A 144,179-nucleotide genomic window follows, 5' to 3' on the forward strand; every position below is an offset into this window, starting at 1 on the left:
ATCTTGTCCTACTGCCTCCATCTTGTCCTACTGTCTCCATCTTGTCCTACTGTCTCCATCTTGCCCTACTGCCTCCATCTTGTCCTACTGTTACACATGGACACAGGGCTAACTTTGTAGTTTTTGTTCATGGGTACTACGGTCTTGCGACAAGTAAATAAAAGATGTGCTCCTGACAAATAATGCATCATTAGTGACCATAAGTCAAGCACCAGTGAACTCTGCGTGGAATCCCGTGTCACACAGGGAGGTCAGAAAGGTTTAGGTCTGATGTGAATCAGAAACCTACTCTAAATAAGGGTCAGAGCAGATGGACCAATTAGCTTTAATCCCCCCTAATCTGCTTTATTTCAATTCCTGTATCCCAGGAACCTTCCTCCAGCTTCTCTGTGCTGGGAGTTGCGGTGAATGCTGGGAGTTGCACTTTACTCACCTGGGGATATGAATTTTTTTGCTGTGTTTCATCACGAAAATGACGCCCATAGACTTAAATGCATTTTCGGCTAATTTTTTAGGGAATCGAAACGGGTTAAATACACCCATCTCTACTATACGCAAGGGAATCGTTTTTCTTGTGATCCCAGAATCCTTTGCCCACAGAGGGTTGGTTTATGTTTCACTGTCAGAGATGGAAACAAACCATTATTTAGAGATACCAAAGGGATGGCAATTGGAGTGAGTGAATGTCGGAGAAGCTGCAGGGGGTGGGATGGAGTGATTCTAGGGGGGAAAGTTGGAGGAATATTTGAAATTAAATTTGGAATATTTCTCCTCATTTGACTGGGAAAGTAGGATTGTGCCCCATGGGGCTTATTCATGAGCCTCCATATAATGGGTTCATCAATAACATGAGTGTTGATGGGGGGGCTCAGCTATTTTTCCACATGGGCTCATTCCCTCCCTCTCCGAGTTGTTACACCAACGCATTTTTAACACTGATCCAAACTCAGGGATAAATCAAGTTCTACTTCCCTGGGAGTGTTTCCTTATAAGGAATAAAACTGAGGGGGGTGTGGGAGTGTTCTGCCTGCCAGTTACCCTCCCCGGGACTATAAATCCACATGGGGACCCAGCCAGCGATTAAGGGAAATCCCCAATGCACCACATGCGACATGTACTGTAAATGGAGTGATATAAGGAACTACAATTCCCAACATCCTTCCTTTCTTCCACTAATGCCGCTGAGAAATGTATCAGCTAATGTAGAGTATTGTGCTGGGATCAATGAGCTCCCACAATGAAACCCCAGAGACACAAACATTCAACTTTAGTACAAAATAAAACACGGAAAGCAATTGAAAAAAAATCTAAAAATAACTGAATTGAAAAAATAAAAAAACGTGTTTGGAAGGTGAACAACCCCTTTAAAGGAATGTTAAAAATGCCCGGAATAAAGAACAGGGAGATTAAACAGGAGCACGGCCGTGAAGCTTACACTCAAACGGGCAGCTGAGAGGCTCGGGAGGCTATTCTGCCCATGAAATTCTCACTTTCTGTGGACTGGAATAAATAGACTGAGCTGAAAGCTGAAAAGGAAATTGTTTGGGGACTGGAAAGGCAACGGATAGATTTTACAGTAAAATTCCTGCTGGTGAAACGAATGATTGATTTACGGCCATAGGCTGAATTGTGATGGGTGCCCGTTTAGTAATGAGCATTTCAACTCTTCTCCTGCCTTCTCTTCCCTATATACACAAACTAAACATCAGCATTAAACATGTCAATTGTATGTGCCCTGGGGTACACCAGCAGTGTGGGCGACACTTGCTAATATATCCTACAGATCAGAACGTTGCTTCATTAGTGGGGGTCAGTTCAACTCCTCACAACTCACATATTGTACCCCAGTCCTATACAAGCTCTACATCATAATGGGGAATGAGAGTCCCAGTTTGTCACACTTAATGGTGAAAGTATTTATTACACTGTGTCGCACATGAATAAAACATAATTCCATTTCCTTAAAATAAGCAGTAAAGCCGCGAGCAACGCCAAGTAAAGTTCCGCTACAGTTTATTTTCCTGGCGGCTCCCCCAAAGCCAGACCTGCAGTAGCAGATGAAGAATTGACTGTGGGGAACAATGCATATTAAATAGTGAATTAGCAACCCATTAGTCTCCATTTCTTTTCTACGTCTCCATGTTGTAGGTCTAACGGGTAGAGCAATGGCAGACTGTACTGTATACATGGGCAACCCAAATGGAGCATCAGTGCCAAGTCCAACAGTGTTAGCTTGGAGAAGGATGAAAGAAGAGAAGTAAAGGCTCTGTTCTTACCAATTTAGGTTCCAAGCCAACATGGTAACTGCTTTGTGCCAAGGGAGGGATAGTGGTCACTATGTTGGGTCTTTGCTTTTATTGCCCCCTTCCTTGTTCCCCTTATCCCTTCTCTGGGCATCATATTGGGCCTGTCCCCTAGAGAACACATTATTCTGGACTTCCATTCCTTGATTCTGCTCATTATATGGCTCAGTGCCATTAAATTGGGGAGTTTTAGGCTTTGACTTTTTATTTCTTCATCCTCTGCCTTCTTGGGCACAAAGTGGGTACCATGTTGGATCTGGCAGCTACATTGGTAAATACAAGGTCTTTATTTTCATTGTGTCTGCTTTGTGGACAAGATGGTGGCACCCAGGGCTGCACGTGATGCCATCGCTCCGTTTTTCAAAATAAAAAGAAAGTCCGGAAATAGGCATTCCTGGGGACTATTTAATTCTTTAGTTGTTTCTTGGACTTTTGACCCTTTGCTTTGTACCTGACCACAACCATTTGCCCACTGCCTTTGAACCCTTTGACTGAATCACCACTACGATCCTTCTGATCCCTTGGCTACCATGTACTGGACTTTATATCTAGTGCTTCCTCCTTGGTCCGGACTTCTCCACTAATTGAGCCTGTAGGCCCTGACAGTATTTTCGTGTCATGGACCCTACAGAGAAAGCTCTGCCTGATGTGAACTGCTTTGAAGCTCAGCAAACCTGCAAAGGGCAAATTGTTGAGGCTTTTCTCTCCCAGATGCCTTCTGCTTCACCAGTCGCTGGGAACCCTGCTCCTCTCCTCCAGCTTCCACACCAGCTAATAAACCTCGTATTCCACCACCTCCCAGTTATAATGGGGATACTCAGGCCTGCAGAGGTTTTGTGAACTAATTTCCACATGTATATTAACATAACCGTACAGAGCTGCTCTGCGCTCAGTAGAATTGCTACAATCTTCCAGTGTCAGCCAAGAAATGGACTACCTGAATATCAACTGCTCTGTTTGGAAGTTCTGCCCTGGGAAATTCGCATGCGCGTTGCTTCAGCAAGTTTATGGAAGGGCATCTATATGTAATCATAAAAAACCTCTTGACAGTGAAAAATAAAAAACGACACCATACACAATGCAGTGGGAATGAGGTAGGTTACTGAATATAGCAAAGAATTTCATCAAAGTGAAATCAATCGTACAAATATATACCAATTATATACGGCGACCAAAAACTGAAAAAGGTTTTAGATAATACTGATATCAAACGTGTTTGCTGTAAAGCCCCTACGTTGTGAATATTTTGTCCCCAAGTCACATATGGACAGCGTAATAAAAGGGCTATGATGGGAAACCCATGGCTAAATATATGACACCTTTCAATGTGGCAGTAGGAAGTGCCTGTGTTGTGGAGTTAACAATAAGGGACCGATTCACTAACTTCGAGTGAAGGATTCGAAGGTAAAAAACTTCGAATTTCAACGTTTTTTTTGGGCTACTTCGACCTTCGACTACGAATCGAAGGATTCGAACCAAAAATCGTTCGACTATTCGATAGTCGAAGTACTGTCTCTTTAAAAAAATACTTCGACCCCCTAGTTCGCCATCTAAAAGCTACCGAAGTCAATGTTAGCCTAAGGGGAGGGTCCCCATAGGCTTTCCTAAGTTTTTTTGATCAAAGGATATTCCTTCGATCGTTGGATTTAAATCCTTCGAATCGTTCGATTCGAAGGATTTAATCGTTCGATTGAAGAAATAATCTTCGATCGAACTATTTGCGCTAAAATCCTTCGACTTTCGAAGGATTTTAATTCCTAGTCGAATATCGAGGTTTAATTAACCCTCGATATTCGACCCTTAGTGAATCGGCCCCTAAGCCGTTTATATCACACACTACTGGCGAAAAATATGATTTTAATTGCAATGGTCTGTGATTTATTTATTATAGTATGTGGGATCCAGTGTGTGGGAAGTACCATTCAGAGATCGTAGTCAGGGAGCAACTATCTACCATTGAGAATGTTAACAAGGAAACCCCAGTGGAAAGGCACCTACGGGTGCAGGTAGTAGAAAAGGTTTTTCCCTCACTCAGACAGGGTGATTTTAATAACGACTATTAATCGTGTTAGGTTTTTTGGATTTATAAATTGGGCACTAGAAGCCCTGAGGGTCTTAATAAGCGATGGGCTATAAACTGCTTTGTATCGGTGTGATAATGAAATTAGCATATAATTTAGGAAGCTGAATATGTTCTGTAATTTCAATTGGGACTTTTTAAATAATGTTTGCTAATGGTCTTTCTTTTTGAGGACAGGTGTGAAGTTAGAATATTGGTGTGTTTGCACTTTTCTTTCCCTTCGTTCTTCTGTCTAGTGCTTAAGTATATGTGTACTTTAATCTGATTGGTCAGTCGCACGTAATTGAAGCATTATGTATTTAAATGTCTTTTGGATTGAACATCATTTAGCCTATGACTAAGGACTAGATAAGCCCGAAATGCATCAGGCAATGATACGTCTACTTGTTCTTATGTACTTTTCCAGTAGTCAACAATAAAGGTGGATTTTTTAAAGACTTATATGGAGGTGCAGTCTGTTCTTAGTTTTTTTATCAACAAAACTTTTATCGTGACCAGCACTCCTATACAGAAACACCAGACATGGAAGTGGGGATTAAGACGATGCCGCACCATAGTCTTAAATTGCTTCTTTCTCTGATTATTCTCTTCCCTTCTCTGGGCACAAAGTGGTCACCATGTTGAACGTGGCACATAAATTGGTAAATATGAGGTCCTTATGTTCATTGTGTCTCTCTGTCTGTTATCTTCCCTTCTCAGGGCACAAAGTGGGCATCATGTTTGACTTGGCACCTAAATTGGTAAATACAATGTCCTTATTTTCATTGCTTCTCTCTCTTTTTTTCTTTGGGCACAAAGTGGGCACCACTTTTGATAGACACTTAACTTGGTAAGGACAGGACCTTTACTTAAATTGCTTATTTCTTGAATTATTCGCTTTACTTCTCTGGGCACAAAGTGGTCACCACATTTGACTTGGCACCTAAATTGGTAAATACAAGGTCCTTATTTATTTGCTTCTCTCTCTTTTCTTCTCCGGGCACAAAGTGAGCACCATGTTTGACAGACACTTAACTTGGTAAGGACAGGGCCTTTACTTAAATTGCTTCTTTCTCTGATTATTCTCTTTCCTTCTCAGGGCACAAAGTGGTCACTATGTTGGACTTAGCACCCAAATTGGTAAATACAAGGTCCTTATTTATTTGCTTCTCTCTCTTTTCTTCTCTGGGCACAAATTGAGAACCATGTTTGACAGGCACTTAACTTGGTAGGGACATGGCCTTTACTTAAATTGCTTCTTTCCCTGATTATTCTCTTCCCTTCTCTGGGCACAATGTGGTCACCATGTTGGACTTAGCACCTAAATTGGTAAATACAATGTCCTTATTTTCATTGCTTTTCTCTTTCTGGGCACAAACTGGGCACCACGTTTGACTTGACACATAACTTGGTAAGGACAGGACCTTTACTTAAATTGCTTCTTTCTCTGATTATTCTCTTTCCTTCTCTGGGCACAAAGTGGTCACCATGTTGGACTTAGCACCTAAATTGGTAAATACAATGTCCTTATTTTCATTGCTTTTCTCTTTCTGGGCACAAACTGGGCACCACGTTTGACTTGACACATAACTTGGTAAGGACAGGACCTTTACTTAAATTGCTTCTTTCTCTGATTATTCTCTTTCCTTCTCTGGGCACAAAGTGGTCACTATGTTGGACTTGGCACCTAAATTGGTAAATACAAGGTCCTTATTTGCATTGCTTCTCTCTGTCTCTGTCTATTATCTTTCCTTCTCTGGGCACAAAGTGGGCATCATGTTTAACTTGGAACTTAACTTGGTAGGGACATGGCCTTTACTTAAATTGTTTCTCTCTGTGATTACATAGTAAGTTAGGTTGAAAAAAGACACACGTCCATCAAGTTAAAACTTAAGTCTATATATAACCTGCCTAACTGTCAGTTGATCCAGAGGAAGGCAAAAAAAACCCATCTGAAGTCTCTCCAATTTGCCTCAGAGGGGAAAATTCCTTCCTGACTCCAAAATGGCAATGGGACCAGTCCCTGGATGAACTTGTACTATGAGCTCTCTCCCATATCCCTGTATTCCCTCACTTGCTAAACACCATCCAACCCCTTCTGATGTGTCAGCATGTACCACTGAGAGAATCACAGCTCTCATCTAAATTGGTAGCTACAGGGCCTTTAATTGATTCACTTCTCTCTCTTCCAACAACATGCAGTAATAAGAGATGGTCTCCTGTCCCTTTTCCCAAATCTGCCCCCAGTCAGTGGAAAGGTGAGTGAGAGGAATCAGGCCTCCCTCTGGGATACTGGGTTTTAAAGAACACGATGCTGCACTTCCATCCCTAGTGTAAGAGTTCTTTCTATGGAGACTACAAAAAAAGTGACAAACATATTTAAACAGGAGGCCTGATAACCTTATCCGACATTTTATCCAATCCATTCCGCCCAAGGAAGCAGTAAATAAAGCAAGAGGTGGAGGCCCAGTTCTATTGTCTATTTGGGGTGATAGAGTGCTCCCCTGGCTACACTTCAAGGCTTAGGCTTCCATGGATGACAATGGGTCACTGGTTCCAAATATTGTTTGGGAGTAACACCAGGAACCACTCGTAAGGAATGATTGGATTATCCAGTTCTGCCCTGAGAGCTGCAGTTAAACTACTCCTCTCCCACCCCATCCATCTTGCTAAGCACAAACCATTTTGCTCCCCTTATGTCCCTGCACTGATCTGAGGAGCAGGTCTTAGCAAAGCATCTGATATATGGCAAGTAGGTCCTGGAATCAGGTGCCAAAAGCCTCTCCTTGGGCCACACAAGGCAACGGACACAAAGGTCAGGGATCAGTTGCTTAGGGGGTAATAAATGCTAAACAGTGATGGGGCATTAACTCCTAAGTGCCGTGTGCTCATGTGTTGGTGCCCAGTGGCTGTGGGTGCTGCCTGATTGGGACATTCTGTTGGGTGCAACACTGGAACAAGTTGTCCCATGTTGTCCTGTTCCTGCTGGAACCAGCAACTCCTCACGACAGACTGAGCCGAGCTCTTTGCCCCCTCACTATTATAAGCCTTGACTTTCCCACGACGGCGTTGGGAATCCACACAGAGGGGGAGAGATAAATAGAGAGAAATATGTTTGGGGAAGGAAATGGTGTGGTATGAAAGCCAGATACTAACCCCCAGCAGCTCGAGTCTGTGGGTTTTAATCGGACTGGGGGGGGGGGGATTTGAAAACGACAAATCTCAGTAACAAACTCACAACTTTGCACAAGGTCGGTCCCTTTCTCGCACATTATCTCCTTTTTGGCACTTTCTCCCCAGAATAAAATATGTCGAGATTTGTCCAGGTGACACGTTATAAATAGCCGCGCGGTGGATACAGGAAAACTCCCAGAAATATCAGAAAAAGACAAAGGAAAAGTGGCGGAAAATGCAAGGTCTAATAAAAAGACATGTTTTTGTTCCTCCTGCCGACAACTTTATAAATAACCAGAAACTGCAGCAACTTCACAAGGACAAACAGAAAATCCCTGGCTCATCTTTCCCCGACATTAAAAGCACCAAGTAAATCAGTAGATACTCAGCACCAGGCGCAATGCCGCAGCCCCAGAGATGTGATTCTGCCAAACTCAGACACATTATCTGGGCACTAAGGGGCACATTTACTAAACTCGAGTGAAGGATTAGAATAAAATATACTTCGAATTTCGAAGTTTTTTTTTGGCTATTTTGACCATCGAATTGGCTACTTCGAGCTTCGACTACGACTTCAAATCGAACAATTCGAACTAAAAATCTTTCGACTATTCGACCATTCGATAGTCGAAGTACTGTCTCTTTAACTAAAACTTCGACCACCTACCGAGCACCAATGTTAGTCTATGGGGAAGGTCCCCATAAGCTTTCCTAGCTTTTTTTGATCGAAAGAAAATCATTCGATCAATGGATTAAAATCCTTTAAATCGTTCGATTCGAAAGATTGGATCGATTTTTCCTTCAATCGAACAAAATTCAGTAAATCCTTCGACTTTGATATTCGAAGTCGAAGGATCTTACTTTGACGGACGAATATCGAGGGTTAATTAACCCTTGATATTCGACCAATAGTAAATGTGCCACATAGTGATCATATCCCCTTATATATTTATATATAGTGATCATATCCCCTTATATATTTATATATAGTGATCATATCCCCTTATATATTTATATATAGTGATCATATCCCCTTATATATTTATATATAGTGATCATATCCCCTTATATATTTATATATAGTGATCATATCCCCCTTATATATTTATATATAGTGATCATATCCCTCTTATATATTTATATATAGTGATCATATCCCCTTATATATTTATATATAGTGATCATATCCCCCTTATATATTTATATATAGTGATCATATCCCCTTATATATTTATATATAGTGATCATATCCCCTTATATATTTATATATAGTGATCATATCCCCTTATATATTTATATATAGTGATCATATCCCCCTTATATATTTATATATAGTGATCATATCCCCTTATATATTTATATATAGTGATCATATCCCCTTATATATTTATATATAGTGATCATATCCCCCTTATATATTATATATAGTGATCATATCCCCTTATATATTTATATATAGTGATTATATCCCCCTTATATATTTATATATAGTGATCATATCCCCTTATTATATTTATATATAGTGATCATATCCCCTTATATATTTATATATAGTGATCATATCCCCTTATATATTTATATATAGTGATCATATCCCCTTATATATTATATATATAGTGATCATATCCCCTTATATATTTATATATAGTGATCATATCCCCTTATATATTTATATATAGTGATCATATCCCCCTTATATATTTATATATAGTGATCATATCCCCTTATATATTTATATATAGTGATCATATCCCCTTATGTATTTATATATAGTGATCATATCCCCCTTATATATTTATATATAGTGATCATATCCCCTTATATATTTATATATAGTGATCATATCCCCTTATATATTTATATATAGTGATCATATCCCCTTATATATTTATATATAAGTGATCATATCCCCCTTATATATTTATATATAGTGATCATATCCCCCTTATATATTTATATACAGTGATCATATCCCCTTATATATTTATATATAGTGATCATATCCCCTTATATATTTATATATAGTGATCATATCCCACTTATATATTTATATATAGTGATCATATCCCCTTATATATTTATATATAGTGATCATATCCCCTTATATATATTTATCCCCTTATATAGTGGTCATATCCCCTTATATATTTATATATATAGTGATCATATCCCCTTATATATTTATATATAGTGATCATATCCCCTTATATATTTATATATAGTGATCATATCCCCTTATATATTTATATATAGTGATCATATCCCCTTATATATTTATATATAGTGATCATATCCCCTTATATATTTATATATAGTGATCATATCCCCTTATATATTATATATAGTGATCATATCCCCTTATATATTTATATATAGTGATCATATCCCCCTTATATATTTATATACAGTGATCATATCCCCTTATATATTTATATATAGTGATCATATCCCCTTATATATTTATATATAGTGATCATATCCCCCTTATATATATTTATATATAGTGATCATATCCCCTTATATATTTATATATAGTGATCATATCCCCCTTATATATTTATATATAGTGATCATATCCCCTTATATATTATATATAGTGATCATATCCCTTATATATTTATATATAGTGGATCATATCCCCCTTATATATATATTATATATAGTGATCATATCCCCTTATATATTTATATATAGTTGATCATATCCCCTTATATATTTATATATATGATCATATCCCCCTTATATATTTTATATATAGTGATCATATCCCCTTATATATTTATATATAGTGATCATATCCCCCTTATATATTTATATATAGTGATCATATCCCCTTATATATTTATATATAGTGATCATATCCCCCTTATATTATTTATATATAGTGATCATATCCCCTTATAATATTTATATATAGTGATCATATCCCCTTATATATATTTATATATAGTGATCATATCCCCTTATAATTTATATATTAGTGATCATATCCCTTATATATTATATATAGTGATCATATCCCCTTATATATTATATATTAGTGATCATATCCCCTTATATATTTATATATAGTGATCATATCCCCTTATATATTTATATATAGTGATCATTATCCCCTTATATATTTATATATAGTGATCATATCCCCCTTATATATTTATATTATAGTGATCATATCCCCTTATATTATTTATATCAGTGATCATATCCCCTTATATATTTATATATAGTGATCATATCCCCTTATATATTTATATATAGTGATCATATCCCCTTATATATTTATATATAGTGATCATATCCCCTTATATATTTATATATAGTGATCATATCCCCCTTATATATTTATATATAGTGATCATATCCCCCTTATATATTTATATACAGTGATCATATCCCCCCTTATATATTTATATATAGTGATCATATCCCCCTTATATATTTATATATAGTGATCATATCCCCCTTATATATATATTATATATAGTGATCATATCCCCTTATATATTTATATATAGTGATCATATCCCCTTATATAATTATCTATATTAATAGTGATCATATCCCCTTATATATTTATATATAGTGATCATATCCCCTTATATATATTATATATAGTGATCATATCCCCTTATATATTTATATATAGTGATCATATCCCCTTATATATTTATATATAGTGATCATATCCCCCTTATATATTTATATATAGTGATCATATCCCCCTTATATATTTATATACAGTATAGTGATCATATCACCTTATATATTTATATATAGTGATCATATCCCCCTTATATATTTATATATAGTGATCATATCCCCATATATATTTATATATAGTGATCATATCCCCTTATATATTTATATATAGTGATCATACCCCTTATATATTTATATATAGTGATCATATCCCCTTATATATTTATATATAGTGATCATATCCCCTTATATATTTATATATAGTGATCATATCCCCTTATATATTTATATATAGTGATCATATCCCCTTATATATTTATATATAGTGATCATATCCCCATTACTAACTGTCTCCAGTGTAATTAATGGCAATTCTCTCCCCTCAGACGCTGCTCCCGAGTAAATTTCCTGTCAGTGTCTGTTCGCGTCTCTCCAGTTTCCCGGGTTTACAAAGTAGGCGGTGCACTTCGGTAGAGGGCGAGGTCAGGCAGAGAGCGTCATTGCAGGCGGCTGGTGATTGGATGTTAGTGCACGCGCGGTGAGTGGGTGGGGATAGAGTGCGCGTGGAAGTTGCAGGGCAAGAGTAGATCCCGGTGCGCGCTCCCGCTAGGTGACAGAAATGGCGGCCCCGGACTGGCTCTGCTCCCTGCCGGACTCCTGGCGTTTCGGCATCACTCGGGGCGGCAGGATCTTCTTCATCAAGTAATTACCTGGGTATTGGGGTCTCACTCACACTCAGACACCTCCACTCACCTGCACCGACTCATACACTCACCTCTGTCTGCTGCTCCTTCTGTCTCACTCCCCTGAGCTACACTCACATTCCCCTCTACCTGCCCCTGTGCCACACTCCCCTGAGCTACACTCACACTCCCTCTACCTGCCCCTGTGCCACACTCCCCTGAGCTACACTCACACTCCCTCTACCTGCCCCTGTGCCACACTCACCTGAGCTACACTCACACTCCCTCTACCTGCCCCTGTGCCACACTCACCTGAGCTACACTCACATTCCCCTCTACCTGCCCCTGTGCCACACTCACCTGAGCTACACTCACACTCCCTCTACCTGCGCCTGTGCCACACTCACCTGAGCTACACTCACACTCCCTTCTACCTGTCCCTGTGCCACACTCACCTGAGCTACACTCACACTCCCTCTACCTGTCCCTGTGCCACACTCACCTGAGCTACACTCACACTCCCTCTACCTGCGCCTGTGCCACACTCACCTGAGCTACACTCACACTCCCTCTACCTGTCCCTGTGCCACACTCACCTGAGCTACACTCACACTCCCTCTACCTGTCCCTGTGCCACACTCCCCTGAGCTACACTCACACTCCCTCTACCTGTCCCTGTGCCACACTCCCCTGAGCTACACTCACACTCCCCTCTACCTGCCCCTGTGCCACACTCCCCTGAGCTACACTCACACTCCCTCTACCTGTCCCCTGTGCCACACTCACCTGAGCTACACTCACACTCCCCTCTACCTGCCCCTGTGCCACACTCCCCTGAGCTACACTCACACTCCCTCTACCTGTCCCCTGTGCCACACTCACCTGAGCTACTCACACTCCCTCTACCTGTCCCTGTGCCACACTCCCCTGAGCTACACTCACACTCCCCTCTACCTGCCCCTGTGCCACACTCCCCTGAGCTACACTCACTCTCCTCTTCCTGTCCCTCTGCCACACTCCCCTGAGCTACACTCACACTCCCCTCTACCTGCCCCTGTGCCACACTCACCTGAGCTACACTCACACTCCCTCTACCTGCCCCTGTGCCACACTCACCTGAGCTACACTCACACTCCCCTCTACCTGTGCCACACTCACCTGAGCTACACTCACACTCCCTCTACCTGTGCCACACTCACCTGAGCTACACTCACACTCCCTCTACCTGCCCCTGTGCCACATTCAGCTGAGCTACACTCACATTCCCCTCTACCTGCCCCTGTGCCACACTCATCTGAGCTACACTCACACTTCCTCTACCTGCCCCTGTGCCACACTCACCTGAGCTACGCTCACACTCCCCTCTACCTGTGCCACACTCACCTGAGCTACACTCACACTCCCTCTACCTGGCCTGGTGCCACACTCAGCTGAGCTACACTCACACTCCCTCTACCTGCCCCTGTGCCACACTCACCTGAGCTACACTCACATTCCCCTCTACCTGCCCCCTGTGCCACACTCACCTGAGCTACACTCACACTCCCCTCTACCTGTCCCCTGTGCCACACTCACTTGAGCTACACTCACACTCCCTCTACTTGTCCCCTGTGCCACACTCACCTGAGCTACTCACACTCCCTCTACCTGTCCCTGTGCCACACTCCCCTGAGCTACACTCACACTCCCCTCTACCTGCCCCTGTGCCACACTCACCTGAGCTACACTCACACTCCCTCTACCTGCCCCTGTGCCACACTCACCTGAGCTATACTCACACTCCCCTCTACCTGTGCCACACTCACCTGAGCTACACTCACACTCCCTTTACCTGCCCCTGTGCCACATTCAGCTGAGCTACACTCACATTCCCCTCTACCTGCCCCTGTGCCACACTCATCTGAGCTACACTCACACTCCCTCTACCTGCCCCTGTGCCACACTCACCTGAGCTACACTCACACTCCCTCTACCTGCCCCTGTGCCACACTCACCTGAGCTACACTCACACTCCCTCTACCTGCCCCTGTGCCACACTCACCTGAGCTACACTCACACTCCCTCTACCTGCCCCTGTGCCACACTCAGCTGAGCTACACTCACATTCCCCTCTACCTGCCCCTGTGCCACACTCATCTGAGCTACACTCACACTCCCTCTACCTGCCCCTGTGCCACACTCACCTGAGCTACACTCACATTCCCCTCTACCTTCCCCCTGTGCCACACTCACCTGAGCTACACTCACACTCCCCTCTACCTGTCCCCTGTGCCACACTCACTTGAGCTACACTCACACTCCCTCTACCTGTCCCCTGTGCCACACTCACCTGAGCTACTCACACTCCCCTCTACCTGCCCCTGTGCTACACTCACTCTCCTTTTCTTGCCCCTGTGCCACACTCACCTGAGCTACTCACACTCCCTCTACCTGCCCCTGTGCCACACTCCCTTGAGCTACACTCACTCCTGCCCCCTGTGCCACACTCCCCTGAGCTACACTCACTCTACCTGCCCCTGTGCCACACACCTGAGCTACACTCTCACTCCCCTCTACCTGTGCCACACTCACCTGAGCTACACTCACACTCCCTCTACCTGTCTCCTGTGCCACACTCACCTGAGCTACACTCACACTCCTCTGTCCACCTCACACACACACGTTTATATACACACACACACAGACCAGTGATACACACATGTTTATACGCACACTACAAAACAGGCGAGTGACACACACAGTGATAAGTACACACTCTTCACATACACACAGTATATGATTGTGGTGTGTATTTGTGTAACACAAGTCCTTGTCTCCCCCAGTGAGGAAGCAAAGAGTACCACCTGGCTGCACCCGCTCACTGGGGAGACTCTACTCACAGGCCACAGAAAGACCCCAGGTAAGTGCCCAGCTGACATATTGGGGGCGTGGCTAATGGGAGGAGTATGGGGCAGTGGAGCTTGAGTGGGAGTGTGACAGGTAAGCTATGGACACACTCACCTGTATGAGAGTAGGGTTCTGTAAAGATTCCCACCAACAACTCCTTGCACAGTGGGAAGACTTGTGTCAGTAGTGATTATAGGGAATCTATTGGTTAGTATTTGGCAACACACTCACCAGGGACTCACATTCATACTCGTTATACACCTGCTTATTGTCATCTCATTGGGCTAAGTAAGGGTTTGTTCTGTTTCGCTTGTGCTCCAGCCTCAGCCTGTGGTTATCCCTGCCATAACCTCTCTGCACTACTCTCCTATTTTATTTACTGATATGACAAATGGGCCAGTATTGGGGCCCCACTGTAGTTCAGGTGGGGAGGCCTCTGCACCCTTATTTATCACACAATTAGTGCACGCTCCAGTGCACCCCCAGTATGTGTGTATCTCTCTCCTGTGTATGATTTAGCAACACAGTGTGTGTAGCTCTCCCCACCCAGTCTCTATATAGTGTAACTGTTATACAACTCGGTAGTTTAGTGGCCCTATTACAGGCCCTCCCGACAGCTTACCTGGCCAATATCTTTCCAAAAAAATCAGCCAGGTATTTATGGGGTAGGTTAGAAAAATTCTGTCTGAATGACACGTGCCGATATATAACTGATGACATCATTAGGGTCCATTTATAAGCCTGTCATACACAAGAGTCATGGATATCCTGTAAATTATATAGTGGATAATGTACCCCCTACTGTAATTTATAAAGATATTATGTCACTGAGGAGTTATGTGACCATATAAAAGGATGAGGCCAAAGTCCGAGTGCTTTTATACAGGTCATATACCTGTAACTCAGAGGTGACTTCTAATATCTTTATAAATTTCAGTAGGGGGTACATTATGCATTATAATCGACATTTTGTGTGAAATGTTGGGAGGGGGTTCGGTGTCCAATTCTGATCACCAGTGTCCAAATCGGTTGCGACGGCGTCAAATTCGGCGGCTGGGGACCCCTGTTATAAACGGAGTGTTCTGATGTCAGAACGCGCCGTTTATAAGGATATAATTTACAGTCTGGTCCCATAGGAAAATGACCAGACTGTAGATTATATTCTTATAATACACAAAAGTGTTGAAAATCTTGTAAATTATATCCTTATAAACAGTGAGTTCTGTCACATGACTCACTGAAACTTGTTTATTATAGTAAATAAAGTACCCCCAGTTGGAAAATATGAGGATATTAGAAGTTACCTCAGAGTTCCATGACCTGTATAAAAACACTCGGCCGACTCCTCTTTGTCTTATAATATCCTTATATCTTACAATAGGGGGTACTTTAATCACTATATTATATTCTAATGTCATCAGTTATAAACTGAGCTTAGTGATGTCATATTTGTCACATGACCAACTAAAACTTGTGTTTTATAGTAAATAAAGTACCTCCTGTTGGAAAATATGAAGATATTATAAGTCACCTCGGAGTTTCATGACCTGTATAAAAACACTCGGCCTTCAGTCTCATCCTTTTATATGGTCATGAAACTCCTCTGTGACATATAATATCCTTATATTTTACAATAAGGGTTACTTTATTCACTATGTAAGCAGCACTTAGTGATGTCATCCATCTTAGTAGGTGCTTAGTGATGTCACTAATGTACATTAAATCCTAATTGATCTTAGTGATGTCATTGGTTGTAGTCACTAATTAGTGATGTCACTAATTTATATAAAAGCCTTCGTATGGTCACAGGGTGGTTTTCAATATATATATATCTCCCTACATATTCCTATATATCCCAGTGTTTGTGCGAGTGAGCGTGTACTTGCAGGTACAGAAATGCAACCACTTTCTCTCCCAAAAACCCCTTATTCTATTGCACATTTATTCACATCCATCATTTGCATTGTAGGGGCCCCAGAGCATGGCCATGTAGTTCTGGCAGCCAATGGGTTAAATGACTCTTCCAGCATTGATGTCATGCGTGTGCTCCCGGGGGAGAGGAGCGTATTCAGGCTGAGAGTATCGTTTCCATGGAATGTGTGTGTGTGTATGTATATATATGTATATATGTGTATATATGTGTATATATATATATATATATATATATATATATATATATATATATATATATATATATATATATATATATATATATATATATATATATATACACCCACATATACACATATAATAATATCTATATCTATCTATATATATATATATATATATATATATATATATATATATACACCCACATATACACATATAATAATATCTATATCTATCTATATATATATATATATATATATATATATATATATATATATACACCCACATATACACATATAATAATATCTATATCTATCTATATATATATATATATATATATATATATATATATATATATATATATATACACTATATACAATATATATATATATATATAATGTAGTGTTTAAAAGAACCAGCACATCCATATATAAAAATGATTTCTTTTATTTCTGTTGCATCAATGTCCGATGTTTCAGTCCTTGTTAGGACCTTTCTCAAGAATCAACAAGGACCGAAACATCGGACATTGATGCAACAGAAATAAAAGAAAACATTTTTATATATGGATGTGCTGGTTCTTTTGAATACTACGTTACATATATCCCAACAGTGCACCCCGTCTAGATAAGCCACAACAGTGTGCCTTACAGTGTGGATACTCACTGGTCTGTGATATAAATATATACATACACACACATTTGATCCTGTAGGTGCGGTGTCCCTACGTGTGGGGAAAAGAGATGCTCATGAGTCAGAACAGGAAGTGTCTGGGAAGTGTCAGATTGGTGCTAAAGTCACATGGGAGATTGTGAAGGTGCAGGGAGTTTGCTTGGCGCACTTTCCAGGCTCGCTGTGTTTATACTTTGCTCTCACACTGAGTTGTGGTCTGATCTCTCCTTTAATGGGAGGTGGGAGAAGGAGCCAGATCCCTTTAATCAGATTTTGGGTGGGGGGGGAGAGAGAATTGTGGTGGCGGCAGCAGCAGGTGCCCGTGTGTAACATTTGCTCTGCCCCTGGCTCTCCGTTCTGTTTGCTTGTATTGCTGTGCAATGGGCACATATGTGGGTAAAGCTGTTATTGTAGCGAGTGCCAAGCTGATTATTAGCAGTGTATTTAGGAATGTGTGGGAAGAGTCGCTGTGCCCATTCCTGTGTCTCTGCCCGTGCAGCCTACTCCCTGCGTACCCCATGCCATGTGCCTCCCCTTCATTATATCTAGTGGCCACATCACCTTCACATTGGCTTATACTGGGGCAATTTGCACTTGGTCTTCATTGTCATGTTTACTGGGCTCACTACATAAATGAGCTGAATATTTTACTATTTGTATTGTGGCTCGTCATATATTCCACTGCCGGGTCACTAGGCTTCTCACATATTGCCCTCTGAGTACTTATCTGTCAGCATAATGTCATTTATTATTATTATTATTATTATTATTATTATGCACCTGAAGAGAAGACCAATTGCAAATGTTCTCACTAATAAGAGCGACAGGTTACCCTGGTGTATTAGGGTTATGTGTGATTTCACTACACATTATCCATTTCCTATATGAACTGTGTGTCTAATAAATATACGTATGTGTGTATAATATAAATATTGTGCTTTGTCTCCCCCACAGACTTGCCCACAGGGTGGCAGGAGGGCTACACGTTTGAAGGCGCTCGATACTACATAAAGTAAGTACCTTTGTCGTCCTCCTGCTGCTTTCCCTGGTACCATGTGACTGTTATTTGCCCTGCTGGCAATGCCGTTATATATTGCCAATATATATATTCCCAGGTCAGGGCAGAACTCCAGCTGTTCACTGTGAATTTGTGTGAGTGGCGGGTGTGAGTGGCGGGTGTGAGTGGCGGGTGTGAGTGGTGGGTGTGAGTGGCGGGTGTGAGTGAGGGGTACGAGTGGCGGGTGTGATAGGCGAGTGACCGGAACAAGGGATACAGAGAATGCAGCCACTTTGTTCGCTCCATAAGAAGCTCAGTCGTCTCAGGCTTGTTGTTGTTATTCTCTGTTTGCAAAACAAAAGTCTCCTGTACTGTTGTTAGTGGAGCAGTTAAAGAGAGAGAAGCGTTTGGCCAGTGACTCGTGAGTCCATGTGGGGGGCACAAGGCCGGCACTGCATGAACACTCGGCTCTCTGCTTTGGCTCTATGGAAGCCCCCGGGCAGCAGTGCTGCACTGATTGGGCACATTGGGCTTTCTCGGGGTCTCATGCTAAAGTCCATAAGAGTGTCTGTCTAACAAACTGCTGACTGTAGAGAGCAGTGTAACGGAGAGGTGCATGAGAGTGTTAGGGTAACCCAACATGCTGAGTGCTTGACACTTGCGATTCCTGGCTTTTGCTGCCTCTGCACTGACTCCAGCTGGGAGGACTCCTGACTCATGATTCCCACCTTTGGTACCGGCACATTAATCTCATTGCATAATCCCAGCACGTTTCTACTTGCCCCACTGGCTACACACTCACTGGAAGCACCTTTAACTCTTTCTCTACTCTCTGTACTCCACAACCACCCCCTTTACAGCTTTACTTTACTCTCCATCCCTTGGTATCCTATTGTGTTACTGACCATACCGGACCCACTGTCTGCCCTTGTTATCCTCTTTTCTTACTGGCAATACAGTACCTACTGTCAGTCCCTTGGTATCCTATTGTGTTACTGGAATTGCCAGATCCACTCTCCATCCCTTGTTATACTATTGTGTTACTGGCACTGCTGTACCCATAGTCCATTGGCATTGCCATACCCTCAAGCCCTGCCTTTCCTGTTGGCCCTGCTGCCTGGTAAAGTGTTTGATTGTGTGATTGGCTGATACTGTCCCACGGCCAATGTTCTTCCCTTGGGGGTTTATCATCTGTTTTTCATTAGAAATGTTTACAGGTACTTGGCCTGGATTTATCTGCTGATCAGACTCACTGGTCCGACTGTCACCTGTCAGACACTGGCTATAGGAGAAGGAGCAGCACTGGTCCCCACGCACACAGGCGACAAATTCCAGTTGGGAAAGATCAGTGTTGAAGGAATGTTGTTGAGTAGATGGAAATGTGTAATTACCCATCATTTTGGCATAATCATAAGATAAAGGAAACAATCTATTTAATTAACCCCCTTATTTATATGGGAGCTTTAATGAGAAGCCTGGTGTCCCTTATAACAAAGTGCTGAGACTCCATAATGAAAGATTTGTTACTGTCTCTCTCTCGCGCTCCCCTCGGGCCCCCCGCTGTGGCCCTGCCCTAGGCACTACCACTAGCAGGCCTGTGCTTGTTACGCGTTCTCACACTCGTCTCATTCCCACGCTGATTTGGGGGTTGCTGGGAATCTCGCTCCCGGGGGAGGGCTGCGTATAGATGGAGTGACACATGGATCATAGGCACATCCTGTTTATTTGGAGGATCCGCCATTCCCATGGGCACAATAATCTCATTTCTTCTGCCTGACTCCATTCCCAAATTCCACTGGAAATAAAACCCCCAGGTTACTGCTGCGCTACTAGAGCGGCTGCAACATGCGATAGCCTCGTCCCTTTAAATCCTGTGTTGCCGTGTGAGGGAGGCGAATCTGCAACGCATTAAAGGGCTGCGATTTCCTGGGAGACTCTGATAACTCAAACGCCACCTTATAATTTGGTGCGTCTCCCGTGTCGGATGCATCACAGGTTGCCATGGTTACTAATATTCACTCTGGGCTTTATGTTGCAAGTTACACGTAGGGTGGGGGGGGGCAGTGTTGTAAAGTTATTATTAGTGCCAGCACCAGCGCATCCATCATTTTGTCTCAGAAACTTGTGCCTTAGTAACCCCCCTACTGGGTCACCTTCTTATAGCTCCTCCCCTCTCATTTACAGTATGGCTGCAATGTCCTAACGAGCGCACTGTAGGCCTAACGAGATATATGCATCGTATCCTAATGAGCACACTGCAGGCCTAACGAGATATATGCATTGTATCCTAACGAGCACACTGCAGGTCTAATGAGATATATGCATCGTATCCTAATGAGCACACTGCAGGCCTAACGAGATATATGCATCGTATCCTAACGAGTACACTGCAGGCCTAATGAGATATATGCATCGTATACTAATGAGCGCACTGCAGGCCTAACGAGATATATGCATCGTATCCTAACGAGTACACTGCAGGCCTAATGAGATATATGCATCGTATCCTAACGAGTACACTGCAGGCCTAATGAGATATATGCATCGTATCCTAACAAGCACACTGCAGGCCTAACGAGATATATGCATCGTATCCTAACCAGCGCACTGCAGGCCTAACGAGATATATGCATCGTATCCTAATGAGCACACTGCAGGTCTAATGAGATATATGCATCGTATCATAACGAGCACACTGCAGGCCTAACGAGATATATGCATTGTATCCTAATGAGCACACTGCAGGCCTAATGAGATATATGCATCGTATCCATTGAGCACACTGCAGGCCTAACGAGATATATGCATCGTATCCTAACGAGCACACTGCAGGCCTAACGAGATATATGCATTGTATCCTAACGAGCACACTGCAGGCCTAATGAGATATATGCATCGTATACTAATGAGCACACTGCAGGCCTAATGAGATATATGCATCGTATCCTAACGAGCACACTGCAGGCCTAATGAGATATATGCATCGTATCCTAATGAGCACACTGCAGGCCTAACGAGATATATGCATTGTATCCTAACGAGCACACTGCAGGTCTAATGAGATATATGCATCGTATTCTACCTACAGCTTTGCTCACATTCGCCTCCACTCACACACTTCACTTTCCTTGCCACAATATCTAACTGCTAGCTCTTTGGCCCGGCTCTTGTGTCCTGCTGGTGGTTCTCCATAGGTTTGGGGGGTATATATAGTGGAGGCGGCACATATTGCTGACTGTAGGGATCTGAACTTAGAGTTATTTGTATTAATGTGGAATTCAGGTGTGAATTGTTGCAGTTTCCCTACAGTGTGAGGCGCATGTACCTGTCCATATAAGGCTCCAGGAATGCTGCTCCCTCTCACTGCTCCGCTCTCATAGGCAAGAAGCTACCGCTCCATTTTACTGCTGAAATTCCCATACTTATACAATATATCAGTGTATCCTTGCACCCATCTGTAGTACTTCTGTGCATTCCCAGCACCTCAACGAGCAGCCACAGGGGCTGACACCAACAGCTGCACACTTTCACTGGGGGACGTCATGTGCCTCTACTTTCCCCTAACCCTATACTCTGCCTAAAGCAGCTTCCCCTGTACTAAGCACAATTCAGCAGGAACAGCCCCTAAGTTTGCTCATAGTCTGTACAGAGAGATCCCATAAAACTATGGCACATAGGTATTCCCTGTACTAAGCACAATTCAGCAGGAACAGTCCCTAAGTTTGCTCATAGTCTGTACAGAGAGATCCCATAAAACTATGGTACATAGGTATTCCCTGTACTAAGCACAATTCAGCAGGAACAGTCCCCTAAGTTTGCTCATAGTCTGTACAGAGAGATCCCATAAAACTATGGTACATAGGTATCCCCTGTACTAAGCACAATTCAGCAGGAACAGTCCCCTAAGTTTGCTCATAGTCTGTACAGAGAGATCCCATAAAACTATGGTACATAGGTATTCCCTGTACTAAGCACAATTCAGCAGGAACAGTCCCCTAAGTTTGCTCATAGTCTGTACAGAGAGATCCCATAAAACTATGGTACATAGGTATCCCCTGTACTAAGCACAATTCAGCAGGAACAGTCCCCTAAGTTTGCTCATAGTCTGTACAGAGAGATCCCATAAAACTATGGTACATAGGTATTCCCTGTACTAAGCACAATTCAGCAGGAACAGTCCCTAAGTTTGCTCATAGTCTGTACAGAGAGATCCCATAAAACTATGGCACATAGGTATTCCCTGTACTAAGCACAATTCAGCAGGAACAGTCCCTAAGTTTGCTCATAGTCTGTACAGAGAGATCCCATAAAACTATGGCAGCATAGGTATTTCCTGTACTAAGCACAATTCAGCAGGAACAGTCCCTAAGTTTGCTCATAGTCTGTACAGAGAGATCCCATAAAACTATGGTACATAGGTATCCCCTGTACTAAGCACAATTCAGCAGGAACAGTCCCTAAGTTTTCTCATAGTCTGTACAGAGAGATCCCATAAAACTATGGTACATAGGTATTCCCTGTACTAAGCACAATTCAGCAGGAACAGTCCCTAAGTTTGCTCATAGTCTGTACAGAGAGATCCCATAAAACTATGGCAGCATAGGTATTTCCTGTACTAAGCACAATTCAGCAGGAACAGTCCCTAAGTTTGCTCATAGTCTGTACAGAGAGATCCCATAAAACTATGGTACATAGGTATCCCCTGTACTAAGCACAATTCAGCAGGAACAGTCCCTAAGTTTTCTCATAGTCTGTACAGAGAGATCCCATAAAACTATGGTACATAGGTATTCCCTGTACTAAGCACAATTCAGCAGGAACAGTCCCTAAGTTTGCTCATAGTCTGTACAGAGAGATCCCATAAAACTATGGTACATAGGTATCCCCTGTACTAAGCACAATTCAGCAGGAACAGTCCCTAAGTTTTCTCATAGTCTGTACAGAGAGATCCCATAAAACTATGGTACATAGGTATTCCCTGTACTAAGCACAATTCAGCAGGAACAGTCCCTAAGTTTGCTCATAGTCTGTACAGAGAGATCCCATAAAACTATGGTACATAGGTATCCCCTGTACTAAGCACAATTCAGCAGGAACAGTCCCTAAGTTTTCTCATAGTCTGTACAGAGAGATCCCATAAAACTATGGCAGCATAGGTATTCCTTGTACTAAACACAATTCAGCAGGAACAGTCCCTAAGTTTGCTCATAGTCTGTACAGAGATCCCATAAAACTATGGCAGCATAGGTATTCCTCTGTACTAAGCACAATTCAGCAGGAACAGTCCCCTAAGTTTGCTCATAGTCTGTACAGAGAGATCCCATAAAACTATGGCAGCATAGGTATTCCCTGTACTAAGCACAATTCAGCAGGAGCAGTCCCCTAAGTTTGCTCATAGTCTGTACAGAGAGATCCCATAAAACTATGGCAGCATAGGTATTCCCTGTACTAAGCACAATTCAGCAGGAACAGTCCCCTAAGTTTGCTCATAGTCTGTACAGAGAGATCCCATAAAACTATGGCACATAGGTATTTCCTATACTAAGCACAATTCAGCAGGAACAGTCCCTAAGTTTGCTCATAGTCTGTACAGAGAGATCCCATAAAACTATGGCAGCATAGGTATTCCCTGTACTAAGCACAATTCAGCAGGAACAGTCCCCTAAGTTTGCTCATAGTCTGTACAGAGAGATCCCATAAAACTATGGTACATAGGTATTCCCTGTACTAAGCACAATTCAGCAGGAACAGTCCCTAAGTTTGCTCATAGTCTGTACAGAGAGATCCATAAAACTATGGCAGCATAGGTATTCCCTGTACTAAGCACAATTCAGCAGGAACAGCCCCTAAGTTTGCTCATAGTCTGTACAGAGAGATCCCATAAAACTATGGCAGCATAGGTATTCCCTGTACTAAGCACAATTCAGCAGGAACAGTCCCTAAGTTTGCTCATAGTCTGTACAGAGAGATCTCATAAAACTATGGCAGCATAGGTATTCCCTGTACTAAGCACAATTCAGCAGGAACAGTCCCTAAGTTTGCTCATAGTCTGTACAGAGAGATCTCATAAAACTATGGCAGCATAGGTATTCCCTGTACTAAGCACAATTCAGCAGGAACAGTCCCCTAAGTTTGCTCATAGTCTGTACAGAGAGATCCCATAAAACTATGGCACATAGGTATTCCCTGTACTAAGCACAATTCAGCAGGAACAGTCCCTAAGTTTGCTCATAGTCTGTACAGAGAGATCCCATAAAACTATGGCACATAGGTATTCCCTGTACTAAGCACAATTCAGCAGGAACAGTCCCTAAGTTTGCTCATAGTCTGTACAGAGAGATCCCATAAAACTTTGGCACATAGGTATTCCCTGTACTAAGCACAATTCAGCAGGAACAGTCCTGCTGCTGTACAACCTCCCATGTCCCAGGAGGACTTGTGTACGTCAGCATGTGAACGGCTGCTCCATACAGTGCAGGGCAGTGGCCTGTGAGTGTAGCGCTACTAACCCTGCTGGGGCATTTGTTTGGGTTGGTCTTTATTTTCTCATGTTCTGTTTGAGGCTCGGCTTCAGCACCAGTGACCCACAGAGGGGTTTGTGTCGGTCTCCAGTTGCCTGGGGCCAGTGTTCACAAGCCATTGGACTAAATGTTCCTTGAATAAGGCTTAGGATAAGGCTTTGGGTTAGTTTAAGAGTTAGGGTTTGGATTAGGGTAAGGGTTTAGGCAAGAGTTAGAATTTGGTTTTAGTAAGGCTTATGGTAAGGGTTATGATTAGGGGTTCGTTTGAGTAAGGGTTAGGAAAAGTGTGTGGATTAGGTGAAGGGTTAGGGTTTGAGTTAGGGGTTGGGTAATGGTTTGGGTAAGGGATAGGGCAGTGATCCCCAACCAGCAGCTCGTGAGCACAATGTTGCTCCCCAACCCCTTGGATGTTGCTCCCAGTGACCTCAAAGCAGGTGATTATTTTTAAATTCCAAGCTTGAAAGCAAGTTTTAATTGTATAAAAACTAAGTATAGTGCCAAGTAGAGCCTCCTGTAGCTGCCAGTCCATATAGGGGCTACCAAATAGCCAATCAAAGTCCTTGTTTGGCACCCAAGGGACTTTTAAATGTTGTGTTGCTCCCCAACTCTTTTTACATTTGAATGTGGCTCACGGGTATAAAAAGGTTGGGGGCCCCTGGGTAAGGTTTTGGTTAAGGGTTAGTGTTTGGGTAAGTATTTTGGTTCCTCTGCTCCTAGTCCAGAGAGCTTACATTCTCCTGTCTGACGCCTCTGCTTATGGTCCAGAGAGCTTACATTCTTCAGTGTGGTGCCTCTGTTCCTGATCCAGAGAGCAGTCTGCTGCCTTTGCTCCTGGTCCAGAGAGCTTACATTCTCCTGTCTGGTTCCTCTGCTCCTGGTCCAGAGAGCTTACATTCTCCTGTCTGGTTCCTCAGATCCTAGTCCAGAGAGCTTACATTCTCCTGTCTGGTTCCTCTGCTCCTAGTCCAGAGAGCTTACATTCTCCTGTCTGGTTCTTCTGATCCTAGTCCAGAGAGCTTACATTCTCCTGTCCGGTTCCTCTGCTCCTGGTCCAGAGAGCTTACATTCTCCTGTCTGGTTCCTCTGCTTATGGTCCAGAGAGCTTACATTCTCCTGTCTGGTTCCTCTGTTTCTGATCCAGAGAGCTTACATACTGCTGTCTGGTGCCTCTGTCCCTGATCCAGAGAGCTTACATTCTGCTGTCTGGTGCCTCTGTTCCTGATCCAGAGAGCTTACTATTGTTTTGATGGCAGCAGTTAGATGGACTTGGTAAGGGCACAAGGGAGGTTTCAGGGGTTGCTGCTGGGGTACAGGGTGCTGGTGGAATGCTAATAGACATTAATACAGGGGGGCTGTAGTGAGAGGCACTTGGAGTGGTGTTATTAGACTGCTCTATTAAGGCATCGCAGAGAAGCAGGAGGATTGATCCTGTAATTCCAGGCTTGTTTAGTGAGGGAACAGGTAGGGGGGCCGGCTCTGCTCAGGAATTCATTATGGGGACTCATTAAGGCCAGAATTAGGGATTCCTAGCGCTCCCAATGCATCTCGACTGTTCATTTCTGATCACTGCTAGAGGTCAGGCCTGTGAAGGACATTGGCCAAATGAACATTAACTCTTTGCTGGACCGGCTGCCCTTAGGGATAGGAGGCAAATTGCTCCCCAGCCACTCTGGCCTTTTAGGGGGTGTCTGGGAGTCCACTCCCTGCACATTAATCCCCTCCCTATACTGTCGCCAAATATCCCCAGCCCCACACTATTGCTTGCGTTCCGGCCTGGGAAGGAAAGGGTTAAGGAGTAAATTGCTCTGTTAACCATGTGAGTACACAAGTTCTGCACTGTTGCACCCCGATCAGCTGATACTATGGCAAGTGTTGTGCCCCTAGGCTCGCTCAGTGGCTGCCAGCTTGCCCTAAGGGCACAAGGCTTGCCCATTTACTAACTGCCAATGTACCTGCTTTATTCCCTTCACATGTTATTAATGATTCTATTTAAGTTGCCCCAAGTATTCGCTATAAGTACCTCGGCATATGTGGGACCGGCCATACTGACAGTTGGCTCCTCTAAATTCTCTATATGTTCCATTATTATTCTATAAGAGCCATACGCTGCCCCCTAGCAGTCACTAGAAGTAGCCCAAGGGCTAATCTGTTGCAGACAGGTGGCCATTATTTCTATTCGTTCCCAGTTGATTGCAGAGAGTGGTGGGAGCTGCCATACATAACTACTACAGTATATAGATATATATCTCTCCCAGTGCATTTGCTGTCTCATGCTTATTGTCTGTAATATCTATATATATATATATATATATTGCATTAACTGCTAATAACCCCCTAGTGCAAAAATATTTCTCTTGCCTCCCCAACCTCTGTGCATTCCCACTTGATTCCAATGATCTGGGCCCTGTTGTTAGTCCTGCTCTATCAACTGCCATCCCTACTGCTTCCTGACACTTATGTACAGTCACTTGGGAATGTTCTGGGCACACACACAGCTGCTTTGTCTATATGGCACCTCCCTCCTCCCATATGTATAAATACAAATATACAGAGAAGGAATGTTCTGGGCACACAATAAGCTATACCCTCATACTGTACTGTCTAAGGGAATCAATATGGCACCTCCTCCCATATGTATAAATACAAATATACAGAGAAGGAATGTTCTGGGCACACAATAAGCTATACCCTCATACTGTACTGTCTAAGGGAATCAATATGGCACCTCCTCCTCCCATATGTATAAATACAAATATACAGAGAAGGAATGTTCTGGGCACCACAATAAGCTATACCCTCATACTGTACTGTCTAAGGGAATCAATATGGCACCTCCCTCCTCCCATATGTATAAATACAAATATACAGAGAAGGAATGTTCTGGGCACACAATAAGCTATACCCTCATACTGTACTGTCTAAGGGAATCAATATGGCACCTCCTCCTCCCATATGTATAAATACAAATATACAGAGAAGGAATGTTCTGGGCACACAATAAGCTATACCCTCATACTGTACTGTCTAAGGGAATCAATATGGCACCTCCTCCTCCCATATGTATAAATACAAATATACAGAGAAGGAATGTTCTGGGCACACAATAAGCTATACCCTCATACTGTACTGTCTAAGGGAATCAATATGGCACCTCCTCCTCCCATATGTATAAATACAAATCTACAGAGAAGGAATGTTCTGGGCACACAATAAGCTATACCCTCATACTGTACTGTCTAAGGGAATCAATATGGCACCTCCTCCTCCCATATGTATAAATACAAATATACAGAGAAGGAATGTTCTGGGCAGACAATAAGCTATACCCTCATACTGTACTGTCTAAGGGAATCAATATGGCACCTCCCTCCTCCCATATGTATAAATACAAATATACAGAGAAGGAATGTTCTGGGCACACAATAAGCTATACCCTCATACTGTACTGTCTAAGGGAATCAATATGGCACCTCCTCCTCCCATATGTATAAATACAAATATACAGTGAAGGAATGTTCTGGGCACACAATAAGCTATAACCTCATACTGTACTGTCTAAGGGAATCAATATGGCATCGCCCTAATACTAGTACAGGTGTAACTGGCAGGTTGGTCCCACTATCTGAGCTGCCTCACAGGTAAAACATGTTGGGTGACTTTTCTTGTATTTGTGCCTGGGACCGGCCTCCTGCTCCTGCACATTGTATGAGACTCTGCCCTTCCTTCTTGTCACTCACTCATCTCTCTCTAATGCCAGTTGTGCCAGCCTTTATTGCCTTATATCTCATGCCCAGGGGCACGGCTGTAGGACTATACCAGCCTTTATTGCCTTATATCTCATGCCCAGGGGCACGGCTGTAGGGCTGTACCAGGCTTTATTGCCTTATATCTCATGCCCAGCGGCACGGCTGTAGGACTATACCAGGCTTTATTGCCTTATATCTCATGCCCAGGGGCACGGCTGTAGGACTATGCCAGGCTTTATTGTCTTATATCTCATGCCCAGGGGCACGGCTGTAGGACTGTAGCAGACTTTATTGCCTTATATCTCATGCCCAGCGGCACGGCTGTAGGACTGTACCAGACTTTATTGTCTTATATCTCATGCCCAGGGGCACGGCTGTAGGACTATACCAGGCTTTATTGCCTTATATCTCATGCCCAGGGGCACGGCTGTAGGACTATACCAGGCTTTATTGTCTTATATCTCATGCCCAGGGGCACGGCTGTAGGACTATACCAGGCTTTATTGCCTTATATCTCATGCCCAGGGGCACGGCTGTAGGACTATGCCAGGCTTTATTGCCCCCGATCAATACAGGCCTTGTTATAAACACATTGTGTGGCACTACTGGTAGATGGCAGTAGAGTGACCAATGGCATGGATGTCGGCAGGACAAGCGGGTAGTAGGGGTCCCTGTATGTTTTGCCTTTGCTCTGCCAGTTTCCTTGCTGAATTCTCCCTGGAGATGTTGCTGAGAATATTTCAGACGTTCCTCATCACAAGTCGGACCTCTCTGTTTCGTGCTGTTGCTACGTCTGTGTATCCGGGGAACCAAAGAGCAACATTATTGGTCCTTATTGTACTTGCTAACCCTAATCCTTATTGTACTTGCTTCTGGTTTGTTGGGGATATAACCAGTGGGAATGTCTGTATGTAAGTGCCTATTATTTCTGCACAGGTTTTTCAAAAGCCAATTGGGGGCAAATAGTGATTAATGGATGTGTGTCTCTTAAAGGGCCACTGCGTTCAGTTATATATGATTTCCAAACGTATGGCCTGGCCGTGTCCCGCCCGTAGTATTATTCAGGGAGTACTGTGAGTATGTTTCCCCAGTGCCCCCGGGGTCCAAGGAAGGCTGAGAGGTTATTTGGGAATAGGATGATGCCGTGTTGTTACGTAAATTTGTGTCCCGCAGCCAATGGCGACCTCTGCTGGTGGAATTCAGCACAAAGGCCTTTCCCTGGTTCTTTATTGTAGGACAGGCCGTACTCATGTGATAATGTCCCGTTATGATCTAACATTCTGAGCATTCTGTTCCATGGAAAGTGACCACTTCAAATTAGTAAATTCAAATTATTACTTCAACACTGATCAATGGGGTATTTTGCTGTATTTAGCAAACATCTATATCTTATGTAACCGTAACATAATAATAAATAACTGAATGAAAAGAATAAAACAGGAGGCTGATTTAGACAAGTTGTTTGTTGACAGAGTCTTGAGATCTATTGATCCCCAACTAAAGGTCTCCTGGTACATCCCCATCTACGTTTTGGGCACCCCCAGTATATCATATCGGTTATCCTGTAACGACTGATACGTTTATTCTGTCCTACTGAGCATGTTCCCTGAGCTTTATTATCCTGTAACGACTGATACGTTATCTGTCTACTGAACATGTTCCCCTGAGTTTTATTAATCCTGTAACGACTGAACGTTTCCTTGTCTACTGAGCATAGCTCCCGAGCTTATTATCCTGTAACGACTGATACGTTATTCTGTCCTACTGAGCATGCTCCCTGAGCTAGTATCCTGTTAACACTGATACGTTCCTTTGTCCTTACTGAGTCATGTTCCCTGAGCTTTAATTAATCTGTAACGACTGATATCGTTATTCCCTACTGAGCATCCTCCCCTGAGCATTTATTATCGTTAACGGACTATACGTTTTATTTGTACCTATCTGAGCATGCTCCCTGACTTATTATCCTAGTAACGACTGATACGTTTATCTGTCCTACTGAGCATGCTCCCTGAGCTTTATTATCCTGTAACGACTGATACGTTTATCGTCCTACTGAGCATGTCCCGAGCTTTATTATCCGGTTAAGACTATACTTTCCTTGTCCATACTGAGCATGTTCCCTGAGCTTTATTATCCTGTAACACTGATAACGTTTATTCTTCCTACTGAAGCATGCTCCCTGACTTATTATCCTTAACGACTGATACGTTTATTCTGTCCACGAGCATGCTCCCTGAGCTTTATATCCTGTAACCGACTGATACGTTTATTCTTATGTCTTACTGAGCATGCTCCCTGAGCTTTATTATCGTAAACGACTTATACTTTATCCTGTCCTACTGAGCAACTTTATTAATGTAACAACTTATATATCTGTCCTACTGAGCATGCTCCCCTGAGCTTATATTCCTGTTAACGACTGATACGTTATCTTCCTACTGAGCATGTTCCCCTGAGCTTTATATCCTGTAACGACTGATACTTTATTTCTGCCTTACTGAGCATGCCTCCTGAGCGGATTATCCTGTAACGACTGATACGTTTATTCTTCCTACTGAGCATGCTCCCTGAGCTTTATTATCCTTAACGACTGATTACGTTTCCTTGTCCTACTGAGCATTGTCCCTGACTTATTATCCTGTAACGACTATACGTTATCTTCTACTGAGCATGCTCCCTAAGCTTTATTATCCTGTAACGACTATACTTATTCTTTCCTACGACTATGGCTCCCTGAGCTTTATTATCCTGTAACGACTATACTTTATTCTGTCTTACGAGCAGCCTCCCTGAGCTTTATTATCCGTAAACGACTGATACGTTATTCTGAACACTGCAGTCATGCTCCCTGAAGCTTTATTATCCCTGTAAACGAACTAACTTTATTCTTTCCTACGAGCATGCTCCTGACTTTATTATCCGTAACGACTGTACGTTTATTCTGTCCTTACTGCAGCATCCTCCCTGAGCTTTATTATCCTGTAACATGCATACGTTTATTCTGTCCTACTGAGCATGCTCCCTGAGCTTTATATATCCTGTGAACGACTATACGTTTATTCTGTCCTACTGAGCAGTTCCCTGAGTTTATTATCCTGTAACGACTGATTACCGTTATTCTCCTACTTGAGCATAACTCCCTGACTGTATTATCCTTAACGACTGATACGTTTATTCTGCCTACTGAGCATGCTCCTGAGCTTTATTAATCCTGTAACGACTGATACGTTTCCTTTGCCTACTGAGCATGTTTCCCTGAGCTTTATTATCCTGTAACACTGTTACGGTTATTCTGTCCCTACTGAAGCATTTCCCTAGCTTTATTATCCTGTAACGACTGATACGTTTATTCTGTCCTACTGAGCAGCTCCCTGAGCTTTATTATCTGTAACGACTGATACGTTTATTCTGTCCTACTGAGCATACTCCCTGAGGCTTTATTATCCCTGTAACGACGATACGTTATTCTTCCTACGAGCATTACTCCCTGGCTTTATTATCCTGTAACGACTGATACGTTTATTCTTCCTACGAGCATGCTCCTAGCTTTATTATCCTGTAACGACTGATACGTTATTCTTCCCTACATGAGCATGCTCCCTGAGCTTTATTATCCTGTAAACGACTGATACGTTTCCTTTTCCTACTGAGCAATGTATCCCCTGATACTTTATTATCTGTTAACGACTGATGACGTTATTCTCCTACTGCAGCATTGTTCCCTTGAAACTTCTAATATTCCTGTAACGACTGACTACGTATTCTTCCTACTTGAGTATGTTCCCTGAGCTTTATTATCCTGTAACGACTGATACGTTATTCTGTCCTACTGAGCATGCCCTGACTTTATTATCCTGTAACGACTGATTACGTTTATTCTGTCCTATAAAAAAAAATTGTCAGTGTACCTTTCCTAAAAAAAGCAATACGTTTTCGAAACGAAAAGGTGTGATTACCAAAAATAATGTGTTATAGAAATGAAAAGAAAGTAAAAACCCTCTCTATTCAATTGCCTACAACCAATAATTGTGGCCAAATGAATAAGAGGTTTACTTCTTTCAATTTCTAAACACGTATTCTGTCCTACTGAGCTTGCTCCCTGAGCTTTATTATCCTTAAGACTATTACGTTTATTCTGTCCTACTGAGCATGCTCCCTGAGCTTTATTATCCTGTAACGACTGATACGTTTCCTTTGTCCTACGAGCATGCTTCCCTGAGCTTATTATCCTGTAACGACTGATACGTTTATTCTGTCCTACTGAGCATGCTCCCTGAGCTTATATCCTGAACGACTGAATACGTTTTATTCTGTCCTACTGAGCATGCTCCCTTAGCTTTATTATCCTGTAACGACTGATACGTTTATTCTGTCCTACTGAGCATGCCTCCCCTGAGCTTTAATATCCAGTAACGACTGATACGTTTATTCTTGACTACTGAGCATTGCTCCACCTAGCTTTATTATCCTGTAACGACTAACTTTATTCTTCCTACTGAGCATTGCCCCTGAGCTTTATTTCCTGTAACGACTATACGTTTTATTCTGTCCTAACTGAGCATCCTCCCCTGAGCTTATTATCCTGTAACGACTATACGTTTATTCTTGTCCTACTGAGCATGCTCCCTGACTTATTATCCTGTAACGACTGATACGTTATTCTGCCTACTGAGCATGTTCCCCTGAGTTTATTATCCTGTAACGACTGATACGTTTATTCTGTCCTAAACTGAGCATACTCCCTGAGCTTTATTATCCTGCATAACGACTGATACGTTTATTTTCTGTCCTACTGAGCATGCTCCCTGAGCTTTATATCCCTGTAACGACTGATACGTTTCTTGTCTCCTACTGAGCATGTTCCCTGAGCTTTATATCCTGTAACGACTGATACGTTTTATTCTGTCCTACTGAGCATGTCCCCTGAGCTTTATTATCCTGTAACGACTGATACGTTTATTCTGTCCTAAGCATTACTCCCTGAGCTTATTATCCTGTAACGACTGATATTATTTCTGTCCTACTGAAGACATACTCCCTGATCTTTATATCTGTAAGACTGAATACGTTCCTTTGTCCTACTGAGCATGTTCCCTGAACTTTATTATCCTGTAACGACTGATACGTTTATTCTGTCCTACTGAGCATGTTCCCTGAACTTTATTATCCTGTAACGACTTGATACGTTTATTCTGTCCTACTGAGCATGTTCCCTGAGCTTTATTATCCTGTACACGACTGATACGTTTATTCTGTCCTACTGAGCATGCTCCCTGAGCTTTATTATCCTGTAACGACTGATACGTATTCCCTGTCCTATAAAGAAAGAATTGTCCCCAGTGTACCTTTCCTTAAAAAAAGCAATACGTTTTTCCGAACGAAAGAAGGTTTGATACCAAAAATAAGTTTATAAAATAGAAAAAAGTAAAACCCCTCTCTATCATTTGGCCACCAAACCCAATAATTGTGGCCCAATTGAAATAGAGAGGGTTTTACTTCTTTTCATTCTATAACAGTTTTATTCCTGTACCTACTGAGCATCTCCCTGAGCTTTATATCCTGTAACGACTGATACTTAGTCTGTCCACTGAGCATGCTCCCCTGAGCTTTATTATCCTGTAACGACTGATACGTTTATTCTGTCCTAACTGAGCAATGCTCCCTGAGCTTTATATCTGAACGACTGATACGTTATCCTTTTCCTACTGCAGCATTTCCACTGAACTTTTATAATCCTGTAACGACTGATACGTTTATTCTGTCCTTACTGAGCAGTTTCCCTGAACTTTAGTTATCCTTGTAACGACTGATAGTTATTCTGTCCACTGAGCATGTTTCCTGAGCTTTATATCCTTTAAACTGATACCGTTTATTTCTTCCTACTGAGCATGCTCCCCTGAGCTTTAATTATTCCTGTAACGACTGAACGTTTTATTCTCCTACGAGCATCTTCCCTGATTTTATTTTATCCCGAACGACTGATACGTTTATTCTGTCCTAACTAGCATGCTCCCTGAGCTTTATTATCCTAGTAACGACTGATACGTTTCCTTGTCCTACTGAAGCTATGTCCCTGAGCTTATTATCGTAACGACTGATACGTTTATTCTGTCCTACGAGCATGCTCCTCTGAGCTTATTATCTGTAACGAACTGAACGTTTATTCTGTCCTATCTGAGCATTGTTCCCTGCAGCTTATATCCTGTAACGACTTTTGGCATTTACCCGGGGGGGTTTTTTATTTTTTTTCCCTGTCCTAACTGAGCATCTCCCTGTAGCTTTATTATCTGTAACACTGATCGTTATTCTGTCCTACGAGCATGCTCCCTGCAGCTTTATTATCCTTAACATTGATACGTTTCCTTTTCCTACTGAGCATGTTCCCTGAGCTTATTAAATCCCTGTAACGAACTGATACGTTTCATCTGTCCTACTGAGCATGCTCCCCTGAGCTTTATTACCTTAACGACTATACGTTATTCTGTCTACCTGAGCATGCTCCGCTAACTTTATATCCATTGTAACGACTGATACTTTATTCTGTTCCTACTGAGCATCACTCCCTGAGCTTTATTATCCGTAATACTACTGATACGTTTTATCTGTCCACTAGCAAGCTCCCTGAGCTTTATTATCCTGTTAACGACTGATACGTTGTATTCTGTCCCTAACTGAGCATGTTCCCCTGACTTTATTATCCTGTAATCGGACTGATACGTTTATTCTGTTCCACTGAGCATGTCCACTGAGCTTATATCCTGTAACGACTATACGTTTCATTCTGCCTACTAGCATTTCCCTGATCTTTAATCCTGTAACGACTGATACTTTATTCTGTCCTACTGAGCCATTCCACTGAGCTTATTATCACGTGAAACTACTGATACGTTTATTCTTCCTACTGAGGGCACTTTCCTGAACTTATTATCCTGTAACGACTAACGTTATTCTTCCTATGAAGCAGCTCCCTGAGTTTATTATCCTGTAAACGAACTGATACGTTTATTCTGTTCCACTGAGCATGTCCTGAGCTTTATTATCCTGTAACGACGATACGTTATTCTTCCACTGAGCATGTTTCCTGAGCTTTATCATTCCTGTAACGAACTGATCGTTTATTCTCCTACGAGCATCTCCCGAAGCTTTATATCCTGTATACGACTTACCGTTTATTCTGTCCTACTGAGCATCCTCCTGAGCTTTAGTTATCCTGTAACGACTGATACGTATTCTGTCCTACTGAGCATGCTCCCTGAACTTAATTATCCTTTAAACGACTATATGTTTATTCTGTCCTACCTGAGCATGCTCCCCTGATCTTTATTATCCTGTAACGACTTATACGTTATTCTGTCCTACTGATCATGCCTCCCTGAAACTTATTATCCTATACGACTGAACTTTTATTCTGTTCCTTACTGAGCATGCTCCCTGAGCTTATTATCCTGTAACGACTGATACGTTTATTCTGTCCTACTGAGCATGCTCCCTGAGTTTAAGATATGAAGATCTGAATTATGGAAAGATCCGTTACCTGTATAAGAGGTCCCGGTGTTGCCAGTAAGTTTATGAGAAGGCAATAGAGTGTAAGATGCAAATGCCGCCAGAGGGGGGCACTCGGCTCCCAGTCATGGAATGAGACGTCTGTGGGAAGTGGTAGAGGAATGGCCTGCGGAGATTTGTGTTTGGGAGACGGGTCCCTTTTATCAGCCCCAGCTGAGTATTGTCTCTCTCTTGTGAGCAGTAAAGGGTTTCAGGGGGAGAGTCTCCAGGAGCGTCCGCTCAGAGCGCAGAAAAACGTGGAGCGCAGAGAAACATCAATCTGGAAAAACGATTATAAAAAGCTTTCTCATCTTCAGTCTGAACGTCGCACTTATTGTAAATAAAGTCCACTTTATTCAAGCCTTTTGTGTTTCACTGAACCACAACCTCTCTGTCCTCTCCTCTTTAATTGGATTCCGCAGATTGTACTGATCCGACCAGTCCCCAATATATATATATATAGTCAACTCTGACTCTTCCCCATTTACTGACGACAGTCCCCAATATACATTATATATAGTCACCGACTACTGATCGGAACCAGCCCCAATATACATATATATATCCCTCTGACTCTCCCCATGTAGCTGATCCGTCCTGACTCCCCCGCTGATACTGATCCGACCCATCCCAATATACATAATATAGTCACTCTGACTCTCCCCATTGATACTATCCACAGTCCCCAATAACATTATATTAATAGTCACTCTTCTCCCCATTGTACTGATCCGACCATCCCCCAATATACATTATATATAGTCCACTCTGACTCCCCCCTTTACTGATCGACCATCCCCAAATACATTTATATATAGTCCCCTCTGACTCTCCCCATTGCTAACTATCCGACCACCCCAATATACATTATATTAGTCTGACTCCTCTGTACTATCCGACCATCCCCAATAACATTCTATATAGTCACTCTGACTCATCCCACTTACTGATCGACCAGTCCCCAATATACATTATATATAGTCAACTCGACTCCCCCCGTTTGTACTGATCCGACCAGTCCCCAATATACATATATATAGTCACTCTGACTCTCCCCATTGTACTATTCACCAGTTCCCCAATAACATTATATATAGTCACTCTGACTCTCCCCATTGTACTGATCCACCAGTCCCAAAAACATTATATATAGTCACTCTGAATCTCCCATTGTACTATCCGACCAGTCCCCAAAATACATTAATATATCACTCTGACTCCCCCATTGTACTGATCCGGACCAGCCCCAATATACATTATATATAGTCCTCTGACTCTCCCCATTGTACTGATCCGACCAGTCCCCAATATACTATATATAGTCACCTGGACTCCCCCCGTTGTACTGATCCGACCAGTCCCCAATAACATTATATATAGTCTCCTCTGACTCTCCTACCATATGTACCTGAATCCGACCCAGTCCCCAATATACATTATATATAGTCACTCTGACTCTCCCCATCTGTACGTTGATCAAACCAAGTCCCCAATATACATATATATATCACTCGAACTCCCCCCGTTGTACTCATCCGACCAGTTCCCCATATACATTATATATAGCCTGCTGACCTCTCCTCATTGTACTGATCCGCGTACCATCCCCAAAATACATTATATATAGTCCCTGCTGACTCTCCTCATTTACTGATCGACCATCCCCAATATACATAATATAGTCACTCTGACACCCCCAGTTACTGATCCACAGTCCCCCAATATACATTATAATAAGTCACTCTTGACTCTCCCCATTGTAACTGACGACCAGTCCCCAATATAACATTAATATAGTCACTCTGCGACTCTTCCCCGCTGTACTGAGTCCGACCAGTCCCCCAATATACATTATTATAATAGTCACTCGACTCCCCCCGTTGTGACTGAACTCGATCCAGTCCCCAATATACATTATAATTATAGTCACTTCTGACTCCCCCCGTTTACTATCCCGACCAGTCTCCCCAATATACATTATATAAGTCACTCTGACTCCCCCATTGACTGATCCGACCAGTCCCCAATATACCAATATATAGTCACCTCTGACTCCCCCGTAGGTACTGATGCCGACCAGTCCACCTCTAACACAATCACATCTCCTAACTCTGACTCTCCCCACTCATTTACTGATCCGGACCAATCCCAATATACATTATATAAGTCCTCTGACCTCCCCATTGTACTTGATCCGACCAGTCCCCAACTAACTTACCTTTACCTATATATTCTAATTATTCTCCACCATCTACCTCCCACATCCCATGATGCCGTACCATCTCCCAATATACCAATTATATAGTCCACTCTACTACCCATCAAGATCCTACAATACTGCATACTTCTCGCATCAGTCATCTACATATCTAGTCCACAATCACACTCATTCACTATTTCTTCAATATACATTATATATAGTCACTCTGACTCTCCCCATTGTAACTGAATCCGACACATCCCCAATATACATCTGATATATAGTCACTCTGACTCTCCCCATTGTACTGATCCGACCATCCCCAATATACATTTATATATAGTCACTCTCGACTTCCCCCATTTGTACTGATCCGACCATCCCCAATATACATTTTATATTATAGTCACTCTGACTCTTCCCCCGTTGTACTGATCGAACCAGTCTCCCAATATACATCGTATATATAGTCACTCTGACTCCCCCCTTGTACTGATCCGACCAGTCCCCAAATATACATATTATAGTCACTCTACTCCCCCGTGTACTGATCCGACCAGTCCCCAATATACATATATATAGCACTTGACTCTCCCCATTGTACTGTCGACCAGTACCCAATATCACATTTAATATAGTCACTTGATCTCCCCATTGTACTGATCCGACCAGTCCCCAATATACATTATATATGTCCTTCTGACTTCCCCATTTTACTGATCCGACCATCCCCCAAATACATTATATATAGTCAACCTCTGACTCCCCCCGTTGTACTGATCCGACCAGCTCCCCAACTTATACATTATATATAGTCACTCTGCACCTCTCTCCCCATTGTACACTGTAATTATACATCTCTCACACCAAACGTCACCAAATATACATTATATATAGTCACTCTGACTCTCCCCCATTGTACTGATCCGACCGAGTCCCCAATATACATATATATAGTCACTTCTACTCTCCCCCATTGTATGATCCGACCAGTCCCCAAAATACATATTATATATCACTCTGACTCTCCCCATTGTACTATCCACAGCCCCAATATTACATTATTAAACACACACACACTAGCCACCGTATCTCATGATTATCTCCGTACTGACGACAGTCTCCCAATATACATTATATATAGTCACTCTGACTCCCCCCATTTTACTGATCCGACCAGTCCCCAATATACATTTATATATTAGTCACTCTGACTCTCCCCAGTCCACCAGTCCCCAATATACAATATATAGCATCTGACTCCCATTGTACTGATCCGACCAGGTCCCCAATATACAATATATATAAGATATAGTCACTCTGACTCTCCCCATTGTACTGATCCGACCAGTCCCCAATATACATTATATATAGTCACTCTGACTCTCCCCATTGTACTGATTCCGACCAGTCCCCAATATACATTATATATAGTCACTCTGACTCTCCCCATTGTACTGATCCGACCAGTCCCAATATACATTATATTAGTCACTCTGACTCTCCCCATTGTACTGATCCGACCAGTCCCCAATATACATTATAATATAGTCACTCTGACTCTCCCCATTGTACTGATCCGACCAGTCCCCAATATACATTATATATAGTCACTCTGACTCTCCCCCATTGTACTGATCGACCAGTCCCCAATATACATTATATATAGTCACTCTGACTCTCCCATTGTACTGATCCGACCAGTCCCCAATATACATTATATATAGTCACTCTGACTCTCCCCATTGTACTGATCCGACCAGTCCCCAATATACATTATATATAGTCACTCTGACTCTCCCCATTGTACTGATCCGACCAGTCCCCCAATATACATTATATATAGTCCTCTGACTCTCCCCCATTGTAGCTGATCCGACCAGTCCCCAATATACATTATATATAGTCACTCTGACTCTCCCCATTGTACTGATCCGACCAGTCCCCAATATACATTATATATAGTTACTCTGACTCTCCCCATTGTACTGATCCGACCAGTCCCCAAATATACATTATATATAGTCACTTCTTGACTCTCCCCATTGTACTGATCCGACCAGTCCCCAATATACATATATATTAGTCACTCTGACTCTCCCCATTGTACTGATCCGACCAGTCCCCAATATACATTATATATAGTCACTCTGACTCTCCCCCATTGTACTGATCCGACCAGTCCCCAATATACATTATATATAGTCAACTCTGACTCTCCCCATTGTACTGATCCGACCAGTCCCCAATATACATTATATATAGTCACTCTGACTCTCCTCATTGTACTGATCCGACCAGTCCCCAATATACATTATATATAGTCACTCTGACTCTCCCCATTGTACTGATCCGACCAGTCCCCAATATACATTATATATAGTCACTCTGACTCCCCCCGTTGTACTGATCCGACCAGTCCCGAATATATCACTGTCACCTTCAATGCAATGTATGGGGGCACCGTATGTAGGGTTACCCAGCCCCCAGCTGCTTCCTGTGTATCAGCCAATCACGTGGCTGTATTTATATAGGGGTTATTCTCTTATGCATATTGGTGGGCTGGGGGTTAAATGGTGGTTAGGGAGCCCGGTGTCACCCCAGCTGTTCATTTGCCGGTGACACAAGTGTTGGCTAGTGTTTTACAGCTCTTGGCCAAACCTGTCCCTGCAGAGAGTAATAAATGGGGGCTAATGAATTGTAGCCTCGCCGAAATTAACTTTTCGTATGATGTAGAGAGGGATATTGTGAGGCCATTTGCAATTGTTCTACTTTTTTTTTTTACTATTATTTGTGATTGTTAAGTTATTTAGCTTTTTATTCAGCAGCTCTCCAGTTTGCAATTTCAGCCATCGGGTTGCTAGGGTCCAGATTCCCCTAGCAACCATGCACTGATTTAAATAGGAGAGGCCTATTGAGGAATAAAAAGTAGCAATAGCAATACGTGTTGCCTTACAGAGCATTTGTTTTTTACATGGGGTCAGTGACCCCCATTTGAAAGTTGGAAAGAGTCAGAAAAAGAAGGCAAATAATTCAAAAACGGTAAGAAAGAAAAAAATGAAGACCAAATGAAAAGTTGCTTAGAATTAGCTGTACCATAACACGAGGAAATTTCGGGCGACTTTGGAAATGGAAGCTCCGTAAGTGCATTGGCGCTGGTGTTTTCTCATTATAACAGGTGGAAGGCAGTTCAGGGAGATTGTTGCCCCGCAGAAGATTTAATTAGTCGCCAGGCGACTAAATCTCCCCAAATCTGCCCGTGTGCCCCTGCCCTGAGTTATAATGCCCCAATCTTTAACCCTCTTTACTGCCCTGCTGCTATTTAACCCTGTGTATTCCTGCTGCAGAGCAAAGCAGGGAACATCGGCTCAGTTTAACCTTATTTCATCAGTCCATATAGCTCTGCTGAGCCTCACTCTCTGCCTTATTCTATTATCAGTAGGGGCAACATCCAGTTCCCTGTATCATGGGGAGCGCTGTGTGTTCCCTTGTAGGGGTTCAGCGTAGGGATTCAGCATAGGATTCAGTGTAGGATTCAGCGTAGGATTCAGCATAGGGATTCAGAGTGAGATTCAGTGTAGGGGTTCAGTGTAGGGATTAAGAGTGAGATTCAGTGTAGGGGTTCAGTGTAGGGATTAAGAGTGAGATTCAGTGTAGGGGTTCAGCGTCGGGGTTCAGCGTAGGATCAGTTTGGATGAGAAGGTCCATGTGGTGTAGCAGTGAAAGAGTTAAGTGTGTATAGGAAGGTAAGTACCCCACTGAGTGTCGGTGTAATAGAATAAGTGTTACAATTGCCTGAGAGTCATTATCAGCCATTGGCCGGCTCCCAGGGGGGCCATTAAGTCATGGGGGGGAGTCAGAGAGCAAAAGAATTGGCCTGTCTTGGTATCAGCGGCTTGTTCCAGCACTAATGACTGCGATTGAATTGCAGCTCTTCCAGTTTGTTTGGAAGTAGGCCATCACATGCTGAGATGAGGCACTCGCCTGGTTAAATTTAGCCTCTGAGCATGCTCAGTACCGACGCTCTCACACATTGCAGTCTGTCTCACCGTGTGCCGGCACTGGATGTCTCATTAAGCCCAGGAGGGACAGATCTTGCTCCGTGCCCTTTTGTCATCGCTTGGGAGAGCGGACAATGAATCGGGGGGCCATGGGCTCCAGCTGGGTGGCACCAAGCCGTCGGGTAAGTAGTTCTGTGGCTGCCAAACCCCAGCGACTGCGCTCGTTAACCAGCAATTAAAGGCAAAGCAACGGGGCTGCGTCTGATAAACACATGTTGCTGCTGCTGCACATCCCCGAGTGACCGGCTGCCCCCAGGGATTGTGTGGGCTCAGTCGTCATCATTTACTGAACTTAAACTCTCAACTTCATCCCTTCCGGCTGCTCACAGTGGAACCCCCCCCTCCTGCTGGCACTAACTCTAGTTAACCCTATGTAAAGTCTGCATTGGGATCTATTCATGCCAACGGCTGTCCCCTAGGGGCCCCACAGTCAGAGTAAAAGGGAGATAGAGCCGGGTGGCCCCTGACCAAATAGTGGCCAACAAAGGGCCTGGAAATCTCACATTTTATGTTTATTGATCATTTTCCTGGTGTATTTACACCGTCGCACCATTGTACTCTAGACTGTTCCTGAATGTTTCCGAATTTTCATTCCCTTTCCTTTTCTGTTCCATAGATCTGCCACTTCCATTCCCTTTCCTCTTCTCTTCCACAGATTTGCCACTTCCCTTTCCTCTTCTCTTCCATAGATCTGCTACTACCATTCCCTTTCCTCTTCTCTTCCATAGATCTGCTACTTCCATTCCCTTTCTTCTTCTCTTCCATAGATCTGCTACTTCCATTCCCTTTCCTCTTCTCTTCCATAGATCTGGTACTTCCATTCCCTTTCCTCTTCTCTTCCATAGATCTGCTACTTCCATTCCCTTTTTTCTTCTCTTCCATAGATCTGCCACTTCCATTCCCTTTCTTCTTCTCTTCCATAGATCTGCCACTTCCATTCCATTTCTTCTTCTCTTCCATAGATCTGCTACTTCCATTTTCTTTCCTCTTCTCTTCCATAGATCTGCTACTTCCATTCCCTTTCTTCTTCTCTTCCATAGATCTGCTACTTCCATTCCCTTTCTACTTCTCTTCCATAGATCTACTACTTCCATTCCCTTTCTTCTTCTCTTCCATAGATCTGCTACTTCCATTCCCTTTCTTCTTCTCTTCCATAGATCTGCTACTTCCGTTCCCTTTCTTCTTCTCTTCCATAGATCTGCTACTACCATTCCCTTTCTTCTTCTCTTCCATAGATCTGCTACTTCCATTCCCTTTCCTCTTCTCTTCCATAGATCTGCTACTTCCATTCCCTTTCTTCTTCTCTTCCATAGATCTGCTACTTCCATTTCCTTTCCTCTTCTCTTCCATAGATCTGCTACTTCCATTCCCTTTCCTCTTCTCTTCCATAGATCTGCTACTACCATTCCCTTTCTACTTCTCTTCCATAGATCTGCTACTACCATTCCCTTTCTACTTCTCTTCCATAGATCTGCTACTACCATTCCCTTTCTACTTCTCTTCCATAGATCTGCTACTACCATTCCCTTTCTACTTCTCTTCCATAGATCTGCTACTTCCATTCCCTTTCTTCTTCTCTTCCATAGATCTGCTACTTCCATTCCCTTTCCTCTTCTCTTCCATAGATCTGCTACTACCATTCCCTTTCTACTTCTCTTCCATAGATCTGCTACTTCCATTCCCTTTCTTCTTCTCTTCCATAGATCTGCCACTTCCATTCCATTTCTTCTTCTCTTCCATAGATCTGCCACTTCCATTTTCTTTCCTCTTCTCTTCCATAGATCTGCTACTTCCATTCCCTTTCTTCTTCTCTTCTATAGATCTGCCACTTCCATTTCTCTTCCATAGATCTGCTACTTCCATTCCCTTTCTTCTTCTCTTCTATAGATCTGCCACTTCCATTTCTCTTCCATAGATCTGCTACTTCCATTCCCTTTCTTCTTCTCTTCCATAGATCTGCTACTTCCATTCCCTTTCTTCTTCTCTTCCATAGATCTGCTACTTCCATTCCCTTTCTTCTTCTCTTCCATAGATCTGCCACTTCCATTCCCTTTCCTCTTCTCTTCCATAGATCTGCTACTTCCATTCCCTTTCTTCTTCTCTTCCATAGATCTGCCACTTCCATTCCCTTTCCTCTTCTCTTCCATAGATCTGCTACTTCCATTCCCTTTCTTCTTCTCTTCCATAGATCTGCCACTTCCATTCCCTTTTCTCTTCGCTTCCATAGATCTGCACTTCCATTCCCTTTCCTCTTCCATAGATCTGCTACTTTCATTTCTTCTTCTCTTCCATAGATCTGCACTTCCATCCCCTTTCCTCTTCTCTTCCATAGATCTGCTACTTCCATTCCCTTTCTTCTTCTCTTCCATAGATCTGCCACTTCCATTCCCTTTTCTCTTCGCTTCCATAGATCTGCACTTCCATTCCCTTTCCTCTTCCATAGATCTGCTACTTTCATTTCTTCTTCTCTTCCATAGATCTGCTACTTCCATTTCCTTTCCTATTCTCTTCCATAGATCTGCACTTCCATCCCCTTTCCTCTTCTCTTCCATGGATCTGCTACTTCCATTCCCTTTCCTCTTCTCTTCCATGGATCTGCTACTTCCATTCCCTTTTCTCTTCGCTTCCATAGATCTGCTACTTCCATTCCCTTTCCTCTTCTCTTCCATAGATCTGCCACTTCCATTCCCTTTCCTCTTCTCTTCCATAGATCTGCACTTCCATTCCTTTTCCTCTTCCATAGATCTGCTACTTTCATTTCTTCTTCTCTTCCATAGATCTGCACTTCCATCCCCTTTCCTCTTCTCTTCCATAGATCTGCTACTTCCATTCCCTTTCTTCTTCTCTTCCATAGATCTGCTACTTCCATTCCCTTTCCTCTTCTCTTCCATAGATCTGCTACTTCCATTCCCTTGTGTCCCTTTGTGTCCATTGGGCAGCTGACACTATTTAGTGTATATATAGTGTAAGTAGTATGTATATATAGTGTGTATATGTAATGTATATAGTGTATATGTAGTTTATAGGTAGTATATATAGTTTACTGGATGTAGTGTGAGTGAGTGGTGCTACGGGGGCTGTTAGGGCGGTGCATATAATTGTGCTTTTCTCTATGTATATACAGTATAGTAGGGGTAGTACGTGATGTGGGGGCTGCACATATGTCTTGCTCCCATCCCTCCCATGGCATCACCCACACACACAGGGGCTTCCGCTTGTGGCAGCTGGTGTTTTTCTGAGGAGAGCGGGATGGGGGCCCCCAGGCTGCCGGGGCTCATTCCTGGAAGAGCTGCATGAATGGAAAGCTGGTCTGCTGGTACGGGGAGCCTGTATTGTACAGTGAGAGTATATTGCTAATGCTGCCCACATCTCATGCCCTGCAGACTTGCACCCGGGCTCCTGGGAGGCTGCTACGTGTGGGTGCTGTTGTGGAGGCTGTTACACGCGGGTGCTGTTGTGGAGGCTGCTACGTGTGGGTGCTGTTGTGGAGGCTGCTATGCGCGGGTGCTGTTGTGGAGGCTGCTACGCGCGGGTGCTGTTGTGGAGGCTGTTACACGCGGGTGCTGTTGTGGAGGCTGTTACGCGCGGGTGCTGTTTCTGTTGTGGAGGCTGCTACGCGCGGGTGCTGTTGTGGAGGCTGTTACACTCTCTCAGAAATTCCCTATAGGCCTGTGCCCTGGTCCAGCACCTCCGGAGGCCACAGCTTTGTCCCTCCCTTACACAAGAGCTGCTTAGTGCCCTGGGGTAGAAGTAGGGGCGGGGGCAAGAATAACCTAATCAATAGGGATGCACAGATCTGATATTTTATTTTAACACAAATCCTTAATGAAATATTTGGTATACTCAAACTGACTGCTAATTTACATATGCAGATTAGGGCCAGGAAGGGCAAAAGAAAATCGCACACTTTGCTCACAGCTAAAAAAATGTTTAACTTCCTTGTTTGAGTAAGAAAAAGTCAAACACTTCATCTTTGATTTCTGGCACTGTAGTAGCGACGAGGGCACAGCCGAAAGCCCAGGAACCTGGATAATAATGTTATTTATGGGGTTTGGATCTCATTTATGTCCTTTGGTGCCGGCCTGGTGATACTGACATAACCTCTTTAGTCCCCGTGTGAGTGACTGCCTTTTATGAGCAGTCTCGCTTCCACCCTGGTGTGTCTCTTTCTTCTACCCCTGTGTGTCTCTCACTTCTACCCCAGTGTATATCTCGCTTCTAGCCCGGTGTGTCTCTTGCTTCTACCCCTGTGTGTGTCTCGCTTCTACCCCGGTGTGTCTCTCGCTTCTACCCCTGTGTGTCTCTCGCTTCTACCCCTATGTGTGTCTCGCTTTTACCTCAGTTTGTCTCTTGCTTCTACCCCTGTGTGTCTCTCGCTTCTACCCCTGTGTGTGTCTCGCTTCTACTCCGGTGTGTGTCTCGCTTCTACACCAGTGTTTCTCACTTCTACCCTGGTGTTTGTCTCGTTTTTACCCCAGGGTGCGTCTCACATCTTCCCATGGTGTGTGTCTCACTTCTACCCCAGTGTGTGTCTCACTATTATATAGGGTTGCACCAAATCCACTATTTGGCCGAATCCCTGGTGAAAAATTCCGCCGAATCCTGAACCAAATCTTGCATCCCTACTTATATATGTCTGAGAGCTCTCTGGTGCCCCAGGGAGACGTCCGTGTATCTGTGTGGGGTAAGCTCTTTATTTCCATGTAATCCTTTAGGCTCAGTCCTTATCCCCAGATATATATAATAAGCAGCTCATGTGCTCACGGGACCTGCCCTTTAATCAGCTCATTGAGAACTTGTATCCCCACTTACCCCTGAGCCCATTATCCTGCTATTCTTTGCATGTGCAGTATTATAACTGGCAGTTTCTATGATGCTGTGCTGCCTGGTTAATGTGTATGTGATGTGAACACACAGCTTGTGAGATAAGGGGGTTCCTGCAGTCAGTAACTGGGTTGTTCTCATCCTCTATTTTATGTCTATTAAAGAAGAAGGCACTTGGCTTTTTCAGCCTGTGGCCCAGTTTGGGTGTGGGGCCCCGGTTCCATGGCTTGTGACGGGTGCTGAATGTCAGCTCTGTTGTACATGCTCCACCCTCTGAAATCCCACAGCCTCTCCTCTCCAGTCTCGGGTTACTCAGAGTATCAGCTGTATGTACAGAGGAACGGGTCTCATATGAGCCATATGGTCACTCCCACCCACACTCTCTCAGAGGCCGGCTCTTTATTCCTGCATGAATCACCCTCGCCAGCATGTAAGTACTACTACCCCCCACCCTTTCTCTATAGGGTACAGTCAGGTGTGGCACCCCTATTCTCAGCCATAGGTGCTCTGACCCCCCACTTCTCCATAACCTCTTATTATTATTATTATTTCTTGGAGGTATCTGGGGGTGAATGATCTGTGAATAGGCAGTTAGTTTTGATGCAAGAGCAGCCGTGCAGCTTCTCATGCGCCAGGATCATGCAATTACACGAGGGAAGTGCCATAGACTGGACACAGCATGCAAGATATGGTTTCTAGCCCTGCCATTGGCATGTACTGTGCCTTTAAATACAATTGGGACCCCTTGGGACGTGCAATTCATGTTTCTTTATACAGTCTATATATGTGTGTGTGTGTTTATATAGTATATACTGAGGAGGCAGAAAGTGGGTGCCAGTGGGAGTAGGGTTGCAGGGTGCTGTGCTATTTGCTCCTCGGAGGCAAATTGGAGAGGCTTCAAATGGGTTTTTTTCCTTCCTCTGGATCAACTGACAGTTAGTCAGGTTATATATAGACTTAAGGTTGGACTTAATGTTATTACTACTTACTTTGGTAATATTGTGGAACCTGAGTAATAATTTAGGGCCCCAGGGGAGACAATGAAGCACTGACCCCCCCCCCCCCCACACACACATAATCCTCTTATTTGTTTTGGGCAGTTCCTTCCCCCAGCCTTTACTACTATGAACTAGCTGAGAATTCTGGGAGTTGTGTCTTATAATTGGGGCTGAACTCACTGTCGGCAGCATTTGGCTCTGGGAAGCCGTGGCTTGCAGGTTCAGCAGTTTGGAGCCCGTTCAGCCTGGGAGACACCAGGGAAATATTTTATTATTATTATTATTATACAGCTGATGGCAGGGGGCATATTATTTATTCTAACACACCCGTTACAGTGAGTCATGTGAGAGGAATGACATCACTGAGCTCGCATTGCAACGGATGACGTCACTAAACACTATTTGTAAGGAAGTTTCCATAGAGAGTCATTGTTATAGTCAGTAAAGGGGAAGTACGCTCGTGCCGGAATATAAAAGGCAGCAAAGTGTGAATGATCCTGTAAGTGCGGCGCCAGGAATAGAACCACAAATATTTCTTATTCACTCGTGAAAATGTGAATTCAACAATGATCTGGATTTGCTGCGCAACAAACCCAAGGACACACCCAACAGTGTTGCTTGTCCCATAATACACGGGGGGGTCATGTCCATGATGTGTGCCCCCCTCATTATGGAGCCTGGTGCTCCTCCAGGACTGGGGGCCCAACGGAATTGCCTTTTGCTTTGATGACAATCAGGGGCCCTATGGGCATCAGTCAGCTGCCGTGCAGAATGTGCCACTGAGCATGCTGGGTAACCGGCCTCTGAATGGAGCTGCTGTTTTCCTTATCACTGAGCCTGTTCATCCAACATTCCCACATCATAAGATCCTGATGGAATAGTTACTGAGCGATATCATTGGCCGCCCAATAGAGAGCTCTCACGCTACACCCCGGAGAGAATGGGCCATTATTTCATTCTCAGGAATGTGCCCGAATATTACCCTTCCCTTGTTATTGTGCCCTCTGCTCTGAGTTATGGGCAGTGCCAAGTACAGGGACGGTGCCTTCTTATTTGCACCCAAATATACCCCTCTTGCCCATACACACGTATACTGTATCCTTTAAGGTTCTGGTTCCCTCCGTCCATTTCGGAGTGTCTGTGTTGATAGAAGAGAAGTGGGTGATGTAACGCATTAATGAGAATACAAGTGCAAGCTCAGGATTAGCGAGTGATTAGCTATAATTGCAGAGAAGTCAAGTGCTCCTAAAGGTCACCCCAGATTTCTGAGGAAAGTGGCAGTTTCTTATAAACTCATCACACCTGGGAAGGGACCAATGTCATTGCAGAGTAATAATTAGAGCCCGTCCTTTTCCCTTGCATTCACTGATTAAAAACTCCATTTTAATTTGCCTAAATTATTTACTCAGCAGACTCTTCTCAGTGCCACTTACATAACTGCCAGCGCCTCTTACATCAAACCTGACTCTCCTCCTCAGGTCCTTTTCCAGCAGCCCCTTGAGGTCAATATTTCTCCTCAAACTAACTTGGTTTAGAATACGATGTATTTGTCCTAACCAACCGGAATCCGTTCTGCTTCTCTGTAGTCTTGTTCAGCACAAACCCTCACAGCTTGGCACTTTTACCTTTCAACTCCCACAATTGGTGATCTTCTCTATCAACTCTCATATGTAGACACTTTCTCCACCAACTCTCACCCTTGGCAATCTTCTACATCAGCTCTCACAGGTAAACACCTTCTTTACCAACTCTCACAAGCAAAGGCCTAATCCACCAACTCTTACAAGCAGGCATCTTCTCCCCCAACTCTCACAAGCAGGCATCTACCTTCTCCACCAACTCTTATAGGTAAACACCTTCTTTACCAACTCTCACAAGCAAAGGCCTAATCCACCAACTCTTACAAGCGGGCATCTTCTCCCCCAACTCTCACAAGCAGGCATCTACCTTCTCCACCAACTCTTATAGGTAAACACCTTCTTTACCAACTCTCACAAGCAAAGGCCTAATCCACCAACTCTTACAAGCAGGCATCTTCTCCCCCAACTCTCACAAGCAGGCATCTACCTTCTCCACCAACTCTTATAGCTAAACACCTTCTTTACCAACTCTCACAAGCAAAGGCCTAATCCACCAACTCTTACAAGCAGGCATCTTCTCCCCCAACTCTCACAAGCAGGCATCTACCTTCTCCACCAACTCTTATAGCTAAACACCTTCTTTACCAACTCTCACAAGCAAAGGCCTAATCCACCAACTCTTACAAGCAGGCATCTTCTCCCCCAACTCTCACAAGCAGGCATCTACCTTCTCCACCAACTCTTATAGCTAAACACCTTCTTTACCAAATCTAACAAACAAAGGCCTACTCCACCAAGTCTCACAAGCAAAGGCCTAATCCACCAACTCTCACAAGCAGGCATCTACCTTCTCCACCAACTCTTATAGGTAAACACCTTCTTTACCAAATCTAACAAGCAAAGACCTACTCCACCAACTCTCACAAGCAAAGGACTACTCCACCAAGTCTCACAAGCAAACATCTACCTTCTTCACTAACTCTCACAAGCAGGCATCCACCAACTCTTATAGCTAAACACGTTCTCCACCAACTCTCACAAGCAGGTCATCTTGAGCTCTCCCAAGTAGACACGTTCAATTACTCTTCTCCACTAACTGTCACATACATTACCAACTTTTACTCATATCACGAGGGCACTTTCTTCACCAACTTTCACAGCTAGTCAGTCACCTTCACCAACTCTCACATGGGTTCTTTCTGCGCTTTCTTGTTGGGCTCCTTCTGCACCATCACATGGTCTCCTTCTCCAGCAAAGTGGACTTTATGTACAGAGATGTTCATGCCTGGGCATCCCATGGCCATTACATCTTCTATGCCCAGAGGAAGCCCTTGATTCCTTCTTCTTCTGCACTTTCCTACTAACATGACGTGCTGTTGGTAGGTGGATATAGTGTAGGACATGTGGGAAGTGCTGTAGCCTGTACAATACGCAGGATCCTTATATATAGGGATGAAATAATAAAGATGGGAACCTCCAAAAATCCTGAAATCACCACATTTCCTCTGTTGCTGCTGTGTGGCAAGTGCATCCATCATGTTGGGTTCATGTGAGGGGGGTCCGCTGGCACCTGATGGTTAATCCTGGGCACTGGCCACTGTAAGCAGCGCACGCTAATCATTACTGACAGCCACAAAGATGGAGGCACACATCTGTCTGTTGCTAGGGAGAGCGAGGATAGCAACCAAGGTTAGATTTCTGTTGCTGTTCTATAGGGGTGACACTCCTATGTAGTCTTCGTTCTGGCATGCCAACAATTTCCTGGTTGCCAGGGACTGTCAGGTTGGCAATATGTATTGCCAAAACACAGCTGCAGGACCCAAAGGGTTAAGTAAAGGACTTAGAAGTGTAAAAGTGAAGTTGTGAGTGATATTAGATTTTCACTGTCTGGGCTGGGTACCAGGCTGTGGGTTTAATGTGCGGATTCCCCAGCTCCTCTCTCTGTTATTATATATATATTCTCACATTCTGGGCCAATCAGAACAGCTGGAGGGCCTCTCAGAGACCAGTTTGTTCTGGAACATTCCACTGAGGCCCAGGCTGCTGCCTCTCTGCACAAATTATTCATTGGTTTTTATGTTTCTCTAGCAAATCCCGCTGGCTGTTCTGTATTCTAATGCGTCCTGCAGCCTGTACTGCGCTCGCTCAGATAATGAGCTGAGAGTGCAGGAGCGGAGGGGTAATTAGTGCCAGTATAGCCCCCGCCCCATCTATAATTGACACCAGTATAGCCCCCCATCTGTAATTAATACCAGTATAACCCCCCCGTCTTGTGCTGAGGGTAAGTAGTGCCCCCCCATAAGATTGCAATGGGTTGATCCTGTGTGGCAGCTCATTCCCACCCTGGGGGGGTTCCTTGGTGGGGCATTGGGTTGAAAGCTAATTGGTGGATTTGACCCAGTGCTTATGGGCCTCCCTGGTTTCCCTTTATTGGGCTAGTGAGGGGTAACGAGTAACCGTATTCTGTGTAGTAAGGGGGGGTTAGTCCCATCCAGGGACCCACTTTCCTGCCCTCTGCTTCCCGCTTGTCTCTCAGCACAATGGGCATCACCATGTTTATCAGGATTGGCCGGAAGTTTAGAGTAACAGCGGCTGCATTGTGACATCACTCTTAAAGGGGCAGACTCACCAGGCTGTGAGTACATTCAGCATAAAGCTTCTGATTGGTGGTGCCAAATAAGCCCCCATGGGCCCCTCATTGTGTCTCCCCTAATAATTTCTTTCCCCTTTTGTCTCTCCAGCCACAATGAGCGCAATGTGACCTGCACCCACCCAGTCAGCGGGCAACCCTCCCAGGAGAACTGTATCTTTGTGCTGAATGAGCAGTAAGTACCCTCCAGTGTGCCTCTTGCCCCCCAGCTGCACTTCTACTGCCTCCCCTCCAGCTGCACATAGTGGGTCTGGGGCATTAAACATCAACACCCAGATCAGATCAGAGCGTTATCAATTATCAAAGTCCGAATTTATCATCTCGTTATTTTCTGAAAATGACTCCAACCAAATCCACACAGGTTTTTCCCTATTAATAACATTGGGATCATATCACTGACCTTCCTATATATTTATCTTTATTCCCTATTAATAACATTGGGATCACTGGCCTTCCTATATATTTATCTTTATTCTCTATTAATAACATTGGGATCACTGACCTTCCTATATATTTATCTTTATTCCCTATTAATAACATGGGGATCACTGACCTTCCTATATATTTATCTTTATTCCCTATTAATAACATTGGGATCACTGACCTTCCTATATATTTATCTTTATTCCCTATTAATAACATTGGGATCACTGGCCTTCCTATATATTTATCTTTATTCCCTATTAATAACATTGGGATCACTGACCTTCCTATATATTTATCTTTATTCCCTATTAATAACATTGGGATCACTGAACCTTCCTATATATTTATCTTTATTCTCTATTAATAACATTGGGATCACTGACCTTCCTATATATTTATCTTTATTCCCTATTAATAACATGGGGATCACTGACCTTCCTATATATTTATCTTTATTCCCTATTAATAACATTGGGATCACTGACCTTCCTATATATTTATCTTTATTCCCTATTAATAACATTGGGATCACTGGCCTTCCTATATATTTATCTTTATTCCCTATTAATAACATTGGGATCACTGACCTTCCTATATATTTATCTTTATTCCCTATTAATAACATTGGGATCACTGAACCTTCCTATATATTTATCTTTATTCTCTATTAATAACATTGGGATCACTGACCTTCCTATATATTTATCTTTATTCCCTATTAATAACATTGGGATCACTGACCTTCCTATATATTTATCTTTATTCCCTATTAATAACATTGGGATCACTGACCTTCCTATATATTTATCTTTATTCCCTATTAATAACATTGGGATCACTGACCTTCCTATATATTTATCTTTATTCCCTATTAATAACATTGGGATCACTGGCCTTCCTATATATTTATCTTTATTCCCTATTAATAACATTGGGATCACTGACCTTCCTATATATTTATCTTTATTCCCTATTAATAACATTGGGATCACTGACCTTCCTATATATTTATCTTTATTCCCTATTAATAACATTGGGATCACTGACCTTCCTATATATTTATCTTTATTCCCTATTAATAACATTGGGATCACTGACCTTCCTATATATTTATCTTTATTTTATATCTGGTTGCTAGGATCCAAATTACCCTAGCAACCATGCACCGATTAGCGTGAAAGACTGGAATATGAATAGGAGAGGCCTGAATAGAAAGATAAAAAGTAACAATAACAATATATTTGTAGCCTTACAGAGCATTAGTCTTTTAGATGGGGTCAGTGACCCCGATTTGAAAACGTGAAAAAGTCAGAAGAAGAAGAAGGCAAATTAATTCAAAAACTATAAAAACAAAATAATTTAGACCAATTAAAAAGTTACTTAGAGTTACCCATTCTATAACATACTAAAAGTTAACTGAAAGGTTTAACCCTATCCCAGGTAGAGACGTGTGTAAAATATCACAGCAAAATAGTAAATACATGGAATGGTAAAAATGTAGGGATGCACCGAATCCTCTATTTTAGATTCGGCCGAACCCCTGAATCCTTCGAGAAAGATTCCGCTGAATCCTAATTTGCATATGTAAATTAGGGGGGGAAAGGGGAAAACATTTTTTACTTCCTTCTTTTGTGACAAAAAGTCACACGATTTCCCTCTCCACTCCTAATTTGCATATGCAAATTAGGATTCGATTCGGCCGGGCAGAAGGATTTGTCCGAATCCCAAACAGAATCCTGTGTTTGGCGCATCCCTATAAAAATGTCATATATGCAACTATTAATGTGCTAATTTATAAAGGCCAGCAGATATATAATAATAATAATAAATATAATCTCCTTTAACTCACGGCAGGAGATCAGTATAAAACTGCTGCCCATTCCTTATACCTCAAAGAAAGGGAAAGTTAATAGCGTTGAACTACAAAAATTCCAGTTCCCACCCCTTATAGGTTTCCTGACAGACACTATTATGCTTATTACTAAAGAAATGGCTACATTAATACTCACTTCAATACACTTCAATACACTACAAATGTTCTTTTTCACGTGGCATCAGTTTTCAGTGGAATTTCATCCGCACTGGATGCTGGGCCCCTTAATAATAATAATAATAATAATAATAATATTAATAATAATAATAACAATGGAGCTGCAGCAGTTGCAAGTGAAACAAGGAAAGGCACCTGCTACAGGTTCACCCTCAAACAATTGTTTAGTACAAGAGGCTTGTGTGGGACACAGTAAATGTGTAAGTGGCAGTTGGGGAAGGTTCCACCCTGTGGGAATTATTAGGGGTGCAGAGCAGCTGCTTTGGGACCCACTTTTGTGCTGTGAAATTGTCATATTTTCTATCCTATTGAGATACAACTGTCATTTTCCTTTGTTTTATTCCCAGGACTCCTCCCAGTGTTTCCTCTCAGGAACAGAAAGATCTCACAGTCAGTATGTCAAGTGAATCCCCCAATTGCAACACTCAGCCCCCCGATAATCCATCCAGCCCCCTGACTCGGGTAAGTCTGTACCCCTCATTTCTACTTATCTGCGTGCATTCTTACCATTATGGATGTACCTTGTATTCACTAATGATTAATTAACTGTAACCAATAACCCAATTGTGTATATCAAAGCTTTCCATATGTGCACTAGTCTTAAATCACTGAGCAAATGTATGGGCTGTTCCTGCTGAATTGTGCTTAGTACAGGGAATACCTATGTACCATAGTTTTATGGGATCTCTCTGTACAGACTATGAGCAAACTTAGGGACTGTTCCTGCTGAATTGTGCTTAGTACAGGGAATACCTATGTACCATAGTTTTATGGGATCTCTCTGTACAGACTATGAGCAAACTTAGGGACTGTTCCTGCTGAATTGTGCTTAGTACAGGGAATACCTATGTACCATAGTTTTATGGGATCTCTCTGTACAGACTATGAGCAAACTTAGGGGACTGTTCCTGCTGAATTGTGCTTAGTACAGGGAATACCTATGTACCATAGTTTTATGGGATCTCTCTGTACAGACTATGAGCAAACTTAGGGATTGTTCCTGCTGAATTGTGCTTAGTACAGGGAATACCTATGCTGCCATAGTTTTATGGGATCTCTCTGTACAGACTATGAGCAAACTTTGGGACTGTTCCTGCTGAATTGTGCTTAGTACAGGGAATTCCTATGCTGCCATAGTTTTATGGGATCTCTCTGTACAGACTATGAGCAAACTTAGGGACTGTTCCTGCTGAATTGTGCTTGGTACAGGTACTTGAAAGAACGTGTCCTGTATTTGGGTAATTGCTTGTTTCCATTGCCTGTTTGAGCAAAATGGCTCTTTAGGGATGGAAACTCTTGGGCCAACTCTGCCCAGCCTGTACAGCTATGATGACTGAGGAGTCACTACTAGTAAGGAGGGTTGGTGGCCTGGGCTGACCCTGGCCATAGTATATATGTATTGCTTATTGTCTATTTTATTTCTCTTTTAGTCATCCAGATCTTCAGGCAAAATCCACAATTTTGGCAAAAGGTCAAATTCTATAAAACGGAATCCAAATGCTCCGGTGGCGATGCGCGGCTGGCTCTACAAGAAGGTATTGGGCAACTTTGCTGCCATGTTGCCATAGGGTCTGGCCTTCAGCTCTTCATATAGAAACTGCTGTTTTTGTAGAATAAATAGTGAGAATTCTGCCAGCACTTTTATGTGCGTCACACTTTGTAAAGGACTAAAGGCATGTGCCAACCTTCACACACACAAATGTAAAAATCATTAAAAGCTTTAGATTGCAGAAAAAGCTGTTGTTTGCAGCTCGCCCCCAGATCAGAAGTGACTGTAAAATATCTGTAATTGCAGAAGGAAAGATGGGAAACAGCAGGTTATGCAATAGAAACAGTGGGAAGCCATATTGTACCTGCTAGAGAAGCAGAGGTGGTAATAGGCTCACGGGAAATGATGGGTTCAGTGCAGCAACCTGAAGAAAACCTTAGAGAAAGATATAGAAACTCTGCCAGCAATTCACTAACTAATACTCCTCCAGCTGTTTCTGCTACAGGGCCACTGAGGCACTCATAGTCTTACAAGGAAATAATAGTCCTACAGGAACCATACATTCCCAGTTACAGGGCCACTGAGGCTCTCATAGTCTTACAAGGAAATAATAGTCCTACAGGAACCATACATTCCCAGTTACAGGGCCACAGAGGCTCTCATAGTCTCATAAGGAACTAATTGTCCTGCAGGAACCATATATTCACTCTTACAGGGCCACTGAGGCACCAATAGTCCTACAGGAACCACAGATTCCATATTATAGGGCCAAAGAGGGACTCGCAGTCCTTTAGGAACCATAGATTTCCAGTTACAGGGCCAAAGAGGGATCCATTGTCCTACAGGAACCATAGATTTCCAGTTACAGGTTAAAAGAGGAACCATAGATTCCCAGTTACAGTGCCACCAAGGAACTAATAGTCCTACAGGAACCATAGATTCCCAGGAAGGAATAGATTCCCAAGGAACTAATAGTCCTACAGGAACCATAGATTCCCAGGAAGGAATAGATTCCCAAGGAACTAATAGTCCTACAGGAACCATAGAGAGGGCATTATGTTGCAGTATGGCAGCTATGGCAGGAGATAGGGAGCCTGTGAGACGATGATGATACTGTGCCCTTGTGCCGGAGGCTATTGGAGCAGGCAGTGAGTCTTACAGCTGGCAGTCAGCAAGTTAATAAAGTATAATTCTGCTCCCTGTCACACTGGGAATGTGGGTAGAGTGAGCGTTGGTGAGTCAGATCTCTCCCAGGCGTTAATGTGATTGTGAGATATTCTTGTAAGTGTGAAACACAAGTGTTAGAGAGGCAGCAAGCGATACAGCAACTCCCTGCTACTTCTACAAATGGCCCAGTGGTTGGCAAGTTCCTCTGTGCCCATGGGCTCATATATGACATTGTCAGTGGATCTGTACATTACAGGCTAATTCAGGCATGAAGCTGTGGAAGAAGCGCTGGTTTGTGCTGTCGGACCTGTGTCTGTTCTATTACAGAGGTGAGTGTTGCTTTGGTTTCTCTAGCTTTGAAGGGGGGGGGGGGTTATTGCTTGAACCCCAAATGCTCAGAGGTTTCAGCACTTCTGCCCCTTTGGCCTTTCTAGTTAAAATGCCCCAGTTGTGACTGCACAGCTGAACGTCTTGTGGTTGAAGCAAGAGCCTGAAGCCCTGTGATTGGCTGATTCCTAATGACAGCTTCTGCTTTTGGCTCATTCACATTATAATTTCCTTCAGGCACCAGTGCTGTAAATAGAACTGCCGGGACCCCCCTTCAATTACTGCATGGTGGTACTTGCCAAATGAAAGGGACTGCGCTGTGTGTGGTTTGGCCTGTGCTCCCCTCTCCCTCTCATTTGGCTTAGAACCCCATGTGATGTACGGCCATTAGTGCTGCGTGTGCTACTGCCTCATCCATGTGTGCAGTCAGTGTAGCCCACAGTGCAGTCCCCCCACAGTGCAGTCCGTGTACCCCACTGTGCAGTCCGTGTACCCCACTGTGCAGTCCGTGTACCCCACTGTGCAGTCCGTGTAGCCCACTGTGCAGTCCGTGTAGCCCACTGTGTAGCCCACAGTGCAGTCCGTGTAGCCCACAGTGCGGTCCGTGTAGCCCACAGTGCGGTCCGTGTAGCCCACTGTGCGGTCCGTGTAGCCCACTGTGCGGTCCGTGTAGCCCACTGTGCGGTCCGTGTAGCCCACTGTGCGGTCCGTGTAGCCCACTGTGCGGTCCGTGTAGCCCACTGTGCGGTCCGTGTAGCCCACTGTGCGGTCCGTGTAGCCCACTGTGCGGTCCGTGTAGCCCACTGTGCGGTCCGTGTAGCCCACTGTGCGGTCCGTGTAGCCCACTGTGCGGTCCGTGTAGCCCACTGTGCGGTCCGTGTAGCCCACTGTGCGGTCCGTGTAGCCCACTGTGCGGTCCGTGTAGCCCACTGTGCGGTCCGTGTAGCCCACTGTGCGGTCCGTGTAGCCCACTGTGCGGTCCGTGTAGCCCACTGTGCGGTCCGTGTAGCCCACTGTGCGGTCCGTGTAGCCCACTGTGCGGTCCGTGTAGCCCACTGTGCGGTCCGTGTAGCCCACTGTGCGGTCCGTGTAGCCCACTGTGCGGTCCGTGTAGCCCACTGTGCGGTCCGTGTAGCCCACTGTGCGGTCCGTGTAGCCCACTGTGCGGTCCGTGTAGCCCACTGTGCGGTCCGTGTAGCCCACTGTGCGGTCCGTGTAGCCCACTGTGCGGTCCGTGTAGCCCACTGTGCGGTCCGTGTAGCCCACTGTGCGGTCCGTGTAGCCCACTGTGCGGTCCGTGTAGCCCACTGTGCGGTCCGTGTAGCCCACTGTGCTGTCCGTGTAGCCCACAGTGCAGTCCGTGTACCCCATAGAGTGTGGGATTGGCCTGGATATTATTGAGCCATAAATGTGTATTGGGGGGGCCGCTGCTTCTCTCACCCACTTTTCCTGCTTTGGCAGATGAGAAGGAAGAAGGGGTACTGGGGAGCATTCTCCTCCCGAGCTTTCAGATACGCATGTTAACTCCCGACGATCACATTAACCGCTCGTTCGCCTTCAAGGTGAGTCAATGGGGACAGTCCGTATTATGGGGGGGGGAAACATGCAGTTTGTAAGTCGGGTCAGTTAGGCTTGGGGTACATATCCTGCATAAATAGGGCCGATCCTGTAGCCCCCCATACTAACTGTAGCCCGGCTACTGGGGGCCAATGAAACATTATCAGCTGCCACGTAGGCATCGCATCATCCAGTGCCCCCCCCCATCCATCTGCTTTAGTTTTCCTCTATTAAATGGCTGCTGTTGGGGGGTTGTTTAATGACTTATTATTACATTTCCTAATAATCTCTCAAATCTCTCCCCCATCCTCATTGCCTTGTTCCATTATGTGCTGAGAGCTTCATCCAGATTAACCTGCTCCTCTGCAAATATACAAGGTGAGTGCCCCCCGGACCCTCCAGTGTTAACCCCACACCCACTACACTGTATCTCAGTCATCCTCATTGGCTGCTATTTCCCTGGGGGGCACTTATAGGCACTTTGTTCTGGGGAATGTGTATGTGGGACGCCTGTAACCTGCTCGGATTTCTGTTTGATCATCATTTGCCCCCTTAGTATAAAATAGACACATACATGGGCATGTGATTAGAGTGTGGGGGGCACATACATGTGATTAGAGTGTGACTGTTCCGTTCTCTCTTGTTTATGTGATGTTTTTTCTCTTTTACAGACACATGTTAGTTTGTTACAATGATGAAATGTCATTTCCAATCAGGCAGCCCACTCCAACATGAGGACCTATTATTTCTGCACAGACTCTGCCAAAGAAATGGAGCTGTGGATGAGAGCCATGACTGATGCATCACTTGTGCACTCAAAGCCTGCAAACAGGTACACTGCCCCCCAGGTGCCAGTTCTGTAAGGGTGCTACATGCTCCATAGCAACACTGTGCCCCCCAGGTGCCATCTCTGTAAGGGTGCTACATGCTCCATAGCAACACTGTGCCCCCCCCAGGTGCCAGCTCTGTAAGGGTGCTACATGCTCCATAGCAACACTGTGCCCCCCCCAGGTGCCAGCTCTGTAAGGGTGCTGCATGCTCCATAGCAACACTGTGCCCCCCCCCAGGTGCCAGCTCTGTAAGGGTGCTGCATGCTCCATAGCAACACTGTGCCCCCCCAGGTGCCAGTTCTGTAAGGGTGCTGCATGCTCCATAGCAACACTGTGCCCCCCCAGATGCCAGCTCTGTAAGGGTGCTACATGCTCCATAGCAACACTGTGCCCCCCCCAGGTGCCAGCTCTGTAAGGGTGCTACATGCTCCATAGCAACACTGTGCCCCCCCCAGGTGCCAGCTCTGTAAGGGTGCTACATGCTCCATAGCAACACTGTGCCCCCCCCAGGTGCCAGCTCTGTAAGGGTGCTACATGCTCCATAGCAACACTGTGCCCCCCCCAGGTGCCAGCTCTGTAAGGGTGCTACATGCTCCATAGCAACACTGTGCCCCCCCAGGTGCCAGCTCTGTAAGGGTGCTACATGCTCCATAGCAACACTGTGCCCCCCAGGTGCCAGCTCTGTAAGGGTGCTACATGCTCCATAGCAACACTGTGCCCCCCAGGTGCCAGCTCTGTAAGGGTGCTACATGCTCCATAGCAACACTGTGCCCCCCCCAGGTGCCAGCTCTGTAAGGGTGCTACTTGCTCCATAGCAACACTGTGCCCCCCCAGGTGCCAGCTCTGTAAGGGTGCTACATGCTCCATAGCAACACTGTGCCCCCCAGGTGCCATCTCTGTAAGGGTGCTACATGCTCCATAGCAACACTGTGCCCCCCAAGTGCCAGCTCTGTAAGGGTGCTACATGCTCCATAGCAACACTGTGCCCCCCCCCAGCTGCCAGCTCTGTAAGGGTGCTACATGCTCCATAGCAACACTGTGCCCCCCCCAGGTGCCAGCTCTGTAACGGTGCTACATGCTCCATAGCAACACTGTGCCCCCCCCAGGTGCCAGCTCTGTAAGGGTGCTACATGCTCCATAGCAACACTGTGCCCCCCAGGTGCCATCTCTGTAAGGGTGCTACATGCTCCATAGCAACACTGTGCCCCCCAAGTGCCAGCTCTGTAAGGGTGCTACATGCTCCATAGCAACACTGTGCCCCCCCCCCAGGTGCCAGCTCTGTAAGGGTGCTACATGCTCCATAGCAACACTGTGCCCCCCCCCCAGGTGCCAGCTCTGTAAGGGTGCTACATGCTCCATAGCAACATTGTGCCCCCCCCCCAGGTGCCAGCTCTGTAAGGGTGCTACATGCTCCATAGCAACACTGTGCCCCCCCAGGTGCCAGCTCTGTAAGGGTGCTACATGCTCCATAGCAACACTGTGCCCCCCCCCAGGTGCCAGCTCTGTAAGGGTGCTACATGCTCCATAGCAACACTGTGCCCCCCCCAGGTGCCAGCTCTGTAAGGGTGCTACATGCTCCATAGCAACACTGTGCCCCCCCCAGGTGCCAGCTGTGTAAGGGTGCTACATGCTCCATAGCAACACTGTGCCCCCCAGGTGCCAGCTCTGTAAGGGTGCTACATGCTCCATAGCAACACTGTGCCCCCCCAGGTGCCAGCTCTGTAAGGGTGCTACATGCTCCATAGCAACACTGTGCCCCCCCAGGTGCCAGCTCTGTAAGGGTGCTACATGCTCCATAGCAACACTGTGCCCCCCCAGGTGCCAGCTCTGTAAGGGTGCTACATGCTCCATAGCAACACTGTGCCCCCCAGGTGCCAGCTCTGTAAGGGTGCTACATGCTCCATAGCAACACTGTGCCCCCCAAGTGCCAGCTCTGTAAGGGTGCTACATGCTCCATAGCAACACTGTGCCCCCCCAGCTGCCAGCTCTGTAAGGGTGCTACATGCTCCATAGCAACACTGTGCCCCCCCCAGGTGCCAGCTCTGTAAGGGTGCTACATGCTCCATAGCAACACTGTGCCCCCCCCAGGTGCCAGCTCTGTAAGGGTGCTACATGCTCCATAGCAACACTGTGCCGCCCCAGGTGCCAGCTCTGTAAGGGTGCTCCATAGCAACACTGTGCCCCCCAGGTGCCATCTCTGTAAGGGTGCTACATGCTCCATAGCAACACTGTGCCCCCCAAGTGCCAGCTCTGTAAGGGTGCTACATGCTCCATAGCAACACTGTGGCCCCCCCAGGTGCCAGCTCTGTAAGGGTGCTACATGCTCCATAGCAACACTGTGCCCCCCCCAGGTGCCAGCTCTGTAAGGGTGCTACATGCTCCATAGCAACACTGTGCCCCCCAAGTGCCAGCTCTGTAAGGGTGCTACATGCTCCATAGCAACACTGTGCCCCCCCCCAGGTGCCAGCTCTGTAAGGGTGCTACATGCTCCATAGCAACACTGTGCCTCCCCCCTCGTTTGCTATGGGATTCCTCTGTTATTCTTGCACCTCCCCAGTTTGTTCAGCAGAAAGCGCCTTTAGGAAATATTTTGGGATGTTTGTGGTGCCCCTCAAGCTAAAGGCAAAGTCGCGGTTTCATAGCAGAAACCTAAATGTTCCATAGCAGACGCCCGACTCTCTCACCACATTTGTACAGTCAGCACATGAGACTCTCCAACACCACAACTATGTGTCTCACTGCCTCGGGTATGGCTCCTGGGGGCTCCCACCAACTCCCCACATTGGCTTTAATAAGCAAGTAAAGATCCGGAGCTGCACTCACAGCCATTTGCTCAGTGTATAAATAGAGCCCTGCCCAATGGAGACGACTCTTGTTGTCCTAAGGTTCCCTAACTGCTGCTTCACTTCTCTGCCAGCGCCTGTGCCAGGAGGTTTGATTGGCCAGTCAAGGCTTCTGTACTGAGGGGCAGTTTGATTGGCCAGGCAAGGCCTCTGTACTGAAGGGCGGTTTGATTGGCCAGGCAAGGCTTCCGTACTGAAGGGCGGTTTGATTGGTCAGTCAATGCTTCTTTACTGTAGGGTGGTTTGATATGTGTATGAATCTGTGGGCAGATATTATTCTCCACGGCCTTATTTATCTGCCTGTTTCTGTTCATGTGCAGGAGCTGCCATACTGTGAACTGCCAGCACACCTAGATCACTCATATCCAGCATATGGATTGGCCATAGTTCTGAGACTTCTGGGATTACATGGGGTAACTATGTTTGTTCCTTTCTTGTGCAGGGTGGAACCGATCAAGTGTGAGAAAGTTGCCCCCCCAGAACTGAACCATGTTGCAAATCACAGGCTGCTGATCAGGCCGGAAGCCAACAATAACCAGAGAAACACAGAGCTGAGCAGACTTGTGGGGAAGAAGTCCCTGGAGGCAGAGAAATACGGGTTCCAGCAGGGTGAGAAGCCCTTAACCAAAATAACCAGTGGGAGGCCCGGCATGTCGGACTATGAGACCCTGCACACAGTCCAGTACCGCTCAGCACACATTAATGGACCTGACATCCAAGGCCATTTCTCTGAGCCGGACTCTGCTGACCCGCACAGAACTGTCACAGCCAACACGGAACCCGAGCGGATCATGCAGAGAACTAATTCCCTATTGCAGTTGGGACAGTGGATCCGAGCGCAGAGAGATAAGGAGTTTGAGGGCGAGTCGAGAGGGTGAGTGTTGCCTTTAATCCGTGATGTGCTTTATCTGGTGCGGGGGTCAGCAGTAACAGGAGGGCACTTTTGTTTCCCTGCAGTGTAATGTCCTATCAGACGTTGCCCAGAAATATGCCCAGCCACCACATGCAGACACTGCCACGTTACCCAGAAGGCTACCAGACTCTCCCGCGGCAACCTAAAGCCCGGCCAGAGAGCCTGTGCAGCACCACCGGATACGAGCAGAGCTTGGGGCCCATGAATGTGACTGGTGAGGAGAAGAGGAGATCCATTCGGGATGATACCATGTGGCAGTTGTACGAGTGGCAGCAGAGGCAGTTCTACAACAAACAGACCACTATACGCCGACACGGATCCCTCACCAGCCCCAAAACCATGATCCACATATCCGACCAGACGTTACAGTCCATTCCCATGTCTCCTTCCCACGGCTCCATCTCTGGGTACCACACGTATTCACCCCATCGCTCCTACAGGTCAGATATCTCCTCCCCCGTGCAGATTGGGGACATTACTATTGACAGGAGGCACAAGGCTTTCTCTAATAAGGTAACAGTCTTAACTCCCCCTCTGGGGTTATTTACCTCTCTTCTCCTGGGCTAGTTTGCCTTTCACTTTCAAGAAACATGGCTGCCAGTATGCCTTTCACTTAGAAACAAACATGACTTCCAGTTTGCCTATCCCTTAGAAATAAACATGACTTCCAGTTTTCCTTTCCCTTAGAAAAAATATGGCTTCCAGTTTTCCTTTCCCTTAGAAAAAATATGGCTTCCAGTTTGCCTTTCCCGTAAAAAGAAACATGGCTTCCAGTTTGCTTTTCCCTTAGAAAGAAACATGGCTTCCAGTTTGCCTTTCCCTTAGAAAGAAACATGGCTTCCACTTTTCCTTTCCCTTAGAAAGAAATATGGCTTCCAGTTTTCCTTTCCCGTAAAAAGAAACATGGCTTCCAGTTTTCCTTTACCATAGAAAGAAATATGGCTTCCAGTTTGCCTTTCCCTTAGAAAGAAACATGGCTGCCAGTTTGCCTTTGCCTATCGGAGGCGCTGATAGAGACGAATGGTCTGCAGGGAAGCTCCTCTTTCGTAACACTCCCTCCTAACAGCCGATCTTGTGTTTCCATAGCATGCCTTTGTGCCCGACAGAAGGTCAATGCCCGCAGGAGTGAACCTACAGCCCGTTACCCCACAGGGTTTCCAAGGCAAGACTGTGAGTGACGCTTCTATTTCTAATATTCAGCTTTCTGATTTGCTGTTTATCTAATAGCCCCGGAGTGTTCTCCCCTCATAGGGTTAATAATGGCGAGAGGCTGTACTCAAGGCACCCACTCTGTAAATCAAGTGCTGCTCCCATAATAACCTGTGGGTACAGAGTTCAGTGGCTCATGTACCTGCTGCTCCCCCCAAGAGCTGAAGAGTGAAAGAGACACCTCCAAATAAGCTCGTGGAAGTTCCAAAGAGACAGCCATAGACACACATGCAATGCAGCTCTGTGCTTTTGGGGGAGCAGCTCGCGGGGTCTGAGGAAACTAGCGGTATAAAATGGAAACCCTATGCAAATAATGGCTTTCTTGCTGCCGCTGTCAAACAAGCAAATGAAGGGTCCCAGTTTCCCTGCCTTTAGCTCCCCCCAGTGGCACCAGCAATATGCAATATATATATATATATACACACACACACACACACACACAGTCCCAGTGCTGTAGGTACAGTGGGTACCTGGGTATGTGGGGTGCACAGTGGGCTCACTAGTATTACACGTGGCAGTTGGGGAGGGTCTTTGCTGGGGGGTCCCATTGACTGTGGGTGTCGTTTGGGTGCAGCCGGAGGAACTGACCCTGATGCTGATCAAGCTGAGGAGACAGCAGGCAGAGCTGGGCAGTATTCGGGAATATACACTGGCACAGCTCATGCGACTCAAATCCTTCTGCAGTCCCAAGGTCAGAAATGAATAATAGAAACATATTGTGCCTTGTGACCCCATAAATCCCTCCCATGGGTTGGGCCATCTTCCTGAGTTCCCATTGGTCGCTATGAACCCTTTGTCACTGAATGGCGCCCGCTGGTCCCTTTTATCGCTTGTATCTCTAGGGGCAGCGGAATGTTACCTCCTGGGGTAGATCCTCCTGTAGAGTATCAGTCAATAAAGAGGGAATGTCTGTTATTGTTACAAGTACAACCTAAGAACTGTAAGCTCTTGGGGCTACACCCTTGCTTTCATTGGCTTCCAGTTTATTAGAGAAGAACCAATAGGCGCCAGTAAATTCATTGTGAGCCCCCGCATTGCTCTTTGTTTCTAGTGCAGATAAAATATTGGGGTGAGTTCCCCTTTAATCCCGTTATCTCAGTTCAGTCCAGTGTCCCTCAAAGGGTTCATAGTTGTACGAGACCCCCGTTCCCTCCATCACTCTCATGCGGGTGTTTCCGTCTGTACCACGTGATGTCATACTGACCCTGCGCTCGTGGGATGAATGATGGGAATAAGCCCCCCTAGTGGGGTGCATGGAATTATCCAGGATGGATGACGAGATGTCGCTGCCATTACTGTTTATTTTCAGTTTGGTCCTCATTAAAAATCATGTAACTTGTATTTGCACTGCTGGTTCTCCATCCTCACAATTGTACCAGCCAATGAATTGAGCCACTCTCTCTCTCTTATGGATTCTCTGTGCTCTGTTCCCTAATGCTGCCGCTAGAATGAAATCCTGTCCCACCATCTCCAGCGGAACCTCATCTATGTGGACCACCAGGTGGGCTCTGCCTGTGATTGGCTTGTTTTAGAAGGGGCGGGCTTTGGGCTGAGTGTGCGACACTGGGAGTGTGTTTGCAAGGGACTCAGTTACATATGTTATATATATATATATATATATATATATATATATATATATATAATATATATATAATATATATCTATCTATCTATCTATCTATCTATCTATCTATCTATATATATCCCAGAAATATACTCACAGCTTTATTGGCCCTACTGTGTGTGTGATGGGGCCCTATAGAGTGTGAGCTCCACTGGGGCAGGGGCTGATGGGAATGATGTACAACGCTGCAGAATATGTTGTTGTTATATAAATAAAGGAGAGTCAGTGCAGTGGCCCTTTCATAGTGTGAGGCTGGGGCCAGCCCAATACTAGCGTTCCATTTACCCCGAATGCCCAGTTACTATGGCAACAGGACCCAGAAGCCATTGACAGCTATATACAGGCTGTCAGTACACCCCTTTGTCACAGTGTTCCCAGCTCACATATGTCCAATCCTGCGAGTACATATGGACACACTGTGAGCTCGAAACAACCTGTGCCTAATTCTCATTTGTTCAGCATAAACCCCAATGGATCTGGTTGTCTTAAAATCTCATCCATTGGTATTGTATTAGAGTTAAGGTGGCCATACACGGAGAGATCAAACGAACGGACATCGCCCATCGAGCGGATCTCTCTCCTATATGCTCACCTTGAGGTGGGCAATGTCGGGCTGATCCGATCGTGGGCTCTAGGGCCCAACGATCGGATCCTAATGAATGTAAGCGGGTGGTCGCATCAACAAACAGATGCAGTCGCGATCCGACGGGATTTTTAGTCCCATTCGTTCGAGATCTGCCCGACTTTCGGCCTGATCTCGATCGGGGAAGCCCGTGGGGGGCCCCATACACGGGCCAATAAGCTGCTGACTCGGTCTGTCGGCAGCTTTTATTGGCCTGTGTATGGCCACCTTTACTCAGCCTGCTGCGCTTCTTAGTCTTTATCTGCCGAGGCTCATGGGAGATTTATCAGTGCAGGGCCATAAATATATATTACTGGAGCTTAAAGGGGATGTTCACCTTCCAAACACTTTTTTTTAGTTCAATTGTTTTCAGATTGTTCACCAAAAATTAAGATTTTTTTTTTAATTACTTTCCATTTTTTATTTTGTTACCATTTTTTCAAAATGTAAGTTTAATGTTCCTCATTGTAGTGTTTGAGTCTGGCAGGTCAATAAACTCTAAACTGTTACAATTTTACAACAATTAGTTGATCCATTTCTCAGCAGTATCTGTGGAGTATCCGTAACTATTGTATCAATTCTAACAGTTGCCTATAATGAAACTCAGAGATCCTGCTCAGCAGGGACAAACATAAGAAATGGATCAACCAAATGGATCAATTTAGAACAGTTTACAGGGTCGACGACCCCCCTCCCAGAGCTTCTTAAAATACAATTGACACTTCAATATTAGAAAAACAAATAGAAAGTAATTGGAAAAAGTCTTTATTTCTGGTGGTCTATCTGAAATTAACTGAACTGAAAAACTGTTGGAAGTTGAACTTCCCCATTTAAAGCAACAGGAGTTTCCATACGGTGTGGGGCCCCAGACAGAAAGTAATGTTGTGTTTGTTCTGTGATACCCCCGTCATCACATGTAACTGCCACAGGGGCAATATCTGCTTCTCTTTATTATCTTTATTCCACCTACTGACTCAGTGACAGACTAGTTGTGTCCTACTGACTGTGCTCCTCCCTGTCTGCACCAGATGAAAGAGAATGAGCCTTTAATCACTATGGTTCACACCATGATTGAGAACTCAGCGCTTAGACCTCAGCTGTTCCAGCAAGTAAGCTCCTGGGCCCAGACCCTTTCCCTAATCACGTGCCAATGCCTGGCTGCTGGCTTATGTTTGTCCCCTCATACACATTCATCCCCACGTATGTGGCTGTCCACTTGTGAGCATGGCTTCTCGCTGTGACATGACCATTCCCCCATAGTGTTGTGGAGTGGCCTATGGATAGCAGCACCCTGACGGATAGAGCCAGTGCCATGTCTCCCTTGCTGTCAGACCCCACAAAGCCGAGCCGTCTCTCCCAATAGCAATGAGTCTCTTACGTCAGGAGACAGCCAATTAGCAGTGTTCTCCCTGCTGCACAATGTACTGCTTTCTGTACAGCCACGCCCAGCCCTCCCATATTATGTGCTCACTAGCCAATCAGGATACAGATTTAATGTCAGCTGATGTGCAATGTGTGACAACTGGGGGCGCTGCTGCTACAATTATTGTCTGGCAATTTGCTGCCATTGGTATCTGCGTCATGTTACTAGGGTTGCCACCTTTTCTGGAACAATAATACCGGCCCTTCTATATAATTATCTTTTTTTCCTTATTAATAACATTGGGATCAACCATCATTATTACCGGCCAGACCAGTAAAATACCGGCCAGGTGGCAACTCTACATGTTACCCGGGGGGGTATTTATTGTCTGCGGCCTCTTGGCAAGGGGGTATTTGTCATAAGCAGACATAAAGCAAATATCCTATTGCCCTCTGTCCACCCAACGGGTGCTTTGCATTACATCTCACTATGCCCCTCCCCTGGCAACACCCCCATGTCTTTCTACCTGCATTCAGGTCATGCTTTATTGCTTTACTGGTCATTTGCATGAGCCCCTCCCCCTGTGCATCCTTGTGCCCCCTATACATCGAGACTGGATGGAGGCCCCTCCACAGTGAGTCCATTGCCTCCTTATTGGAAGGGGGGTAGTGGGAAACTCGCTGACCCTGCTCTGTGTTATGGTACCATGGGGAGGAATGCAGCCTGACTCCTTAGCTGGGCCTTGTGGGGATTTGTAAAGAAGAGTCACAGTCAGGCCCATGTGACGCTACAATGGGGAGAAATGCAGCCTGGCTCCTTAGCTGGGCCTTGTGGGGATTTGTAAGGGAGAGTCACAGCCAGGCCCTTGTGACGCTACAATGGGGAGAAATGCAACCTGGCTCCTTAGCTGGGCCTTGTGGGGATTTGTAAGGGAGAGTCACAACCAGGCCCATGTGACGCTACAATGACTAAGAATGCAGCTTGGCTCCATAGCTGGGCCTTGTGGGGATTTGTAAGGAAGAGTCACAGCCAGGCCCATGTGACGCTACAATGGGGAGAAATGCAGCCTGGCTCCTTAGCTGGGCCTTGTGGGAATTTGTAAGGGAGAGTCACAGCCAGGCCCATGTGACGCTACAATGGCTAGGAATGCAGCCTGACTCCTTAGCTGGGCCTTGTGGGGATTTGTAAGGGAGAGTCAAAGCCAGGCCCATGTGACGCTACAATGGCTAGGAATGCAGCCTGGCTCCTTAGCTGGGCCTTTGGGCATCCCTGTGTTTAGGGCTATAGATATAACTGCTGGAGCCCCCTGTGCTGAATTATTCTACCTGCTGATAATGTCCATATAGTGTTTGTCATTGCTGTGCCTGTTATATTGGGGGGTTCAGTGGTTCTGCCTAATAAACTGCCTTAAACCTTTGTTCCTGCGTATACAGGTGCCTGTGTGACCCCCCTTTGCCCACATTCACAGATTACCCCAGAGATTGGGCCGGTGCCATAGGTGGGGTGTCATGATTGGGGGTGCATGATGAAGCCTATCAGAAGTTTTTAGGGTTCAGTAGGGGGTTAGGGGCAGATTTATGGTTCAGCAATATCCATTGTATGCTAAAGGATTGGCCACATGAAGTGGGGGCCACCCTCAACCATGGGTGCTGCAGAATACCATCCCCCGCTCACTCGCCAAAGCCATAACGCACTGCTGACTGACGCTCATGTTTTATAGATGGTGCAAGACGATGGTCGCTCCACGGCGCACAAATACCGCTCCGAAGAACTGGACATCGATGTAAGTGACCGGGGCAAATGGAAGGCAGGAGGGATGGGGCAGCTAGAATGGAAGCAGGAACATATTAGGGGAAGGAAGTACAGAATTGTTATTGGAGCAGGAGGAAGTGAGGATGGAAGTAAAGAGGGAAATACAGAATTGCTGAGGCAGTGATTGGAGCAGGAGGAGGAAATGAGGTAGCGGAGAGGAAGAGGAAGTACAGAATTTCTGAGGCAGTGATTGGAGCAGGAGGAGGAAGTGAGGTAGCGGAGAGGAAGAGGAAGTACAGAATTTCTGAGGCAGTGATTGGAGCAGGAGGAGGAAGTGAGGTAGCGGAGAGGAAGAGGAAATACAGAATTGCTGAGGCAGTGATTGGATCAGGAAGTGAGGTAGCGGAGAGGAAGAGGAAGTACAGAATTGCTGAGGCAGTGATTGGAGCAGGAGGAGGAAGTGAGGTAGCAGAGAGGGAAGTCCCAGTGGGGCACTGTCCAATAAGCTGCTTTAATAATAAAAACCTAAAGGTTAAGGGTCCCTGGAATGGTTTTGTTTGAGGCCTAATAAGCGGCTACAGTATATACAGGTGGTACAATTTACTCACCTCTGTGCCCCAGGTAAAGACCAGGCCTCCCAGTGGGCACATAAAAACATACACTGCACCATTAATGCCCCAACGGGTCCCAGTTGTTCTTCCTGCCCCTCATTCACCCCATTTGTTTCCCCCCCCCCCAGGCCAAGCTGAGCCGCCTGTGTGAGCAGGAGAAAGTGGTTCAGGCCCTGGAGGAGAAGCTGCAACAGTTGCACAAGGAGAAGGTGAGTCTGTGTGTTGGGGTCTTCCCTGCCCCCTCTCAGCCATGTTTGGGCACAGCATTAACTCTTTGTCTCCCTGCCCTGTTTAGTACACTCTGGAGCAGGCGCTGCTCTCTGCCAGCCAGGAGATAGAACTGAATGCCGACAATGCGACCACCATACAGAGCGTGGTGCTACAGAGAGACGACCTGCAGGACGGGCTGCTCAGCACCTGCCGGGAAGTGTCTCGCGCTACTGCAGTAAGTCATGGAGTTTACTCCCACGTGCCTTCTGCTGGTTCTGACCCAGAATGCCCTGCTTGGATATTGTGCATTAGGCAGAAGTACACAGGACCAGCTCTGAGAGGGTTCTGATCTCTGGCCCAGCAGAACCGCTTTCCTCGCTCACATTTTTCCTCCTGTGCTGCCGTCAATGAGCCCCGGACACATTTCTGACCTGTGCTGCTTTCCGTAGGAGCTGGAGAGATCGTGGCGAGAATACGACAAGTTAGAGCGCGATGTGACGGCAGCGAGGAACCAAATGCGGGAGCAGCTGGAGCGACTGGGAGGGGTGCAGGTAAGTGCTCAGGGCCTGCAGCATTTCTTACTCATTCATCTAATAAATTCATTTGTTTTTTTCTTATCATGAGTCCTTGATTTGTTACTGAACCCGGTGCATAAACAGCAGCTGCCGAGACTCCGTACAGTTTGTACCCATGTCATGAGCAACTTTGTCATTTGCTTCTACAGACAGAAACGGGGGGGATTCAGCGCGCCCAGATGCAGAAGGAAATCTGGAGAATTCAGGATGTGATGGAAGGACTCAGCAAGCACAAGCAGCACAGAACCCAGGCTGGTAAGCTCACTCTGATTGGTTACAATTTGTGAGGCAAGAGGGCAGCAGCAAGGGGTGAGAGTAGGGCAAGAGGGACAGTGAGGCAGGGGGTTCCGGGAGCTGTAGTTCAACATAAAAGGAAGCCAATAGGTTTGTCTGTCAAGCCCTGGGCCACCCCCCCAACACTAAAGGTGACCTTGGTTACTGTATCCCTCTGCTACACCATCAGTATGACCCATGTACTTCAGCTTCCAATTCCGCAGTCAGTAGCCAGTGTATTAGGGTTATTAGCCACTGCTTTACTGATGTTCTGCACGTGTCCTGGTTATTAGTCTCCAATGAGAGAGAGAGAGGCTGCTAATTTACCTCATGGGAAATTGTTGTTCTTTGTTGCAGCAGCCGAATCCGAGTCACACGAGATTTCTACGGGAAAGGGCGCAAATGAGGTACGAGATGGTCTTTATTGGGCAATAGACTGTTACTGTATTTCCTGCTAATTAATAAACTGCAAATTCTCATTAACAAGAGCCTTTATTGAGCTATGGAGGCACCAGCGCCCCGGGTCTCTCAGGGATGGGAGGTGTCTCTGTGAGAGGTCCCTAAAAAGCATCATGTGATCCATGAAATGAATGTTAATGAATTAGCCTACACCACCACCAACAGGTTAAAGCAGCTCTACGACCAGGGGTGGCCCATTATTGTGGGGCCTTTTTTACCCAAGATGTTTGGTTGTTAGGGTCATAGCCCCCAGCAACCAGAAAGCAGACTGATGTTAGCAGGGTAAGTGTGTGGGCGTAGTTCCCCTTTAAGCGCCTAACAAAGTACTTCTGATTGCAAGCTGTTGATATGCTCACTGACCTATCCAGATGCAGTAGGTAATCAGGTGACTGTTCTGCCATCCCCAGGAGAAGGCCCCGCCACGCCCTCCGCTCCCTCGCTCCTATGATTTACCCGAAGGGGCTTCAACAATGCCCCCCATGCCCAGTAAGAGCAGCCCGGCCCTGCTGTGCTATACTAGGGGCCCCGCTCATCTCCCCGACGACAAGACCAGCGATCATGTGCAAGGGTATCAGAGAAACGGATCCTATGGTGTAAGGGCCACATTGTCATCACTCTGTCGCCATCTCATGGACATTCGCTGCATGACTTCATTTGGGCCCCTCATCTCCAATACTGTAGGTCTAGTGGGTCCCATTGTATCAGGAGTATTGGCTCCCCCTGGTGGGCAGAGATCCTGGCAGCTGATAGGCTCAGAGCTTCTCTGTGTCCCCATTGGTCTGGCAGTGACGTGCATGTTGGTTGGATGTCGTGTGCAGGGGCGTTTCTTGTCCATGACTGTGGCTTTTATTTCCCTCATGCGCCCCATCACATGCTATCCGGGGTACACGGGGCATTTCTGACACTTTATTGCCCTCCTCTAGGGGCCAGACTACAGGCTGTACAAGAGTGAGCCCGAGCTGACCACCGTAGCGGAAGTGGACGAGACCAACGCTGATGACAAGAGCGAGGCGGCTGTGAATCTGGAAAGTGGCGCAAGTAAAGGTTCGTCTTGCCCTTTAGGGTCAAGTGGGGCCACTGAGCGCTTCAGTTACCCCAGAGTGGAATTAAAGTACTTTCTCTTCATTTTAGGGTCACACTTTCCCGTGGGGGTCGTGTCCCCAAGAGCCAAATCCCCTCCACTTGAATCCACCACTATTGCTTCTTATGTCACTTTAAGGAAGGGCAAGAAGATGGAGCCAAAAACAGTAAGTGCTTTTTATGTTCATCTTGGGCTGTTTGGTGCTGATCTTTGCTCTGACCTGCCATTATTATTTTCTACGTTTGCCCCTTGTCCTTAAAGGATCGGCCGAGGAGCGCGCTGGAACACCTGTGTATAGCGGATACGCCCAGGACCCGCATGACGGTGGAGGAGCAACTGGAGCGAATGAAGAAGCACCAGCAACCCTGCCTGCGAAAAAAGGCTTTCAGTTTATTTGGGGCCCCAGAGCAGTCGCCATCCCAGAGCCCTTCCTTCTCCAGGGAGAATTCTCTTAAAATGGTCAGTAAAAACCTGCCATATTGGCACTGGGGACATATTGAGGGTGGGTTGTTTAGACAGAGCTCATTATCACCATATAAACAGACACACACATGACATGAGCTGCTAATGAACCATCAATCCCTAACGAGGGCTAATTAGTTACTTAGGAACTGGGAGGGCAGGGGGTATCTGGGCAGCTAGGGGTGAGGGTGCCTGTGTGAGCAGAGGAAAGACTGATGGGACTTTTTCTTTTGCAGATTCGCCGGCGGGAGGATAAAATATTCAGTAACATTAAAGACATAGAGAACGCGGTGCGAGAAAACTCCACGCAAAGGGAGTCTCCAGCCGAGGAGATTCTCAGACTGAAGGAAACAGCTGAGAGATCCGACCCTGACTCAGAGGTGAGAAACACCCCAGTATTGATAAACAGCTATGTGAGAAAACCCCTGGTCCACAGAGCTAACACTCTAATTAGCATGATCACTGCATTCAGGTGCTTCCCCTGTAATTATTATTATATGACTTTTGTGTACAGCATTACTAACCCTAGCACCTATAGGAGTGTAACCGCTAGTATGGGACTCAGTGAGTGTGAGTGCTGGTGCAACACTTCTCCTCGTTCCATCGCTGAAACTGGACTCGTTTCTTGTTTTTCTCAGGCCGGGGACGCAGCCGGGGGTACAGGGAGTTTTGCTGTATCTGATGCCAAAGAGACGCTGGAACTGGACCCTCTTGTACTTTCCAATCCTGTTGGGTCCGTTCAGTCACCAGAAGAAATCAGGTATTTCTGCCCCCTCACTGGCACTAGAACCTTCTCCACTCATTTCCCAGCATGCTCTGTAAGGCCACTGGGTATGTACAGCCGGGTGCAGATCACTTACTAACACTATACACTGTGCAATTCTGTTGTGGCTGCTGTTGCATGATGGGATTGGGAGTTGTATGGGGGTCTGAGTGGGGTGCTGTTGCATGATGGGATTGGGAGGGGTATGGGGGTCTGAGTGGGGTGCTGTTGCATGATGGGATTGGGAGGGGTATGGGGGTCTGAGTGGGGTGCTGTTGCATGATGGGTATGGGGTCTGTACTGAGCAACATGGGATTGGGAGTTGTATGGGGGTCTGAGTGGGGTGCTGTTGCATGATGGGATTGGGAGGGATATGGGGGTCTGAGTGGGGTGCTGTTGCATGATGGGATTGGGAGGGTTATGGGGTCTGAGTGGTGTGCTGTTGCATGATGGGATTGGGAGGGTTATGGGGTCTGAGTGGGGTGCTGTTGCATGATGGGATTGGGAGTTGTATGGGGTCTGAGTGGGGTGCTGTTGCATGATGGGATTGGGAGGGATATGGGGGTCTGAGTGGGGTGCTGTTGCATGATGGGTATGGGGTCTTTACTGAGCAGCAGTGAGTGAAAGACCCAAGGGTTTGGGTCAGTCTCATAGAGAGCGCAGCGTAGGTTGCGGGACACAATATTTACATCCAGGTTAGGGAGTTGGGTGGCAGATTTATTGGGGGTCCTTTCAGGTTTGGCTGTGCATAATCAGCTCTTGTTTTGGATTAGCAGCCCGGCCCCCCCATCACTGACCAATCACAAGCCGGATTTATGCTGCGCTACAGAGCCACTGGCACCAGCCATTGTTTCCCCATATGACTTTGCTGCAGATCCTTTAAAGAGACGCACATCATTGGAAGGTGAGCGGCTTCTGTTATTGGTCACTTTGCCCCCTGTACAGATCACATGATCTATATGGGACATATACTGTATTGGACCCGCTGCTCTGTGGGAAAGCTGAGTGGCCCTGTGGTACCAGAGCCGTCAGTACTGCAGTAACCTCTGTATTGGGGTCTCCCAGTCTTCTCATTCACTGTATGGACAACCATTGTGTCTTGCAGCCGCCACCCCATCTCCCCCAGAGCCGTCACCAGCACAAGCCCAGCTCACTGAAGGCACCCACTTCATGTGTGTATAGGTGCCCTGAGGCTCAGAAGGTAAGTACCTGGGAGTTTGTGCCATTCAACTTGCTGACCAAACGTCATGCGACTTCTCTGCTCACGAAATTCATTTTCTGTCCAACGTCACATGGCTTTCCTTTTCTCACCAACTTCATTTTCTGTTAGCCTAAATTAACAGCAGGTGGTGCTGTTGTGTCAGATTCATTCCATTAAAAACCTCCAGTATCAATGCAATCAAGACGAGAGCATTCATTTCATTTTGAGGGTTTTATATTCCCTTTAACATGCAAACCTCTTATTTACACCCCATTAGGTGCTGGTTTTGGCAATTGTGGTTTTATACAGCAAATACTGTGGTTACTGAGCCTGTTACAACCCACCTACTTACAGAGCCCGGGTTCTCTATATTTCCTGCTCCTGGGCTGCTCTCTTTCCCATGGTCAGACAGGAACCTCCCCCTCTGTTCAGTACTTCTCTGTTATATTGAGTTCTGATTGGCTGTTCCCTCTCTTACAGAGCAGATACAAGACTGAGTAAGGATTTGGGCTGACGGACTGGTACCTGTACAGAATGTTGTGTTGCGCGTCACTTGGGGCCACGCTTGCTGCTACCTACCTTGCACACATAAAGGCATTTTTACTCGTTTAGACGATCGCTGCCCGGGGACGTCACAAACATTCGCCTTTGCCACTTTATTTCCCCGGCAGTTTTATACCCCTCACGTCTGTGACTTTTAGCATTTTACAGCTGATTTGTATAATATATATATATATTTATATTTAATATGCGCCCCCTAGAGGTTTCTCCGGGTCTCCACCAGCACCGCCCCCTGAGGGCGGGGACAGAGAGTTTGGGTCAGAAATCTTGGGCTTTTTTGATTCTTCCAGGGAGGGGGGGTTGTACAGCAATAACAGGAGTGTATAAATGTAATTATGTGCAGAGTGAAGGGGCTCAACCCGCCTGGTGTAACTATAACATGGATCTAGTTTCATGCACAATATTCACAGCTCATTTCTTTTATAACAAACCAAATAAATGTCCCTCTTGTTTTATTGGCTTGTTGTTTCATTTGCATAGTACCGCCCCTTTTCTTATTGAGCTGGGGCACAGCCACATACTGGATAGTCGCGTCGATTTCCCACAATCTTTCCAGGAGAAGAAATGGACTTGGGATGGTTCTGATCCTTTAAGGGACAGCAATGTTGGGTAAATTTACCCTTTAAAGGGGTTGTTCATCTGCCAACACTTTTTTCAGTTCAGTTGGTTTCAGACAGTTCACCAGAAATAAACTTTTCCCAATGACTTTCTATTTTCTGTGTGTGAACGTTCCAATATTGAAGTGTAAAGTCAAATTTTTCAGCTTGTAAAGCAGCTCTGGGAAGCGGGGTCACCGACCCTGTAAACTGTTCTAAACTGATACATTTAGATGATCCATTTCTTATGTTTATCCCTGCTGAGCAGAATCTCTGGGTTTCATTACAGGCAACTGTTAGACTTGATACAATAGTTACTGATACTCCAGAGATGCTGCTGAGAAATGGATCAACTCATTGTATCAACTCAATGTATCAACTAATCAACTAAATGTATTAACTAAATGTATCAACTAATTGTATCAAGTAAATGCAACAACTAATTGTATCAAGTAAATGCAACAACTAATTGTATCAAGTAAATGCAACAACTAATTGTACAAGTAAATGCAACAACTAATTGTACAAGTAAATGCAACAACTAATTGTACAAGTAAATGCAACAACTAATTGTATCAAGTAAATGCAACAACTAATTGTATCAACTAAATGCAACAACTAATTGTACAAGTAAATGCAACAACTAATTGTACAAGTAAATGCAACAACTAATTGTATCAAGTAAATGCAACAACTAATTGTATCAATTAAATGCAACAACTAATTGTACAAGTAAATGCAACAACTAATTGTATCAAGTAAATGCAACAACTAATTGTATCAAGTAAATGCAACAACTAATTGTACAAGTAAATGCAACAACTAATTGTACAAGTAAATGCAACAACTAATTGTACAAGTAAATGCAACAACTAATTGTATCAAGTAAATGCAACAACTAATTGTACAAGTAAATGCAACAACTAATTGTACAAGTAAATGCAACAACTAATTGTATCAAGTAAATGCAACAACTAATTGTACAAGTAAATGATGCAATTAGAATTGTACCAGTTCAGAGTCGGCACCTGAATGACTGAGCTGCCAGACTGAATCACCACAAACAGGGACATTGAACTTAGATTTTGGAAAAACATTAAAAAATAAAAGATGGAAAGTAACTGAAAAAATACTTTATTTCTGGTTAACAATCTGAGAACAACTCAACTGGGGGAAAAAAAGTGTTTGGAAGGTAAACATCCCCTTTAATGAACCTTTTGCTTCCCCTGTAGGAGACACACATACACAAGTATCACAAATGTCTCTATAGAAAGGGACAACGGGGTGGTTTGGACCTTCCAGAATCTAGAACATTCCACCTCTAGTCTCTCTGAACCCCCCTCTTATTTCCTAATGGGAAACTCCCCAATATCCACTCATCCTCCATTCCCGCTGGTATTATAGACGTGTGTTTCTGTTTTCTGCACTGGTGGTTCCGACTCCTCAGACAATGTAACTGAAACCAGCTGATTATTATTATTGGAGAACTGACTTTTGCTTCCTTGTTGGATCAAGACATAAGTCACTCATTGAGGAAAAAACTTCTTCTTCTTTCAATATTCAATTTCAATTACACAGCACCTGTGCCTGGATCACTTTCTACTAAGAGTTAATATTCAACCCTTCCTTCTACCTATATAATGTATCTGTCAGTACAGCTGCTTCCCCTTTAACTGTCTCTTCTCCAGTGTAACAATCCCAACTTGTCTCTCCCCATAACTGATCCCTTCCATTCCCTTTATCAGCTTAGTTGCTCCTCTCTGTACTTTCTCTATTTCATTACTGTCCCTTATATATTTATATATAGTGATCATATCCCCTTATATATTTATATATAGTGATCATACCCCTTATATATTATATATAGTGATTATATCCCCCTTATATATTTATATATAGTGATCATATCCCTTATATATTTATATATAGTGATCATATCCCCTTATATATTTATATATAGTGATCATATCCCCTTATATATTTTATATATAGTGATCATATCCCCTTATATATTTATATATAGTGATCATATCCCTTATATATTTATATATAGTGATCATATCCCCCTTATATATTTATATATAGTGATCGTATCCCCCTTATATATTTATATATAGTGATCATACCCCTTATATATTTATATATAGTGATCATATCCCCTTATATATTTATATATAGTGATCATATCCCCCTTATATATTTATATATAGTGATCATATCCTCTTATATATTTATATATAGTGATCATATCCCCCTTATATATTTATATATAGTGATCATATCCCTTATATATTTATATATAGTGATCATATCCCTTATATATTTATATATAGTGATCATATCCCCTTATATATTTATATATAGTGATCATATCCCTCTTATATATTTATATATAGTGATCATATCCCCTTATATATTTATATATAGTGATCATATCCCCTTATATATATTGATCATATCCCTTATATATTTATATATAGTGATCATATCCCCTTATATATTTATATATAGTGATCATATCCCCCTTATATATTTATATATAGTGATCATATCCCCTTATATATTTATATATAGTGATCATATCCCCCTTATATATTTATATATATTGATCATATCCCCTTATATATTTATATATAGTGATCATATCCCCTTATATATTTATATATAGTGATCATATTCCCTTATATATTTATATATAGTGATCATATCCCCCTTATATAGTTATATATAGTGATCATATCCCTTATATAGTTATATATAGTGATCATATCCCCTTTTATATTATATATAGTGATCATATCCCCTTATATATGTATATATAGTGATCATATCCCTTATATATTTATATATAGTGATCATATCCCCTTATATATTTATATATAGTGATCATATCCTCCTTATATATTTATATATAGTGATCATATCCCTTATATATTTATATATAGTGATCATATCCCCTTATATATTTATATATAATGATCATATCCCCTTATATATTTATATATAGTGATCATATCCCCTTATATATTTATATATAGTGATCATATCCCCTTATATATTTATATATAGTGATCATATCCCCTTATATATTTATATATAGTGATCATATCCCCTTATATATTTATATATAGTGATCATATCCCTTATTATTATATATAGTGATCATATCCCCTTATATATTTATATATAGTGATCTATATCTCTTATATATTTATATATAGTGATCATATCCCCTTATATATATTATATTATAGTGATCATATCCCTTATATATTTATATATAGTGATCATATCCTCCTTATATATTATATATAGTGATCATATCCCCTTATATATTTATATATAGTGATCATATCCCTTATATATTTATATATAGTGATCATATCCCTTATATATTATATATAGTGATCATATCCCCCTTAATATATTTAAATATAGTGATCATATCCCCTTATATATTTATATATAGTGATCATATCCCCTTATATATTATATATAGTGATCATATCCCCCTTATATATTTATATATAGTGATCATATCCCCTTATTATTTTATATATAGTGATCAAATCCCCTTATATATTTATATATAGTGATCATATCCCCTTATATATTTATATATAGTGATCATATCCCCTTATATATTTATATATAGTGATCATATCCCCTTATATATTTATATATAGTGATCATATCCTTATATATTTATATATAGTGATCATATCCCTTATATTTATATATAGTGATCATATCCCCTTATATATTTTATATATAGTGATCATATCCCCCTTATATATTTATATATAGTGATCATATCCCTTATATATTTATATATAGTGATCATATCCCTTATATATTTATATATAGTGATCATATCCCTTTATATTATATATAGTGACATATCCCCTTATATATTTATATATAGTGATCATATCCCCTTATATATTTATATATAGTGATCATATCCCCTTAACTGTCTCTTCTCCAGTGTACCAATCCCAACTTGTCTCTCCCCATAACTGATCCCTTCCATTCCCTTTATCAGCTTAGTTGCTCCTCTCTTACTTTCTCTATTTCATTACTGTCCCTTATATATTTATATATAGTGATCATATCCCTTATATATTTATATATAGTGATCATATCCCCTTATATATTTATATATAGTGATCATATCCCCTTATATATTTATATATAGTGATCATATCCCCTTATATATTTATATATAGTGATCATATCCCCCTTATATATTTATATATAGTGATCATATCCCTTATATATTTATATATAGTGATCATATCTCCTTATATATTTATATATAGTGATCATATCCCCTTATATATTTATATATAGTGATCATATCCCCCTTATATATTTATATATAGTGATCATATCCCCTTATATATTTATATATAGTGATCAAATAGCTCTTATATATTTATATATAGTGATCATATCCCCTTATATATTTATATATAGTGAATATTCTCCAGTGTGACCAATAGAAGTTGGGGAGTGAGAGAACAGACACAGTATCAGTATCAGCAGGAAAGGCTTTGCGGAAGCCCCAGTGAAACGCAACACTTAGAATGGTATTTCCGGGTTCATGGGCCGGTACTTCCTGTGCAGTCTCGCTTTACGACAGGCAAGGCCGGGATTAGAGGTTTGTAGTTACAGAGTCAGATGACGTTCCCTCTATGTGAGAGTTAGATCAGTTCTGGGCAGAGGGATTGAGTGTGGGGCACGTGATTCCCCGCTAGGGGGCAGCCTGGTCATCTAATAAGGGGATGTACTTGAATGCCCTGCGTTCCAGCCCAGCAGGAATTCCGCTTGTTACTCCGCTATGTCCCTCCCCGGGTGCCGTAGCACGTGCTGCCGAGGACTCCGCCCCAAGCCCCGCTGTTAGCTGAGAGAAGATGGCCGCCGCCTGTGAGTGTCCCGAGCCTTCTGCACCTCCTGCCGGCAGCTCCGCTGAGTCCGAGGTCCCCCCGGCCGGGGAAGAGGAGGACGAGGCGGACGATGAGAGCAGCAGGAGTTCCGGGTCGGGGCGGGAGAGTCAGGGCCCTGAGGGGGGAGGAGGAGCAGGGAGCCTGGCAGTGTCCGAGGCCGAACCGCTCAGCCGCATGGACTCCGAGGACAGGTCAGTCAGTTATGTAGTGTGGGGCCGGGGAGCATGATGGGAGTTGTAGTTGTAGCTCAGGTTACGGTGTGGGCGGGACAGGATGTGATTGACAGTTCCTTCCTGGAAAGTGTCATTAGGGTTGTCATGTCTCCTCCCTCCTCCTCCTCCTCCTCCTCCTCCTCCTCAGCTTTAGCAGCACTTCCATAGTAATATAGTGATATAATAATATAGTAACATAGTGAGTTTGATATAAAGACACACGTCCATCAAGTTCAACCTTTTTTTTTAACCTGTCTAACTGCCAGTTGATCCAGAGGAAGGAAAAAAACCATCTGAAGCCTCTCCAATTTTCTTCAGAGGGAAAATTCCTACTAGTGAATAAAGCATCCGACCCTTCCTTGTACCTATCTAATATATCAGCCTGTACCCCTGATTCACTTCCCAGCTCTCCCTGTAACACCCCTTTCCCTCCTCTAATCTCATTGGCTCCCTCCTGTCTGCTGGGAGGAGCTACTGGTGAATAAAGCATCCGACCCTTCCTTATACCTATCTAATGTATCAGCCTGTACCCCTGATTCACTTCCCAGCTTCCCTGTAACACCCCTTTCCCTCCTCTAATCTCATTGGCTCCTCCTGTCTGCTGGGAGGAGCTACTGGTGAATAAAGCATCCGACCCTTCCTTGTACCTATTAATGTATCAGCCTGTACCCCTGATTCACTTCCCAGCTCTCCCTGTAACACCCCTTTCCCTCCTCTAATCTCATTGGCTCCCTCTGTCTGCTGGAGGAGCTACTGGTGAATAAAGCATCCGACCCTTCCTTGTACCTATCTAAGTATCAGCCTGTACACCTGATTCACTTCCCAGCTTCCCTGTAACACCCCTTTCCTCCTCTATTCTCATTGGCTCCCTCTTGTCTGCTGGGAGGAGCTAACTGGTGAATAAAGCATCTAAACCCTTCCTTGTACCTATCTAATGTATCAGGCTGTACCCCTGATCACTTCCAGCTCTCCCTGAACACCCTTTCCCTCCTCTAATCTCATTGCTCCCTCTTTCTGCTGGGAGGAGCTACTGGTGAATAAAGCATCCGACCCTTCCTATGTACCTATCTAATGTATCAGCCTGTACCACTGATTCACTTCCCAGCTCTCCCTGTAACACCCCTTTCCCTCCTCTAATCTCATTGGCTCCCTCCTGTCTGCTGGGAGGAGCTACTGGTGAATAAAGCATCGACCCTTCCTTGTACCTATCTAATGTATCAGCCTGTACCACTGATTCACTTCCCAGCTCTCCCTGTAACACCCCTTTCCCTCCTCTAATCTCATTGGCTCCCTCCTGTCTGCTGGGAGGAGCTACTGGTGAATAAAGCATCCGACCCTTCCTTGTACCTATCTAATGTATCAACCTGTACCATGATTCAGGGAGACAATTCCACATCTTCACAGCTCCACTGTAACAAACCACTTCCCAATATTTAGGAGGAACCTCTTTTCTTCTAATCGGAATGGGTGACCTTGTGTCAGCTGGAAAGACCTACTGGTAAATAAATCATTAGAGAGATTATTATATGATCCCTTATATATTTATACATAGTTATCATATCTCCCTTAAGCGCCTCTTCTCCAGAGTGACATCCCAATTTGGCCAGTCTTTCCTCATAGCTAAGATTTTCCTTTACCAGCTTAGTTGCCCTTCTCTGTCCCCTCTCTAATACAATAATGTCCTGTTTGAGTGATGGAGACCAAAACTGTAGGGCATATTCTAGATGGGGCCTTACCAGTGCTCTATACAGTGGACCCCCTCCTCCCGTGACTCTCTGCCCCATTTAATACAAGTCAAGACCTTATTTGCCCTTGATGCTGCTGACTGGCATTGCTTGCTACAGACAAGTTTATCATCTACAAGGACTCCAAGCTCCGTCTCCATTATGGATTTGCCTAGTGCAGTCCCATTAAGGGTATAAGTGGATATTGTTACATCCCAGGTGCAGGACTTTACATTTATCAACATTGAATCTCATTTGCCACTTAGCTGCCCAGATTGCCAGTTAGTCAAGATCCTGTTGCAAGTGCCACATCCTGGATGGAATTAATTGGGCTGATAGTTTTGTCTCATCTGCAAACACTGATACATTACTTACAATACCCTCCCCTAAGTCATTAATGAACAAGTTAAATAAAAGTGGACCCAATACTGAGCCCTGGGGGACCCCACTAAGAACCTTACTCCAAGTAGAGAATGTCCCATTAACAACCACCCTCTGTACCCGATCCTGTAGCCAGTTTCCTATCCATGTGCAAACGACTTCATTAAGCCCAACAGACCTTAGTTTAGAAAGCAGTCGTTTGTGGGGCACAGTATCAAACGCTTTGGCAAAATCCAAATAGATCTACTGCCCCCCCACTGTCCAGCATCTTACTTACCTCAAATTCGTCTGACATGACCTATCCTTCATAAAGTCATGCTGATTGTTGCTCATAATGACATTCACTAGGACAATGTTTTGAATGTGACCCCTTAACAAACCTTCAAATAATTTGCCCACCACAGATGTCAGACTTACTGGCCTATAATTACCAGGCTGAGATCGTAATCCCTTTTTAAATATTGGAATAACATCAGCTTTTCTCCAATCCATAGGCACCATACCAGATGACAGTGAATCTGAGAAAATCAGAAATAAGGGCTGGTCTAAAACTGAACTAAGCTCTCTTAGAACCCGGGGGTGTATGCCATCAGGCCCTGGAGCCTTGTTTACATTAATTTGTATTAAAGCTTTATGAATCATATCCTGAGTCAGCCACTGACTAGATTGAGCTGAACCATTAGTGCAGCTATAAAGTGAGCCTGGGAACTCACACTCCTCTATTGTATACACTGAAGAAAAGAACTGATTTAACACATTTGCCTTATCTGTATCTGTTACAACCAGACTGGTACCATTATTTAATGGAGCAACACTCTCAACCTGCATCTTTTTACTATTAATAGATTTAAAAAACTTTTTAGGGTTAGTTTTCACCTCCACCGCAATTAACTCTTCATTTCCTTTCTTAGCCTTCCGGATTGCTGATTTACAACATTTATTACAGTGTTTATATTCATCAAATGCAGCTTCTGTCCCTACAGATTTGTAGTTATTAAATGCCTTTCTCTTCTTTCCCATTAACTTCTTTACTTCTGTATTAAGCCACACAGGATGATTCTTAGAGCTTCTACGTTTAGTCATTGAGGGAATAAATTGAGAACAGTAATGATTTAATATCATTTTAAAGGACAACCATTTCTGTTCTGTGTTTTTAGCTGAAAACCTAATGCCCCAATCAATACTCTGTAGGGCAGCCCTCAAGGCACTAAAATTAGCTTTTACAAAATTCATGGTTTTTGTTGCCCCAGTATATATTAGTTTTTTGCAGCAGACATGAAATGATATAACATGATGGTCATGGACTGATACACATTGTCATGTCTCGTCCCAGCATTAGCAGCACTCTCATAGACTGATACACATTGTTATGTCTCCTCCCAGCATTAGCAGCACTCTCATAGACTGATACACATTGTCATGTCTCCTCCCAGCATTAGCAGCACTCTCATAGACTGATACACATTGTCATGTCTCCTCCCAGCATTAGCAGCACTCTCATAGACTGATACACATTGTCATGTCTCCTCCCAGTATTAGCAGCACTCTCATAGACTGATACACATTGTTATGTCTCCTCCCAGCATTAGCAGCACTCTCATAGACTGATACACATTGTCATGTCTCCTCCCAGTATTAGCAGCACTCTCATAGACTGATACACATTGTTATGTCTCCTCCCAGTATTAGCAGCACTCTCATAGACTGATACACATTGTCATGTCTCCTCAGCATTAACAGCACTCTCATAGACTGATACACATTGTCATGTCTCCTCCCAGCATTAGCAGCACTCTCATAGACTGATACACATTGTTATGTCTCGTCCCAGCATTAGCAGCACTCTCATAGACTGATACACATTGTCATGTCTCCTCCCAGCATTAGCAGCACTCTCATAGACTGATACACATTGTCATGTCTCCTCCCAGCATTAGCAGCACTCTCATAGACTGATACACATTGTCATGTCTCCTCCCAGTATTAGCAGCACTCTCATAGACTGATACACATTGTCATGTCTCCTCCCAGCATTAGCAGCACTCTCATAGACTGATACACATTGTCATGTCTCCTCCCAGCATTAGCAGCACTCTCATAGACTGATACACATTGTCATGTCTCCTCCCAGCATTAGCAGCACTCTCATAGACTGATACACATTGTTATGTCTCCTCCCAGCATTAGCAGCACTCTCATAGACTGATACACATTGTTATGTCTCCTCCCAGTATTAGCAGCACTCTCATAGACTGATACACATTGTCATGTCTCCTCCCAGCATTAGCAGCACTCTCATAGACTGATACACATTGTTATGTCTCCTCCCAGCATTAGCAGCACTCTCATAGACTGATACACATTGTTATGTCTCCTCCCAGCATTAGCAGCACTCTCATAGACTGATACACATTGTCATGTCTCCTCCCAGCATTAGCAGCACTCTCATAGACTGATACACATTATGTCTCCTCCCAGCATTAGCAGCACTCTCATAGACTGATACACATTGTCATGTCTCCTCCCAGCATTAGCAGCACTCTCATGGACTGATACACATTGTCATGTCTCCTCCCAGTATTAGCAGCACTCTCATAGACTGATACACATTGTCATGTCTCCTCCCAGCATTAGCAGCACTCTCATAGACTGATGCACATTGTTATGTCTCCTCCCAGCATTAGCAGCACTCTCATAGACTGATACACATTGTTATGTCTCCTCCCAGTATTAGCAGCACTCTCATAGACTGATACACATTGTCATGTCTCGTCCCAGCATTAGCAGCACTCTCATAGACTGATACACATTGTCATGTCTCGTCCCAGCATTAGCAGCACTCTCATAGACTGATACACATTGTTATGTCTCCTCCCAGTATTAGCAGCACTCTCATAGACTGATACACATTGTCATGTCTCCTCCCAGCATTAGCAGCACTCTCATAGACTGATACACATTGTCATGTCTCCTCAGCATTAGCAGCACTCTCATAGACTGATACACATTGTTATGTCTCCTCCCAGCATTAGCAGCACTCTCATAGACTGATACACATTGTCATGTCTCCTCAGCATTAGCAGCACTCTCATAGACTGATACACATTGTTATGTCTCCTCCCAGCATTAGCAGCACTCTCATAGACTGATACACATTGTCATGTCTCCTCCCAGCATTAGCAGCACTCTCATAGACTGATACACATTGTTATGTCTCGTCCCAGCATTAGCAGCACTCTCATAGACTGATACACATTGTCATGTCTCCTCAGCATTAGCAGCACTCTCATAGACTGATACACATTGTCATGTCTCCTCCCAGCATTAGCAGCACTCTCATAGACTGATACACATTGTCATGTCTCGTCCCAGCATTAGCAGCACTCTCATAGACTGATACACATTGTTATGTCTCCTCCCAGTATTAGCAGCACTCTCATAGACTGATACACATTGTCATGTCTCGTCCCAGCATTAGCAGCACTCTCATAGACTGATACACATTGTCATGTCTCGTCCCAGCATTAGCAGCACTCTCATAGACTGATACACATTGTCATGTCTCCTCCCAGCATTAGCAGCACTCTCATAGACTGATACACATTGTTATGTCTCCTCCCAGTATTAGCAGCACTCTCATAGACTGATACACATTGTCATGTCTCCTCCCAGCATTAGCAGCACTCTCATAGACTGATACACATTGTCATGTCTCCTCAGCATTAGCAGCACTCTCATAGACTGATACACATTGTTATGTCTCTCCAGCATTAGCAGCACTCTCATAGACTGATACACATTGTCATGTCTCCTCCCAGCATTAGCAGCACTCTCATAGACTGATACACATTGTTATGTCTCGTCCCAGCATTAGCAGCACTCTCATAGACTGATACACATTGTCATGTCTCCTCCCAGCATTAGCAGCACTCTCATAGACTGATACACATTGTCATGTCTCCTCAGCATTAGCAGCACTCTCATAGACTGATACACATTGTTATGTCTCCTCCCAGCATTAGCAGCACTCTCATAGACTGATACACATTGTCATGTCTCCTCAGCATTAGCAGCACTCTCATAGACTGATACACATTGTCATGTCTCCTCCCAGCATTAGCAGCACTCTCATAGACTGATACACATTGTCATGTCTCCTCAGCATTAGCAGCACTCTCATAGACTGATACACATTGTTATGTCTCCTCCCAGCATTAGCAGCACTCTCATAGACTGATACACATTGTCATGTCTCCTCCCAGCATTAGCAGCACTCTCATAGACTGATACACATTGTCATGTCTCGTCCCAGCATTAGCAGCACTCTCATAGACTGATACACATTGTTATGTCTCCTCCCAGTATTAGCAGCACTCTTAGACTGATACACATTGTCATGTCTCGTCCCAGCATTAGCAGCACTCTCATAGACTGATACACATTGTCATGTCTCGTCCCAGCATTAGCAGCACTCTCATAGACTGATACACATTGTCATGTCTCCTCCCAGCATTAGCAGCACTCTCATAGACTGATACACATTGTTATGTCTCCTCCCAGTATTAGCAGCACTCTCATAGACTGATACACATTGTCATGTCTCCTCCCAGCATTAGCAGCACTCTCATAGATTGATACACATTGTCATGTCTACTCCCAGCATTAGCAGCACTCTCATAGACTGATACACATTGTCATGTCTCGTCCCAGCATTAGCAGCACTCTCATAGACTGATACACATTGTTATGTCTCCTCCCAGCATTAGCAGCACTCTCATAGACTGATACACATTGTCATGTCTCCTCCCAGCATTAGCAGCACTCTCATAGACTGATACACATTGTCATGTCTCCTCCCAGCATTAGCAGCACTCTCATAGACTGATACACATTGTCATGTCTCCTCAGCATTAGCAGCACTCTCATGGACGTGGACAGTACGGTCTCCAGTGGGCGTTCCACTCCCGCCATGATGAACGGAGGCTCAGCCAATAAGAACCTGTCGTACAGCTGCTGCTGGGACCACTGCCAGACCCCCTTCTCCTGCAGCCCCGACCTCGCCGACCACATTCGCTCTATCCACGTGGACGGGCAACATGGAGGGGTAAGTTCCCGGGAGGGGGCAGAGCGATTGCCTGGGAGGGGGGTCGGAGGTGTGTGTGTGTGTATTTGCATTGATCCGTATGGAAGAGTGTGACGTGGGGGCATGTATTACAGGTGTACAGTGTGTGTATTACAGGCAGGTGTGCTTATTATAGGTGTGTGTTACAGGTGTACGTACGTTACAGGCATGTTATGTGTGTGCGTTACAGGCGTGCATGTGGGTGTAACAGGCACATGTGTGTAACATAGAAATTAGGAAACACTGGCACTCGACAGGTGAATTAGCAGGGTAAACCCTTCCTCTTTATTAGTGAGCAAGCCCCTTTATCAAGCAGTGCTTGTGTTTATTATAAATGTACGCGTGTTGCAGGCGTACGCGTGTTGCAGGCGTACGCGTGTTGCAGGCGTACGCGTGTTGCAGGTGTACGCGTGTTGCAGGCGTACGCGTGTTGCAGGCGTACGCGTGTTGCAGGCGTACACATGTGTGTGTGTTGCAGGCGTACACGTGTGTGTGTGTGTTGCAGGCGTACGCGTGTGTGTGTGTTGCAGGCGTACGCGTGTGTGTGTTGCATGCGTGTGTGTGTTGCAGGCGTACGCGTGTGTGTGTTGCAGGCGTACGCGTGTGTGTGTTGCAGGCGTACGCGTGTGTGTGTTGCAGGCGTACGCGTGTGTGTGTGTTGCAGGCGTACGTGTGTGTGTTGCAGGCGTACACGTGTGTGTGTTGCAGGCGTACACGTGTGTGTGTTGCAGGCGTACACGTGTGTGTGTTGCAGGAGTACACGTGTGTGTGTGTTGCAGGCGTATGTGTCTGTGTGTTGCAGGCGTACGTGTGTGTGTGTGTGTGTGTTGCAGGTACACGTGTGTGTTGCAGGCGTATGTGTCTGTGTGTTGCAGGCGTACGTGTGTGTGTGTGTGTGTTGCAGGTACACGTGTGTGTGTGTGTTGCAGGCATACGTGTGTGTGTGTGTTGCAGGTGTACTTGTCTGTGTTACAGGCATACATGTGTTACAAGTGTTTGTGTGTGTGTGTTACAGGTGTGTGTGTGTGTGTATTAAAGGCGCACGTGTTCATATTACAGGTGTACGTGTGTGTATTACAGGCGTACGTGTGTTTATTACAGGCGTACGTGTGTTTATTACAGGTGTACGTGTGTGTATTACAGGTGTACGTGTGTGTGTATTACAGGTGTACGTGTGTGTGTATTACAGGTGTACGTGTGTGTTTATTACAGGTGTACGTGTGTGTTTATTACAGGTGTACGTGTGTGTATTACAGGTGTACGTGTGTGTTTATTACAGGTGTACGTGTGTTTATTACAGGTGTACGTGTGTTTATTACAGGTGTACGTGTGTGTATTACAGGTGTACGTGTGTTTATTACAGGTGTACGTGTGTTTATTACAGGTGTACGTGTGTTTATTACAGGTGTACGTGTGTTTATTACAGGTGTACGTGTGTTTATTACAGGTGTACGTGTGTGTTTATTACAGGTGTACGTGTGTGTATTACAGGTGTACGTGTGTGTATTACAGGTGTACGTGTGTTTATTACAGGTGTACGTGTGTTTATTACAGGTGTACGCGTGTGTTTATTACAGGTGTACGTGTGTTTATTACAGGTGTACGTGTGTGTTTATTACAGGTGTACGTGTGTGTTTATTACAGGTGTACGTGTGTGTATTACAGGTGTACGTGTGTGTATTACAGGTGTACGTGTGTTTATTACAGGTGTACGTGTGTTTATTACAGGTGTACGCGTGTGTTTATTACAGGTGTACGTGTGTTTATTACAGGTGTATGTGTGTGTTTATTACAGGTGTACGTGTGTTTATTACAGGTGTACGTGTGTGTTTATTACAGGTGTACGTGTGTGTTTATTACAGGTGTACGTGTGTTTATTACAGGTGTACGTGTGTTTATTACAGGTGTACGTGTGTGTATTACAGGTGTACGTGTGTGTGTATTACAGGTGTACGTGTGTGTATTACAGGAGTACGTGTGTGTTTATTACAGGTGTACGTGTGTTTATTACAGGTGTATGCGTGTGTTTATTACAGGTGTACGTGTGTTTATTACAGGTGTACGTGTGTGTTTATTACAGGTGTACGTGTGTGTTTATTACAGGTGTACGTGTGTTTATTACAGGTGTACGTGTGTTTATTACAGGTGTACGTGTGTTTATTACAGGTGTACGTGTGTTTATTACAGGTGTACGTGTGTGTATTACAGGTGTACGTGTGTGTATTACAGGTGTACGTGTGTGTATTACAGGTGTACGTGTGTGTTTATTACAGGTGTACGTGTGTGTTTATTACAGGTGTACGTGTGTGTTTATTACAGGTGTACGTGTGTGTTTATTACAGGTGTACGTGTGTGTTTATTACAGGTGTACGTGTGTTTATTACAGGTGTACGTGTGTGTATTACAGGTGTACGTGTGTGTGTATTACAGGTGTACGTGTGTGTATTACAGGAGTACGTGTGTGTTTATTACAGGTGTACGTGTGTTTATTACAGGTGTATGCGTGTGTTTATTACAGGCGTACGTGTGTTTATTACAGGCGTACGTGTGTTTATTACAGGCGTATGTGTGTTTATTACAGGCGTACGTGTGTTTATTACAGGCGTACGTGTGTTTATTACAGGTGTATGCGTGTGTTTATTACAGGTGTACGTGTGTTTATTACAGGTGTACGTGTGTTTATTACAGGTGTACGTGTGTGTGTATTACAGGTGTACGTGTGTGTGTATTACAGGTGTACGTGTGTGTGTATTACAGGTGTACCTGTGTGTTTATTACAGGTGTACGTGTGTTTATTACAGGCGTACGTGTGTTTATTACAGGCGTACGTGTGTTTATTACAGGCGTACGTGTGTTTATTACAGGCGTACGTGTGTTTATTACAGGCGTACGTGTGTTTATTACAGGCGTACGTGTGTTTATTACAGGCGTACGTGTGTTTATTACAGGTGTACGTGTGTGTTTATTACAGGTGTACGTGTGTGTTTATTACAGGTGTACGTGTGTGTTTATTACAGGTGTACGTGTGTTTATTACAGGTGTACGTGTGTGTATTACAGGTGTACGTGTGTTTATTACAGGTGTACGTGTGTGTATTACAGGTGTACTTGTGTATTACAGGTGTACGTGTGTGTATTACAGGTGTACGTGTGTGTATTACAGGTGTACCTGTGTGTTTATTACAGGCGTACGTGTGTTTATTACAGGCGTACGTGTGTTTATTACAGGCGTACGTGTGTTTATTACAGGTGTATGCGTGTGTTTATTACAGGTGTATGCGTGTGTTTATTACAGGTGTACGTGTGTTTATTACAGGTGTACGTGTGTGTGTATTACAGGTGTACGTGTGTTTATTACAGGTGTACGTGTGTTTATTACAGGCGTACGTGTGTTTATTACAGGCGTACGTGTGTTTATTACAGGCGTACGTGTGTTTATTACAGGTGTACGTGTGTGTGTATTACAGGCGTACGTGTGTGTGTATTACAGGCGTACGTGTGTGTGTATTACAGGCGTACGTGTGTTTATTACAGGCGTACGTGTGTTTATTACAGGCGTACGTGTGTTTATTACAGGCGTACGTGTGTTTATTACAGGTGTACGTGTGCTACTGGAAGGGCTGCAAGGTGTACAACACCCCCTCGACTAGTCACAGCTGGCTGCAGAGGCACATGCTCACCCACAGCGGAGACAAACCCTTCAAGGTATTTGGGGAATTGGCCTGTCAGTCAAAAGCCCCACCCCCTCATCATCAGGGGGTGGGTACAAATACTTCAGATACAGGGGCCAAACCACTGAATTTAAAGGAGAAGTAAACCTCAGCTGAGAATTATCCAACGATTTGTCTGCTCCTGCACCTGCCCCCCAACGGCCAATTAACCGTCATGATCTGCACCCCCAAACTTGCCCCCCATCTTCTCTTCTGCTCTGGCCTTAGGTATATAGATAAAATAGAGAGTGAGCCATTTACCATACCATAGATACAATATAACAGCGCAATATTCAGTATATAGTTACTATATAACGAGTGCACAGATACTATAGCGCTACTACAAAGCAGTGCCCAGGAGAGGAGAGTTAGGGGGGCACGGGGGAGCAGACCAAATAAGTGTTAATAAGTCAGCCCTTTTATGGCGGGAGGAGGGAGGCTCCTTTATGCACAACAGGTACACTCCATGGTGATTGGGTCACCCTGTGATTTTGAGCTTACTCGGATAGGGTGCAGGGGGTTATACGTATTGATGGGATGGGTGGCATTTAGTGGCCATGTTGTGCCAATGACTGGAAAGAGGCGGGTACTAAAGTCTTGTTTGATTGACAGTGCGTTGTTGGCGGCTGCAATGCCAGTTTTGCGTCCCAGGGAGGGTTGGCCCGACACGTCCCCACGCACTTCAGCCAACAGAACTCTTCCAAAATGGCCAATCACTCCAAATCCAAAGAGGAGTCGCCATCGAAAGCCGGTCTGAACAGGAAGAAGAAGCTGAAGATCAAAAGGAAACGCACCCTAGGTAAGTGCCAACTGTACCCCCACAATGAAGAAACTCTCAGTACCGTCCCATGCTGCTGCCCCCCCTTAGCTGAGTGACCTGTGGTGAGGGGCAGCGGCACAGAGGGGTATGGGGCAGTTGACTAGATGTTATGGGGCAGTAAGGTAAGTGGACTGAGAGATGTCTCTTATGTGGGTGCCAGACTTTACTGGATCATCACAGCAGAACCTGCAATTCTCTGCCCATATTCCCCATTGGTACTAGTGCCTACATATTCCATGGCGCAGTACATAAGGGGGGTCAGGTCCTCACCAGTGATACAATTCTGTCGTATGAGACCAAGTCTGTTGTTCTGCTGTGATGTTCCTTCTTGATCTGAATCCTCTCTCATTCTTCCTCCTCCTCCGGCCGCCTCTCTACTGGGTGCATGTGGGGTCATTGTCCTTATTCACTAATCTATTACCCGTTGCATTGCAGCCCGACCATACGACTTCTTTGATGCGCAAACATTGGACGCCATACGGCACCGTGCCATCTGCTTCAATCTCTGTGCCCAGATAGAGAGCCTGGGCAACGGGCACAGCGTGGTCTTCCACAGCACGGTGAGTGCAGCACATTTACGTATGAGCCGTATCTATAGAAAATAGTCATAGAAGCCCCGCAATTCATTTTGTACAATTGTATCGGTGTGTGTCCGGCCTTAGGTCATTTCTTCCCTGCAGATCATACGTTGGTAGAAATGACTTGGCCAGTGAGCTTGCAGTCTGAGGGCACAAGTGATGGGTGGCAGCGAGGTTTCATACAAGGCTTGGCGTAGAATTTTGGGGAGTGGGTAACGGTAGTTTCAGGTGGCAATTTGCTTTGTCTGCAGGTGATCGCTAAGCGGAAAGAGGAGACAGGCAAAATCAAACTGCTGCTGCACTGGACCCCGGAGGATATGTAAGTACTGAGTATCTCTCCTAGAGCCTGCCCATTGGGTGGCCTATAGTCGCCCCCTGCAGAGTACTTTCCCTGTTCCAGCAGCACCCGTTTATGTGTCTCCCCTCCACAGCCTTCCGGACGTGTGGGTGAATGAGAGCGACCGGCACCAGCAAAAGACAAAGGTCGTCCATTTATCCAAACTGCCCAAAGATACCGCCTTGCTGCTCGACCCCAACATCTACAGGTACCCAAATGCTGCCGCTGCTGCTGCCATGGTTACGCACCTACGCAGGCTCTCGCATGAAATTGTCTTGTTTCTCACGTTTTCTCTCTCCTTGTTCTTAATGTACAGAAATTCCAGTAAAAGGAACACGCACATTGGGACCCTGAAAGAGCACATCTCTTAGGCACACACGCTGGTTTGTACCCCTTTATATTGGAACCCTAGTATATATATGTGCTGCATTAGATATCTCCTTTATTGCCCCCTCGTATGGAATGGTTTGCACTAGTGATGTGAGGGGGGCTGGTTTGACACCCGCAGGACCTGTGGCTTTACCTGTGGGTTTAGTCTGACCTCCGCACATCACTTGCACCTCACTTGCACCTCACTTGCACTTCACTCACAGCTTCTGCCTGTGACTTTACACTCCCCCCATCTGCTTTTCTAGACTTGCACCTGCCCTTTTTGTGACATCATCAGCAGGGGGCGGGTCTATAAATGGAGGGGGGCAGCCATTTGTGGGTTGAGAAAAACTGGACCCCGATCATTAGTTTGCACCTCATGTTTGACTTTGCCTCATTAAAGGGGATGTTCACCCTCCAACAGTTTTTTTTTTTTTTTTTTTTTTTTTTTCAATTCAGTTGGTTTCAGATTGTTCACCAGAAATAGACAATTTTTTCCAATTACTTTCTTTTTTCTATAAGTCTTATTGTCCACCCTTCTAAAGCAGCTCTGGGAAGGGGTCACTGACCCTCTAAACTGTTCTACATTGAAACATTTAGTTGATACATTTCTTATCTCTGTCTAATCTCTGAGTTTCATTCCAGGCACTTGATACAATAGTAACTAATACTCCCAAGAAATGGATCAACTAATTGTTGTTAAATTGTAACAGTTCAGAGTCTGCCCTGAATCACTGAGCTGTCAGACTCAAACACCTGAGACACCAATCTTAAAATTTGGGAAAATTGTAAAAAAATAGAAAGCAATTGTCTTTATTTCTGGCCAATAATCTGAAAACAACTCAATTGGAAAAGTAAAGGAGAACTAAAGCCTAACTAAAGAAGTAGGTAGAAATGTTGTACATGATGTTTTGTGCTTCTGTACCAGCCCAAGGCAACCACAGCCCTTTAGCAGTAAAGATCTGTGTCTCCAAAGATGCCCCAGTAGCTCCCCATCTTCTTTTCTGCTGATTCACTGATTCACATGCTCTGTGCTGCTGTCACTTACTGAGCTTAGGGAGCCACTCACAATATACAGTACACATAGAATAGAAATGTCACAATATAAGGCTGATTAGTAATTAATACACATAATTACTACATGGCAGCACAGAAACCAGTGCAATTAGCATCAGAATTGAATAATCAGCAAACCTGTAGCATCAGCTTATATTACAGCCAGGGAAGCTCATTTTCTGCTGCTGGATAATTAGTGACGAGCCCTAAGCTTAGCTTCTCAACAGCCAATCAGAGCCCACTGAGCATGTGAGTGTCACAGACACTTTCCAAGATGGTGACCCCCTGTGACAAGTTTGAAGTCCTGGATCATTGCTGCTATTGACAAGCTCAAACTTTAGCCTCCTGCAATAAGTTCACTATAGAAAATAGGACATTTTTAGTCACATTCATTTTTAGGGTTTAGTTCTCCTTTAATGATTGCATGTGGGGATAACGAGGGTCGTAGAATTGAATTTGGAGCTGACTGTGCATTTCCCTTTTTGTTCCAGGCTGGTGCCGGCAGAGGTGCAGAGAAGGAGAGGGGGCCATTGTGCCGTAGTGTAGTTGCAAATGCGTCAGGCTATTTATCTGAGTTTTGTGCAGAACCCCCACATTCCCCCACTTCCATTAGTGACGCTGCAATGTCTTACCTTGTACATCGTTTGCTTTCGTTCATTAGAATCCAGTCACCTGATCCATGAGGTGATCCTGCGGCGTCCAACACTGATTGGCCTTTCAGAAATGCACTTTTGCTCGCTCATTGGCTGGGGCAGCTGTCATTCATAGGACACGCCCCTTCTGTGTCTGGACATCCAGGTGCACAACTACAAGTCTCAGCTGTGTCAGGGGTTACTGGGAGTTGCGCATTGATTTTTCTGCTTCCCACACAATGGCAGTTAGTAAAGGGTTACAGACAGCCCCCCATTATTATCTATGTCCTTATGTGATAACTATTACTTCTAATGATCAACCTGGTGTCGCAGTCATGTGACTCCTTCACCCTCTGCGAAACCATGTGACCACGGCGGCTGCTTTTATAGATGTAAAATTCTATTTTGATTTATTTCTAGAAAAAGCCGTTTGTTCCATTTTTATGAATGAGAAACCCGTGTCCGCAGGTCGCCGCTATTCCCACGCTCGCTTGTAAATAATCCCGCAGATTTGTAATATATTTTTATAATATGAAACTTAACTGTAGAGTCGATTTTGTCTTTTTTATTCTTTGTATTTTAGCATAAAAACTTGCTTTGTTGTAAATGTTAGAATTTCCCCACAATTTTCACTAGTTCTGCCAGAAGAAAATGGTTCTTTCAATAAAGCACCTTGTGACAATAACGTGTATTTGTAACGGGACGCGCCGCTCACTCACCGGCTCATTTACATGAAATTCCGCCCGTATTTCCACATGTCAACTCACAAACTCCCTGTACCTTCTGTGGCCACTGGGAGTCAGTGTTGGGCAAGTAGAGAAAACCTGCTCTTGTTCATTATCTGTACATTCCAAACAGAAAAGTTGTATTTTGGGGTGACAGAGGAAAGATGGGGGGCTGTGCCTATATATTATACACTTACATTATGTGCATATATGATATGGGGGTGACAGGGGAAAGATGGGGGGCTGTGCCTATATATTATACACTTACATTATGTGCATATATGATATGGGGGTGACAGAGGAAAGATGGGGGGCTGTGCCTATATATTATACACTTACATTATGTGCATATATGATATGGGGGTGACAGAGGAAAGATGGGGGGTTGTGCCTATATATTATACACTTACATTATGTGCATATATGATATGGGGGTGACAGAGGAAAGATGGGGGGCTGTGCCTATATATTATACACTTACATTATGTGCATATATGATATGGGGGTGACAGGGGAAAGATGGGGGGCTGTGCCTATATATTATACACTTACATTATGTGCATATATGATATGGGGGTGACAGAGGAAAGATGGGGGGCTGTGCCTATATATTATACACTTACATTATGTGCATATATGATATGGGGGTATATACTGTATATAAGGTGCATATATGATATGGGGGTATATACTGTATATAAGGTGCATATATGATATGGGGGGGAAGCTTGTATTTAACCCCTTCAGTTGCAGACACAGGAGTGGTGCTAATTAAAGGAATTGAGTGACAGTGTGAGGAAGTAGTTTGGACATTGACATTAGGAAGTGGGGTACAAGGGAAGAGAGATAGGAGGTATTTAAGGACAATTTGTTGGTATCTGGGGTCGGAGGAATATCAAACACGAGCAGAGTTTCCTCTGGGTGAGTCGGCAGAATAGTAAGTGGCTGCAGACTGAGCCGGTGGCTGGAATGTGCTGATTCTGGTTTATGGGGTGGGAGCCAGTCCTGTTATTTTATTGACATCCATGGTATTAATTGGAGCCTCATTAGTTGCTGTTGGGCTTTGGGAGGATTGTGGGAGTAGTAGTTCAGCACGGCTGCAGAAGCTCTGGCCCCATGAGGCAGTTGGAAGGCCAAACATTTCCTTTTCTCTTGTGCCATTTAATGATGTTACAGGAATTGGGGTAAATAAATGGGCATGTCTATGGAGTGGCCTGGGGTCGGCAGGGGCAGAAGCTGCGGTGAGTGAGTCAGGGCGAGACACGCTGAGGCCTCTTTGCTCTCCTGGCAGTTAGCGAGTGTCATATAAAGTTATTGGCAGTTGGAATGTGATGTGAGAGGAAGTTGCAGCAGAAAGTGGGTCAGAAAACATTTCAGTACAGGGGGGGGTAGTGAGATTGATTGTGCCCCCCGGCTTGTGCCCCTCAGCTTGTGCTGCAGTAAATTAGAGGCACCAGAAAATAAAGCAATTTGCTCTTGTCAGGAATGAGGATCAGACAGTGAAGTTATTGGAGTCGGAGAAATAGAATCAGAGTCTCCCCCATTGGTTTCCTCAGAGAGTCAATGCCCCCCCCCCGGTGCCAAACAAGACTGAGATTTGATGGTGGGAAAAATAATGCGGATGATCCAGTTGGGCCTAATCTGTGAGTGAATGATGACAGTTTGTGTTGTATATTGTGTAAATCTCACAACTGACACTTGTTGCACAAAAAGCAGAAGCTGCAGTTTTATGGCCCCGGCGAAATGATTTGTCCAGAGAACAAAGATAAAACACTCGCCAATATTCACACTGGGTGCTGGGAGTTGCACGGCCGACTCTGGGGTCCACTGTAACAATCCACATAAACTCTATACGCCAGGGGATTCCAGCCTGCGGCCCTCCAGCTGCAATGAATTCAAACCAAAAAATACTACTCTCCGTCACTTGCTCTTTTACTGTAAAATAAAATTCACTTACTGTAGAATAAAACTTACTGTACAATAAAACTCACTCACTGTAGAATAAAACTCACTTACTGTACAATAAAACTCACTTACTGTACAATAAAACTCACTGTAGAATAAAACTCACTTACTGTACAATAAAACTCACTTACTGTACAATAAAACTCACTTACTGTACAATAAAACTCACTTACTGTAGAATAAAACTCACTGTACAATAAAACTCACTGTACAATAAAACTCACTTACTGTACAATAAAACTCACTTACTGTACAATAAAACTCACTCACTGTACAATAAAACTCACTTACTGTACAATAAAACTCACTGTACAATAAAACTCACTCACTGTACAATAAAACTCACTTACTGTACAATAAAACTCACTTACTGTACAATAAAACTCACTGTACAATAAAACTCACTGTACAATAAAACTCCCTGTACAATAAAACTCCCTGTACAATAAAACTCACTGTACAATAAAACTCACTGTACAATAAAACTCACTCACTGTACAATAAAACTCACTTACTGTACAATAAAACTTACTGTACAATAAAACTCACTGTAAAATAAAATTCACTTACTGTACAATAAAACTCACTTACTGTACAATAAAACTCACGGTACAATAAAACTCACTGTACAATAAAACTCACTGTAAAATAAAATTCACTTACTGTACAATAAAACTCACTGTACAATAAAACTTACTGTACAATAAAACTCACTGTACAATAAAACTCACTGTAGAATAAAACTGTAGAATAAAACTCACTGTAGAATAAAACTCACTTACTGTACAATAAAACTCACTGTACAATAAAACTCACTTACTGTACAATAAAACTCACCTACTGTACAATAAAACTCACTGTACAATAAAACTCACTGTACAATAAAACTCACTTACTGTACAATAAAACTCACTGTACAATAAAACTCACTGTACAATAAAACTCACTTACTGTACAATAAAACTCACTGTACAATAAAATTCACTGTACAATAAAACTCACTTACTGTACAATAAAACTTACTGTACAATAAAACTCACTTACTGTACAATAAAACTCACTGTACAATAAAACCCACTGTACAATAAAACTCACTCACTGTACAATAAAACTCACTGTACAATAAAACTCACTTACTGTACAATAAAACTCACTGTACAATAAAACTCACTGTACAATAAAACTCACTGTACAATAAAATTCACTTACTGTACAATAAAACTCACTTACTGTACAATAAAACTCACGGTACAATAAAACTCACTGTACAATAAAACTCACTGTACAATAAAACTCACTGTACAATAAAATTCACTTACTGTACAATAAAACTCACTTACTGTACAATAAAACTCACTGTACAATAAAACTCACTGTACAATAAAACTTACTGTACAATAAAACTCACTGTACAATAAAACTCACTGTACAATAAAACTCACTCACTGTACAATAAAACTCACTCACTGTACAATAAAACTCACTCACTGTACAATAAAACTCACTCACTGTACAATAAAACTCACTTACTGTACAATAAAACTCACTGTACAATAAAACTCACTGTACAATAAAACTCTCTTACTGTACAATAAAACTCACTGTACAATAAAACTCACTTACTGTACAATAAAACTCACTTACTGTACAATAAAACTCACTGTACAATAAAACTCACTTACTGTACAATAAAACTCACTGTACAATAAAACTCACTCACTGTACAATAAAACTCACTTACTGTACAATAACACTCACTGTACAATAAAACTCACTGTACAATAAAACTCACTGTACAATAAAATTCACTTACTGTACAATAAAACTCACTTACTGTACAATAAAACTCACGGTACAATAAAACTCACTGTACAATAAAACTCACTGTACAATAAAACTCACTGTACAATAAAATTCACTCACTGTACAATAAAACTCACTTACTGTACAATAAAACTAACTGTACAATAAAACTCACTGTACAATAAAACTTACTGTACAATAAAACTTACTGTACAATAACTCACTGTACAATAAAACTCACTGTACAATAAAACTCACTCACTGTACAATAAAACTCACTCACTGTACAATAAAACTCACTCACTGTACAATAAAACTCACTTACTGTACAATAAAACTCACTGTACAATAAAACTCACTGTACAATAAAACTCACTGTACAATAAAACTCACTGTACAATAAAACTCACTTACTGTACAATAAAACTCACTTACTGTACAATAAAACTCACTGTACAATAAAACTCACTGTACAATAACTCACTTACTGTACAATAAAACTCACTTACTGTACAATAAAACTCACTGTACAATAAAACTCACTGTACAATCAAACTCACTTACTGTACAATCAAACTCACTGTATAATAAAATTCACTGTACAATAAAACTCACTTTCTGTAGAATAAAACTCACTGTACAATAAAACTCACTGTATAATAAAACTCACTGTACAATAAAACTCACTTACTGTAGAATAAGAGTCACTTACTGTAGAATAAAAACTCACTTACTGTACAATAAAACTCACTGTAGAATAAAACTCACTGTACAATAAAACTTACTGTACAATAAAACTCAATTACTGTAAAATAACTCGCTGTACAATAAAACTCACTGTAGAATAAAACTTACTGTAGAATAAAACTCACTGTACAATAAAACTCACTTACTGTACAATAAAACTGTACAATAAAACTCACTTACTGTACAATAAAACTCACTGTACAATAAAACTCACTGTACAATAAAACTCACTTACTGTACAATAAAACTGTACAATAAAACTCACTTACTGTACAATAAAACTCACTGTACAATAAAACTCACTGTACAATAAAACTCACTGTACAATAAAACTCACTGTACAATAAAACTCACTGTACAATAAAACTCACTTACTGTACAATAAAACTCACTGTACAATAAAACTCACTTACTGAACAATAAAACTCACTGTAGAATAAAACTCACTGTACAATAAAACTCACTTACTGTACAATAAAACTCACTTACTGTACAATAAAACTCACTGTACAATAAGACTCACTGTAGAACAAAACTCACTGTACAATAAAACTCACTGTAGAATAAAACTCACTGTACAATAAAACTCACTGTACAATAAAACTTACTGTAGAATAAAACTCACTGTACAATAAAACTCACTTACTGTACAATAAAACTCGCTGTAGAATAAAACTCACTTACTGTAGAATAAAACTCACTTACTGTACAATAAAACTCGCTGTAGAATAAAACTCACTGTACAATAAAACTCACTGTACAATAAAACTCACTTACTGTACAATAAAACTCACTTACTGTACAATAAAACTCACTTACTGTACAATAAAACTCACTTACTGTACAATAAAACTCACTGTACAATAAAACTCACTGTACAATAAAACTCACTGTACAATAAAACTCACTGTACAATAAAACTCACTTACTGTACAATAAAACTCACTGTACAATAAAACTCACTTACTGTACAATAAAACTCACTGTACAATAAAACTCACTGTAAAATAAAATTCACTTACTGTACAATAAAACTCACTTACTGTACAATAAAACTCACGGTACAATAAAACTCACTGTACAATAAAACTCACTGTAAAATAAAATTCACTTACTGTACAATAAAACTCACTGTACAATAAAACTTACTGTACAATAAAACTCACTGTACAATAAAACTCACTGTAGAATAAAACTCACTGTAGAATAAAACTCACTTACTGTACAATAAAACTCACTGTACAATAAAACTCACTTACTGTACAATAAAACTCACCTACTGTACAATAAAACTCACTGTACAATAAAACTCACTGTACAATAAAACTCACTTACTGTACAATAAAACTCACTTACTGTACAATAAAACTCACTGTACAATAAAACTCACTACAATAAAACTCACTTACTGTACAATAAAACTCACTGTACAATAAAATTCACTGTACAATAAAACTTACTGTACAATAAAACTTACTGTACAATAAAACTCACTTACTGTACAATAAAACTCACTGTACAATAAAACTCACTGTACAATAAAACTCACTGTACAATAAAACTCACTGTACAATAAAATTCACTTACTGTACAATAAAACTCACTTACTGTACAATAAAACTCACGGTACAATAAAACTCACTGTACAATAAAACTCACTGTACAATAAAACTCACTGTACAATAAAATTCACTTACTGTACAATAAAACTCACTTACTGTACAATAAAACTCACTGTACAATAAAACTCACTGTACAATAAAACTTACTGTACAATAAAACTCACTGTACAATAAAACTCACTCACTGTACAATAAAACTCACTCACTGTACAATAAAACTCACTCACTGTACAATAAAACTCACTTACTGTACAATAAAACTCACTGTACAATAAAACTCACTGTACAATAAAACTCTCTTACTGTACAATAAAACTCACTGTACAATAAAACTCACTTACTGTACAATAAAACTCACTTACTGTACAATAAAACTCACTGTACAATAAAACTCACTGTACAATAAAACTCACTTACTGTACAATAAAACTCACTGTACAATAAAAACTCACTCACTGTACAATAAAACTCACTTACTGCTACAATAACACTCACTGTACAATAAAACTCACTGTACAATAAAAACTCACTTACTGTACAATAAAATTCACTTACTGTACAATAAAACTCACGTACAATAAAAACTCACTGTACAATAAAACTCACTGTACAATAAAACTCACTTACTGTACAATAAAATTCACTTACTGTAACAATAAACTCACGGTACCAATTAAAACTCACTGTACAATAAAACTCACTGTACAATAAAACTCACTGCTACAATAAAATCACTTACTGTACAATAAAACTCACTTACTGTACAATAAACTAACTGTACAATAAAACTCACTGTACAATAAAACTTACTGTACAATAAAACTTACTGTACAATAACTCACTGTACAATAAAACTCACTGTTACAATAAAACTCACTCACTGTACAATAAAACTCACTCACTGTACAATAAAACTCACTCACTGTACAATAAAACTCACTCACTGTACAATAAAACTCACTGTACAATAAAACTCACTGCTACAATAAACTCACTGTACAATAAAACTCACTTACTGTACAATAAAACTCACTTACTGTACAATAAAACTCACTGTACAATAAAACTCACTGTACAATAACTCACTTACTGTACAATAAAACTCACTTACTGTACAATAAAACTCACTGTACAATAAAACTCACTGTACAATCAAACTCACTTACTGTACAATAAAACTCACTGTATAATAAAATTCACTGCTACAATAAAACTCACTTTCTGTAGAATAAAACTCACTGTACAATAAAACTCACTGTATAATAAAACTCACTGTACAATAAAACTCACTTACTGTAGAATAAGAGTCACTTACTGTAGAATAAAACTCACTTACTGTACAATAAAACTCACTGTAGAATAAAACTCACTGTACAATAAAACTTACTGTACAATAAAACTCAATTACTGTAAAATAACTCGCTGTACAATAAAACTCACTGTAGAATAAAACTTACTGTAGAATAAAACTCACTGTACAATAAAACTCACTTACTGTACAATAAAACTGTACAATAAAACTCACTTACTGTACAATAAAACTCACTGTACAATAAAACTCACTGTACAATAAAACTCACTTACTGTACAATAAAACTCACTTACTGTACAATAAAACTCACTGTACAATAAAACTCACTGTACAATAAAACTCACTGTACAATAAAACTCACTGTACAATAAAACTCACTTACTGTACAATAAAACTCACTGTACAATAAAAACTCACTTACTGTACAATAAAACTCACTGTAGAATAAAACTTACTGTACAATAAAACTCACTTACTGTACAATAAAACTCACTGTACAATAAAACTCACTTACTGTACAATAAAAACTCACTTACTGTACAATAAAACTCACTGTACAATAAGACTCACTGTAGAACAAAACTCACTGTACAATAAAACTCACTGTAGAATAAAACTCACTGTACAATAAAACTCACTGTACAATAAAACTTACTGTAGAATAAAACTCACTGTACAATAAAACTCACTTACTGTACAATAAAACTCGCTGTAGAATAAAACTCACTTACTGTAGAATAAAACTCACTTACTGTACAATAAAACTCGCTGTAGAATAAAACTCACTGTACAATAAAACTCACTGTACAATAAAACTCACTGTACAATAAAACTCACTTACTGTACAATAAAACTCACTTACTGTACAATAAAACTCACTTACTGTACAATAAAACTCACTTACTGTACAATAAAACTCACTGTACAATAAAACTCACTGTACAATAAAACTCACTGTACAATAAAACTCACTGTACAATAAAACTCACTTACTGTACAATAAAACTCACTGTACAATAAAACTCACTTACTGTACAATAAAACTCACTGTACAATAAAACTCACTGTAAAATAAAATTCACTTACTGTACAATAAAACTCACTTACTGTACAATAAAACTCACGGTACAATAAAACTCACGGTACAATAAAACTCACTGTAAAATAAAATTCACTTACTGTACAATAAAACTCACTGTACAATAAAACTTACTGTACAATAAAACTCACTGTACAATAAAACTCACTGTAGAATAAAACTCACTGTAGAATAAAACTCACTTACTGTACAATAAAACTCACTGTACAATAAAACTCACTTACTGTACAATAAAACTCACCTACTGTACAATAAAACTCACTGTACAATAAAACTCACTGTACAATAAAACTCACTTACTGTACAATAAAACTCACTTACTGTACAATAAAACTCACTGTACAATAAAACTCACTACAATAAAACTCACTTACTGTACAATAAAACTCACTGTACAATAAAATTCACTGTACAATAAAACTTACTGTACAATAAAACTTACTGTACAATAAAACTCACTTACTGTACAATAAAACTCACTGTACAATAAAACCCACTGTACAATAAAACTCACTCACTGTACAATAAAACTCACTCACTGTACAATAAAACTCACTTACTGTACAATAAAACTCACTGTACAATAAAACTCACTGTACAATAAAACTCACTGTACAATAAAACTCACTGTACAATAAAATTCACTTACTGTACAATAAAACTCACTTACTGTACAATAAAACTCACGGTACAATAAAACTCACTGTACAATAAAACTCACTGTACAATAAAACTCACTGTACAATAAAATTCACTTACTGTACAATAAAACTCACTTACTGTACAATAAAACTCACTGTACAATAAACTCACTGTACAATAAAACTTACTGTACAATAAAACTCACTGTACAATAAAACTCACTCACTGTACAATAAAACTCACTCACTGTACAATAAAACTCACTCACTGTACAATAAAACTCACTTACTGTACAATAAAAACTCACTGTACAATAAAACTCACTGTACAATAAAACTCTCTTACTGTACAATAAAACTCACTGTACAATAAAACTCACTTACTGTACAATAAAACTCACTTACTGTACAATAAAACTCACTGTACAATAAAACTCACTGTACAATAAAACTCACTTACTGTACAATAAAACTCACTGTACAATAAAACTCACTCACTGTACAATAAAACTCACTTACTGTACAATAACACTCACTGTACAATAAAACTCACTGTACAATAAAACTCACTTACTGTACAATAAAATTCACTTACTGTACAATAAAACTCACGGTACAATAAAACTCACTGTACAATAAAACTCACTGTACAATAAAACTCACTGTACAATAAAATTCACTTACTGTACAATAAAACTCACTTACTGTACAATAAAACTAACTGTACAATAAAACTCACTGTACAATAAAACTTACTGTACAATAAAACTTACTGTACAATAACTCACTGTACAATAAAACTCACTGTACAATAAAACTCACTCACTGTACAATAAAACTCACTCACTGTACAATAAAACTCACTCACTGTACAATAAAACTCACTTACTGTACAATAAAACTCACTGTACAATAAAACTCACTGTACAATAAAACTCACTGTACAATAAAACTCACTGTACAATAAAACTCACTTACTGTACAATAAAACTCACTTACTGTACAATAAAACTCACTGTACAATAAAACTCACTGTACAATAACTCACTTACTGTACAATAAAACTCACTTACTGTACAATAAAACTCACTGTACAATAAAACTCACTGTACAATCAAACTCACTTACTGTACAATAAAACTCACTGTATAATAAAATTCACTGTACAATAAAACTCACTTTCTGTAGAATAAAACTCACTGTACAATAAAACTCACTGTATAATAAAACTCACTGTACAATAAAACTCACTTACTGTAGAATAAGAGTCACTTACTGTAGAATAAAACTCACTTACTGTACAATAAAACTCACTGTAGAATAAAACTCACTGTACAATAAAACTTACTGTACAATAAAACTCAATTACTGTAAAATAACTCGCTGTACAATAAAACTCACTGTAGAATAAAACTTACTGTAGAATAAAACTCACTGTACAATAAAACTCACTTACTGTACAATAAAACTGTACAATAAAACTCACTTACTGTACAATAAAACTCACTGTACAATAAAACTCACTGTACAATAAAACTCACTTACTGTACAATAAAACTCACTTACTGTACAATAAAACTCACTGTACAATAAAACTCACTGTACAATAAAACTCACTGTACAATAAAACTCACTGTACAATAAAACTCACTTACTGTACAATAAAACTCACTGTACAATAAAACTCACTTACTGTACAATAAAACTCACTGTAGAATAAAACTTACTGTACAATAAAACTCACTTACTGTACAATAAAACTCACTGTACAATAAAACTCACTTACTGTACAATAAAACTCACTTACTGTACAATAAAACTCACTGTACAATAAGACTCACTGTAGAACAAAACTCACTGTACAATAAAACTCACTGTAGAATAAAACTCACTGTACAATAAAACTCACTGTACAATAAAACTTACTGTAGAATAAAACTCACTGTACAATAAAACTCACTTACTGTACAATAAAACTCGCTGTAGAATAAAACTCACTTACTGTAGAATAAAACTCACTTACTGTACAATAAAACTCGCTGTAGAATAAAACTCACTGTACAATAAAACTCGCTGTACAATAAAACTCACTGTACAATAAAACTCACTGTACAATAAAACTCACTTACTGTACAATAAAACTCACTTACTGTACAATAAAACTCACTTACTGTACAATAAAACTCACTTACTGTACAATAAAACTCACTGTACAATAAAACTCACTGTACAATAAAACTCACTGTACAATAAAACTCACTTACTGTACAATAAAACTCACTGTACAATAAAACTCACTTACTGTACAATAAAACTCACTGTACAATAAAACTCACTGTACAATAAAACTCACTGTACAATAAAACTCACTTACTGTACAATAAAACTCACTGTACAATAAAACTCACTCACTGTACAATAAAACTCACTCACTGTACAATAAAACTTACTGTACAATAAAACTCACTGTACAATAAAACTCACTGTACAATAAAACTCACTGTACAATAAAACTCACTTACTGTACAATAAAACTCACTGTAGAATAAAACTTACTGTACAATAAAACTCACTGTACAATAAAACTCACTTACTGTACAATAAAACTCACTTACTGTAGAACAAAACTCACTGTAGAATAAAACTTACTGTACAATAAAACTCACTGTACAATAAAACTCACTTACTGTACAATAAAACTCACTGTACAATAAAACTCACTTACTGTACAATAAAACTCACTTACTGTACAATAAAACTCACTGTACAATAAGACTCACTGTAGAACAAAACTCACTGTACAATAAAACTCACTTACTGTAGAATAAAACTCACTGTACAATAAAACTCACTGTACAATAAAACTTACTGTAGAATAAAACTCACTGTAGAATAAAACTCACTTACTGTACAATAAAACTCGCTGTAGAATAAAACTCACTTACTGTAGAATAAAACTCATTTATTGTACAATAAAACTCGCTGTAGAATAAAACTCACTGTACAATAAAACTCACTGTACAATAAAACTCACTTACTGTACAATAAAACTCACTTACTGTACAATAAAACTCACTGTAGAATAAAACTCGCTGTAGAATAAAACTCACTGTACAATAAAACTCACTGTACAATAAAACTCACTTACTGTACAATAAAACTCACTTACTGTAGAACAAAACTCACTGTACAATAAAACTCACTTTACAATAAAACTCACTTACTGTACAATAAAACTCACTGTACAATAAAACTCACTTACTGTACAATAAAACTCACTTACTGTACAATAAAACTCACTTACTGTACAATAAAACTCACTGTACAATAAAACTCACTTACTGTACAATAAAACTCACTGTACAATAAAACTCACTGTACAATAAAACTCACTTACTGTACAATAAAACTCACTGTAGAATAAAACTTACTGTACAATAAAACTCACTGTACAATAAAACTCACTTACTGTACAATAAAACTCACTGTACAATAAAACTCACTGTACAATAAAACTCACTGTACAATAAAACTCACTTACTGTACAATAAAACTCACTTACTGTACAATAAAACTCACTTACTGTACAATAAAACTCACTGTACAATAAAACTCACTTACTGTACAATAAAACTCACTGTACAATAAAACTCACTGTAGAATAAAACTCACTTACTGTACAATAAAACTCACTGTAGAATAAAACTCACTGTACAATAAAACTCACTGTACAATAAAACTCACTGTACAATAAAACTCACTTACTGTAGAACAAAACTCACTGTAGAATAAAACTCACTGTACAATAAAACTCACTTACTGTAGAATAAAACTCACTGTACAATAAAACTCACTTACTGTACAATAAAACTCACTTACTGTACAATAAAACTCACTGTACAATAATCTTCAGGACAATAAAACTCACTTACTGTACAATAAAACTCACTTACTGTACAATAAAACTCACTACAATAAAACTCACTTACTGTACAATAAAACTCACTGTACAATAAAACTCACTGTACAATAAAACTCACTTACTGTACAATAAAACTCACTGTACAATAAAACTCACTGTAGAATAAAACTCACTGTAGAATAAAACTCACTTACTGTACAATAAAACTCACGGTACAATAAAACTCACTGTACAATAAAACTCACTGTACAACTCCTACTGTACAATAAAACTCACTGTACAATAAAACTCATCACTGTACAATAAACTCACTGTACAATAAAACTCACTGTACAATAAAACTCACTGTACAATAAAACTCACTGTACAATAAAACTCACTGTACAATAAAACTCACTGTACAATAAAACTCACTGTACAATAAAACTCACTGTACAATAAAACTCACTGTACAATAAAACTCACTGTACAATAAAACTCACTGTACAATAAAACTCACTGTACAATAAAACTCACTCACTGTACAATAAAACTCACTGTACAATAAAACTCACTGTACAATAAAACTCACTGTACAATAAAACTCACTTACTGTACAATAAAACTCACTGTACAATAAAACTCACTGTACAATAAAACTCACTGTACAATAAAACTCACTGTACAATAAAACTCACTGTACAATAAAACTCACTGTACAATAAAACTCACTGTACAATAAAACTCACTGTACAATAAAACTCACTGTACAATAAAACTCACTGTACAATAAAACTCACTGTACAATAAAACTCACTGTACAATAAAACTCACTTACTGTACAATAAAACTCACTTACTGTACAATAAAACTCACTCACTGTACAATAAAACTCACTCACTGTACAATAAAACTCACTGTACAATAAAACTCACTGTACAATAAAACTCACTTACTGTACAATAAAACTCACTTACTGTACAATAAAACTCACTGTAGAATAATACTCACTGTAGAATAAAACTCACTGTAGAATAAAACTCACTCACTGTACAATAAAACTCACTTACTGTACAATAAAACTCACTGTACAATAAAACTCACTCACTGTACAATAAAACTCACTGTACAATAAAACTCACTGTACAATAAAACTCACTTACTGTACAATAAAACTCACTTACTGTACAATAAAACTCACTGTAGAATAAAACTCACTGTAGAATAAAACTCACTGTACAATAAAACTCACTGTAGAATAAGACTCACAGAATTATTTTATGGCCACACAAAGAATTTGGTCGTCACTGAATGAATTCTGTTATCAGAGGAGAAGATTTCAGCAGCAGAACGAGACAAAAGACTTTGTATTGACAGAATTCATTTGTTCTTGCCCTGACGCCTTCCCTTTCTTTACTGTCCCCATTTTATTCTATAATGGCCACCAAGTCCTACTGTCACCAGCCAAGGCAGACTTTCTGGGGGCTCAATGTGTATGGGGGTCCCTTGGAAGCTCTCCAGTGAGACCAACCCAATAGATCCGTGTGGCTGCAGGAGACGTTCCCAGGAGTTGGGAATTGGGAAGCACAAACGTTTCTTATCAGACTCTTCCCATTGTGGAATTGTGAGACCATCGCTGCACAAAACCAACAAAATCCATTCCAGGCGGCACCCAAATAATCCCCCAGGTTTCTGCAGAAAATCACTACCTGACGCCAGCACCCAATGTATCTTTATATAGTATGGGGGTGTCACTGGGACAGGGGAAAGATGGGGGGCTGTGCCTATATATTATACAGTTGTGATATGGGGGTGACAGTGGGATGATTTGTGAGTTCTGTGAGTTTTTGGCCCAGATTATAAGGCACTAGGTGTCCGGGTGCTGCTGGTGGGACAGGAATGCCGGGAATATTTATTTATGTTAATTCTGACTCAATGGCTCTTTCATTGCAATTTCTTGTGCAAAGCTGCCGTCAGACTGGTGACAAAGTGAGGGGCTTTTGGGTTCGTACAACAGATTTACTGCTGGGAGGGCAAAAGACAGTGGAAAAGGGGGAGTTGTATGTGACACCCCAGCTCTATGCACAATGGGGGGCTGAATTGGGCAATAGCCAGACCCAATGAAGAGAAGCCCTTGATATTTATAAATAGGAGCAAATCAATTGCCTTTGTATCAGGGGGGCTGCAGGGTCTGTGCCAGAAGAAAGGGGGGACATGTCACACAAATTGGTGCCGGAATGGAACACTTGTTGGATACATCAACTGATTCACGTCCGTGTGATTTGTTTGCCCCTGCGGCAGATGTTGCCCCGTTAGTCACAGAACACGGGTCATTCGGGGAATTTAATTGGTTTATTTTCCGTAGAAAAGATCATTACACCTATTGCCTCTCGGAATAAGAAATAATGAATTATTATATAGTTGATTAGGAGCGACGCCTCCTCCCCCAAATTTAGCCCCCCCCCCAAGAACTACAGGAGGGTGAGCTGACAGTCTTGTACTTAATGACAACATGGACCTGCGCATTGTGTCAGGGGTTAAGCAAATGCAATTTCACCCATTGCGTCGGTTAAATTCAGTTAGAAGCAAAATGCAAATGATTCTGTCATGATTTTTATGATGTAGTTTTTATTTCTAAATGACACTGCAAATAATTCACTGTACACTATAAAATGTCATTCCTGAAGCAGCAAGTGTATTTAGTTGTAATATTGGTGTGTAGGTGCATCTCAGCTCATTTTGCCTGGTCATGTGATTTCAGAAAGAGCCAGCACTTTAGGATGGAACTGCTTTCTGGCAGCCTGTTGTTTCTCCTACTCAATGTAACTGAATGTGTCTCAGTGGGACCTGGATTTTACTATTGAGTGTTGTTCTTAGATCTACCAGGCAGCTGTTATCTTGTGTTAGGGAGCTGCTATCTGGTTACCTTCCCATTGTTCTGTTGTTTGGCTGCTGGGGGGAAAGGGAGGGGGTGATATCAGTCCAACTTGCAGTACAGCAGTAAAGAGTGACTGAAGTTTATCAGAGCACAAGTCACATGACCAGGGGCAGCTGTGAAATTGACAATATGTCTAGCCCCATGTCAGATTTCAAAATTGAATATAAAACAAACTGTTTGCTCTTTTGAGAAATGGATTTCAGTGCAGAATTCTGCTGGAGCAGCACTATTAAATGATATGTTTGGGGGGAAAAAGATTCCCATGACTGTATCCCTTTAATAATCCAAAAGAATCCACTAGCTCCAAATGTCAGTCATTTATTTTGCCTGTAATGCGCCTGGGGAAAGGTTGGCGGCACTGGGCACTTATTTGTCTGGGGAAGAGACGTGGCCTATGCTGGGGGGGCAGTTTTATCAACGGTGAAACCAACAGCTCCCACCCAGACTGGGGTCTCTCAGACCAAGATGGGGGCAATGAGCACGGAGCACCTGGGGAGAGTGGGTGAGGGGCAGAGGGTTGTGACGGTGAGTGTAGAAATGGGGGAGCACAGGGGAGAGGCAAGAAGAAAGGACACAGCCCTAATTGCTTGATATTTTCAAGTACTGGCACATGAGAGGTTAATGTGTGAGGTTCCCGTTTCTTATAACTTATCCTCCCCCTTGTGCTTCTGGAGCAGCTCTTACACCCCCGGGGGGATATGTACAATATATGAGAGACAGTTATTATTATTATCATTATTATTATTATCATTATTATTATCGTTATTATTGTTATCATTATTATCATTATCATTATTATTAGCTGGACAGTCACTATGGGTCACATGGAGCCTCTCTCAGTCAATCCCTTTACCCCATGAATGAGCCCAAGTGTCTATTCACTGAGTGTGGGACGAGGAGGAGACTCACTGACAAAGTCCTCTGGGCTCAGTCCCACAACCTCCCACTCATGTTCTCTCAATTCCACTCTGATCATGGAATGAGCAATTCTCTCATGTGTGGGGCTGTGTGGAAGTGAGTTGCACCCCCAGGCATGACGTAAGGATTAAAGACATAGGGGTCAGTGTCAGTGATTTCTCTGCAGCATCTCCTAATACTTCCCTGGGCCTTGCAAATGGCCAGTAGCCACTGGGGCTCCTGTTATAGATATAGATATATAGATATAGATATATAAATAATAGATATAGATATAGATATATATGAGCCCCTGACTCCTCAAACACTCAAACTCCCAAACCTTCTCATTTACAAATCAGGATCTGCCTGCGACACGCCCACTATAAACAAGCCACGCCCACTCAACCTGTAACCCCCACCCACTTCCTACTAATCGCCAACACTTTTGGGCTACGCACTTCTGTCCCACCTAAACTGACACGATGGGGGGGGAGCACTTTAACCCTTTCATGGATGCAGATTTTTATTTTTTGTGTGAGACATGGAAACCAGGAGTACCAGGAAATAGAAATAAAGTAGAGACAGTCACACGAGTACCAAGGAATACAAAGGAAGTAGAGACAGTCACACAAGTTCCAGGAAATAAAAAGGAAGTAGAGACAGTCACAGCAGGAAATAGAAAGGAAGTAGAGACAGTCAAAGCAGGAAATAATAGAGAGGCAGTAGAGACAGTCACAGCCCCAGTGAGCTTACAATCTAATTAACCATATCCCATTCCCATCAGTCCCTGCCCCAGTGAGCAACAGTGAGAATAGAGTATGCGACAGTGAATATAAAGTATGTGACGGTGCATATAGATTATAGACGATATGTTTATTGTACACGACGGTATGCGTTGAGTATGCAGCAATGCATATATAGTATGCGACATGAGTATACAGTATGCAATGGTGTGTGTATAGCGTATGCGATGGTGAGTATAGGGTGAGTATAGAGTATATGATGGTGTATGTATAGCGTATGCAGTGGTAAGTATAGAGTATGCAACGGTCCGTATAGAGTATGCACTGTTTGTATAGACCAGTGATCCCCAACCAGCAGCTCGTGAGCACAATGTTGCTCCCCAACCCCTTGGATGTTGCTCCCAGTGGCCTCAAAGCAGGTGATTATTTCTGAATTCCAGGCTTGAAAGCAAGTTTTAATTGTATAAAAACTAAGTATAGTGCCAAGTAGAGCCTCTTGTAGGCTGCCAGTACACATAGGGGCAACCAAATAGCCAATCACAGCCCTTGTTTGGCACCCAAGGGACTTTTTCATGCTTGTGTTGCTCCCCAACTCTTTTTACATTTGAATGTGGCTCACGGGTATAAAAAGTTGGGGGCCCCTGGTATAGAGTATGGGACAGGGAGTATAGAGTATGGGACAGGGAGTATAGAGTATGGGACAGGGAGTATAGAGTATGCAATGGTGTGTATAGAGCAGGGATCCCCAACCTTTTGAATCCAGGAGCAACATTAAGAAGAAAAAGGAGTTGGGGAGAAACTCAAGTATGAAAAATGTCCTTGGGGTGTCAAATAAGGGCTGTGATTGGCCATTTATTAGCCCCTATGTGAATTGTCAGCCTACATTGAGACTCTGTTTGGCAGTACAACTGGTTTTATACAACTAAAACTTGTCTCTAAGTCTGGAATTCAAAAATAATCTCCTGCTTTGAAGCCACTGGGAGCAACATCCAAGGGGTCGGAGAGTAACATGTTACTCACAAGCTACTGGTTGGGGATCACTGGTATCGAGTATGCACTGTTGAGTATAGAGTATACAACTGTGTAAATACTATGCAGTGGGGAGTATAGAGTATGGGACAGGGAGAAAAGAGTATGCAACGGTGTGTATAGCGTATTCGCTGTTGAGTACAGAGTATGCAACTGCGTAAATAGTTTGCGATGGTGAGTGTAGAGTATGTGACAGTGAGTGTAGAGTATTGGACGGTGAGTATAGAGTATGTGATGGTGAGTGTAGAGAATGTGATGGTGAGTGTAGAGTATTAGATGGTGAGTGTAGAGTATGCGATGGTGAGTGTAGAGAATGTGATGGTGAGTGTAGAGTATGTGATGGTGAGTGTAGAGAATGTGATGGTGAGTGTAGAGTATTGGACGGTGAGTATAGAGTATGCAATGGTGAGTGTAGAGAATGTGATGGTGAGTGTAGAGAATGGGACGGTGATGATAAAGTAGACAGTAGTGTTTGTCGGATATCCCCAGGAATGACACAATGAGAGAGAAATATTCGTATTTACTGAGAAGCCAAAGGTTTCAGGGACTAATGACACTTGTAGAATGTATGAGTGACAGTTTCAGGCTGAGGGAATGTGGGTCTGTGTGAGGGTGGGAATACTCGTTACTGATCTTATTTACACCAATCTAATGGCCAGTGGCTAACTATTAACTTGCAGCAGGAAAGCATATGAGTGTGCCACTGCCCTTAGGGAACTGAATCAAAATACCAGATTATTATCCTTATGGCGCCAACATATTCAGTAGCACCGTACAGAGATTCTTCATCATTCCCATGAGTCCCTGGCCCTACTGAAGAGTTTGCCTTTCATTCCTTTCAATCCCAGGTCTCTCCTGATACATTTGATTTCTGAAAAGAGAAGTTCCGGCCCAGAGGGAACAAAGTGGGACTTGATGGAGTCTCCCCAATATGGAGGCGTCTTCTCCGCTCTTCTCACCCAGACTCTCAGGGGATTTGCAAACACAATGATTCATGTGGAGAACGTGATAAGGAGACTTGGGGCGGGGGGTGTAAATATTTTACTGTTTATGAGGCACCCGCAGATCAAGATCCAGTGAGGGACCTGTGATTCCTTCATTCCCTCATGGCCTTCCACTCGTCCCCAGCTTCATTCCCACGTCCCTCTATGTTAGTTACACAGTAGCTCAGGCTGAAAAAAGAAATCCATTTACAGGACCGGGACCATTAAATGACCAGGGCGGGTGATGTTGGATAGTCGGAGATGTGGAACAGGGAAGCAGGCGTGTGCCAGGGCCAGAGAACTACTTATAACGAGTATATTACCAGTCATTTGTAATAACAGCGCCAGGCCTGGACAAAGTACCAACCAGCCGCTATATGGGACGAATCCCAGACTCCTTGCTCAGTAAAGAACTTACGGGTATATTTATCAAAGAGTGAAGTTAATAGGGAATTTCCGCCACTCTCCATTCATTTCTATGGGATTTTTAGAGGCGTATTTATCAAAGGGTGAACTTTCACTTTCACCCATTGATAAATACGCCTTTCAAAATCCCATAGAAATGAATGGAGAGCGGCGGAATTTCACTCTAGTGGCGGAACTTCACTCTTTGATAAATGAACCCCCTAGAGTTGCTGATACCGGGACACCTTTCTCTACCCTGGAACATATCAATATTCATATATTAAAGTACATTCTTTGTGCAAAAACAAGGAAATTTGGTGTAAAGTATCGGTGCTAGACTTTGCCTTGATGTTGTGGGGCCCTGTGCCCAACGTCAGCTGTGATGTAGCAAGACCCCAGCGTCAGCCTGTGCCCCCTAATGCCCATTGTGGCATCACACTCTCAGGTTTGTTTTTCCTTCTCAACCTCTCCCACATCTACAGAAACTGAATACGACAGCTCAGTCCAACCATCTCATAGACAGAACCATACATGATCCCACTGGATATCCGATTGGTCTGAGGGTTTTATACCGGATACAATTATGGCGGCTTTTCTTTTATTCTCTTTATTCAGATTTCCTCTGTGTTTTCTCATCATTGGGGGGGGGGCGTGGTGAATAAGCAGATTACATTTTCAGAGCTGATCCATTAACTGATATCCACAGTATATATATATATATCTGGGTATATAAATAGTCATTGGAGATGGTGAGTGTGCCAGTTGGCTGTCTGTCATTGTTGGTTTCCCAGGAGAGACCCTCCAGTCTTATCTTCAACTGCGGATGAGGCCTTGGGTCAAGTGGGAAAAGAAATTGCCCAAACTGCACCTGCTCCATTTCTGTGGGATCGGAGGCCAATGTTGAACCTCACAGCGACTTCTGCAGCAGCAAAACAGGGAGCCCCAATGTTTCTTCCCCATTGGGACAAAACTTCTATTTCTATAGTCTATTTCCCATTGGTTCTATCAGGTCACAGCCCAGTCCCTAAACTCTGACTCCTCGGTCTCACAGCTATCGCTCACTCTCTTTTCTTTTCCATTTCCGACTAAATGTGAAGGGCTTTATTCCAAATAATCACCCGGACCTGGAAATGTGCCATTGCTTTGTTTTCTCAATGTGAGTCCAATAGAATTGTGTGCAATATTTTATATAGGTGGCATAGGATTGATGCCCTAAAAGCTGCCTCAAATGCTCTGTGTTCCCACTTACCCTTGGTTGTGCTCAGTAAAAAGCGTATAAAACGCATCAGGTATTGGCGCGAGGACTGCAGAGCCCAGTGAGACTGCGGTAGGTTTCATAGATTCCAATCCAACAGGGAAGGCTAAGAATGTATTTGTTCCCCGACTCTCCCTTTTTAAACAGTTTCCAGTTGCTTTAGATTAACATAATCAGTATTAAAGTTCTCATAACAAATAATATTTGGCTTCCTCTCCCCCCTCCCAGGCTTCCATCTTGCGCGGGGGGGTTTCAGGCTCCCATTGTTCCAGTGACACAGTCTGGCTCTTATCTGGCCTGACCTTTCATTCTGGACTGCAGACAATTTGGGCTGAGCTGATAACTTATCTGCTGCTTCTACACAAATTACAGCTGGGAAATGTTCAGTCGCCCAACAAAGTGACATGTTATTGTAGGGCCAACGTGTTCAGACAAAGAGTGGGGCCCAGTCAACAGGAGCCCATGGAAAAATGTTACCCCTGGAACGGCGAGCCAGGAATAATAGCCAAAATAGCAGCCCACGTAGCCATTAGAATTCAAAGTATTATACAGACTGAGGAAAGGGCTGCAATTATAACTGACGAGTCGGAATGAAATGGGAAGTCTAATTATAAAGCCAAGTGGGATAAAGAGTTAAAGTGGCCCCTTGTTTGGAGCCTCCCAGTCCTTTCCTAGAAGTCATTCTTTTATGAAACACCAAGTTCTCCTTTGTTAATAATCCTCTGCCAGTTTATTGCTGATCTCTAATCTTTGCTTTATACGACACTTCATCAGTAAGTAGAACCCGAGTGGGACTTGATAATTCTTTGTGTCCCACTCATTTTGTGCAATAAATTCACCTACAGAAGTAACGCTCCCCCACATCTCTGCTGCCAGAATCTTGTCCATTTTCAGGCGAACCCCAACTTTACTTTAATGTTTGATCTTTCTTCAGATGAATGAAGTCCGGCTAATGATTTATTGAACACGGTGCCCCCCTCACTGTCACAATAAAACCTCAGTGAGAGGCTAAAATACTGATTGTAAGATTGTAGTAAATATTACAACTTCATGAAATATTCCCAGCCAGTTGTTGGAAAATGGAAAACATATCTTAGAAAGAAGCCTAACACGTTTCATGCCAAATAATAAGGAGCTGCGACCAATCAGAACATATGACATCAGGGGGGAGAGTTGTGGGGGGCCCCGAGGGTAAGGGGGGCCCAGCAACGCCACACTTACTTGATTAGTCGGGCTGCTGACTTCAGGAAGGCATGGACGTTTAAGGGGCCCTGGCCACCAATAGTTTTCTTATAATGTGGGGGGAGGGGCCTGGCCACCATTTTTTTTCTCATGTGGGGTCCTAGCCACCAATATGTTTTAATGGGAGGCCCTGACCACCAATATTTTTTTTTATTTTTTATTAACATGTGGGAACCCGAGCCACCAATATTTTTTTTGTTTTTTTTTTCTGTGTGGTGGGGAGGGCGGACCTGTAGGTGGGGCTTGCGGTGGGTGTGGCTCAGGGGGCCCAGGAAATGTTGTCGTATGGGGCCCTGCGATTTCCGATGGCGGTCCTGTATGACATAACTACCAATCAAATGTGTTGAAGAATTTCAAGCAAATATCCCAAATACAAAGTGCAATAGAGCCATTGTACTCAGTACAGGCCTAGAAAGACAACTAATTGAGAACAAAGAAATATATGTTACATAGATACAATTGTAATGTGGCTATAGCCAGGGTCGGACTGGACCGGTGGGACACCAAGTATAAACTCCCTGGGCTCCGGCCCTCTTAGACTATGTCGCAGGCCCGGACTGGCAATCTGTGGGTTGTGGCAAATGCCAGAGGGGCTGCTATAAGGTCCCATAGACTGTCAGTATTTAGTGGGCTGGTGGGGGCTGAGTGGGCCTCTGTGTCCCTGAAATGCCAGGGTTTATTTTAATTCTCAGTCCGGACCTGCTCTGTCGACCCAGACCCACACCCTTCACACCCGGAGGACTTGAGGCCCACTGGGGTTTTTCCTAGTGTCCAGTCCGACCACAGTTTGGGTTCATTTTGAGGGGTTGAACTTAATGGACTTGTGTCTGTTTCCAACCCAAATGAACTATGTGACGTGTTCTCATTACTATAGGGTCTGACTGGTGTCTCCTTTGTGCAGCCCAGGCCTGAAATAAGCCAATATATAGAGTTGAAATAAACATTTGCTGCTTATTTATAGATGTGAAAGCAGATGAATTCTCCCCAGTGTGGCTTCTCTCTGCAGTGAAAGGAAACGTTTCTGCCTCAATAACTTCCTTTAAATCCAGAAGCGGATGGAAAGCTTTGCCTTTGATTGGAACCTTTTGCTGTTATCTGTCTCCCAAGTGACATATTCCTATAAAAAATGACTTTCTCTCGTCCCCAAGCAGCGCCGATAGCAGAGACCCTTTCCTATCCCACCATTCACGAGCAGCTCTCGGATCATAACAATGTTTTATGTTCTACGTGTAAAGTTCTGTTTCTGTTCCAGCAGACGCATGCGGAGATTAATGAAGAGGCCGGGGGAAAGAAAAGGCTGCGCTGAGCCAAATTGTGGAAACATGCGACGCTTGTGACGCAGGGAAAGTCAGTGTTTCCCACAACACTGGCGCAATGCAGGGGGCCCAGCACTTTTCTACAATTAACTCCCCAACCCCAAACCTCTTTCCTGCCATCATTTCTAACCCCCGAGTGGGACGTCCATTTCAATTGTTGCTTTAAAACAAAGGTAAAATTGGAACCTTTTGTTTCCGCGCACGGTTTAAATCCGGTTTTATGATCTCCTGCGGATATTTAAAAATTTGTAAAAAGTAATCTTCATGAAATGTTAAATATAGTTAAGGAAACAAGCCAAAACCACAGTAGGGATTTGTCAGTTTTATATATAAAGTAAAATGATATAAAACTCATGGTTCTGTTAACTACGCGAGGGAACAACCCTTGTTTTGGAGACTTCATGGTCTGTTAGGGGCCACAAACCTTTAGGGGCTGATTCATTAAGGGTCGAATATCGAGGGTTAATTAACCCTCGATATTCGACTAGGAATTGAAATCCTTCGACTTCAAATATCGAAGTCGAAGGATTTAGCGCAAATTCCGCGATCGTACGATCGAAGGATTATTCCTTCGATCGAACGATTCGAAGGATTTTAATCCAACGATCGAAGGAATATCCTTCGATCAAAAAAACTTAGGAAAGCCTATAAGCTGCCGAAATAGGGGGTCGAAGTTTTTTTTTAAAGAGACAGTACTTCGACTATCGAATGGTCGAATGATTTTTAGTTCGAATCCTTCGATTCGAAGTCGTAGTCGGAGCTCGAAGTAGCCCAAAAAATACTTCGAAATTCGAGGATTTTTACTTCGAATCCTTCACTCGAATTTAGTGAATCGGCCCCTTAGTGTGACGAATAAAAGTCTATAAATAGTCTGGTGTGTAAATACTGTAGTTTCACCAATAAAGATTCTGTATTATTTACCAGTTCCACAATGAAAGTATCACCAGAAGTTTCTTTCTGGAAAAGCAACTCTATGAAATTCTCCCCCAGCACCGCCAAATCCTCATGTTCAAGTTCATGTCTTTTCCTCTGCATCTATAGCTTAGAACAGGGGTGTCAAAAAGGTAAACCGGGATCTACCAGTAGACCATTAGCTGGTAATCAGTAGATCCTAATTGATGTAGATCCTCATGGGACAACATCACTAAAAGTAGACCATCCAAGTATGTGCACTCCTGGTTTAGAATGTTGAACTGTAAAGCTGGCCATACCCCCATTGGCCATCACCATTGAGCGGATCTGGGCTTGATTTGGCCAACCACATGCTGGGTCAAACTACATTTAGTAGAAATAAGCTCCGGTTCCTTTCACTGCCTCTTCTAATTGGAACATTTTGAGTGCAGAAATGAAATGAGAATGGCCACCTCACTGATTTCAAGAGGATCAGAGATGCCACATGAGGCTGGAGGAACTAGAGCTTATATATACTTACTAGTAGAGTCCTGAGATGTCTTCACATGACTTCTCCTCCCCTCTCACTTCATTTTTTGTTTAATATTTGGAATTGGAACTCTTCTAGATTTTTTTCTGGCCCATCCATAAAATCCTCTTCTTCTGTAAATGGACAAAGACAAGAGCTAATATTGTTCTGGTTGACTTGGCATCTTTGGCACATTTCCTGGCCAGTCACACAAATCTTGAAAGAAAGAAAGGTCCAAAGTTGACATTTTCTAGGCCTCATGTATTCCTTGATTGTGTGCAAGAGAAGCCAAGATGGTTTTATATCAACTAACTTGTTAAATGCCTGAAAATGCCTGAAAATCGAACATTTTAAAGGAAAGCCCAAAGATTTAATCGTTGTGGCACATGGGATTGATGGAAAAATGGACGTTTTAGGAGGGATGTTATGTGGAGCAAAGTTGCCTGAAGTTTCCTTCCTTTAGACTTGGAAGGATTATAATCTGCTGTCGCTGGATGAGAACTCAATGTAGACTAAAATGTGAGACTAAAAATATCTGCCTTGATGTTTGTGAATATGTCCCTCACTGATTTGCCCGTTTCCATATCCACACGGAATGGTTTCGTCTCCAGGAAACAGTTGTGGAACGCGCCATTAGTATAAATGAGGCAGCAATAAATGTCCACTATTAGATCTCTAAGACTTTACTCATTCAGGTTTGGTACCAAGGTGCCCAACACATTGCTCTTTTTCCTCTGCTGAACCTTCAAACTGCTCAGTCCTGGCCACAAAAGAGAGGTCATTTAGAAAAACATAAAGCTTCATGCATCCCATGCTAGTCAGGAACTTATCTCATATTGGTGGGGGCACCTCTAGATGTTATTGAACTGCAACTCCCAGAACTCATTGAGATGTTGGTGGGTGCTGGGAGTTGGAGACAATACGGAAGCCACTAGGAAGAGTCTTCTTTCGACTTTCACATTGGCTTTAAGACAAGTCCACACTTGCAGGGAGCAGAGAAACCCGTGGGCAGGTGGAATAAGGCAACCGCATCTGCACCTGTGCTCGGACTCTCCAAAAATTCCACTTTCAGGTTATTTTTTTCCAGCTTCCTAGAAATGGCATAATGTAAATAAATTCTGAACACATGGGACTTTTAAAAGCCGGGCTGTTAGCCCTGAACGGGTTACACCCAACTGGAACTAAAAGACCTCTGTTCCTATAAAATCAGGGATGATTTGCAGCAATGCAGAGGCCTCGAGGAAGGGCTCCATCCAATTTGCTGTATATTAGAGAGACATCATTGTCTTCCCTGTGTAGATTCTCAACAGTAATAGCAGGAATATTCTTTAAAGGGATATTCAGCGCCTGTTTTAGGGTTTTTGAGGGAAAGTATATGGACCGTGACCACATTTCCCATCACTGTTGTTGTTAGAAAATGTTCTCATCGGCTTCTCCACAGTGACCCCCTTAGTCCTGGATTTACTAAATTTAAATTACAGATAGAAACGGGTATTTTGACTATTTTGGTCGAGATCAATGACAAAGTTATTTGCAAATAGGTAGAAGTGAAAGCAAATGCCCAAAAATCACCAAAGTGTTGTATAGGAACCCAGCAGTCCTATTGGTTTTTAAAAGTGTTCTAAATAGTCAATGTCGGAAAAATTCTGTGGGACTTTATCACCTCAAATAATAACCCCCACCCCCTCAATATCCATCATGAACTTGCCCCGGCTGCTCAAATAAATGCCCCGGCTGCTCCCATTTGGCTGCACTTTCTTTAACAAACACAAAATGAAATGATTTGTTGCTAAAGAGAAGTCAAGTTCTGAATGGTATTTGTGTTCTGTGTTACTTCCATGGAGATTGCTGGAAATATTTCTGCTCTTTTCCCTAATGCCACATACTTGGAATATGATATTTGGAGCTTGTTTTCCTACTTCAGCTTCATCTTTGCCGTTGGAGTCTGGGCCCAGTGCACAGTCTGTCACTAAAACTTCCAGAAACCTTTTAAAACTTTATAAATCTCAATGTATTTGTGCGAGAGAAGGGCAGTTTATTTAAAATGAAGGCGACATTGTGTCTCATGAGATGATTTGTCTTCATCTACTGGCAGAAGAACCTGCATAGAGACAACACACTGGCTTAACTTCCAAGTCAAAAAAATTGTATATTGTGGGAAAAGATCACTTGTAGGGGGCCCTGATGGAGGTTTGGAAGTTTGGAACCCACGTACAGGCGATGGAGAGTTTCATGAAAATAACAGTAAAACGATTCTGGGCCTTTCTATCAGAACTCCTTCTGATATCTCCTAAATGAGAATGGCGTCCAAAATGTTTTTCTCATGGCTTTAGATCAAGGCTGATCAGAAAACCCTGTCCCAATAAGGGCCAAACTAATATGAAGTTGGGAATCTAATTAGCACACTGCCCTAGTTATACTTTAGAACCAAGTGGGTGGACTTGAGCCTCAAGGATAAAGTACTGTAATGTAGCCACAAGGGTTGTAATGTAATTCTGGCAAGTGATACAGAAGGGTGGTTATATGAGAATATGGTGGTGGTGATGATGGAGATAAAGCTGAGCCAACCACAAACTGGACTCTTCAAACACAGCAGAAATAATCAACTCTTTGACTGTGGCTTCAAAGACATGGTGAGAAAACTGAAAGTTCAAGGAACGTGTTGTATTTGTTACTTGTGGTAGAGAAACATACCGGGAGCCGGGAGGTGGTAGGTTCAGTTCTTGATTTGTTCATTTATTTGAGAAATCCCTTGCCATTATGGGAGATAGGGGAATGTTATGAGATCATGTCATGGGAAGGGTTCTGCTCAGATGAAGCCTATTGGGATTGTAGAGTAGATGGGGTAACTAGAATATCACTGGAGATATAAAAGATTCATTATGGAAAGTATTTGGAGATAGGGTTAAGGTTTATTAGTAGGCTTGGACGAATTTGACCCGTTTTGTTTAGCCAACCCTATCTCTGGGTTGACGCGCGACACCATACAAGTCTATGGACGTCTTTTTCACGGCAAAACAAGGCGAAAAAATTTGCCCATCCCTATTCATTAGTTCAGAAAAGAGGATCATCCACAAGCAATGTGTGGGGAAAACCTACTTCTTTATTTTTAAAAATGTGTGAAGTAGGGATGCACCGAATCCACTATTTTGGATTCGGCCGAACCCCTGAATCCTTTGCGAAAGATTCGGCCGAATACCGAACCGAATCCTCATTTGCATATGCAAATTAGGGGTGGGAAGGAGAAAACATTTTTTACTTCCTTGTTTTTTGGCAAAAAGTCACGTGATTTCCCTCCCCGCTCTTAATTTGCATATGCAAATTAGGATTCGGTTCGGCCGGACAGAAGGATTCAGCTGAATCTAAATCCTGCTGAAAAAGGCCGAATCCCGAACCGAATCCTGGATTCAGTGCATCCCTAGTGTGAAGCCACCATTGTGTTTTTGGTGGCATCTAGAAAGAGAGCAAAAAAAATAAAGCTTTTCATCCAACTGGGATCCCTCCACTTGAGTGTAACTGGGTCATTGTTGCCTTCTGGCCTACAGAGGGATTCCACTTGTGTTTATTCAGCATGGACATTGTATTGCCACTTCATCACCACAATCAACTTAGTAACATGGACTTGATCACATGGCCTTGTTCAACAACAATTTCCAGTTACAAATAAAAAAAAAAACTTTTCTGCTTACCTCTCAAAAATAAAGATATATAACATTTCCAGAGTGATTGTATGCAGAGTCATAAATACAACATTTGTGTTACTTTGTTTAAACTGTCTGTTGTTTTATGGGTGGTTGGGCCACTACCGTCCTTCTCACGCACTAAGGGTTTCAAAGTCTATATCAGGGTTGTATCAGCCAGGTATGATAAGGTTCTATTTCCAGATATACGAGCTATAAATCAATAAACACTGGCTCTTCTGCTACGAAACAGTAGCCTTCTGCCCACAACAGCAGAGAATAGGTGATAATGGCTTTCTTCATGGTGATAATCATGGGATTGACTGTCTTCATATGATGATGATGATGATGATACACTTGTTGATGATGTAGGTAATAATGATTTTATTGTTGATGATGATGCTGAGGATAATGATGATATTTTGGCATCCAAATGATTGTGACGATGCAGTGTTTTGGGAAGATTATGTAGACAATATTGATTTCGCTTTTGATAATGTTGATGCTGATGGTCAATAATTATTTTGTTGATAATAATATTGTTCATTATAAAGATGCGGGTGGTGATAAAAACCTGATAATGAAGAGGAAGTATGTTGATGGCAAGGGGCAGATGATATGCAAATAATAATGAGATTGTTGGATAATTTTCTTAATGATGGCGGCCAAGATGATGATAATGATGACGTCGATGATTGAGATTTGTGGTTGATGAACATGATGAAACCAATGAAGCTGCTGAGGTTGAGCGTAAGGGTTTGGAGGCCAATGTTGCAGGTTGTCCATAACATGATCATTTGCCAAAAAATGATGATCAATTAATTGATGATGTTTTGCGGCTCTTTTTCGTAGACCATAATAAGCCTGATTATGCAGAAAGTGAGAGTTTTGCTGGTGATTATGATAATAATTCTGTGGATGAAAAGATTTTGATGAAGATGATGTCAATGGTTGAGGATATACCAGGTAATGGTTCCTACTGATCATGATTATCCTGATCTTGTTAATGACGAGACCACACCATAAACACATAGGGGCACATTTACTATTGGTCGAAGTTAAATCCTTCGACTTCGAATATCAAAGTCGAAGGATTTATCGCAATTCGTTCGAAGGAAAAATCGTACGATTCGAAGGATTTTAATCCATCGATCGAACGATTTTCCTTCGATCAGAAATTGCTAGGAAATTCTATGGGGACCTTCCCCTATAGACTAACATTGGTGCTCGGTAGGTTTTAGGTGGCGAAGTAGGTGGTAGAAGTTTTTTTTAAAGAGACAGTACTTCGACTATCGAATCGTTAAATAGTCGAACGATTTTTAGTTTGATTCAAAGTCGTGGTCGAAGTAGCCAATTCAATGGTCGAAGTAGCCAAAAAAATACTTCGAAATTCGAAGTATTTTTTATTCTAATCCTTCACTCGAGCTTAGTAAATGTGCCCCACGGTGTTCATTACCTTTACTTATATAGCACCGACATATAGACAATATATTCCATTTATTGCTTTATAACTGGACTGTAATTCTTGCCTACGACCTCATGACTTGCAGAAAAGTGTAAAAAGAACGAAATGTTTTATTAACCCCCGGCATGACTTCAGGGCTCTCACTTGACATTATTTTCGCCATTTGAGTTTATGGGAATAGAGGCTCATTGTGGAGGTTAAAGCATTGGCGAAAGCGGCAGTTAGATGAATCGAATGATCAATCTGCGTCTGGGATATAATGGGCAGCCTGTAGCCCTAATATTCATTTCCACGGAAGATTTCCGGTTTAAACACGAGCCACACGCTGACATTAGAAAGCCTTCTCTATACGTGGCCTACAAGTGGATTATTCACTCTCACAACTCTTGTCTCGTGTAGCCGCCATCCCTGGGCACATTCCACTCATTGTGTGAATGAAATAAAATATAAAATATATATACTGTATATACATTGCATGGGATCTAACCCCCCCCCCCCCAGTATTTCTATGGAGCTCAAACATTTAACGTGAGTGGTTTCTGGGCAGCCTGGAATGATGAGTCCGTTCCTTCTCTGCTGGGCGGCCCTTCCCTGTATTCATACTGCTCATAGTAGTGAGTTATTAGCCCATGATTTTATTTCAGCATCATCAATTGCTTCAGGAATAAACTGCCCAGAGACACAAATATACAATGAATATTTGATAGAGTTGGAAGTTACTGTTGTGCAATGGCTGCATGAGTCTGCTACTAAAGCAATGTTATACTCTACTCATCCTCGGCTACCCAAAACATAACAAGGCCCACATAACACAGAAACCCCTAATATACCCATCACAGTGACCTGTTTCTTCTCTTTCTGCATCATTTGAAATCCTGGGAAGGACTAAACACTGATGTTACACATTGTACTTACAGACAGCATGCAGGAACTACATAACCCACAATGCATTGCACTGGCATGTTCCTTTCCTTATTGAAATCACGTGTGCAGGGAATTGTGGGGTTTGGAGGACAGCTGGGTGTTGATACAAAGTAACAGTAGTCAGACAGCTCAGCAAAGTAGTCCGACAGATCAGCAGAAGAGCAGGGGGCTGGGCTTAGGGAAGTGTCAAAAACCATTAAAAATCATGGAAAGTCTGCATATTTTTTAATTGATGAATATTGCAAAGTTGCTGAAAATGATGTTTACTTTTCAAAAAGCTTAAGTTATGTTTTTTGTGGAGTTCCCCTTTAAGAGCCTAAAACAGCCAGCAGCTGCACTTGGCTACTTTTGTAACAATTTAAGACAAGCAAAGGACGATTGTAACTATTTAAGATAAGCAGGTGACTTGGGAGAACTGAGACTAGCATCTTCAAGGGCAATACACTTTCATATTCATAACACATAAAACGTTGCACTAAAACTCCCAGAAATGTGTTTTTTTGGAATGGTAATGAGGGGGTGTGGCCATAAAGTGGACATGGCGGCACACGTTTTTGTCGTCTTCTCGTGTTTGAAACCTTGGGAGGTTTAACTTTTGTACGATCGCTGTCAATCAATTAATGGGCAGAACATCGTCTCATTTGTTATTTTTCCTACTTAATCCCAATGGTTAATGAGAGGCCGTAAAGAATAAAATGCGCACGTCTATGGCCGACTTTATTGAGGGGCCCATCTGAAGGAGGTGGTGGGTTTAGTTGGGTTGTCTCTTTATGAAACCACAGGGAATATATTTAAGTAACAGATGATTCCTCTTTTAACCCCATTTGTACAGAAACTTTGACCAAAATGTTTTTAAAATGTTTTAAAACTTTTATTTCCTATGTGAGAGTCTTCCAAAAGCCAGACCCCTGCTGCCCCCACATCTGAATGACGGACAGACTAGGGGGCTTCCATATAAACTCATACAGACGGTGCCCTGAGCAGAATGGACCCACCCGTATACAGGGGCAACATACAGACTCCTGGCACTGCCCAAACACTATGGGACCCAAGGCCCCTCAATAAATAACAGGGAGAAGTGGAGGTACAAGTAGCTCATTGGGAGACATTAGGTGGGAGAGAGTCGTACAGGGGGGCACTTTGTGGTTTAAGGGCAGCACTAGTGAAAGTGACAAGGGAGGGATCTGGAAATCCCATCGGGGGGGGGGGGGTATGTTCCTGTAATCAGTGGGGGGGGGGTAATTTCTTGTAAAAGGAAAGAGAAGGCTAATCAGTTAGAAAGGAGAATCCTTTCCTGTAAAAACAGTGAACAACAACGTTATTGTCCTGACACGGAACAAGTTTGGGATTTTGTTGACCCACCTGTACAACCCATTTCATTTTTTCTGCTTCAGAAGAACAAGTGGAGCTTTTTCTGGACTCACATAAAAATGTGCTTTTATGGATCATCAATTTCAGATTCTTGAGCAAATGTTGAATCTGCTTTGGCACCGCCTCGTTTTGTCCATTCCCGGGTTCTTTCCGTGTTGTCCGACCCTCTGTAACCCTTTTCTTGCTGATTCCCACAGAGAAGAAGCAAAGTGTCCCTTTAAGTCCTCCAACCAGTTCACTGCTCCCTAATTGCTTCTCTGGGATCTGGATGTCCATTCAGAGAGACAAAGAACTGTTCCAATTTAATGGCTTCTTACTGATCTAGTGGAAAGGGCCAATATCATTCCCATTTAGGCTTAATTGCCGCTCCAATATTTATAGCAAACAGCTTGTTCAGGCACTGGCCGAATGAATGCTGCATTTGTTGGCAAGTGATGGGGGAATTGTCCCTTGAAAATCAAGTTGGTAATGGTTTAATCAGTGGGAAGCCTGGGCCATAGAAAACTGTTTATTGGCAAGTGTCTAGAAGTGACTCGGGCCAGGTGTGACCCAGAAAGCCAAACCAGGCTGCATAAAGGGAACATAACATCTAAATGAGGACTGTGTCCCATACCTCCCAACATTTTGGAAGTAAAAAGAGGGACAAAAAAAATTTTCCCGCACTTAGCGCAGCAATTTTTTTGACCACACCCCTTTCTGTGGCCACACCCCCTAATTACCATGTTTGTTTTACAAAATTTGGCAGGTTATGAAAGTTTGAAAATATTTCTCCTTATCTAAAATGTTTTGTTGTGTCTCAAAATTGTTACAAAGTATCTTATTTGCACCTGTTAGCTGTTCTGGGCTCTCTGCTAAAAGCCAATTAAGTGAGAAACTTTGTTTCTTTTTCTGATTCAGTGCAGAGAAAAGAGGGACTTTCCAGTACAAATGAGGGACTGCGGGTTGAGCTGTCAAAAGAGGGACTGTCCCTCCGAAAAAGGGACAGTTGGGAGGTATGATGTCCTATATGAGATAATCAGTCACTTGCTCTTAATGGTTTTTTGGAATCCAACAGGGACTATGATTTATTTATCACCATGATGTTGTTGTGGCTGCTGCCAGGTAAATGGCTCCTGTACACACTTACGTAAATGTCATGGTTGCACTTGGGACCAGGGCCGCCATTAGAAATCACGGGGCCCCGTACAACAAAACTTTTGGGGCCCCGACCACACTGATGACCAAGCTCCACCCCATATCCCGCCCACTCCACATCGCAGTTAAAAGACCACACAGACATCAGCGCTAAAATAGTAACCCCCCCACACACAAGTTGTAAAAAGCTATTGATGGTCAGGGCCCCCTTATAAAAAATTGGGGCCCCAAAAAAAAAACATTGGTGGCAGGGGCCCCCTTATAAGTTAAAAAAAACTTGGGGCCTCAACAAAAAAAAATGTTAAAAAAAACTAAAAAAAAAAAAACATTGGTGGCAGGGGCCCCCTTATAAATTAAAAACAAATTGGGGCCCCAAAAAAAATGTAAAAAAAACTGGTGGCAGGGGCCCCCTTACAAGCTAAAAAAAATTGGGGCAGCCAAAAAAAAAATTACATTTTTTTTTTAAAAAAAAACAATGGTGGCAAGGGACCCCTAACGAGTTAAAAAAAAAAATTGGGGCCCCAAAAAAAAATGTTTTAAAAAAAAGATTGGTGGCAGGGGCCTATAGAATATTAAAATAATACATTGGTGGCCAGGGGATTAAAAAAAAAAAAAAACACACAAACTGGTGTCAGTAGAATTGAACTCATGGCTTCAGTACTTCAACTTCGCCTCCTTTCGTGACTTCGGGTCTTTGCGCCGCTTCAGGACTTCGGCTTCGGCTCTTTTCGTGACTTCGGGTCTTTTCGGCGCTTCGTGACTTCGGATTTTTCCGTGACTTCGGGTCTTTTCGGCGCATTGGCTTCGGCCCGGGCACGGTACGCTTGTCCCCCCTGTCCCCCCCTGATGGCGGCCCTGCTTGGGACTATACCAGTATCTAGTAGGGCAACTCTCTCTTTGGTGTTTTCTTGGTGCAGATTAGGCAAGTTTAACATGGAGCTGTTTTGTTACATTTGGTACAATTCAAGTACTTTGGGGCAAATTCACTAAGATTCATAATTGTGCGCCAGCGTCTGCTTCGCCGCACTTCTCCAGGCGTATTTTCGCCAGCGCTACGCAAATTCACTAAAATCCAAAGTTGCGCTCAGGGGAAGCGTAAGGTTGCGAAGTTGCGCTAGTGTTAATTCGCCAAGCAAAGCGAAGTTACGCTAGCGATGGTTAATTTGCATACGGCGCCAAATTCAAGTTACAATGGAGGTATATGTAGCAGCACTACACAAGCCTGGGAAACCTTCAAAACAGCAAATAAATGTTTATTTTGCCCTACACATGTGCCCACTGTATAGTTAAGTTGTCATGAGTCAGGAAATGTTGGGGGGAAGGAGGGGAGCCCCAAAACATTTTTCGATCTTTTTCAGCCTATCACCCATAAAAAAAGGAAAAACGCCAGCGTTTTTTCAGACTTTGAAAAATTGTGAACTTTTTTTGGAGCAACCCCTATCAACTGTATTGCACTTCGCCTGGCGAAGGAAGTCTGGCGTAAAAGGTAGCATTCAGAAAAATTAGCGCGTCAGGGAATTTGCGTAGTTAAGTCCGTTGCGCAAATTCACCAGGCGTAAGGGTGCGAAGTAACACTAGCGAAGTTATGTCAGCGTCTGTTAGTGAATCGGCGAATTAACGAAAATGCGCTACGCTAGCAAATGAACGCTAGCGTTAGGCACTTCGTCCTATAGTGAATTTGCCCCTTGGTGTTTCTAAAATCTTTATGCAACTGGATAGTCCCTTTGGTTTATTCTCAAGGGATTATGTCGCTTTAATTCCCTCTAGTAGAAGCGGAAGAAAGAGCTTGACCCAAAGCGGTCGGTGGCTAATGATTAAAAGGACAATGTTTCTTCTTCTGCACAATCTGTGGTGGTGGAAAGCAAAGCAGAGACATTCCTGAGATTTGCACAGACCAGGGGAGTGAAAAGATAACAGACTATAATGACCCCCCTCCTCACTACATCTCTACATCTCTATGTCTCCTTCTCTCTGGGGGAGGGAGAAATAACGGAATCACTCTATGAAATGCTAAAGGGGAAAATATACAAGAAGTTGCCCTTGATTTGCTCTGCAGCCTGGTATCCCATAGCCTAAAGCTGCCGTAGAGGCAAAGATCCGATCCTAACAATCCTACTCGATTCGTACATTTTTCGGACCGTGTGTGGGGAGAGTCCCGACATTTTTCGTCCGGCGGAGATCGGTCGTTTAGTCAATCGACCAGGTTAAAAGATTTCTGTCGGCTGCTGATAATTTCTCTGCGTCTATTACCGATCGGACGATTTTCATCGGGTTTTGTCAGACATAACTTACGTACGATTATTGTCAGGGGCAGAACTTCGGCTCATCTGTTCTTTTACTACTTTACTTGATTTGATCGGAATGATTAGTGGCAGGTTGGGAGATGGGGAAGTTCAAGAATTGGAACGATCGGATCTTTGCGTCTATGGCCAACTTAAGGCCCACCAGATATATGGTGTACTGGGTATGTGTGTGTGGGGGGTGCACATTTGGCATCTGGGTTTCTATAGCTTAAGTTACGCAACTGAAGTGGTCCTCATATAAAGCAGAGCACCATGTTTTAAGGCTGATAGAAATATTTCAACATCAAAACCCTCACCTGTGGCCAAACCATCAAACCAACAGCAACGACTGAAAACAAGCAACAAAGACCTACTACCTGTAAGGGGCCCGACGGCTCAGCCAGGAGTAACGGACCGAGGAGGAAGCACCAGCTCAACAATACATGGTACAGATAGGGATACGGCAGAAGAATGGTCAAGTTCAGGCAATAAGGTCAATTCAGGCAGCAAAGGTTCAATAACGATAATCAGGCAGAGGGTCAAACACAGGAATCAATAGAAGGAATCAGAATAGCAAACCCAGGAACACACAAGGTAGAACCTATTGTAGGGCAAGGTCAGCATTGCTCCAGCATAGGCCTCCTTTAGCGCCAAAAATTTACGCAGTGACGTCATGACGCTGGCGTCCTCATGTTGGTGTTGTCCTGATGAGGATGATGCTGGCGTGATGTCCTGATGAGGAACCGCATGGGAGACGCCGCCATCTTGGATGCCGCCATCTTGGGACGCCAGGTAAGACTTCCTTACACTACCAAAACATGTACAGATTTCCGCAAGCGCTTCTTATCTTCAGAACAGGTACAGAGCAGCTCATTTGTACAGACCTCTGCTCAAATGTTATTCGTCACCAATGTGAGATTCAGAGAAAGTGATACAGGTGTAGGGATGGGCGAATTTGACCCATTTCGCTTCACCAGAAATTCGCGGCCGGCGATATGTCGCAGACGCCCATTAAAGTCTATGGTCGTCAAAAAAATTGTCTATGGGCGTCATTTCTACGCAAAACAAGGCAAAAAAATTCGCCCATCCCTATACAGATGCCTACAAGAGACATGTTTGGCCAGGAAGCTCACATACTCTGCCCATCAGTGTTTGGTTGATCCCTAATCTCTGATTTCTGAAAATTCTCCTTCTTGTTCCTTTGTCCCTGATTTAGAAGCAGATGAACCTGTGAGCTCTGAATTTGGCAAAGAGGAAGATCAATGCTTCCTTGGGGCCTAATGAGTGTTGGGCCAAGAGCCTGGAGTTGATGTCTGCACAGCTGAATATCCTAGCATGGAAGAACATTATAAAAAATGAAGGGAAATCAAAGCTTTCATAATTGGACTTGGCCCTGGAGATCTCCTGCTAAATAAGCAGTTCCAGAGTTCTATCATGCATGGCAGCCTATCAGATGACATCACTTGCTTAATGTTGTGTTCTCAAAACTTGTCATAAATCAAAGGCATGTTCTTTCAAGGCCGGAAACCAGGTCCATTCCCTTTCAATTTAACAGCAATGAGGTCGTAGGACGGAGCCATAAAATGCAATAAAAATGATTATGTGCATGGAATAAGAAGTAAAAAATCATATGTTTATAGGCCAGGCAAATGGAGTTGGTGGAAACACGAGGTACAAATAGCAGCCTTGAAAATGTGTTGGGGTACACTGCTCAGCACTCTCAGAAGTCGCCATCAGAAAAAAAAAATCTTAATTCTTTGATAAACTGGGAAGTCTTAAGAGTCGTTAGAATTAAGTCAAAGCCTCACCTGGTTTATGGGAGGTAAGATATTCATGGTGTGTCCCCCTTCTCAAGCTCAAACTTTAGGGGTGAGGAGACCAAGCCCTGGGGGGACATTGCAATGATAGGAGATATATTTAGGATGCTGACATCAATTGAATAGAAAAGATTGAGGACCAAGTGGACCTTTCTTTGAATTTTACAGCCATCTTTTTCTATATCTATGACTAACGGGGAGCTGAGCAAATTTTGCTCTAATTTAGGCATGAACTTCAAACATTTGAAGGCCTCAGCTTTATACAGAAGAAGACAACTTATGGGCGTCTATTTTGGGTCTCAGCATGGGCTTTTGCCATTCAGATGATCCTTCCCTCTGGCCATACTTTTTGAATCATTGATCCCAATTGAGTGCCACCAAAAAACCATTGGCCAAATATTGCCCACCCCTGGACTAAGAAGTAGGGCAGACTAACTTTTTCTCAAATCCAGAAAACAAGACATTGACAATAAATATTTGCTTGGATGAGTCTTTCCATATTCTGTTTTGTATCGCAAGAAATAACACAATGCCAAGTTTCTAATGACCCCTCTAAACTGGAGAAATTGGGCCCCTGGGACCGAGCTGTGCAAAACGAGTTCCTTGCTATTACCAATGGAAAAACAAACAAGTCTCCCTCACAATGAAAAAATAAGATTGTGGAATTCACTTTATTACTTTGGGGGTGGTTTGGCCTCCCCCCCCTCCATCTCGGGCCGCCTATTAGTTTGTGTAAATAGAATTCAGAACTGGAACTTGAAGCCCAGAATAACTCCCATAAATTAAAGGTCCCAGCGCTGACCTGACAAATTTTGCAGTGTTAGTAAAAGACTAATGACTGGATTTTATCACAGATTAAATTATGGCATAAGGATATATTTAGGTTAAACGTAGCTCTTGGCTTGGAACTGGAGCGGCAGCTGGGAATATCTGGGAGAAGAGGCCAGTCAACTGGGTGATGTTTCTCCAGATTCCTGTTTAGACCCAGCTGTAGGACCTTTGCGCCTGTCACTACTACCTGATAGTTACCAGAATCTTATTTAGGGGTGCTCCGCCAATGAGGCGAGTTGAGGCACTGGTTGGCAGTTGCGGCAAAAATGCCACTTCTGGTAAATAAGAGCCGAATTTCCGGTTTTCAACCTGGAAATTCGGCTCTTCTAGTGCAGAGAGCACAATTGCGCTCTCTGCACTAGCAACGTGGACCCCCCGACGCCTCGGGCGGCAAATTGGGCAGGATCCCCCCTGATCTTATTCCAGGCACAAGAAGACCAACAATGGCCTGTTTTATGAAACACTGTGATACGACTATGTTGAATAGAGGGGTCAGTCAGCATTATCTAGTTGCACATTGGGAAAATAAAGGTCTCAAATTGCCATTTTTCAGCCACCACCGAGTATATTTTGGGTTTTCGTCAACCATGAAAGGCATCCCCCAGTATTCAGTGCTAGAGACTAAGGTGAGAACGGAAGTGCTTGTAAATCCTGTAGTCTCATAGGTGATGTATTTCCTTGAAGGCTATGTTTGTGGTAGGCCCAGGAGTACATCAGGCAGGAGGAGAGTTGGATATAGGTCTTGAGTCTTGGATAGCCTTTCTAATATTCATTGAATCAACTTCCTTTCTGTTTTTCATTGTAGCAATTTCCTTCCTGTTAGTCATTTATTGAATCAACTTCCTTCCTGATATTCATTGTATCAAATTCCTCCCTGTTAGTCATTCATTGAATCAACTTCCTTCATTGCACCAACTTCCTTCCTGTTAGTCGTTCATTGAATCAACTTCCTTCCTGATATTTATTGTACCAACTTCCTTCCTGTTAGTTATTATCATATCAACTTCCTTCCTGTCAGTCGTTCATTGAAACAACTTCCTTCCTGATATTTATTGTACCAACTTCCTTCCTGTTAGTTATTATCATATCAACTTCCTTCCTGTTAGTCGTTCATTGAATCAACTTCCTTCCTGATATTTATTGTACCAACTTCCTTCCTGTTAGTTATTATCATATCAACTTGCTTCCTGTTAGTCATTGATTGAATCAACTTCCTTCCTGATATTTATTGTACCAACTTCCTTCCTGTTAGTTATTATCATATCAACTTCCTTCCTGTTAGTTGTTCATTGAATCAACTTCCTTCCTGATATTTATTGTACTAACTTCCTTCCTGTTAGTTATTATCATATCAACTTCCTTCCTGTTAGTCGTTCATTGAATCAACTTTCTTCCTGATATTTATTGTACCAACTTCCTTCCTGTTAGTTATTATCATATCAATTCCTTCCTGTTAGTCGTTCATTGAATCAACTGCCTTCCTGATATTCATTATACCAACTTCCTGTCAGTTATTCGTTGTATGAATTTCCGTTTTGTTAGCCATTCGTTACTGTGCAACTAGGCAGTTGTCACTGTTTTGGGGTAGGGCTCTGTAAATCAGTGGATTAGCTACTAATATACCAGTGGGCCGTAGCCTCAATGTAACCACTGCAGGAAAGTCTACCAGGTAGCACTGAAACTTGATTAGGAGTTTAATAATGGAAAAATAACACAACAACAGTTTCACTGGAGAATCCCAGAGGCAACACTGGAAATAATGGGTGTGCCCCTCCCCCCACATGCCCTCTGGGATAGAATGGAGTAATGCATTCTGGTGACACTTTGGGATGATCGGAATGGGTCTGGAAATATTTGCTCCCGATATGGTGGTTTTTCAACCATAAAATCTTTCTTAGCCACAAGGTATCGTAGCCTGGTGCTCCAGACAAGCTCAGGACATAGAGATGCTCAGTTGCCCCTCTATTGCTGACGACTTTATAAGTGCTAATTAACGGAACCTGAGAACCTAATGAAGCCCCAGAATTCCGATCTGCATCCCTTCCCTGGGAAATGATTTTCTGTGATTAATTACCGGCTGGTAAATAAACATTCCAATATTTTCATAAAAAGTCCGATTGTGAAAGGAAAGTCCGGAGAAGTTTTCCTTGTGACATAACAGATCGGGGAGGAAATTACATATTGACGGAATCGTTTAAAGCAACACACATTTTTCAGTCTGAAGTGTTTTGCTGAAAGACGATATTAAATCACACGTTTGCACTTGGCGCAGGAAAATATACTTAAGCTTCAAACACTTTGCACCCCTGCTCTTGGAATTGGAGCCACTTGCACAGACATAAAGCATGTGCCATGCCGGCTATTCCCGCTGCCAGGAACTTGGCGCAGGAGGGATTAACGGTTTGAGCGGCCAAGTCTCTTCCCTGCAGCGGACAACTTGCTTGCGAGTCACCGCACAGAAGTGCAGACAAAATACGAATTGGAGCCAGTAGCCGGGTGACCAGTTATGCTTGGCCCCCGTAGACTGCGCTGTAGCCAACACTAATTGTTGCCACACTTTGATGACTCGGAGCCTAGGTCACAATTCGTTCTCAATGTCTCTCAATTGGTACAAGGACCACCTGTGACCTATTTGTGACTTGTCAGTACAGAAGCTTCTCTATGGACACTTTTAGAGACAGATATAAAGCAGAGGTGCCCAGGGCTTGAGAGGTCCAAGATATGGACAGGTGTTTCTGTGGGGGCCATGGGCTACTTCAGCCATATAAAAACTACCCATCATTCTAGTTGTATTTGTGACATGAAATCATCAAGAAAGACCGAATCCACCTTGATATCCGGAGCATTCCATATAAGCAAGTTATTAATGGTGAAAGTGGCTCTCTATTCTGAATGTGAATAAATACAGTTATTGACACTGTGCAGATCTTCTTCCCGGAGAGAATCTAACTGGTTTTGGAATTCCTTCTCGTGCACAAAGCTCCTTTATGTGTGTGAAGTCAAACCTACGGCCTGGAAGCCTGATATTCTCCTACATGGGCCTTTGTTATTTTAATGCACATTCCTGGGGTCTCTTCCTGAAGGAGGAAAGTGTCTTGACTTGGAGCCAAAGAACCATCTGACTCCCAAGCAGACCATCCTGTGGCCTGACCCAGCACTGAAAGCTCTCACGGCCCATCAAATGCTTCTTCTCCTCTCCTGGTGTTTGGATTCTCTCCTACGAGGCCTTGATTCACCGCTCACCAATGTCACTTTGTTTACACCGGAAAATATGCAAAGAGGAAAGTTTCTCCAGTAAGTTTGACATTCAGCCTGAAAAAGAGCAGCCCTGGCTTTGGGAATCGCATGTTTCCTGCTGAGCCAGTGAGTACGGTTGGAGGATAAGCCGGCAAAATAATGAAATAGGTGAGTGGCTTGTTTTCTCAAGGGGGAACATATAATCTGTCAAACTTACACAATTTTTCAACTCTGGAAAGGAGACAAAGGGCGCCCTATGTATCAGATGGTGTTTTGTTGAATAGGAGCCAGTGTCAACACTTTGTGAGCACCGAGGGTTAAACCAGCCTTTCGTTTTGGGAAGGAATAAAACGGTAATTCATGTTGGCTCCCCAAAGCAGAAACACAAATAAAAAGCAGAGAGTGGAAGGAAACAGGGGTTCCATTGTCTGCGGCCACGAGGAGAAGATGCGAAATTTCAGTTTTCTAAGAAATTCTCCAAAGTGATGGAATGAGAAAATAAAAAAGAATAAACAGGTTCCTGGTACAGGATGACAATATCAGGAATCATTCATGAACCTTCCCCAACAGGAGGAGCCTGAGGAAGAGCCTACTGGGCAGAAACGTTGGCATATCTGTCTAAATTGCTCCAACTCAAGTCCAATGAGTCTGCTCCTCATACAATCCAATCACTTATTGCTTTAGGTTTTGCATCTGACTGTCAGAGAAATCTTGCACATGCCCCCACCCAGGGGCGTAACTATAGAGGAAGCAGACCCTGCAGCTGCAGGGGGGCCCAGGCACTATAGGGGCCCCATGAAGATCTACTAATGAGCAATTTCAACAAATATTGGTAAAAAAAAAGACAACCTCTGGTTATTTTGGGAACCCTAACATGAATTTGCTGGTGGGCCCAGTAACATCTAGTTACGCCACGGCCCTACCCCATAGTGTAATGTTAATGTCCCCCCCCATAGTGCTTAACCTGTAAATACAGTGAATTCAATTGTATTCAGCCATGGAGGGATGGTTGTCAGCCTTGTCGCCCAGTTCCACAGAGGATTCAAATTCTTTTCTCTCTCCAGACAGGGTTGTACCACCCCAGAAACATGAATATTCCAAGAAAAGGATCTGCTTTCTGATCTGAATGCTGTAACAGATACAGTTGGGCAGCTGTATAGAAATAATGTTGGATCATTGATCTAAAGTTTATGGTAGGACTGCTGGGAGTTCCAGGGCCAAGTCAATGTGGACTTTATGGACCTCCTGAGTACATAAAATAAAGCCAATAAGACAACTTTGCCTCTATCACATAATACTATGTTATTATTACAGTTAAAAAGATAATATTGAAAAATAGCATTATTTCCTTACAGTGGACTTCCCGTAATTGGGAGTTTCTGGATATGGGGTTTTCAGTAGGAGACTCAATAGCTATACTACATACCAGGAGCTGAATTGGGTTTCTGTGCAAAACTGCCTGGTGCCCCTATTGCTGTGACTCTTTATTGCCAATTCCAGGACTCATTCCCTAAAAGCTTCCTCTAGGCCCCCAGTGCGTCCCAGCCAAGAGAAATATTAGAGTCCTATTACTGGGGCAGCTTATCGGCCCTTCACCGTTTCCTAGAAAAATATCATTTTAATGAACTGTTTTCTCAACGATTAAAATCAGGGTTAATGTTAAATTGCTGTTTATCTTTCAGCAAATTGTTCTGTCTTGTTTGACTGAAAACGTTAGGGGGGCACTTGTATCCCATAACACCCAGTCTGAAACAAACCCTGTCCTACCCCCCAAATCATTGTTCTCTTGCAGTTTTCCATTAATTAGGTTTCCTTTTAATACACAAATACTTTTAACATAAATACAACTGTGGCTGTGTTTTCTCTTCCTCTGCTTGACTTGCTTATCTCAAGCCAAACCTGTCCAACTCTACCCAACTGCCAACACCAAATAACTGCCAATGACTTGCTTATCTCAAGCCAAACCTGTCCAACTCTACCCAACTGCCAACACCAAATAACTGCCAATGACTTGCTTATCTCAAGCCAAACCTGTCCAACTCTACCCAACTGCCAACACCAAATAACTGCCAATGACTTGCTTATCTCAAGCCAAACCTGTCCAACTCTACCCAACTGCCAACACCAAATAACTGCCAATGACTTACTTATCTCAAGCCAAACCTGTCCAACTCTACCCAACTGCCAACACCAAATAACTGCCAATGACTTGCTTTTCTCTACCCAAACTTGCCCAACTCTACCCAACTGCCAACACCAAATAACTGCCAATGACTTGCTTTTCTCTACCCAAAACTGCCAATCTACCCAACTGCCAACACCAAATAACTAGCAATGACTTTTCAATGGCAAATACCAATTCATTGCCAATGAACATAACAAAAGTCAAGCTTGGGCTGAGTCTCCATTCAAAACTAAAAGAAAATGAAAACTTGGCACTGCACTTTCTTCTAATAATAATAAAGAATCAGATGTCAAGTGAGACCTTGAGCAGCTTTTACTGAAGCCCATCTGGTGGAGCAACTAGTCACTGGTGGGAAGGAGAGGATAGTTATCCCAGGGCCATTTTAGCAGGGTAGAGGTTTCAAACCATTTTCTCTGGCAAAATGTAGGTAGGTCCCTCTTAGATTATAATAAAGTTCAGTAGGTCCCTAACTTTCAGCTTTTCACCCTTCCAGGAATATCAAGACTTGGAAAGTATTCAGCTGAGAATCTCACCCTAATTGGCCCTCAGCACGGGGCAGCTTGTGCCCAGCTATACACAGTATGGAACATTACCCCAAAAAGTATCAAATGTAAGTCGCTTCTTCCACCAAGTAAATAATCTCTGCACTAACCATCAGCTTGAAACAATAAACTTCTGGGTGAGGAACCTTCATTGTCAGGTAGTGCCCGTCCATAAATAGATAAATATCACTGCCACTTCTTCTGGGAATATTATTCTGATAGACTGGTAGTGCCACTTTTTAGCATCTCATTTTGAGCCTTTAGGTGGCAAAGGGTTACATTGTTGTCACTGCTACTGTGGAAATGAATTGCTGGTCTCTTTTTGTCTGATTACATTTCTTGCTCCAGCCTATAATGGCAGCTGAGGGTACAAGTTGTTTGCTGCCATTTGTTGTTGGTCATACTCTTCAATTGCTATTCTACCACCACCCCACCCATCTGCTGCCATAGTACCTTCAGCAGCGATGCCCCCTAAATCTGCCACACTCTTATTTAACCTCAGAATATTGCCCCCTGTGCATGTCTCATGGGCAGTTGTGTCCCCATAATCCCTGACCATAACCCCAGATGAAGGCTGCTGTGGGGCACATCTAAGATGCTCTGATCAGTTTTGTCCCCAATATTTATTTCAGCTTCACTGACGCATGGGTGGAATAGGCAAACAACTGCCTCACACCCCTCCAAAATGTGCCCCCTCCCACAATACATGAGGCAAATTCCTGTGGCAAGGTTGAGGCCAATTCCAATGGGTCAGTAGAACCAACAAATAACCCGATTCTAGTTTTGCACATTACATTTCTGATTAAGGAGAACACCAAGTCCATTTCCCTAAAAAGCAGAAATGTGAGCAATTAAGGAGACATCTGGCTTTGCCTGTTTGTGACGCAGTCGCACTCATTATGCCCAGAGTCCTGCTGGCAGAGGAGCTGGGAGTGGTTGTTAAAGGGTTAAAGAGATTACAGGCTGATTGAGAGCAGATTTGGGGGCTTTCTGGAAGGATTAAGGGACAATTAGAGTGAGATGTTTATGGCTTGGTGATTGCTTCTCGTACAGACGGACATGACATGAGTGTTGCCTGAATGAATTTCAAACTTTGGTGCAGCTGA

The 144,179-nt window shown here is 42.8% G+C and overlaps 2 protein-coding genes across 20 annotated transcripts; both read left to right on the forward strand.

Moving 5' to 3' along the window:
• Nucleotides 1–11,750: 11,750 nt before the first annotated feature.
• LOC108712509 (pleckstrin homology domain-containing family A member 5) lies at nt 11,751–77,532 on the forward strand. 18 transcript variants are annotated; one of them, XM_041587817.1, is made up of 30 exons: nt 11,761–11,940; nt 14,744–14,820; nt 18,543–18,600; nt 52,802–52,885; nt 55,534–55,648; nt 56,617–56,721; nt 58,099–58,171; nt 59,631–59,731; nt 60,443–60,558; nt 63,842–64,273; nt 64,354–64,825; nt 65,399–65,482; nt 66,096–66,212; nt 66,969–67,022; nt 68,795–68,875; nt 70,850–70,912; nt 71,621–71,701; nt 71,788–71,937; nt 72,152–72,253; nt 72,427–72,532; nt 72,908–72,957; nt 73,417–73,602; nt 73,933–74,053; nt 74,141–74,256; nt 74,352–74,549; nt 74,789–74,932; nt 75,191–75,312; nt 76,089–76,219; nt 76,421–76,516; nt 76,997–77,532. In XM_041587817.1, the coding sequence occupies exons 1-29, from the start codon at nt 11,858–11,860 to the stop codon at nt 76,495–76,497; spliced, it is 3,699 nt and encodes a 1,232-aa protein (XP_041443751.1). In that variant the 5' UTR covers nt 11,761–11,857; the 3' UTR covers nt 76,498–76,516; nt 76,997–77,532. The 18 variants fall into 18 exon arrangements, 16 of the variants coding, with proteins under 16 accessions (XP_041443751.1, XP_041443753.1, XP_041443757.1 ...); XM_041587819.1 differs by having other exon boundaries at nt 11,762–11,940; nt 76,092–76,219; XM_041587818.1 differs by having other exon boundaries at nt 11,763–11,940; nt 64,357–64,825.
• A 4,644-nt stretch (nt 77,533–82,176) lies between these two features.
• Nucleotides 82,177–98,244, forward strand: aebp2.S (AE binding protein 2 S homeolog). 2 transcript variants are annotated; one of them, XM_041587613.1, is made up of 9 exons: nt 82,177–82,813; nt 89,848–90,043; nt 93,637–93,765; nt 94,383–94,569; nt 95,026–95,150; nt 95,420–95,487; nt 95,600–95,713; nt 95,822–95,888; nt 97,422–98,244. In XM_041587613.1, the coding sequence occupies exons 1-8, from the start codon at nt 82,590–82,592 to the stop codon at nt 95,874–95,876; spliced, it is 1,098 nt and encodes a 365-aa protein (XP_041443547.1). In that variant the 5' UTR covers nt 82,177–82,589; the 3' UTR covers nt 95,877–95,888; nt 97,422–98,244.
• Nucleotides 98,245–144,179: the final 45,935 nt, after the last annotated feature.

The sequence above is a fragment of the Xenopus laevis genome, chromosome 3S (assembly GCF_017654675.1).
Source record: "Xenopus laevis strain J_2021 chromosome 3S, Xenopus_laevis_v10.1, whole genome shotgun sequence".
NCBI classification, from domain to species: domain Eukaryota; kingdom Metazoa; phylum Chordata; class Amphibia; order Anura; family Pipidae; genus Xenopus; species Xenopus laevis.

Coding starts and splice junctions, on each gene's coding strand:
- LOC108712509 (XM_041587817.1), top strand. CDS start 11,858: ATGGCGGCCCCGGACTGGCTCTGCTCCCTGCCGGACTCCTGGCGTTTC. Junction 56,722..58,098: donor GCGGCTGGCTCTACAAGAAG/GTATTGGGCAAC, acceptor TGTACATTACAG/GCTAATTCAGGCATGAAGCT. Junction 73,603..73,932: donor AGAGAAACGGATCCTATGGT/GTAAGGGCCACA, acceptor GCCCTCCTCTAG/GGGCCAGACTACAGGCTGTA.
- aebp2.S (XM_041587613.1), top strand. CDS start 82,590: ATGGCCGCCGCCTGTGAGTGTCCCGAGCCTTCTGCACCTCCTGCCGGC. Junction 82,814..89,847: donor CGCATGGACTCCGAGGACAG/GTCAGTCAGTTA, acceptor ATGTCTCCTCAG/CATTAGCAGCACTCTCATGG. Junction 95,151..95,419: donor GCGTGGTCTTCCACAGCACG/GTGAGTGCAGCA, acceptor CTTTGTCTGCAG/GTGATCGCTAAGCGGAAAGA.